We start from the raw sequence: 123645 nt of genomic DNA, 5'->3' as shown, positions 1-123645 counted from the left end.
CCTTAAGAAGAGGTCTCTGACATTGGCTAACTTTAATATAGACATTTGTTGTTTAAGTTTACCCAGTGTGATGGTCATTACGGAGTAACTGGGCTCTAGACTCACCTGGATCCAAGTTTCAGAGCATGCCCAGGAAGGGTTACCAAGATTGGTAAGGTCTGAGGTGGAAGGCCCACATATAAACGTCAGTGACACTATTCTATGGGTTCATATTGTTGATTATTTCCAGATGTGTTATTTTTGTTTATGCTGTGGAACATTTGTTTAATGATGCAAAGAAGTGGTACATTCTTTTTTTGTTTTTGTTTTTGTTTTTCGAGACAGGGTTTCTCTGTGTAGCTTTGCACCTTTCCTGGAACTCACTTGGTAGCCCAGGCTGGCCTCGAACTCACGGAGATCCACCTGCCTCTGCCTCCCGAGTGCTGGGATTAAAGGCGTGCGCCACCACCACCTGGCAGAGGTGGTGCATTCTTTTATGTTGCATTTGTTTAACTCCGTGAAGCTGTGTTACTGTGCCTGTCTAAAACACCTGATGGTCTAATAAAGAGCTGAACGACCAACAGTGAGGCAGGAGAAAGGGTAGGCAGGGCTAGCTGGCAGAGAGAATAAATAGGAGAAATCTGGGAGGAAAAAGAAGGAGCAAAAGAGCAGGGAGGAGTGTGGTAGAGACCAGCCACACAGCCACTCAGCCACACAGCCAGCCACCGAGTAAGAGTGAAAGTAAGATTTACAGAAGTAAGAGAAAGGTAAAGTCCCAGAGGCAAAAGGTAGATGAGATAATTAAAGTTAAATAAAGCTGGCAAGAAACAAGCCAAGCTAAGGCTAGACATAAGTAATAATAAGCCTCTATCTGTGAGTTATTTGGGAGCTGGGTGGTGGGCCCCCAAAAGAGTAAAAAAGCAAAAACAAACAAACAAACAAACAAAAAACCCCAGGCGGTGATGGCGCACGCCTTTAATCCCAGCACTCGGGAGGCAGAGCCAGGCGGATCTCTGTGTGTTCGAGGCCAGCCTGATCTCCAAAGCGAGTTCCAGGAAAGGCATAAAACTACACAGAGAAACCCTGTCTCAAAAAAACAAAATTAATTAATTAATTAATTAATTAATTAATTAATTTAAAAAAAAAAAACCCAGGTTCAAGTCTGGACTGACTAAAGAGAAGCTGAGCACTAGTATTCATGGTTCTCTGCTTCCTGATTGTGGATACAATATATCCAACCAGCAGCCTTAAGTTCCCGTAGCTACAGTTTTGCTAATATGACAGACTGTACTCATCAACTGTAAGCCAAAATAAACTCTTCCTTTAGTTTCTTTTTATCCCCATGGGGGCTGAAGGGTGGTAGTGTGGAGGAGGGGGGTTTGTACTGGGTGGTTTTGTGTATCAACTTGACACAAGCTATAGTCCTAAGAGGAAGGAGCCTCAGTTGAGGAAATGCCTCCTTGAGATCCAGCTGTAAGGCATTTTCTCAGTTAGTGATCAGTGGGGGAGGGCCCAGCCCATGGTGGGTGGTGCCATCCTGGCTGCTGGTCCTGAGTTCTATAAGAAGGTAGGCTGAGCAAGACATGGGAAGCAAGCCAGTAAGCAGGTCCCCTCCATGGTCTCTTCATCAGCTCCTGCCTCCAAGTTCCTCCCTGTTTTGAATTCCTGTCCTGACTTCCTTCAGTGATGTGTAAGCCAAATAAAGCCTTTTCTACTCAACTTGCTTTCTGGTCATGATGTTTCATCACAGCAATAGCAACCCTAACTAAGACGGTGGTGGTTGTGTCGGGCTATTTTATCACAATAACCAGGAACCCAGAAAAGTAAACAATACTCCCACAGAATCTCTGCTGACCTTACAGTGGACTTGAGCTTAGCTGCCAGCACCCACATGGCAGCTCACTACTGGCTCTAACTCCAGTTCCAGGGATCAGATGCCCTCTTCTGGCTTTCATGGGCAACAGTTACCCATGTGGTACCCAGACACACATGCAGGCCAACCACCCATACACAAAGATAATAAAATAATTTTAAAACTAAAAACCATTGGACCAGGTCTTAAGAGAGCTGTTGAGTGGCAACTACCTGACCCAAGGAAAGATAGAGAACAAGCTGCTTTCTCTTAGCATGAAAAAAACAATGATGAACAGAATTGTCAATGAAGCCACCTTGTAGAACCCTGAATTTGCAGAAAAATAAAAAGAATGGAGCCATCAGAAAAACAGAAGCCTGGCAGTAGTAGCACATGCTTTGAATCCTAGCACTTGAGAGGCAGAGGCAGGCAGGCAGATCTCTGAGTTTGAGGCCAGTCTGGTCTACAGAGTAAGTTCTAGGACAGCCAGAGCTACACAGAGAAACCCTGTCTTGAAAAACAAAGAACAAGCAAAAAGGAGGATAACAAATTAGGCCTTAAAAGGAGGGTTAGCAGGCTGTGGTTTATGGAATATTGAAATATTGAAAAGGCTGCTCAGAGTTCAGCTAACTACCCAGACCTTAGAGCAAAACTACCAAATTAATTCATTTCTTTGAAAAAGCATAAAGGAGGATAAAATGTCACAGACTATCCAGAAAGAATAAATTAACATAGGTTATGTAAATTTGCAGAGTCCTTCAAGACATTTGTACACTCTATTAATTTTTTGGGTCTTTTTGTTTTTGTTTTGAGTAAAGTTTCACTGTGTAGTCCTGGCTGGTCTAGACTTCACTGAATAAACCAGGCTGGCTTTGAACTCACAAAGATCCACCTGACTACCTCCTAATTAAAGGTGAGCACCACCACACATAAACTCCATTTATTGAAAAAGTTTTCCTGCTGAGGATTTTAGCTCAGTGGGTAGAGTGCTTACCTAGCATGCATGAGGCCTTGGATTTGATCCCAAGCACAACATAAAAACCAGTGTTGGTACTCACCCTCTATTCCCAGCTCTCGGGAAGTAGAGGCAAGAGGATTAATTCAGGGTCATCCTTGCTTACAGAGTGAATTTGAGGCCAGCTGGTAATACATAAGAATCTGTCACATACACACACAAAGTCAGGATGAGCCACCAACAAGCTTGTTTATCACTTATGGAGGTCAGGCTAAGCTGTACACTCAGTGTCAGAGAACCTGCCCTAGACACTTGCTAAGAAGACAGCTGTAGATAAATAGCCACATGTAATCTGATCCTGTCGCCATGGGCACGTTGGACTCACGTGTCCAATGGCCTATTGGGTGACTCTCCAGGAAAACTGCCAAAACAGGAAAAGTATTATTCAGCTGAATCACCCAGAGGCCAAACCTTTAAATTGGAGGGAGACATAGGAGAGATAATACTTTGGTAATGGGAGGTCCCTAGGTCATGGAGGTTGGACTGCAGGTCAGAGGCAGTTTTGACCCTAGGATGGCTCCCCACCATCAGACAAAAAAGTGACCACAAGATCAGTCAACACTCCAGCAGACAAGCAGACAGCAGTAGTGAGTGGACTCAGTAGGATACTGAGCCATCTCTCCAGTCCCACCAAATTAATGTTTAATAGGAAAAAAAATTCACAATATGTCGTTACAAAACAGATAACAAAGATAATTGTTAGAGGGCTGGAGAGATGGCTTAGAGGTTAAGAGCACTGCTTGCTCTTCCAAAGGTCCTGAGTTCAATTCCCAGCAACCACATGGTGGCTCACAACCATCTGTGATGAGATCTGGTGCCCTCTTCTGGCCTGCGGGAATATGTGCAGACAGAACATTGTATACATAATAAATAAATCTTTAAAAAAAAAAAAAAAGATAATTGTTAGAAACTACATATAAATCATTTCTTTCCTCTACATGTATGCTTCAGGTTCTATTTCAGGCTCTGTCATCAAGATTCAGACTTCCTATAACTTCCAAACAATTGCTTCCAAACATGATTAAGATGTCTGTGTAATTGCAGATCCAACTCTCCACAGTGTGGAGATTGCTGTCCCAGCAGCACAAGGGCACTGAGTGCTTACGAATTGGCCAGATGTGCAGGTGCTGGCCTAGGAAATTCTGCGTGCGTGCGCGTGTGTGTGTGTGTGTGTGTGTGTGTGTGTGTGTGTACCGCTTGGCTTATGAAACCTAGAGGACTTAGTTCACTGCACAGGACTGGCCTGCTGCTTCCACTAACTAGGCCACTGAACAGGTAGAAAGAGCCACCAGTCATAATCCATTCTCCATAGGTTGGAAGGGTAGTAAAGTTAATGGAAAATAAGCACCCAATTTCTTCTTTTTTTTTTTTTATTTTAAGATGTATTTGTGTGTGTGCGTGCATGTGTGTGCAGGTACATGTGCACAGAGACCAGAGGCCAGGAAAGAGTCTGGTGTCCTCTTCTGTCACTCATTGCCCATTCCTTTGTCTTTAAGGCAGTGCCTCTATTTCTGTTTGTCTGTCTATTATCTATCTATCTATCTATCTATCTATTATCTATCATCCATCTATTTATCTATCTATCTATCTGTCACCTATCTATCATCTATCATCCATCTATCTATCTATCTATCATCTATCTAACTATCTATCTCTACCTCCCACCCCTTCCTGGGGCTCAGGCCTTCTTGGCTAGATTGAGAGTCAGCAAACCCCAACAAACTACCCTTCTCTGCCAGCCTCAGAGCTGGTTTACAGGCATTTGCATAGATAGCTGGTTTGTCCTGCATGTTCTAAGAGCCAGACTCCAGTCCTCATGGTTGCAGAGCAAGAGTTCTGAACTGCTGAACCATCTCTAGCTCCCATGCGTCATTCCTTTCTAAGATCTTCTAAAGTCACTGGAGAACAAGTAGCCGTCTGAGTGGAAGAGGTGGTATCCTCTGCTCGGTATTGTAGTGCACGCCTATAACCCCAGCATTCTAGAAGCAGAGGCAAGTCGAAGCCCAGACAGATCATTTTATGGTGAGTTCCAGGCTACCCATTGCTACATAGGGCATTCCAGGCCAGCCAGTTCTACATAGAAAGTTCCAAGCCATCCATAGCTGCATAGCAAGACTCTATCTCAAATAAAAAAATAAACAAAATGAAAAGCAGATGGATTTCAAAAGGTCATTTTCAGTGAAGATTAAGTTAGACTTTGGGTTGAGAGAAAGAAACTTGGACAGCCCTGAAAAAAAAAAAATACAGCCGGGCAGCGGTGGTGGCGCACGCCTTTAATCCCAGCACTCAGGAGGCAGAGCCAGGCTGATCTCTATGAGTTCAAGGCCAGCCTGGGCTACCAAGTGAGTTCCAGGAAAGGCGCAAAACTACACAGAGAAACCCTGTCTTGAAAACAAACAAACAAACAAACAAAACCAAAAAACAACAACAACAACAAAAAATACAGAGGATTGGCAGTGACACTCCGTGTGGATGGGGTGTGGGAATCAGGGAAGGTACTTACACAGACTCTGGAGATCAAGGCTGGAGTTGCCCACAAGGTCACTATCTGAGGTCTGCTACCTGAAATCAGGATTCTGAAAAGAGATGATGGTATGTTATAGACTGCATATGAAGGAAGTATCACCAAGAGGCTCATTTATTGAAAGTTTGACCAACCACAGAAGTTGTGTTCAGAAACATACTTTAGAAAGTGATTGGGGTGGCTTGGGGTGGGGTGGGAGGAGGGAACACAGGGGAATCTGAGGCTGATATGTAAAATTAAATTAATTATAAAATAAAAATATTTTAAAAAGAAAGTGATTGGAATATAGGGGCTCTTATCAATAAATTAATTAATTGACAAAGTCATCACTGAAAGAGCTTTTGACCTAGGCTGTGGTGGCACGCACCTTTAATCCACTCCCACCCCCCAGATGACAGAGGCAGGTGGATCTCTGTGAGTACCAGGACAGCCAGGGCTACACAGAAAAACCCTGTCTCAAAAAACCAAAAAGGAAGAAAAGAAAGAAAGAAAGAAAAAGTTATTGTGGGAGCTGGAGAGATGGCTCAGTGGTTAAGAGCACAGACTGCTCTTCCAGAGGACCCGGGTTCAATTCCCAGCACCCACATGGCAGCTCACAACTGTCTGTAACTCCAGTTCCTGACCTTCTGACACCCTCACACAGACATACATGCAAGTGAAACACCAATGAACACAATAAAAATAAATTATAAAAAAGAAAAGAAAAAGTTATTGCAAGGTAATGAAACAGTTGAAAGTTGGGTCCAGCTGGAGGAAGTGGGTTACTGGAGGCATAATTTGAAGCACAAAGCTTGCCTTGGCTCTGCCCTCTCTCTGGCTTCCTGCTTGCCATGAGGCGAGCGACTCCCTTCACCTCATCACAGACGTATAATCGTGGGGCCAGCTGACCACAGACTGAAACCATAAATCAAAGTAGATCTTTCCTCTCTTTCATTGTTTTTTTCTAAACTGTATTTATCACAACAACAGCAAAACCACCACAAGTACCTCATCTTCACAGCCCGCTCAGGCTGTTAGCAAAGGCAAACACAAACTCTCTGAAGAAGAGAACGAAGTGCTGGAGAAGTGGCCCACTGGTGCGAGCACAGCTCTGGTAGAGGACCCAGGTTCAATTCCTGGCGTCTGTGTGGCAGAGCTCTCAACCCCCTGTGACTCTCTCTCCAAGCAATCCCATGCCCTCTTCTGACTTCTGTGGGATATCTACAGTCACATGTGTACACACTCCTCACAGAGGTACCAGCATACACATAATTTAAAATAAAACAAACATTAGAGAGAAAGAAAAAAGGAAGAGGGGTGGGGATTTAGCTCAGTGGTAGAGCTTGCCTAGCAAGCGCAAGGCCCTGGGTTCGATCCTCTGCTCAAAAAAAAAAAAAAAAAGAAAGAAAGAAAGAAAGGAAGGAAGGAAGGAAGGAAGGAAGGAAGGAAGGAAGGAAAGCAGGACACAGAGGCACACACCTGTAATCCCAGCACTTGGGAGGGACAGAAAGGTAGGAGAATAACCTAGGCCATCAGCTAAGTTCAAGACTAGTCGGGGCTACATGAGATCTTGTCTCAAGAAGGAAGGAAGGACAGAGGCAGCTCATTTGTCAAATTTGCTCTTGGAGATACTGACGTCAGGGCTGTGGCAATAGCTCAGAGATAGAGCCTTTGCTTTATATGTCTGAGACCCTATATGTAAGCCTCGATAAGGACAAAAGAGGGGGGAAGGTAGATAAAGAGACACAGGTTAATTTAAGTTTAAAAGAGCTAGCCTATGAGCCTAAGCTAGGCCAAATATTCATAACTAATAATAACTATCCGTGTCGTGATTTGGGAGCTGGTTGGTGGCCTAAAAGAAAAAGCCTGGTACAGTCTGACATCATCTAAAATTTAAAATTCTGGGGGCTGGAAAGATGGCTCAGCAGTTAAGAGTACATATTGCCCTTGCAAAGGACCTGAGTTCAATTTTCAGCATCCAAATCAGGTGGCTCACAACAGCCTGTTACTCCAGCTCCAGGGCGACTGCACCTATGGCCTCCTCCATGGGCATCTACATCTACATGTACATAACCCACCAACCACATACACGTAAAAGTTCAAAAATAAATCTTAAAATTTTAAAGTGCACCAAGGAGTTGGCTCAGCTGTACAACACTTGCTTTGCATGCATGAGGACTGGAGTTCAAATCCCCAGCAACCATGTAAAGGTCAGATGGGCATGCCGCCTACCTGTAATCCCAGTGGGAGGCGGAGACAGAATACATCACTGGCTAACTGGGCTACCTGAATCAGCTCTGGGTGGGGAGAGACTGAGGAATATAGGGAGGGTTGTCTGGGCTTCACGCCTGAAGCACCGCTGCTAGTAGGCAGCAGGTAACTGCTAGGTACCTGCCACCACCCAGGGCTTGGCTGAGAAGGGGAGGACCCCTTAATACCTGAAATGTGTACATGCTCTCGCTCTCTCTTGGCTACCTAGTGATCCTGGATGCTGGATCTAGTACTGCAGACCAAGTCAGAGTTCTCCAAAGAACTGCATTGGACCGGGCCTTACCTCTCCTGAATCCTGTAACCAATTCCCTTTCCTTGTTGTAAGATAACTCAAAACAAACCCCCTTTGACTATCAGATAAACTATGTGGAATTGCCTCATTAATTGCCACTTTAGAGAAATACACTCAACTTCATCCTCTGACCTCCACACAGATGGACACACAGGTGTACATGCACACACCCATACTGCACACACATGAACATACATATACACATGCATACATGCAGCACACACACACACACACATTTTAAAATGCCAACAGTATTAGGAACAAATTGCTATGCATGATGATTACCAGAAATAGAAACATATAAATTTAAACTTAACAAATAGTTAAATTCCCGATAAACTCAGATACTGAACTTGTTAGAGGCTGAATAAAAAGTATGTATGTATAAAACCTTTAAAGAAGTAAGTTTTTTTTGTTTTTTTATTTAGATAGGATCTTGCTGTGTAATACAAGGCTTGAACTCACAATCCTTCTGCCTTACAAGAACTGACATTTCAGGCATGCATCACCAAAAAACCATAATTTCTTATCTCCTTCCTTCCTTCCTTCCTTCCTTCCTTCCTTCCTTCCTTCCTTCCTTCCTTCTTTCCTTCCTTCCTTCCTTCCTTCCTTCCTTCCTTCCTTCTTTCCTTCCTTCCTTTCTGTTGTTGTGTATGTGTAGTTTTTTGAGACAGGGTACAGGGTTTCTCTGTGTAGCCCTGGCTGTCCTGGAACTCACTCTGTAGACCAGGTTAGTCTTGAACTTTTAAGAAATTACAGAGATTTCTTTATTTCTGTATGGTGTGGTGGCACATGCCTTTAATCCCAGCACTCGGGAGGCAGAGGCAGGTAGATCTCTGAGTTTAAAGCCAGCCTGATTTACAGAGCAAGTTCCAGGACAGCCAGGGCTACACAGAGAAACAAAAACAAAAAAAAAGCAGATCACTTACACAGAAATTACTATTAGGTTAATAATAAAACTCTCAGTAATATAATTTCAAAAATGCCCACTAAGGGCTGGCAAGATGGCTCAGTGGGTAAAGGAACTTGTCATCAAGACTGATGTCCCGAGTTCAATCGCAGGGACCCACATGGTGAAAAGAGAGCTAATCCCTACAAGTTGCTCTCTGACTTACACACACAGGCAAGTGCAGAAAAAGAAAAAGAACCACTAAAATAATACCAGTTATTAAGCGGTATGATTTGTAAATTAATAGAAAGGCCATAGGACAAATAAACACTTAAAATAAAAGCAGAAAAGGAAAAAATATGAGGGAAAAAATTTTACTGTCAAGATCCTGAAACTTTGAGTTCTATTTATGACTAGAGTTAATAACTTTATCTCCATACTTATTTTTAAACCTCTGTGATTAAGACAATGTGGTAAGCCTGGCATGGTGGTACACAATTTTAAGCTCAGCACCCAGGAGGCAGAGGCAGGTGGAATGTGAATCTCTGTGAGTTCAAGGACATTCTGGTCTACAGAGTGAGCTCTAGGACAGCCTAGACTACACAGAGAAACCCTGTCTTGGAAAGGAGAGAGAGAGAGAGAGAGAGAGAGAGAGAGAGAGAGAGAGACAGAGAGAGACAGAGAGAGACAGAGAGAGACAGAGAGAGAGAGAGAGAGAGAGAGAGAGAGAGAAGACAGACAGACAGACTATATTTCTTGACATGAAGGAGGTTGGTTTGTGTTTTTATTTTCCCATGTCTTTGATTTCTGTATCAGGGTCATACTGGCCCCATGAGTTGGGAAGTGTTTCCTCCTTTTCTATTGTATGGAGGAATCTATATATAACTGATATTTCCCCCTTAAGTAATGATAGAGTTCACTAGCAAATCCACGTGAGTTTTGTACCATCTTTGTGGGAATATTCTAACTAAAATTCATTTTACTTAGCAGATAAAAGGTTGTTCAGACTACTTTTTCTTTTTGATTCAGATTGTCTTTTCTATTTGGCAGCTTGTACCTTTAGAGGCATTTGGCCATTTCTTGCCAATAAATGTATTGGATGGTATAATGTTCTTAGTTATTGGAGTTGGAGAGATGGCTTAGCCGGTAAAGTGCTTCCTGATGAACATGAGGACTCCTGTTTATTCCCAGCAGCCACATAAAAAGCCCAAGGTGGCAGAGTACTTGGAAGCCCAGTGCTGGAGAGGCAGACAGGCAAATTCTTAGAGCTTGCTGGCCAGCCCATCTAGCTGAATTAATGGGTAATGTGTCTCAGTGAGAGATCCTGTCTCAAACAAAGAAGTGGACGCCTCATAAGGAAGAGACATCTGGCCTGTACACATAGGATCATGCACAGACACTCATACCCTTCCTACATATAAAATGTTTAGTTATTAATTGTGCGTGCGTGCATGTGTGTATGTGTGTGTGTGTGTGTGTGTGTGTGTGTGTGTGTGAGAGAGAGAGAGAGAGAGAGAGAGAGAGAGAGAGGGAAAGAGAGAGAGAGAGAGAGAGGTGGTGGTGGTAATCAAACCAAAGGCCTTGTACTTGCGAAGCAAGTGCTCTTACTCAGGAGATACTGAGATATATCTCCAACCACACACACTCTTTTTCATAGGCTGGTCTTGAGCCTCAGTAACCCAGATCGTAAGAATAAAACAGGTGCATATCACCACACCACACTAGTACCATTTTCTGTCATCTTTATTATATTCTGTTTGCTTATTTTGGATCTAAATTGCTTTTACTTTTCTAGCTTTATATGATAGAAACACAAATAATTGATTTTTAACTCTTGAAGTCATTAATGTGTTTACTGTGTTACTTCAAATTTTTTTCTTTTAGATGTGCATTTTGTCTGCATATATGTCTATGGATTACATGAATTCAGTGTCTACAGAGGTCAGAAGAGAATATCAGGTCCTCTGGAACTGGAGTTACGGACTATTGTAAGCAACCATATGAGTGGTGGGAACTGAACTCAGGACCTCTGGAAGAGCTCTTAACTGCTGAGCCATCTCTCCAGTCCTGAGTTTTCATACAGTTATAACCTGATGTACATTCTGATTTCCCTGTGGCTCCTTTTTTGTTAAAGCTTTTTAAATTTATTTTGCAGTCCTGAAGATATCTATCTCAGGGCCTTCCATATGCTAGGTAAGTGTTCTACCACCAAACTATACCCCCAGCTAGTCTGAAGTATTATTTAGAGGTATGTTGTTTAATTTTCAAATACTTCTATATGTTAATGCAGCTATTGGAGATTAGTTTCATGTAGTGTTTACATAGCAAATTTTTTAAACTTTTTACCCTATTTATATTTCAAGTCAGTTTATTGTAGGCAGATACTATTGAACCTTGTTTTGTTCGTTTTTTTCTTAACTATCCAACAATTTTAGCTTTGTTACTATAGTATTCAGACACTACATTTGATCCGGTTTTCAGTATACTGAGTTTAAATAGATCACTTTGCTATTCGTTCTCTACTTGATCTATTATGTCCTTTATATCTTTTTCTGACTTATTTTTTATTAACTTAGTATTTGTTGTTGTTACTCCTTTTTGAGAGGAAGGGCTGAGTCTCATTACATCACTCAGGTCTTAGACTTAAGTGATTCTCCTGCCTCAGCCTTTCTAGAACCCGTGTCTATGGGCATACAGAACAAGAGCCAATGTATGATTCAGTTTTACTGCTAATTTGTTTTGTTTGGTTTTTTGAAACAGGGTTTCTCTCTGTAGTTTTGGTGTCTGTCCTGGAACTCACGCTTGTAGACCAGGCTGGCCTCGAACTCACAGAGATCTGCCTGCCTCTGCCTCTGCCGCCGCTGCCATCACCTAGTGGCACATGCTTATAATTTAGTATTTGAGAACCAGAGAGGTTTGCAAAATAAAAGTAACAATTAAAATGTTTTGTTACATGTTAATTTATTTTGTATGTGTGGTAGTACAGTATGAGTACGGTGGTCAGAGAATGGTTTGTGCAAGTTGGTTTTCACCTTTCTCCACATAGGCTATAGAGAATGGAGCTATAACTAGGTTGTCAGACTAGGTGGTAATCCCTTTTACCTGCTGAATAATCTCACTGGCTCAGGAGGAGCAATTGTGTGTGTGTGTGTGTGTATGTATGTGTGTGTGTGTGTGTGTATGTCGAGGTGGTTTTTGAGACCGGGTTTCTCTGTGTAGCCCTGGCTGTCCTGGAACTTGCTCTGTAGATCAGGTTGGCCTTGAACTCATAGAGATCCGCCTGCCTCTGCCTCCTGAGGGCTGGGATTAAAGGTTTGCAAATCACTACCCTGGCAACAAATTTTTGTTATTCTCCCCCTCTTACTCCCTCCCCCCTCCCCCTCCTCCCCACCTCCAGCTGAGGACCGAACCCAGGGCCTTGCACTTGCTAGGCAAGCACTGTACCACTGAGCTAAATCCCCAACCCTGGAATTTTTGAATAATGCCCCAACTCCTATGTTGAATTCAGCTTTGTCCATCTCTCTTCTCCAGATTGGCCTTGGACTTGCTATGTAGCTGAAGGTGGCTTTGAACTCTTTTCCTGGAATTACAGGCATGTGCTACCATGCCTGATTCTATATTTTTGGTTTATTCTATCCATTCATGGAATTATTCATATGGACTTTTTTAGTACCTTTCACAAAGAACATATTTTAATTTGATCTAGCTTAAATTAATTTGTATCTATTTCCTAGTCTATAAATTATACTTTTGGTTTTATATCTAAGAACCCAAGTGGGCCTGGTGATGAAGGCGTACAGTTACAGCTTTTGGAGAAGCTGAGGCAGGAAGATTGGAAATTCAATACCACCTGGGCAATTTAGCAAGACCTTTTCTAAAAAAAAAAAGTCTGTGCTGTAGCTCAGGAGTAGAGAACTTCTCTAATTATACACAAGGCTCTGGGTTCAGCCTCCAGGAGAGCAAGAGTAAGTACAGCTTAGGTTCCTAGTAAGTGGATCTATGTTGAGGTCTTTGATCCACTTGGACTTAAGTTTTATGCAGGTGACAGATACGGATCTATTTGCAGCCTTCTGCATGTTGACATCCAGTTATGCCAGCACCATTTGTTGAAGATGCTTTCTTTTTTCCATTGTACAGTTTTGGCTTCTTTGTCAAAAATCATATGTTCATAGGTGTGCGGATTAATGTCGGGGTCTTCAGTTCGGTTCCATTGGTCCACATGTTGGTTTTTATGCCAGTACCAAGCTGTTTTTATTACTGTAGCTCTATAGTAGAGCTTGAAGTCAGAGATCGTGATGCCTCCAGAGGTTGTTTTATTGTACAGGATTCTTTTGGCTATCCTGGGTTTTTATATATGAAATTGAGTATTGTTCTTTCTAGGTCTGTGAAGAATTGTGTGGAGAAGCACAGGGACAAATACCCAAACTAGTGCATGAACTCTGAACCAACGATGGAGGAGCCCCCATGGAACTGGACCAGGCCCTCTGGATAAGTGAGACAGTTGATTAGCTTGAACTGTTTGCGAGGCCCCCAGCCAGGCAGTAGGCCCCGGACCTGTCCTTGGTGCATGGGCTGACTTTTTTTTTTTTTTTTTGTTATGCATACAGAAGAGGGCGCCAGATCTCATTACAGATGGCCGTGAGCCACCATGTGGTTGCTGGGAATTGAACTCAGAACCTCTGGAAGAGCAGTCAGTGCTCTTAACCTCTGAGCCATCTCTCGAGCCCCAACATGGGCTGACTTTTTGGAACCTGGGGCCTATGCTGGGACACCTTGCTCAGCCTTGGTGTATGGAGGAGGGGACTGGACCTGCTTTGGCTGAGTCTGCCAGGCTGGGCTGACTCCCCAGGGGAGATCTTGCCTTGGAGGAGGTAGGTGTCAGGGATGGATTGGGGGGGTGAGGATGGGGGAATCTGTGGCTGATATGTGAAATTAAGTTAATTATAAAATAAAAATACTATAAAAAATACAGCTCAGGCTCTACAGCGAGATGGCTCTGAGGTCTACTGCCCTTAGGTCACCTGTATACAATAGAAGTAAGTCAATAATTTTTTAAAGTATTACAATAAAATTTTATTTAATAAATAAAATATTTAAAAAATAAAATTTTAGGGGTTGGTCATTTAGCTCAGTGGTAGAGTGCTTGCCTAGCAAGCACAAAGCTCTGGGTTGGATCCTCTGCTCCAAAAAAATAAAATAAAATAAAATAAAATAAAAATTTTAAAGTATTCTAATTTTTTTAAAAAAGGAACGGAACTCTGCTCAGCCTAGGTCATTGGATTTTTCTCATGTGTTTTATGTTTTATGATTTTTATTTAGTCATTGATTTTATGTGTCTGTGCATATGCTTACATGAATTTGTGTGCACATGCATGCAGAACAGAGAGGCCAGAAGGGGGCACTGGATTTCCTGGAACGGGAATTACAGACAATTGTGAGCCACTATGTGGGTGCTGGGAACCAAACCTGCAACCTCTGCAAAAGCAGTATGTGCTCTTAACCGCTGAGCCATTTCTGCAGCCCATGAATTATATTTAGGTTTACAATCCATTCTGAATTAATTCTTGTGTAAGTATCAGATTGAGGTTTGCCTCCCCTCTTCACTACCAACCCTTTCTCTAGGATAGAGGACATACTATTCTCTTTATTAAATTACTAATTTAGGGCTGGAGAGATGGCTCAGCGGTGAAGAGCACTGGCTGTTCTTCCAGAGGTCATGAGTTCAATTCCCAGCAACTACATGGTGGCTCACAACCATTTATAATGAGATGGTGTGGAAACAGGTGTGGAAAGAATGTAAAAGAGGCCGGTGGCAGTAGCACACGCCTGTAATCCCAGCACTCGGGAGGCAGAGATGGGTGGATCTCTGTGAGTTCGAGACCAGCCTGGTCTACAGAGTGAGATCCAGGACAGGCACCAAAACTACACAAAGAAACCCTGTCTCGAACCCCCCCCCCCAAAAAAAAAAAAGGAAAAAAAGAAAAGAAAAGTAAAAGAGCAAAACCCACCGGAGATTTAAAAAAAAAAAAAAAAAAAAAAAAGATAAACTCAAGTAGCTGATACAAGAGACAAAATTTGTTTTCCCCATGAAAGAACTCAAGAGCTCTAGGTTCATTCTCTGCAGCAAAGCAAAGCAAAATAAAATGCAAACAGCTTCCTTGGGCTTGGAGACTTGACTTGTCTCAGCCTTTAAGGACCATTACTGCTCTTGCTGAGGGCCCAAGTTCCTGGGACTAACATGCGGGCTCATAACAGTCTGTAACTACAGTTCCAGAGAATCCCATGCCCTCTTCTGACATCTATGGACTCATGCATGCAGGTGGTACATGCACATGCACACACTCATAAAGTAAGAAACAAAAACAACTTTTTTTTTGTTTTGTTTTTTGTTTTTCGAGACAGGGTCTCTGTGTAGCTTTGCGCCTTTCCTGGATCTCGCTTGGTAGCCCAGGCTGGCCTCGAACTCACAAAGATCTGCCTGCCTCTGCCTGCCTCTGGCCTCAAACTCACAAAGATCTGCCTGCCTCTGCCTGCCGAGTGCTGGGATTAAAGGCGTGCGCCACCACCGCCCAGCTTCAAAAACAACTTCTATACCTTAGTTGTCTTCCCTGGAGGTAACCATTTCCCAAAGCTTTAGGAATTTTTCTAGAATTGCTACTATGATTTTTTTGTTTGTTTGTTTTTTTATGAGACAGTGTTTCTTTATGTAGCCTTAGCTGGCCTAGAACTACCTCTGTAAACTAGGCTAACCTGGAATTCAGAGATCCACCTGCCTCTGTCTCCCGAGTGCTAGGATTAAAGGCATGCACCACCACTGTTAGGTGCCATTATAATTATATAATTATATATATATATATATACACATTTACTTTTAAATGTAAAATGTGGCCAGGCGGTGGTGGCGGTGGCACATGCCTTTAATCCCAGGACTGGCGGGGGGTGGGGGGGGTTGGGGGGTGGGGGGTTGGGGGTTGGGGGGGCAGAGCCAGGCAGATTTCTGAGTTTGAGGCCAGCCTGGTCTACAGAGAGAGATCCAGGACAGGCACCAAAGCAACACAGAGAAACCCTGTCTCAAAACAAAGAAAACAAAACAAAACAAATGTAAAATGTGGTAATGGGTGCTAAAATGCTTGCCATGTACTGGCTGGTTTTCTGTGTCCACTTTACACAAGCTCTGGTCATCAGAGTGGAAGAAGCCTCCGTTGAGGAAATGTCTCCATGGGATTCAGCTATAGGGCATTTTCTCAATTAGTGATTGATGGCGGAGGGTCCAGCCCATTGTGGGTGATGCCATTCCTGGGCTGGTGGTCCTGGGTTCTATAAGAAAGCTGTTTGAGCAAGCCTGGGGAAAGAAGCCAGTCAGCAGCACTCCTCCATGGCCTCTGCTTCAGCCTCTGCTCCAGGCTCCTGCTCTCCCTGAGCTTCTCTTCTGACTTCCTCCAAAGATGGACTATGATCTGGAAGTGTAAGACAAATAAACCCTCTCCTCCCCAACTTGCTTTTTGGTCAAGGTGTTTCATCGCAGCAATAGGAACTCTAAGACATCAATTTAATAAGTCTTATTTTAATGAATATGCTTTTGGGGGGAGGGTTGAGACAAGCTTTCTCTGTGTAGTCCTGGCTGTCCTAGAACTCACTCTTTAGACCAGGCTGGCCTCAAACTCAGAGAAATAAATATGCATTCTATGGTCTGTTCTTTTAGAGAACCCTTACTAATACACCAGGAATGTGGTTGTAACCCCAGTGCTGGGCAACAGAGACATGAGGATCTTTAGGACTCATCTTCTTGGTAATATCCAGGTTAGGAGAGATCTAAAAACAAACAAAAATGAAACAAAAAGATGGCGCCTGAGGAATAATGGACCTCTGGTCTAAACATGTACCTGCACACATGTGTACATGCACCAGTACACACAGTACACACACATACACATAAAGTAACTAAAATAAAATTTAAGATGCTAAATGTTTGTTCCTACAATATATTAATATCTTTTTTTTTTTTTTTTTTTTTTTTGTGGTGCTGGGGATCAAACCCACGGCCTTGTGTATGCCAGGAAAGCACTCTCTACAAACACAGACCAATATCTTCAATATCTTCATCTTATAAGCAGGGGTATGAAATAATCTGACAAAGCTACAGGAATTCACAGAGGCGGTCCTAGAATAAAACTTTTGTCACGCTAACCAATTGCAGGCTTGTTTAAAACTTGTTAGTTTAACTTATTTTCTAAATTCCTGTCTTTCCTCTCCCCACACCACCTTATTTCTAATAAACATCTAATTTTAAATTAAATTAAAATTTTTTTTTTCCAGAGCTGAGGACTGAACCCAGGGCATTGCACTTGCTAGGCAAGCGCTCTACCACTGAGCTAAATCCCTCTAATTATTATTATTATTTTTTTTTTGGTTTTCAAGACATGGTTTCTCTGTATAACAGCCCTGGCTGTCATGGAACTCACTCTGTAGACCAGGCTGGCCTTGAACTCACAGAGATCCAACAGTCTCTGCCTCCGGAATGCTGGAGATTAAAGGCATTTGCCACCACTGCTTGGCTAAAGATTTTATTTATTTTTGGTTTTTTGAGACAGGGTTTCTCTGTGTAGCTTTGCGCCTTTCCCAGAACTCAGTCTGTAGCCCAGGCTGGCCTCGAACTCACAGAGATGTGCCTGCCTCTGCCTCCCGAGTGCTGGGATTAAAGTCGTGCGCCACCACTGCCCAGCAAGATTTATATTTTAAAGTGATACAGCTAGTTTAGTTTTTCCCACCCTGGTTTGTGATATGGCGCAGGAGAAAAAGATTCACCCCCAGGTTGTCCACTCTCTGTCCTAAAGATATGATTTTCAGTAATATAATCCTGTTCTGTCTGCACATATCCCTGCAAGCCAGAAGAGGGCTTCAGATCTCATTACAGATGGTTGTGAGCCACCATGTGGTTGCTGGGAATTGAACTTAGGACCTCTGGAAGTGCAGCCAGTATTCTTAACCGCTGAGCCATCTCTCCAGCCCCCAGTATAATCCTTATACAGAGCTCATTCAGTATTTTAGAGATTTGGCTTGACTATTGATCTAATTATGTCCTTTGAATCAGAAGGCAAAAGAGTGTCCTGCTTAAGTCAGAAGATGAGATCTTATTCAGCTTTGTCAATAATCTGCTGTGTACTTTGGCAAGTAACTTAACCTTAGTTTTCTGTCTCAGGTTAACCATTATCGAGATAAAAATCACACAACATTAAAATTGGCAGAAATTATACAGCAAAATTCCTTTATTTTATGAAGTCATTAAGTGATTTACCCTAATCACCTATGCACTTAGCTTTCCTAGGCATTGAAGACCAGTATCTTTTCTGTGCAGTGTGTTTCTCTCACTGTTATTCCAAGAAATAAATGAGAAAAAAGTGGAAGCACTAAACAAATATAAAGCTATTTTTTTTTTTAAAGTCTGATAATAGTGTTAACATTAGCAGGCACTGTAATCTTAAAGTTTACTGGAATGTGTGCCCCAGCTATCTTGCACAATTTAAAAATTAGAAGTTATGAAGCCTATATAGGGAAAAAGACAGAAAAAGAACAGGTAGGAACAAAATGAACAGTGGGTTTGCTGTACCTTTGAAGAGAAAACAAAACTCCCTCAAACACAATGATATCCTCTCAGTCAGTGTTTACTGTAAAGTCTTTTCCCACTTTGCGCATTTCTGAAGGGAAGATGTACAATAATAATGTGCCGTTCCATTTCTTGCTTATATAAACATTATATTATTTTTCTAATCTACAGAACTTCTTCCCAAGCCACTGCCCTAAACAAGGGGCTGCAACCTGCAAAAACCACTGTCTCAGCAGAAACTCCAAGTCCCGAAATGCTCGTCGGCCCGTCTGCGCCGTCTGTTCACCAGGGCGACTCCTCCATCTGGTAGTTGTAGTCATCTGGAGCCCATATTTCTGGGCTTTGGGGCAGAGGGGACGCCACCCAGAAAACTACAGCTCCCAAGAGGCCACGCGCGCCCTTCCCGCCCCGCCGCTGTCGTGCTCCGCCCCCGGCCGCTCCTCCCTCGCTGGGTTGCGCGGCTCATGCCTTCCTGTTGGTCCGAGCTGGGAGAAGTTCACTCTGATCAGCTGATTCCAACTGACAACAAGAGAGGAGGAAGCCTGGGAGGCAGCCGAGGAGGAGGGGGCGGAGATGTTGCTGAGGATGGATCCGTCGGGGCCCTAGAGCAGCCTGGGTCCCGTCGGCAACCCGCGTCCCCCGCATCGCCTTGCCGCGGTCAAGCTGCTCCGGGTGGGCTCTGCGGGCCACGACGGGTGCGACGGGCAGGGCGGGGGCAGCTTGGCCCAGCCCCGGGCGAGCGCTGGTCCCGGGGCTCCGGTCGCTTCTAGGAGGAAGGGGGGACGGGTGCGGCTCGGATGGGGGTGGGGTGGCATAAACAATGGATTCGGCTCTGGGATGTGCGGGTGTGGGGGAGGTTTTGGGGGCCCTTCTTTGTTCTTCGGCTCCGATGCCACCCCTCGGGTTGTGGTGGCGGTGTCCGGGAACAAGGTAGGGGTGAGGAACCCGAGATTGGAGAGAGGCGTCGAGGTGGGGGCCCCCGAGGAGGGGCCAGATTGTTTGCTTGGCCTGGTAGGGGTCGGGTATTATAAAGGTTGATTTTCTGTTTTTCTTAGTAGTGACAAGTTTTGATTTTTGTTTCCCTTTTGGGAACTGTCTGGGCACGCCTGAGGTTAGGGGGTAAATAAGGTCCCCTGGTTACTCCGCTGCCTTCCTTGTTTATCTGAAGATCAGATGGATAGACTGATTACTGTAGGAGTGAATATCTGAAGGGAGGACTTTACACTTTGTTGGCTGTTGGACTAGAAGGCAAAGCTAGGGGGAATTATGAGTGTAATTATATGAAGAAGTGATCCGAACCCCCTTTTCTGTCTCCCCACTTTTTTTTTCCTTTAAAGTTTTTTTTTTTTTAAGTTAGATTCTGAGTCAACAGAAAAACGAGTTGTTTTGACTCACTATAGGGCCTGACTCTACAGTGCACCAGAGTGTAGGAATTCTGCCTCCTGTTGCTCCCAGCTCCTTGCTCTAGACAGAAAGAAGGGACAAAAAGAAGCATAGTAGTGGTTTCAGTTTTTGAACGTGAAATTGAGACTGTTGTTGCCAACTTTAGATTCCTTACAAGGCCTTCACCTGTCCACTTATGAGGATAATTGAGTTTGTCTAGGTCTTTGAGGGAGGTCTAAAGTTTATTGTTTAATTTTTTTCCTTTAGTCTTTTTTTTTTTTGGTTTTTCAAGACAGGGTCTCTCTGTGAAGCAGTCCTGGCAGTCCAGGCTGGCCTTGATCTTACAGAGATCCAACTGTCTCTGCCTCCAGAGTGCTGGGAGCAAAGGCGTGGGCCATCACTGCCCAGCTTCTTTAGCTTTTTTAAAGACTGCCTTCTCCGCTCCTTACAAGTAAGGACTGTTTAGTGATTTTTGAGTCAGAATTTAATAAAATGAGCAGAGCATTTTGCCAACAGCAAAGCTGCAAACTCTTTTTAGAGGCTGTGGGCCTACAAGTGTTTTGTTGTTGATATTTGTTTGTTTTATCTCTAGGTTAGCCCTGGCTGGCCTGGAACTCACAGAAATTCCCCTGCTTCTGCCTCCCAAAAGCAGGTGCCTCTGGGCTGTTTTTTTGTTTTTCTGAGATAAGACCTTTTGTAAGTGGTCCAGTAGCCTTGCTTCCGGCCTTTTGAGTGCTAGGCTTACAGGTGTACCACCAAACCTAGCATGGCAATTGTCTTTATTATTTATTTATTTATTTTTGTTTGTTTGTTTGTTTGTTTTTGAGACAGGGTCTTTCTGTGTAATTTTGGTGCCTGTCCTGGATCTCACTCTGTAGACCAGGCTGGCCTCGAACTCACAGAGATCTGCCTGGCTTCTGCCTCCGGAGTGCTGGGATTAAAGGCTTGTGCCACTGCTGCCCAGCTGCAATTATTTTTAGACGGAAGATCCTTAACCATCATTTGGAGATGAAATTTCTAGTCCTAGAATAAGCTGTTGTAGTTTTTGTTTGTTTGTTGTTTTTTGAGACAGGGTCTCTCTGTGTAGCTTTAGAGACTTTCCTGGAACTCACTCTGTAGCCCAGGCTGGCCTCGAATTCACCAAGATCTGCCTGGCTCTGCCTCCCGAGTGCTGGGATTAAAGGTGACCACCGCCACCGCCGCTGCCTGCTGCCATTGTAGTTTTTATAAGCAAGGATGAGAGTTCTCTCGGTGGTTTTGGCCTGGCATTTAGGTGCTCTTTTTGTTTGTTTATTTTTAAGGTACACTTCTGCTTTTTTCCAGATGAGTGAAATCCTCTTCCCCTGTTCTAGGGAGCCCTTGAAATATTGGCTCGAGGCTCATGTATATCGAACAGCTCCTCACCACCTTCTTTCATCACTATGAGGCCCAGCTGATGAGCCTGCCTTTGTGAACCCAGCAGACCTCTCACCCTGTATCAAAGACTCTGTCAAGTTCATTTTGACCTCAGATTTCTCTGCACTTGGCAGAGGATGAAACCTTCAGACTCAATCAACATTGCTGCTGAGACTAGAGACTTGGAGGCAGAGCCTTAAAAGTTTAAACATTTGTGAGTGTGCAGAAATCCTTAGCCAGACAGGTTTTCTTTTTTTTTTTTTTTAAGTGTTCAGAACCCTGTGGAAGCACTAGCCCCCTTGAGGCCCAAAGCCGTTGTCTTCCTTCATTCCTGGGAAAAGTACGGGAGTGAGTGTTCCAGGGTGGGTGGTTTTTAGACGGGTCTAAGTTATGAGTGCCCAGACTTCCCTAGCAGAGAAAGGCCTGAACCCGGGGCTCATGTGCCAGGAGAGTTACGCCTGCAGCGGGTCTGACGAGGCTGTGTTCGAGTGTGATGAGTGCTGCAGCTTGCAGTGTCTCCGCTGTGAGGAGGAGCTGCACAGGCAAGAGCGTCTCCGGAGCCACGAGCGCATAAGACTCAAAGCTGGCCACGTCCCTTACTGTGACCTCTGCAAGGGCCCCAACGGGCATTCTCCGGGTGTTAGGCAAAGGGCGACTGTGAGGTGCCAGACCTGCAAAATCAATCTGTGCCTGGAGTGCCAGAAGAGGACTCACTCAGGAGGGAACAAGAGGAGACACCCCGTTACTGTGTACCATGTCAGTAAGGTCCAGGAATCCCTGGAGGGGGAAGAGATGGATGAGGAGACCAAGAGGAAGAAGATGACAGAGAGGGTTGTGAGCTTCCTCCTGGTAGACGAAAATGAAGAGATTCAGGTAAGTGCCCTGCCATTACGGGACTCTTAGTGCTCTATTGATCTTCTCTGGGAGGTTGCTCTCCAAAGTAGCCCAGGAGTGCCCCTTAGAAGCCGTAAAGCCAAGGCCTCAGAAGCCTTAAGTTTATTTAGTTTTTGTTTTCTTCTGAGAAATTTCACTCCTAGCTCAGCTGGCCTGGAATTCCCAGCAGTCTTCCTGCCTCAGTTTCCTAAGTGCTGGGATTGCAGGTAGAGCCACTACACCTGGCTTACCTTTGGGTTTTTTGAGACAGGGTCTGGCTGGGTAGTTCAGGCTGGCCTTGAACTGGTGATCTCCCTACCTCAGCCTCCTGATGTGCTGAGACTGTGGAGTAAGATTTAGTTATTTACCAGCTGGATAATCTTGGACTAAATTCATTTTGCTTTCCCCTGAGCCTTAGTTTTCTCATCTTTACAATGGGGTAGTGGTTGTGAGAATGAAGTGAGGCTGTGCAGGCTGTTGCCTACCAGCGCTGTCTTTGTAGTAGTAGGAAGGACAGCTTAGCATAGTGGCCTGCAGGAAAGCACTTAGAAAACCAGAATAATGTGACAGATAAGGGACTGCGTATCCTCAGTATTGGGAGTTTTTTTTTTTTTTTTTAACAAAGACAATATTCTTTTCAATGGCCTCTTTTGGTTTGCTTATACAAGCTTCTTAGTCCCTTATCTGTTGCTATAACAAAATACCTGAGTCTGGGTAACTTATTTATGAGGAATAAAAGTTCCTTTTGCTCACAGGTCTAGAGGCTGAGACGTCCATGAGTATCTGAGCATCTGAGGGCTGTATTGTGTGGAGGGGTATCAGAATCCTGCTCAAGTGTCATGGCTTGATAAGCCACCTCTCCCATCACAGGGCTCCACTTTGATGACCTTATCTCAATGACTTGTAGGGTCCACTTCCAGAAGACTAGAATATATATAGTACAAAAAAAAAAAAAAATATATATATATATATATATATATATATATAGAGAGAGAGAGAGAGAGAGAGAGAGAGAGAGAGAGAGAGTGAGTTAGTTAGTTTCAGAGGAACATTCCAACCATGGTGACTTCTAATGTGTAGAAGACAGTGAGGCTTCCAGAATGTCTAGAGAATCTTTGGTTTGTTCCCCACTTGGGTAAGAGGGTAGCAAGAGATAGGAGATGCAAAATAGTAAGTTCAAAGAGCATGTCCCTTAAGCTGGGAGGGTGATGGTGGTGGCCAGTGGCCATCAGGAGTTGGTAATGTTTTTAGTTTTGTTTCTTTTTTGCTTTTTTTGTTTTTGTTTTTGTTTTGAGCTGAGGATCGAACCCAGGGCCTTATGCTTGCTAGGCAAGTGCTCTATCTACCACTGAGCTAAATCCCCAACCCGCTTTCGCTTTGTTTTTTTTTGAGACAAGGTCTCTCTGTGTAGCCCTGGCTGCCCTAGAACTCCAGTCTGTATACAGAGATCTACCTGCTTCTGTCTCCCATGTGCCAGGCTTAAAGGCCTGTGCTGCCCTACCCTGTTAGGGTAATGCAGTGTTATTTATTTATTTATTTTGAGTTGGCTTTAAAAAAAAAAAAAATCATGTTTCTGTGTGTCCCATTGCTCATCTATGGAGGTGGGGACAATATTTTGAGTTGATTCTCTCCTACCTGTGGTTCCCTGGGATTGAAGTCAGTGTTGGAGGCAACAAGCTTCTCACTGGGTAAGCCATCTTGAGGCAGGCCCTTTAGCTGCCTTTCAAGGGACGACTGCCTCCCTGTTGGAATTCTCGTCCTAGCTAGTGCTCACAGGCTGTACAACCACAGTGAGCTATTCCAGCTTCACCAGTCTGTTCTGTCTCCACTTCCTAGACCTGTTGGAAGGACTCGGAGATTAGCAGTGGAAAGGACTTGTCATATGCCTGGAACCTCGTGCCCAGTACCAGTCTGTTGTTGCTGGTACCCGTGTGGTGTTTGTGGCTCACTGACTTAGTACCCGTGGTAGTGATGACTCAGTCCCCAGAGGGAGGACTACCGATATATAATCACCGTTAGAGAGATTTCCCAATTATCCACTGAGTCTTTTTGACCTCTACCTTTCTCCTGTGTGGCTAAGCCGATGGAAGTGAATTACATCATGACTGCTGTCCGCTTCTGCCGTGGCACTGTTGCTGGATACTTTGCTAACACAGACTTCCCTTTATTGGTTTGAGAGGAACTAATAGAGCTATGGGAGAATGACCCAGATCCCATTCTGCTTCCATTGTCAGCAGTAATGTCTTCATTATGGATTATGCTCTAATTGGGCAACATTGTGCACTGAATATTTTATAAATGGAGCAGTTGGGTCTGGATGGTTCTGGTCTGTTCTGGTATAATGTCAGCCTCTGAAAATCACAGTTCATGGTATTGATACTTTTCTAAAGTGAGAGGAAGATTTTTGAGGAACCAGTTAAAAACTTGCTCGTACTTAAGGTACATGCTCATTTCAACCTAACATTTTCCCTAACCTTTGTGTGGGGGTGGGGTGTGTATCTTTTTGCATGCCAAAGCTAGAGGTCGATCTTTAGTTATTCACTTGCTGAACCCAGGGCTTGCTGTTGAAGCTGGCCTGTCTGGCCTGGAAGCCCTTGGGATCCTCCTCTGCTTCCACCTTTAACCATACCCCAGTACTAGGGTTCCTGGTACCTGCCACCATATCTGTATCATCTCCTCCTTCTCCTCTTGGGAGACTTTTTAAAGACATCATCTAATGTAGCTCATGCTATCCTCAAACTCCTTGCAACAGAGGATGACCTTAATTTTTTTTTTTTTTTTAAATTTTGAGACAAGGTCTCACAGGCCTTGGATATCCTGTGATTCACTATGTAGATAGAGCAGGCTGGCTTTGAACTTAGAGATCAGCCTGCTCTACCTCCAAAGGTGTTTGCCAGCACACCTGACTTAACCTTGAATTATGATCCCTTTTGACACCACCTTATTGGGATTACAGATGGTGCCAACAGGCCTGGTTTATGTGGTACTGAGCATCGAGCCTAGGGCTTGCTTCAGGTGTACTTAGTCGGCCCTTGACCGACAGAATTACATTCCCAGCCCAGACCAGTCTGTCAGTCTTTCATCTGTTTACCTCTATCGTATTATTTTGTTGTTGTTGTTGTTGTTTTGTTTTCCGAGACAGGGTTTCTCTGTGTAGCTTTGCACCTTTCCTGGAACTCACTCTGTAGCCCAGGCTGGCCTCGAACTCACAGAGATCCTTCTGCCTTGTGCTGGGATTAAAGGCTGCGCCACAACTGCCCGGCTATCATGTACTCTTAAAATATCCCCCCCACCCCAAACAGGTTGGAAAAAAAAAAACCCAAAAAACTCAGTATCATTATTTTCAAATAACCTGATTTTTTTGTGAACCAGTATCTTTAGGAGTATTTACAGGAGCATGGACAGTTTACCAGTGACTACACCACTGAAGGAAATATCTTCCCTTCCCTAGCAACTATTAAATGCCTAGAGCTCCCTAGGAAGGCCATGCTTATTATTATTTTTTATTATTTTTTTTAAATTAAAAATTATTTTTATTTGTGTGTGTGTGCTTGTCTGAGTTCATGTGTGCTCCATGTGTGCAGGTGCTAGGGAAGGCCAGAAGAGGCTGTTGAAAGGAAGCTGCAGTGGTGGGCAGTTGTGAGCCACCGGATGTGGTTGCTGGGAACCCATCTCCGGCTCTCTGCAGGAGGGTCTACTCTCTTCACCTGAGTCACCTCTCCAGCCCTCCTAGAGTTTGTGGCAGGGTCTCACTGTGCTACTGTTTCCGTGTTTCTTTTTCTGTTTTTGTTTTTGAGACAGTTTCTCTGTAGCCCTGGCTGTCCTGGAACTTGCTCCGTAGAACTCTGCCTGCCTCTGCCTCCTGAGTGCTGGGATTAAAAGCGTTCGACATCATGAAAAGATAGCCCATCTTCCTTCCTTTCTTTCTTTCTTTCTTCTTTTCTTTTCTTTCTTTCTTTCTTTCTTTCTTTCTTTCTTTCTTTCTTTCTTTCTTTTTTTAAGGTTTTATTTATTTATTATGTATATGAATACTCTGTCTGCAAGTCTGCCTGCAGGCCAGAAGAGGCTGTCAGATTTCATTACAGATGGTTGTGAACCACCACTGGGTGCTGGGAATTGAACTCAGGACCTCTGTAAGAACAGCCAGTGCTCTTAACTGCTGAACCATCTCTCCAGCCCTAGTACATGTTTCTTAAAAAGGGATTAGGAAAATAGAAGGAAATGTAATGAGATTAATCCAGTCCCACTCCCTGGAGATACCCTATCTCAGGGGAAATAAAAATGTATGATACAGATGTAGACTATAAATTTAGCTAGTTTATGGCTGTTTGTTTGTTTATTTATTTGATGTATACAGTGTTCTATTTATATGTACATCTTTATGCCAGAAGAGAGCATCAGATCCCACTGTAGATGGTTGTGAGCCGTCATGTGGGTGTTGGGAATTGAACTCAGGACCTCTTGAAGAGCAGCCGGTGCTTTTCACCTCTGAGCCATCTGTCTAGCACCAGCTAGTTTGTTTTATGTCCTATACAACATCATATGCAATGGGTAAACACACTGATAGTGTTGACTCTATTATTTTAGGCAGGCTAGTGAGGTGGTTCAGTAGGTAAAGGTGCTTGTCAGGAGAGAACAGATTTGGAGCAGCTGTCCTCTGATCTCCACATGTGCTCTGTGCACATTCATGCCCTCTTACACACAAGTAACTGGAAAATCAAAAAGCAAGTAGAGGCTGATTATGTAGCCTATGGTCTTGAACTTCTGTATAACCCAGACTGTCCTTAAACTTTTCATCTTGCGTCTGTCTCCCAAATGATGGTATTACAGTGGGATTACAGATGTGCACCACCACACCTGGGCCTGAAATTTCTTTTCTCTGTGTTCTAGTCTTGGCTCATAAGAGCTGAAAAACAAAAACAAAAACAAAAAAATACACCCCTCCTTCACAGCACTCCTCCCCCTCCCCAGACAGGGTTTCGCTGTGTAGTCCTGGCTATCTTGGATCTCACTCTGTAGACCTGACTGGTCTCAAAATCAGAGATCCATCTGCCTCTGCCCCTGCCTCCTGCCACGAGTGCTGGGATTTAAGGCATGCACCACTCCTGCCCTCACAACCGTGTTTTTAATTATTTTGCACATGCAGCTATCAGAAAACTGAACTAGATCATTTCCTAAGCTTTTACTTAGTGACTCTATGAGAACAAATATTCCCCTAAAGTGAATGAATTCTGTTCCAGTCCACTACTCCCAACTAATGTGGGAGTGATAAACTGATAGCTGAAGATTTTTTTTTTTTTGAGCTGAGGACCGAACCCACAGCCTTGTGCTTGTTAGGCAAGTGCTCTACCACTGAGCGAAATCCCCAACCCCTGGCTGAAGATTTAAAAGCTCCTCCTGTGCTGTTAGGAATTTTTCTTAGTACCTGTATAAGACTTTTAACCCTAATGATAATCCTGTATATTAATTTCATGTGGCAGCAACAAATTATCACCCAGATTATCTTCTAATTCTAAAGGTCAAAAGTCCTAAAATGGGTTGATAGGCTGTGTTCTTCCTAGAAGCTGTAGAGGAGAATTTGTTTTGTTTGGTTTTGTCTAGCTGTAAGAATTGACCTGCATTCCTTGGTTTGTGGCTCTGTCATTGAACTTCAAAGCCTGCACTGTAGCAATTTCCAGTCCCTTTGTGTTTCTCTGCTTTCTTGTCACATTCTTTCTGCTTCTGTGTCCTTCCTGACGTGTCCTTGTAAGGATCCTTGAGAGTATATTGGAGCCTACCAAGATAATCCGGCATAATCTCTCCATTTCAAGTCCTTAATTTAGTCATCCATAGAGGCCTGTTGGTCACACAAAGTGGCATATTCACAGGTCTGGGATTAGGACATGGATGTCACCTGGGGGATGCCAATCTCCAGCCTGCTACATTTTGTGAAGTAGCTTGTGTTTCACAGATGAGGACCCTAAAGGTCCATCTGATGCCCAATGTCCACAGTGCAGTGGTTGAGGAATGGGTGTACCAGATGAAGGCTCACTGCAGGGCTGGATCCAGCCGGTGGAGCTGCCTTGAGGCACAGTGTTTAACCAGGCACCTTTCTCCCTCTCTCCTGCTTCTGGTCCTGGTCCCAGTAGTCCTGCCCAGGAAGCCCGTCTTCTCTCTGCAGCCTTTCTAGTGAGATGGGTAGACTTCTGGGTTGTACTCACGGGTGTACTCAGTGGGGCCCGACTGAGGAAGAACATAGTTATAGAGACCCATTGTTTAGTCCTTAATTGAAGGAGCCAGGGGCAACGCCCTTAGCAGATGTCTCAAAGGTTAGGAGAATAAGCTTTCTAGCCATAGGGTTCTTAAGAGAGGAAGAGGATGCTGTTTACCTGCTTTTTGGGTCTTCAGGGAGTCAGACATCTTGTTTTGTCAGTATGTTTATGAGCTGGGGGAAAAAGATGAGAAACAAAAAGTCATTCTTCATTCTTTTCTTTTTTTTCCTCCAGTATTTAAGGCAAGTGACTTTATTTTCTAAGATTTGTGTGTTTTTATTTTATATTTATGAGTGCTCTTTGCCTGCATGTGTGTCTGTGGTACCCTGTAAATGTCTGGTACCCACAGGGGCCAGGATCCTTGAACTGGAGTTGGAGACAGTTGTGAGCTGCCATGTGGATGCTGCTATCCAAACCTGGATCCTCTGAAAGAGCAGCAAATGCTCAGAGCCATCTCTTCAGCTCCACATTCCCCCTTGTTTAAAGACTCCAGACAGGTTTTTTCCTCACCCCACCCATTCCCCTCTGTCCCTTTTCTTTCTTTCTTTCTTTCTTTCTTTCTTTCTTTCTTTCTTTCTTTCTTTCTTTCTTTCTTCTCTCTCTCTCTCTCTCTCTCTCTCTCTCTCTCTTTTTCTTTCTTTCTTTCTTTTTTTTTTTTTTTGGTTTTCCAAGACAGGGTTTCTCTGTAGCTTTGGAGGCTGTCCTGGAACTCGCTTTGTAGACCAGGCTGGCTTCGAACTCACAGAGATCCACCTGCTTCTGCCTCCTGAGTGTTAGGATTACAGGTGTGCACCACCACTGCCCAGCCCTTTTCTATAAAGTTCTCACGAGCACCCTCTTCAGGAGAACACAGAAGCATGGTGCCCAGAAGAACCTTGTCTCACCTTCATGCTGACTGACCATTGACTGAGTCTCAGGAGGGCCTGGGGACTTGTCTTCTGAGGAGACCGTGTGGGCTCATGAGGGGAAGAGAGGCTAACAGCGTCTAAGGGGTGTGCCCTGCCCTCCTTGAGTTAGAAGCATCCATAGGTTAATGGGAACCCAAGCTGAATCTCCGGCCTTCCCTTCCTGGTCATTGGATACCACTGATACTGGTCCTTTAAGAAGACCCAACGCACTGCTTGGCTGCTTCCCTTGTTTACAGTCCCAGAATAGTGCTGCTCAAAATACTGGGACTTGTCCTTTTTTTTTTTTTTTTTTTTTGAATTGGCCAAAAGAGACCTTATTTTAGTAGGATTCAGAAATGGGAAACAGCAGAGGATGTTTTCTTTTGTCTTTCCCCTGAATGGCTGGTCAGGTCTGCCACATTTCTGTTTTCGTGTCATGTGCTGTGGGCCTGCTGCACCCCACCCTCTGGCTCCGACTCCTGGTCTAGGTAGCTTGTTGGGCTCTGCTCCTTCTGGGCCCTCTCTTTAATTTAGGTAAGCTTGTTTAAGTCCCCAAGATTTTGGTCAGTAGGTCATAAGCCAGAGGAATCCTGATTTTCTACATTGTTGAACTTTTCTATTCTTTTTAATGACCAGACAGAAAGATAGAACTGACTTTGGTACGGTTGGTAGTTACCCTTTGTCAAATTCTGACAGAACATAGATACATTTTGCCATTAGTTTCTTAGGTTCTGTGCCAAGAAAATAAAACACAAAAACCCCTCAGCCCCACTCCCCTGCTTGAGTAAGCCCTGGTTAGATCTGGATTATTTGGCAGGCATTCAGACAAGCAAACAGCTTTCCACCCTCCTACTTGCTTCCTTCCTTTCTCGTTTTCCCTTTCCTTTCCTTTTCCTCACCCCTGTTCTTTCCTGGTTGTAAATTAAGACTTAAAATCTCCCATTGTTAGGGTAAGCAGTTGGTATAACCAAATACAGATGGTTGTGGCGGGTTGGGGACTTAGCTCAGTGGCAAGCGCAAGGCTCAAAAAAAAAAAAAAAAAACCCAAAAAACAAAAACCCCCAAGTGGTTGTGAGTTATATTTCATTCTGGATTGTTGTTGAATTTCTTTTTCTTCCTTTACTACAGAAAATTGGCTGTGTGTGCCATTTATTTATTCACTTACTCACTCACTCACTCACTCACTCACTCACTCATTCATTTCTAGATGGGTTTCACTCTGTAGTCCTGGCTGACCTGGAACTTGGTATGTGTACTGAGCCGGTCTTGAACTCTTGAATTCTGCCTTGGCAGGTAGAGGTATGAGGATTGGGAATTCAGGGTCATCTCTGGCTACATGTTGAGACTCTGTCTACAAAACAGAACTCAATAAAGCACAAAACCCAGCTTCTTTGAGATGTGTAGTTTTGTGAGTTGACAAATGTATATACATTTGTGACCACTGCAATCAAGACATGAAACATTGTGTTGGAGAGATGGCTTGGGGTCTTGTTCTTGCAGAGGACCAGGTTTGATTCCCAGCTGCCACATAGCTCAGAGCCATCTATAATTCCAGTTCCAGGAACTCCAACTCCCTCTTCTGACTTCTTAGGGCACCAAGCATGCATATGACATACAGATATACATAGGTTTTTGTTTGTTTGTTTGTTTGTTTTTGAGGTTTTTCGAGACAGGATTTCTCTGTAACTTTGGAACCTGTCCTGGAACTCGCTTTGTAGACCAGTCTGGCATCGAACTCACAGAGATCCACCTGCCCCTGCCTCCTGAGTGCTGGGATTACAGGTGTGCACCACCACTGCCTGGCACAGATATACATGTAAGTAAAATATTTATACATATAAAATAAATCAATCTTTTTAAAAAAATGACATGAAGCGGGGTGGTGGTGGTGGTGCACACGCCTTTAATCCCCGTGCTCGGTAGGCAGAGGCAGGCTGATTTCTGAGTTTGAGGCCAGCCTAGTCTACAGAGTGAGTTCCAGGACATCCAGGGCTACACAGAGAAACCCTGTCTCGGAAAACAAAAATAAATAAGAAAGAAAAGAAAAAAATAAGGAAAACATTTCCACCAACTTCCAAGGTTCCCTTGCGCCTCTGAGAATTCAGCCCCTGGCAGCCACTGAACTGCTTTCTGTCTCTATGCATTAGAGATTGAATGTCCTAGAGTGCTATATAAATGACTCACGGTGCCCCATCCCAATACAAGGTGAGCTCAGAGCCTCGTCCCTGTGAGGCAAGTGCCCCTACCTCCGATCACATTCTCTCCCCTGCCACTAAGCTGTCCAGGCTGGCCTTGGGTTTATGGCATTCCTGCCTCACTCCTGAGCAGCTAGGCTCCTAGCTGTTAACACCCAGCTTACTATGCTCTTGACAGTCGTCCATGGTTTTAGTGTCTTGCAAGGTAATTCATTTTATTGCTGAGTTATGTATTACGGGCATACCCGTAGTTTATTTATCCATTTATTGATGAATGTGTTATATAATATATGTATATATACATCGTTTATTTTGAGATCGGGTCTTCAGCTCATCCTCCTCCATCAGCCTCTTTGAGTGCTAGAATTTTAGGTGTGACCCCGGGACTCAGCTTGTATACATAGATTTATACTGAACGCCATTCTTCTTTGTATTGGAACGTAAGCTCCATGAAAACAGCTGCATTAGTTAGTGTTCTCACTGCTGTGGTAAAATACCCAACAAAGGCGAATCAAGGGAGGCCTCAGTGATCAATGATTTAGTCTGTCATTGCTTGAAGACCTGTCAGGAGGAATGTGAGGCTGCTGGTCCTGGTGCATTTGTTCTCAGGAAGCAGAGAGAGGAATGCTGCTGCTCAGCTGACCTTTTAAAATTGTATTTCCATCGGACTCCTTGGCCAGGCGGTGGTGGCGCACGCCTGTAATCCCAGCACTCGGGAGGCAGAGGCAGGTGGATCACTGTGAGTTCAAGGCCAGCCTGGTCTCCAAAGCGAGTTCCAGGAAAGGCGCAAAACTACACAGAGAAACCCTGTTTTGGTGAAGAAAAAAAAACCAACAACAAAAACAAACAAACAAACAAACAAAAAACCGGAATCTTTTTCCTTTTTTCTGTTCCCCCTTTTATTCAGTCCAGAACTCCAGCCCGTGGCATAGTGTCACCGACACTCAGGTGGCTCCTTTGTCTTCAGTTAAGCTTCTCTGGAAACACCTTCATGGATGCATCTTGAGGTTGTTCCTCCTTGATGATTCTAGATGTTCTAAGCTACCTCCATCCATCCGTTTCAGCAGCACCCACTGTTGTGCTAGGCATGCATGCGGCATTGGCGAGCACAGACCAGACCCTGCCAGCTAGGTGGACACTAGTAGTGAAGCTGAGGGCTGACAAGAGTGTGGACCTGTTAACAGAGGGTGGGTGGGAGTGAAGGGTTGAGCAAGAGGGGGTTTATCACTTGGCTCTGGTGTGATTTTGTGTGGCCTGTTTCTTTGTCTTCTAGTCTGGTATTTTCCCTTCTAAGGTTCCAGGTGTCACCAGAACTTATGCTGGTTTTGTTGTGGCTAAATAGACCTTTGCTATGCTGTGTGAAAGGGGGCTGCGTGCCCATCCAGAAGGGTTTGTGATCTCTTGAGTTGGTGTTTCCTGGTCCTCAGGACTAGAAGGCTTTTTCCTCAAATATAAAAGGAGGTGAACTGGGTTAGTTGCATATGTCAAAGAAGCTCGTCATGGAGCTAAAAAGAAAATGTTTTTGAAGAATTTGTGTGAGGATCCTTTCTGTGTGGCTATGTTCTCACTGCTTGGACGGTGGAGGAGCTGTGGGCAGTGTCTGTGAGGCAAGGGTCAAACATTGTTGGGGTAATAAGACAGGGAAGGGGAATTCCTGACTCTCAAGTCATGGGACATTTTGGGGACAATGGAGTGGAAGAAAGTGATCTTTGTCCTTACCAAATGTGCTTGGTGTTTGTGAGGCCAAACTGTGACTCCAGTCACCTGAAGAAAACATTTGATAGGGAAATGGCAGCTTCTAACAAGGAACTCTGCTATCTCCCATGTGAACCTACAGTGAGTGTGAGCTCCTTTAGAACTTCCTGTGTGTAGAAGCAGGGTTTCTAGAATGTTCTGGTTATAGGTGTTTTCTTTTTGTTTGTTTGTTTTTTAGATCAGACTGGCCTGAACTCACAGAGATCTGCTTGCCTCTGCCTCCTGATATAGGGATTTGTTACTGGAATGGGGCCTTTGTTGGGACTTTAAAACTAGGGTACTGATCTGTTTGACATAGTTTTAGTAAAGTCCTAGTTCATTTACTAATTTTATTTCAAGTTTGTTGGTGTTTTGCCAGCATGTATGTCTGGGTGAGGTTGTCTGGAGTTACAGACAGTGGTGAAATATCAAGTGGGTGCCAGGGCCTCTAGAATAGCAGCCAGTGCTCTTAACCACTGAGACAACTCTCCTGCCCTGTCCTTTTGAATGTGTTGGAAGTGGCTTTGGGTTTCTCAAGGGGAAATGCCCTCTTTCCATCTCTTTCCTGTCTCTAGAAGAAAACAAAAACTGTAACAGCAGGTCTGTTTGTGTGTGGTTTGTCGTCAAGTTAGTGCTGGATGCCAGGAGAACTTAGTGTATGTCTGTTGACTACTGTCAAGCTTTATTTGTATTTTAGGGTAGTGGTCTCAGACTTTTAACTAGAGAATCTTACTTGGTTTCTTTGGCTCTCTTCCTCTGAACTCAGCCGAAAAAGAAAAGAAAGCAAAATGACCCAGAAACCAAAAATACAAATCATTAATAGAAACTCAATGTTGAGAATGATTGCCCACTTAAGTTACTTACAAATCTCAATGGACAATTATAAAATAATCATCTGTTGGATGGGATGTAATTTATCATGAGCTCTCTATTGTGATGGGAGTGATAGAGCTTCTGATAGCCTGTTGAGTTACTTGGGAGGAGCTGACTTGGGGCCCCTGGCACTGGGAACAGCTTAGTAAGCTTGAGAGGGATGTCAGATGATGGTCGGTACAGATGGGATCATCTGTAGACTAGGCCAGGACTGAAAGGGCCTTGATGTTGACCGCCATCAGAGCACTTCCTGCTGCCTTTGTGGCTTACCTATCTACTGAGTATGACTGGGCTGTCGAAGTGCTCTCCTGGCTAGGTCCTTTCGGCCGTGAAGTACTCTGATTTTCAAATAGGAATAGTGGGGATCGTTGAGAATTGTTAATTCATTTTACAAACTGGGCTTGGGATGTTATATAAATGAAGTTTCGTAGTAACGGAGAAAGAAGTATGTAAGATGGTGGTGTTTTGAGTTTCTTTCTGAAAGACTGATTTTTAATTATGTGTGTGTGTGTGTGTGTCTGTCTGTCTGTCTGTCTGTGTGTGTGTCTGTGAGTGTAGGTTAGAGGCATTGTGTCCCCTGGAGTGGGGTTACATTCCTGATGTAGGTGCTGGGGGTCCTCTGGAAGAGAGTAGTCCACACTCCTGCTGAACCATCTCTCCAGCCTTCTCGTTGGGTTTCTTTCAGCTTAGTGTGTATGAATGAGCTGGTCACTTTACTAAGAGTCAGATGCAACACCAGTATTAATAATGCACTTTTATGTTAGAATTTTCTTATGTAAGACAGAGCCTCACCAGGCTACTGGGCCATCTTGCCTGGCTCCTTCTCTCCCCCCCCCCCTCCCCTCCTCTCTCTCTCCCCTCCCCTCCTCTCCCCTCCTCTCTCTCTCTCTCTCTCTCTCTCTCTCTCTCTCTCTCTCTCTCTCTGAGACAGGGTCTCACTGTGTATCCCTGGCTGGCCTACAACTCACAGAGGTATATATTTGCCTCTGCCAACTGAGTGCTGGGATTCAGGACACGTGCCACCGGACCTTGTTAAGCGTTATTTTGGTTTGGGAGAGGAAAGGGGTTATTTGAAGTGTGCATTATTGGTAGAGTTGGTGTGGATCTGGCCTGCTGCTGAGTTAGACTTAGGGTAGCAGGCAGGTGGGAGCTAGCTGTGTTGTAGCACACTTGGGTGTTTTCCCAGTGTCTGGTTCTAAGAATGGCCCCTGTCCTCCCTCACTGTGCGCACATGGGGCTGTGTCCTCTGCTGCTTTATCTTAGCAGCCCTCTGTGTCCCCACAGGGTTGTTATCTAATGTCCCTGAGGCTTCTTGGTGAAGGAGCTCTTTCATGGCCCTGCAGTGGCTAAGCCTGGGGTAGAAGCTGGGCCTGTTGCCTTGCCTGAGGTCTCAGAGTCCAGGCTCTGGGGGAGGGCAAAGGTGATGCTGGAGAGGGATACCTTTGATGTTTGCTGCCACGGCTTTGATGTGTCAGGGCCAAGGGCTGTTTCAGAAGGTTTGAAGTGGGGGTGGGGGGTAGGGTGGGGAGGGGGGTGGGTGACGAGGGCAGGGAGTTCCTTCACCTCAGAAAGGGAGTGGAAATGGGTGGATGAGTGGAAACAGATAGAAACTAGAGGAGCGAGAGCCTTGTCCCTTCCAGAACCTTCCCTTATCAAAGGGAACACCTCTCACCCCCTTTTTGATATGTGGTCTTACCAGGTAGTCCAGGCTGCCCCAGAGCTCCTCTCCAACCCTGAGCCTGCAGCCACAGCCTCCAGCTGCCTGTGCAGGCACACCTGACCTCTTATCTTCCCTGACCTTTGCTTTCCCAGTTTGAAAACCAGTCTTGCTGCCACCAAAGGGAAAGCAGCTGAGTCTTTGCTGGCTCAGGGAAGATACCCACAGGTTGGGGATGTGTTTAGTAGTGTTACCAGGGAGCAAAGTCATGTGAGGGACAGGAGGGTGAGGCCTGCTTTTAGGTCTGCCAAGAAGTTTTTCCTCATCTGTTCATTTAGTTAGCCACTGTACCTTCCAGTTAGTGGGAGTCAAAATGGTTTTGTCCTCACTTTGCATATGAAAAAAGCCACTGGTACATGCTGATTATCCATAGACCACCTGGAGACAAACTACAGAGGCTTTGAGTTCTCTCTCTGAGTCTGCCCACTGGCTGAGAATCTATACCCAACAAAAGAGCATACAAGCTTAATGTATCTCAGGATACTAAATACCAGATAATATTCCAGATGTGAGGTTCACATCTATACATATATAGACACACCGAGATGAGTGTGTGTGTGTGTGTGTGTATGAGTGTGAATTTTGCTGCTTTTGAGTTGGGTCTTATTCTATGGCTTGTGCTGACCTTGAATTCAAGAGCCTCCTGAGATTTGAGAGTACAGGAGTGGGTCAGCACATCTGGTTTACTTGTATATTACATACATCATGTGATGAACACTTACTGTGAATCTGGAAACACTCAATTCTGTACCTAAAGTCTTCTACATGACTGCTCTTACCATATTCTGGGGACAGTTGCTGCTTCTGCGTTGACAGTTGTTTCATCATGTGGTGGATTTTGAGGGGAGACACCCTGAAGGCCTGGTCTTTCCTGCCGCAGGAGTGTTTGAGGGAGTGATGGGTCTTCCAGCTGGCTGCCTTGACCTTAGCTGACTAGTAGAAGTTTATGGGGCTTTTGTTTGTGTCCTGCTGGCCACCTTAGCAACTTGGAACCAGACTGGCTGAGTGACACAGGTCCAAAATGGACTGTTCTGTGTTACTTAAGAGTTTTTGGCCGGGCGGTGGTGGCGCACGCCTGTAATCCCAGCACTCGGGAGGCAGAGGCAGGTGGATCTTTGTGAGTTTGAGGCCAGCCTGGGCTACCAAATCCAGGAAAGGCGCAAAGCTACACAGAGAAACCCTGTCTCGGAAAACCAAAAAAAAAAGTTTTTTTTGAGACAGAGTCTCACAGTGTTGTAGTTCTGGCTGTCCTGGAATTTTCTCTGTAGACCAGGCTGGCCTCAAACTCAGAGGTTCTCCTGCCTCTGCCTCCAGAGGCTGGGATCAAAGACATGTGCCATTCATTATACCCGGCCACTTAAAATGTTTTAACTTAATTTTTGGAGACAGAGTCTTGCTGTGTAGCCCAAGTTTGTCTTGAACCTGTGATGCTTCTGCCTCCATCTCCTCAGTGCTGGGATCACAGATTTGAACTACCTGGCCTGCTGCTGGCTCCCTTGTTTCTCAGGGCTGTCAGCTAGTTCAAGTAGCCTGTCCCCAAGCTTTTCAAGTGCTGCAGTGTTGAGCTCCGTGGAAGGTATGGGGTGAGGGGAGTGATTCAGGTTTCTAGCAAGGTGTGGATCCTGTGCACCAAGCTGTGTCCTAAGTACTATGCATGTAAAGATAAGGTAGACATGGTTAGGGACTCTTGTGGTGAGCCCTGTCGCTGCAGGATCATTTTGTGAATTATGGGTATTGTCATCAGCATTAAGGCACTTAATAGTCTTGACAATGGTCACCTCATTCATAATGAGTGCTTCACCATCTTGATGAGAGTAAAGGAGACAAAGGCTCATCATCTTCACACTCAGTGGTCTGTCTGCATTTCCGCTCTCTATCAGACTGCAGACATGTGAATCAGACAGCTGTTTTTTTCTCTGATGGCTGAAAGAAACTGCTTATAAAGGCTTGTTACTCCTGCCGGGCGGTGGTGACACACGCCTTTAACCCAGCACTCAGGAGGCAGAGGCAGGAGGATCTCTGAGTTTGAGACCAGCCTGGTTTGCAGAGTTCCAGGACAGCCAGGGCCACACAGAGAAACTCTGTCTTAAAAAATCAAATAAAAGGCTTGTTACTCCTGTGGCTGGAGGAGGCCTGTGTGGTGAAGTTATTGATGTGGGGTTCTGGAGTCAGAGTAGGGGTCCTGAGGGGAGCTTTCTGAAGCTCTTATTCTGGATCTTGAAAACAAAACAAAACAACAACAAAAACAACAACAACAACAACAACAAAACAGGAGAGAGAGAGGGAGATAGATAGATAGATAGATAGATGGATAGATAGATGGATGGATGGATGGATGGATAGAGATGTGTTCTGGCTCTGGAGAGCATGTATGGGAGTGTGAAGAGCTGGAGAACTCCTGGATACTGGGGTGGTAGCAAGTGAACCATCCTGCACTGCATGTTCTTTAAATTGTCATGGGGGTTGTGAATGTATGGAACAGTAAGTTCTTTAAAAACATCACAACTTTATTAAAATGGAATTCACATACCTCAAACCCACCGGTTATTGTATTTCAGAGCTGTCTTTTCAGTGTGAGGGTCAGATGTGGGCCTTGCACATGCTAGACAAGTCTTGTTCTGCTAAACCCAACCCTCAGGCCTGGTGGATCTTTTAAAGTATGCAGTTCATTGAAAGCCCATGCCTGGTCTGATCTCCAGTACCACAAGTGAAATCAATCAATAAATAAATGAACTAGAGAATTCAGTGCCTTTAGTATATTCATAAAGCAGTGCAATCCAGGACACTATGTGATTCTAGAACATTGTCATCACTCCAGGCAGAGACCTTGTCCCCATTAACAGCCTCTCCCTGTGTCTTCCTCTCCCGGCTGCTGGCAGCCACTAATCTACTTCCTGACTTATGAATTGGCTTGTTCTGAGCATCTGATATAAATGGGTCACATCGGGCTGGAGAGATGGCTCAGAGGTTAAGAGCACTGGCTGCTCTTTCAGAGGTCCTGAGTTCGGTTTCTGGCCACCACATGGTGGCTCACAACCATCTATAATGAGATCTGGTGCCCTCTTCTGGCGGGCAGGAGACATGCAGACAGAACACTGTATACAGAATAAATAAATAAATCTTTAAAATAAATGGGTCACATCGTACGTGGCCATTTCTGTCTGGTTCTTGTCACTTAATCTCATTTTCCTATAATCATGTTTAGCATGTGCTGGTAGTTAGTTCTTTTATTCTTCCCAGCATGTCAAACCAATACTGATCAAATATTGGTAACTGTTTACTTTTTAATTTTTTGGGGGGCGGGTTTTTTTTTCTTTTTTCTCCAAGACAGGGTTTCTCTGTAGTTTTGGAGCCTGTCCTGGAACTCCTTCTGTGAAGTTGGCCTCAAACTCACAGAGATCTGCCGGCCTCTGCCTCCTGAGTGCTGGGATTAAAAGCATGCACCACTATGCCTGGTTCCAGTGAGCTATCTTGACAAACATACATACACGCATATATACACATGCACACATGTATATACATACATGTACACATACAAGTATATACACACGTACACACCCCTATATACATACATACATACACACATGTATATACATACATAACATGCGTATATACACACACACACACACACACACACACACACACACACACACACACGTATAGTAATTTGTTTTTTGAGTCAGACTTGCCTGAAACTTCCAACATCTTAGGTCAAGCTGGTCTCTAACCAGTGATTCTCCTGTCTTAGCCTCTCAAATGACAAGATTATAGGCATGCACATGCCCCTTTAAGTTGTTGTTGTTGTTGTTGTTATTATTATTATTATTATTATTATTATTATTACTAGTTTGGTTTTTCGAGACAGGGTTTCTCTGTGTAGCTTTGTGCCTTTCCTGGAACTCGCTTTGGAGACCAGGCTGGCCTCGAACTCCAAGGATCCGCCTGCCTCTGCCTCCCGAGTGCTGGGATTAAAGGCATGTGCCACCACCGCCCGGCAAGTTTTTATTATTTTTACAGGGATAATATTTTTATTTTAGCATCTGTAGTTACAGTTTAGGGGATGATAGAGGTGTGCAAAACCATCACTTGTCTACTCTATAAACATATTTAGAGTATTGGGTTACAGATAAAAATACTTTGTACCACAAAATATTATAAGTTCTTTAATTAGAACTGGAAAACACTTTAAGACTAATGTGATCACGTTAATTACATATATTTTTCTAATTCAGTAAAAGGTTTGTTGTAAGTGAGATTTAGGTGAAAGACTAGCATGAGTCTAGGCTAGTGACTATGCCTCATAATCACTTTCCCCACTGAAAAAGTAATTGAAATGATTTATGATACACTTTTCCAGCAGAATCCTTCAGATGGGTAATTCCTCTCCAGAACTAGTCTCAGGCTTTTCTAAGCAATCAAAACAGGACAGTAGAGAAGCAGTATGGGTCACAAGCCCACCTGAGCTTCAGGTCAGTGACCGTTATCCTATGTGGCGCCTGTCACTTTCCAGCCATGGACTCTAGTCTTTCCGTGACATTTTCACCCCCCTCTGACGTTCAGTGAGCAAAGACTTAGGAAGACTAGAAAGGGGCACCTGCATAGTCCTGATTGGAAACAGGAGTCCCAGAGAGGACTCATCAGCGGAAGGTGCTTGTCTCCAAGCCTTGGCAGCCTGTGTTTGATCCCTGGGACCTGAATAGTGAAACGAGAGAGCTGACTACTTTGAGTTGTCCTTTGCTCTCTGTATGTACACCATAGTTTACTTGGTGTTGTGCATGTGCCTTGGTGTGTGAGTGTACACACACACACACACACACACACACACACACACAAATAGAATGGGCAGTGGTGGCGCACACCCTTAATCCCAGCACTAGGGAGACAGAGGCGGTAGATCTCTGAGTTCGAGGTGCAGCCTGGTTTACAAAGTAAGTTCCAGGACAGCCAGAGCTGTTTTGAAAAACAAAAAACAACAACATAAAACAAAAAAAAAAATAAAAAATAAATAGAATATAATTTTAAAAAAAAATTGGGCCTCAAGAGATGGCCCAGGAGTTAAGAGCCTTTGTTGCTCTTCTAGAGGACCTGGGTTCAGTTCCCAGCAAGCATATGGTGGCTCACAATTGCCTATAGCTCCAGCTCAGAGGCTCTGACTTCCTCTTCTGGCCTCCAAGGGTACCAGGAATGCACATGGTGCACAGACATATAAGCAGGCAAAACACTCATACACATAAAATAATTAAAAAAATAAATTTTAGCTGGGCATGGTGGCACACACCTTTAATCTCAGCACTCTGGGAGGCAGAGGTGAGCAAATCTCTGTGAGATTGAGGCAAGATAGGTCTACATAGTAAGTTCCAGGCCAACCAGGTCTATACAGTTAAACCCTGTCTCAAAAACACAACAAAACGGGGCAGGAGAGATGGCTCAGTGGTTAAGAGCACTGATTGTTCTTCCAGAGGACCCCGGTTCAATTCCCAGCACCCACATGGCAGCTTACAACTGTCTGTAATGCAGGCAAAACACCAATGCACATGAAATAAAATAAATTAACTTAAAAAAAAACCAAAACAACAGCAACAACAAAAGAATATTTTTGCCAATTCAGCACAGTGGGTAAGGCATTTGTGTGCAAGCATGAGGATCTGAGTTTGAATCTCCATGTACATACAGCAGGTAAGGTAGTGTGCATCTGCCCTGCCACTGCCATGCCAGTGCTACTGCAGTGAGATGGAGGCAGAGACCTGAGAATCCTTGGAAACCTGCAGGCCAGTGAGCCTTGCATAAGCAGAGATGAGAAACAAGGTGAGGCAAAGACTGACAGCTGAGGTAGCCCTCTGACCTCTATGGTGTGCCATGGCATATATGCACCCACATGTAGTACAAATACCCCAGAAATTTCTACAGAATAGGGTCAAAGGAAGGACACATTGAAGAAATCTTTTTTTTTTTTTTTTTTTTTTTTTTTGAGACAGGGTTTCTGTGTGTAGCTTTGCACCTTAACTGGATCTCACTTTGTAGCCCAGGCTGGCCTTGAACTCACAGAGATCCACCTGCCTCTGCCTCCTGAGTGCTGGGATTTAAGGCGAGTGCCACCACCGCCTGGCTTGAAGAAATGTCTTAAAGGTGAAAATAGTAGTTGTAATTGCAATAATGGATGGAAAAGAAAAAGCTCATCTTTTTTTTTTTTTTTTTTTTTATGGCTAAATAATGGTCATTGTGGGAATGTGCCACATTTTGTTCACACATTCATCAGCTGATAGGCATCTGGGCTATAGTGACTTTTTGGTTGGTATAGATAATGCTGCTATATTACATATAGAGAGGTTTTGTGTGGATGTATGTTTTCATTTCTGTTGGATATAAACCTAGAAGTAGAATTTCTGAGTCAGGGACTCTTGCACATAATCTTTTCTTTATTATGTTTTAAAATTATGTATAGTGTTTTGTCTGCATGTATGTCTGTGCACCTCATCCATGCTTGGTGCCCGTGGATTGGAAAAGGGCATTGGAACCCTGAAACTAGAGTTACAGGGTGTTGAAAGCTGCTGTGTGGGTGCTGGGAACTGGACCTGGGTCCTGTCAGATAGCAAGTGCTCTTAACCTCTGAGCCATCTCTCTAGCCCCAGCTTTCCCTGCTTCTTACCTTCTCTCCCTCCTCCTACCTTTGTACATTCTCACACACACACACACACACGCTCATCACACACACACACACACACACACACACACACACACACTTGGAAAATAAGCATTTCTGTTTTTTTTTTTTAAATATATATATATATATATATATATATATATATATATAGCCCAGGCTGGCCTCTAACTTAAGATCTTCCAGTGTCAGCCTCCCTAGCAGGACTGCAAACATGTGCCACCATACCTGTTTTTATGTAACTCTTTTAGTCGGTGCTGCACTGTTCCTAGAGTGACCGTGTTGGGTTGTGTCCCTGCAGGGTTGTCGTCTCTGTTTTTGCCAACACTTTACTGCCTTTTGAGCACAGCCGTTCTGTTGGGTGGGAAAGCTGTCATTATGGTTTTCATTTGTGTCTCCGATGGTGAACGGTACTATGCAGATTCTCATGTACCTGCGGCCACTCGCAGATCTTCGGAGAAATAGCTATTCAAATTCTTGGCTTCTTTTCAAAATTGATGCATTAATTTGTTTATTTTGTGTGTATGCCTGTTTGGCCTGCGTATACGTATTTATATCACATGCATACCTGATGCCAGCAGAGGCTGGAGGAGGCTGTTGGAACCCCTGAGGCCGGAGTTACAGATGATTGTGAACCAAGATAAGGGCTCTGGGAATGAAGCTCAGTCCTCTGGAAGAGCAGCCAGTGCTCTTAACCACTGAGCCATCTCTCCAGCTCATCTTTTCTCTGTCTTGGGGCTTTATAGCATATAGTCTTAACTTAAACTATTATCTTTCTTTTTAGAAACTGTTGCTAAACCCAACAATTAACATGTTCTCTTTTAAGAACTTTATGGTTTTAGCTCTTCATTAAATTTTTATTTTTCAGATGTGTACGTGTGTGTGTGTGTGTGTGTGTGTGTGTGTGTGTGTGTGTATGTATGTATGAGTGCAGGTGAAAGCAGGTGCCCATGGAATCCAGAAGAGGCATTTGATCCCCTGAAGCTAGCGTTACAGACAGTTAGGAGCCTCTCTCTTTTTTTGTTTTTGTTTTGTTTTTTCGAGACAGTGTTTCTCTATGTAGCATTGGTGCTTTTCCTGGATCTCGCTCTGTAGCCCAGGCTGGCCTCGAACTCACGGGGCTCCACCTGTCTCTGCCTCCCAAGTGCTGGGATTAAAGGCGTGGGCCACCACCGCCCAGCAGAGCCTCTCAATGTGGGTTCTGGGAACCGAATTTGGGTCATCTGTAAGAGCAGTAAACACTTGGAGTCACCAGCCCCTGGTTCTGGCTCTTTCATGGCTGCCAAGTTCTTCCACTGATGGAAGCTTCCGAGGGTCCATGAGCTGTTTGCCAAGGGTGGAGCCGTCATCTGGTCCTTCCTTTACCTTCCACTTCTACAAGTCAGGAAGGCCTTGACCCTGGGAAGCATCTCTGTTTCTTATAGGAGTTAGTTTTTCAGTTTCCATATTTTATTGTCTTTTCTTTCTTTCTTTTTTTTTTTGTTGTTTTTTTAAAGGTAACAAATGAAGAGGACTTTATTAGGAAATTGGACTGTAAACCTGATCAGCATCTCAAGGTGGTTTCCATTTTTGGAAATACTGGTGATGGAAAGTCCCATACCCTCAACCACACTTTCTTCTATGGCCGAGAAGTCTTCAAAACCTCCCCCGCTCAGGAGTCCTGCACAGTGGGAGTGTGGGCAGCCTATGACCCAGTCCATAAAGTAGCAGTGATAGACACAGAAGGACTCTTGGGGGCCACCGTGAATCTAAGCCAGAGAACACGGCTGCTGCTAAAGGTCCTGGCCATCTCAGACCTGGTCATCTATCGGACTCATGCCGACCGGCTGCATAATGACCTCTTCAAATTCCTTGGGGATGCCTCGGAAGCTTACCTGAAGCACTTTACCAAGGAACTCAAGGCTACCACTGCTCGCTGTGGCCTGGATGTCCCCTTATCCACCCTGGGCCCTGCAGTTATTATTTTCCATGAGACTGTGCACACGCAACTTCTGGGTTCTGGTGAGTAGACAGTGCTGTGTCATAGACTGACCTTTTTGGGCACAAGGAGGTGGCCTCTGGGATACAATATGGTGACGGTGGAATGCCCAGAAAGACTTGTGCCCAGGCTAGACTGAGAAAATGCCAGGAAGGCTGGAGTAAACAACTCTGGTGAGGATTAAGACATGCTAGTGGACTAACGATCCTGGGAGATTGGGATCGGATCTGTTTCCCTGAAATGCTGATAGGGAAAGTTTGATCAGAGTGGGATCAAGAGAGACTAGAAGAGCCAGGAAGATGCACGCCTGGAATTCCAATGTTTGGGAACCGGAGGCAGGAGGATTATGAATTTTAAGCCAACCTGGGTTACATAGTGAGACCTTGTCACACAGCAACAAAAGGAAGGCAGGTGCCGCAGGGCCGAGGCCCGGCATCCAAGAGCTGGAGGTATGGTGTGGTGCCGCAGGCCTAGAGGCCCGACATCCAAGAGCTGGAGGCAGGAGGAGTGGTATGTTCAAGGCCATCCTTAACTCCATTCTATCAGAGGCTAGCATAGGCTACATGAAACTCTCTAAAAAACCAGAAAGGAAGAGATACACAGAGACATTGTCACTGTCACTACTAAGGTTGTGAGTATGTTAAAACACTTTCTAAGTGTTTCATACGGGGAAGTAGGACCACAAAGTTTCTAAGGTCCAAAATTTCTAAGAATTTCCCTTTTTGAATATTTAGATAGTTAAGATATTGGTATACTGATGAGATGATTCATTAGAGAGGGGTAAACACAAGAAAGAGACCAGGTACCTCCATGCTGGAGGACCTGGTTGAACCCAGAGCACTGCAGAAGAAAAGGAAAGTGTGTTGACAACTTGGGAGGCAACAGAACTGCTCTAAGTGTGAGGAGGCCGTTTGGTCTCCACAGTGAGGCCCAGTCTGCCTCAGAATCCAAATGCAAAAGAAGAGCAGAAACAGCCGGAGTGACGTGACGCTCAAGTGGAGGGGATGGCCTTAAGATGCGACAGTTCACCTGTGTCACAGGAGAGAGGGGAATGGGTGAGGGTGCGTGTGGTGAGTGTGTTTGTAACTTATCTTATTGTCTCTGTTTCTTTGAGAAATAGGGAGCCATGTTACCAGGTGCAACAATAGTCATTAAATGTGGTAGGGATAGAAGTCTGGCCTCTAAAACAGTTACACTGTTCACATCTGTCTGTTCAGCCTAGAAAGTACCCATATCATGTTCTAGACAATGAGGTGTAGAGCTAGAAACTGCTACCCTCAGTCTAATTGGAGAGACTGTGGAGTTCTTGGTTTTGTAGCACATGTAGCACTGGAGCTGTGGGAATGGAGAGGAGGACCATGCATCTTAGTGGGGTCTTGGAAAGAGGAAGCAGTGTCTGCAAGTGGAATCTGCAGAAGAGGGGAAGAGCATGTTCTGGGAGGGGCAAATCCCTCGGAGCTTCCCAGAGCAGCTGCATGCTGGGAACTGCAGCTGCTTCTGCAGCAGATTCCTAAACTCAGCATCAGCCCTTGGATGTGTTCTCTGTCTGCCTTCCTGAGGGCTCTCTTGAAATGAAAGCTTCATTTATAATTTAGATACCCAAGCTTGTGATATTCCTGCTTGCTTTCAGCTACATCAAAATGTAAACTAAGCCAAGAAAAACAAGTGATCCACTAGCTGAATATGGGCATATATGCCTGTAATCCTGGCTCTCAAGAAACTGAGTCGGGAGGAGCCCAAGTCTGAGGCCAGCAGAAAGAAAGAGACCCTGTTCCAGAAACTAAAACTAAAAACAAATGTAATCGCTAGGCGGTGGTGGCGCACGCCTTTAATCCCAGCACTCGGGAGGCAGAGGCAGGAGGATCTCTGTGAGTTCGGGGCGAGCCTGGGCTACAGAGTGAGTTCCAGGAGAGGCGCAAAGCTACACAGAGAAACCCTGTCTTGAAAAACCAAACCAAACCAACCAACCAACCAAACAAACAAAAAACCAAATGTAATCTAAACTCCTAAATGTGGTGTTCTGTCTAACCCCTGTCAATGTGTCTGGCCACTAGCTGATCCTTTCCTCACTCTGTGTGTGTGTGTGTGTGTGTATTCATGTGCACATTTTTTTATATGTATTATATTTATTTGTATATGCACATGGGTGGGCGCACACTCACACACACATACACACACGCATATATGCATGCATATACACATGCATACACACACGCACACCGTCCTCACTAGCTATACCACCTTTTCTGTGTCTCACCTGGCATATGCTCTCTGCCTTTCTGGACCACTTTGCCTCATCTGGGCTGAGCCTCTCCTGATTCTTCTTCCCATGATGAGCCTGGTGCGGTCAGATTCGTCCTCTATCCTGCACTCCACTCACCTGGAGCCACCCTGTGTGTGCTTATTCATTCTGGATGTTTTCTATGAGAATGGAAGCAGCATGAAGGCAGACAATTGCCCACCTTTCTTGCTGCAGATGTTTGGTGCACAGATGTGTGGCAGATGATAATGAAGAGCTGTGCCCATCTGAAGCATAGCTAGTTGTGTCAGAGGGAGCTGCACTCCAGGATCAGGCCATGGGTGGTCTTGGGTCAGTTCTCTGAAGTATCTTGGGCAGAGACCTATATAATGTCAGAGCTGTATTTCAGAGCGCCACTTCCTGTCCCCAGGAACAAGTAGAGGAGCATGCCTTGAGTTGGGGAGTCTCTATGGTAGCCACGACAGTGGTGGTAAGAGGCAGTGGCCAGGCTGGACCAGAAGGGAGGTTGTTTTGATGGACCTGGGACCAGTTGTTGGTTCCACTGAGTCATGACCTTCCAGGCTGAAGGAAGAGACTAAGTAGAAATGACTGTGAGATAAGGTAAGGAAGCAGGGAATGCTGACTCTGGATCGTTCCTTTGAGCAGTCCTAAGTCATTCTGGGTCTTTACAGTCTTAAGGGCTCAGGCTTTTGAAGTAACCAGTCTCCAGAAGCCATCATTTTTTTGTGCTGTGTTGTGTACTGTGCTATGTGTAGCAGCCCCAAATGACAGCACAGAGAACTGCTTGCAATCTATAGCCAAGGTGGTCCTAGCAGAATTGGGTTGAACCAAGGTCTTTGAATTCTGAAATCTGGACCCTTTTCTGGAGCAACAGGGCTTCCTGAAGCCTTAATACAGAGCAAGGACAGCAGGGTAGAGACGTGCCAAAAAATGGGCAAATTGATCATTGCATTTTTCTTGTCTCAGAGCTGTTTGCTTTCAGATTTCTGTTTGATCTTGCTGCTTTTCTGGATAGCAGAGTGCTAGGTAGGAGTTTAATAGGAAAATGAATGACGGGTTGAGTATTCCTTATTCAAAATGCTTGGGAACAGAAGAAAGATCGGAGGTTTTGGATTTTGGAATGTTTGCAAAATGTTTGTGAGAGGAGCATTCTGAATCTGAAAGTCTTGAGATCTGAAATGTTCTCCTGATGTTGTCTGAGGGAATAGCAGTTGGGAGACTGGCTTAATCAGATTGGTCTATGGGCATTTTCTTGAGATTTACTTTTAAGTGTATGGATAGTTTGCCTGCACATGTCTGTGCACCATGCATGTAGTATCTGTGGGGGCCCAGAAGAGGACATCATATCCTCTTGGAACTGGGGTTACAGAGAGTTGTTGGCCAACCATGTGAGTGCTGGAATTTGGACCTGGGACCTCTGGAAGAGCAATCAGTGTTGCTTTCACCAGGAGCCATTTCTCCAGCCCATATTTTCTTAAGAAAAAAAAAAATTAATGTGTATGGGTGTTTTGTCTGTATGTATGCCTAGTCACCATATGCATGCCTTGTTGCCTGAGAAGGCCAGAAGAGGGTGTCAGATTCCCTAGGACTCAAGTTACAAACCACTGTGAGCTGCCATGTAGGTGTTGGGAATTGAACCTATGTCTTTTGAAAGAGCAGCCAGTGATCTTAACCACTGGTCCATCTCTCCAGCCCCACCCCCTGTTTTCTTGATTGCTAATTAATAAAGGAGAGCCTAGCCCACTGTGGGCGTACTATCCCCATGCAGATGGGCCTAAGCCGTGTAAAAAAGCACATTCTTTTTTCCCCAGGTTGCTTTTGACCAGCCACAGAAATCAAGCTAGGACAGTGTTGAAATCGTTTCTGAGTTAGGTATTCATTTTAGGAATTCCCTGCCTGGATTCTGTTATACATACAGGTGAGCAGAAGGAATTCATTGGGAGCAGTGATTGCATGCTCAAGGAAAGGCCTGTGGAGATATTGGGATGAAGGGAAGTGGCCAGGTCAGGTTCCTGGGCTGCTTTGGGAGAAGGCAGGGACTAATACTTCCCACCAATTCTTTCCGATCTCAGCATGAGCTGGATGTAGGGAATAAGTGCAGAATTACCAAGGCAGCTATTTAATGACTATCCCTTTAAATTTGAACTGATGTAGCTTCAGTGTTTGAGTGTTAAAGGAAGTTAAGCCAAAGTATCTTACCTCTAAAAGGTGTCCTGACTCTGCCCATCCTATGGCTGCTGAGCCTGTGTGTAAGCCACTCACCCGCATTGCTAGCTTGCCACAGCTTTGCAGCTTCATCGTGTAAGAGCAGGGTTCTTGAAGGATACAATTGTAAATGCTCACTAGCTAACTGGCTAAGTCTATCTACAGGCTCACCAAAAAAATAAATTAATTAATTAAAAAAAAAATCAGGAGCTTCCTCAGTGCCTAGTGTAGCAAGTAATTACAAAGCAAGCTGTGTATGGATGACAGTGGGTGTGGCAGAAAGGGGGAATGAACATGAGGGAGTGGGGAGACCCAGGCTTTCCTTTTATGTTTACCTGTCTACGTTTTTCTTCCATTGAATCCTTTTCAAGATTCTTCTGTGATATGCATCCACAAGTGCACATCATACCGAAGTGTATAAGGCAGTTTATCACATACCCATGTAATCAGTGGCAGCTTAGGAGATATCCATGCCCTCTCCTTGTTCCTTTCCAGTCAGGGCCAAGCAAATGCTATAATTCTAAACATGTGCTTTACAAATGCGAAGTAAAATTCATCTTACTTTTACAGTGAAACGTAGGTAAATTTTGTTTTCAAGAAAGGCACTCATTGCCCACATGCCTGTTTCTGCTTGCACAGATCACCCCTCAGAGGCACCCGAGAAGCTCATCCAGGACCGGTTCAGGAAGTTGGGCCGCTTCCCTGAAGCCTTTAGCTCCATTCATTACAAGGGAACGAGGACATACAATCCCCCTACAGACTTCTCTGGGCTTCGGCGCGCTTTGGAGCAGCTGCTAGAGAACAATACCACCAGGTCTCCCCGGCACCCAGGGGTCATCTTCAAAGCCCTGAAGGTCAGTTGGCTCCGGCCCTGGGTACTTCTCATGAGGATGCCAGTAGAATGCGTGGTCCTCCAGTACTTTTAGTGCAGGTGCTTGGAAGCCTGGGCTGGAAAGAGTCGGTTCAGAAGAGGATGTCCAAATGGAGGTTGTACCTGTCATATGCCTTCAGCTTGCCAGGAGCTCCAGTGGGAAGGAATCTCGAGTCAGTGGAACAGTTGATAAAGGGGGAGGAGCTTGTAGCTCAGTAGACTGCTCGCCTAGCAGTTGGTTTTGTTTTTAGGCTTTTATTTTTTAATTACACATATGCATATGAATAAGTGCAGGTGCCTCTGGAGGCCATAAGGAGGCACTGGATCACTTGGTGCTAGAGTTACAGGCAATTGTGAGCCCCTTGTTGTGGGTGTTGGGAACCAAACTTGGGTCCCGTACAAGAGCAGTACCCGCTGTTGAGACAGGGCCTCATATAGCTCAGGCTGCTCTCAAATTTGCTGTTTGCTGACGCTGATCCTGTCTCTCCTTCCTGCCTCTAACTCCCAAGTGCTGGTTTATAGGGTGTGCCATCAAGCCTGGGTGTGTTGGTCTTTGTGTGTGTGTGTGTGTGTGTGTGTGTGTGTGTGTGTGTACGTGTGTACGTGTACTGTCTTTTGGGCCTTATCTGGGCAGGTGATCTCTGCATTGTGTATTGTCTCTGTATTCCAGAAGTGTACTGCTCTTGTTGGCTCCCCGCTGTCAAGCTGCTCAGTGCTGTATATTTATACTCTTAACAGTGATCATCATTCATGAAGTTTCATGTAGTTGAGTATGTAATCCTATTTAAATAGTCTGGTTTTTTTTTTTTTTTTTTTTCTGTTTTGTCTTTTTCCATCAATGCTTTGACTTCAACATAATCTTTTCTTGTTTGTTTTTTGAGTTAGAACCAGGGTTTCTCTCTGTAGCCCTGGCTGTCCTAGAACTTGCTCTGTAGACCAGGCTGGTCTCAAACTCAGAGATCCACCTGCCTCTGCCTCTTGAGTGCTGGGACTAAAGGCGTGCGCCCACCACCGCCCGGCTTCAACATAATCTTTTCTCTTCATCTACATACTGTAATCTACTGTTCTTTGTACTAAGCTCATCAGCTCATTCTTTTGAGTGTCCCACTTCTTTTCTGCTGTGTGCTTTGTGTGCACTGTGCTGCTGCTGCCTGCAGGCCCAGGGCAGTGGGTGGTAGGAAGGGAGCAGGGTCTTGAGGCAGTGCTCGCATTGGACCTCTTGCAGAGACAAGGGGAATGTTGGCCAAGAGATTGGAACTAGGCTGACGCTCCCCAGTGACTCAGCAGTTGGACTTGTGGACCTAGGAAAGGGTGGGAAGGATAGATAGGAGTTTGCCATAAAGCTGGGTGGGTCCTGGCTATCACCCTCTGGCTTTGCTTGGCGCAGTGGGGCACAGTGTGGACAATAAGTGAGTTCCTAGTCTTAGAGTTTTTGTTTTGAGAGTCTTCCTCTGTAGCCCAGGCTAGCTTTTGTCTCTCTATCCTCTTGCCTTAGCTCCTTCACCCTAGTGCTGGGATTACAGGTGTATACCACCACAGCTGGCTAGTTTGCGTACACTGTGAATTGTGTTCCCTAAGCTGTTCTTAAGGCTCTTCTGCAGATTCATATGTAGAAATGAAAAGTTGACCTGTTTGGTCTCCAGGGTTCACATGGTAGAAGGACAGAACCAAGGCTTGCAGTCTGTCCCGACCTCCATACGTATGCTGCGGCACGTACATCACCTCCCCATAAACACACATCTAATTTAAAAACTTCACTATCTCCATTCTCGCTCTTCTGCAGTACTGTGACCCGGTCTCTAGGTTTCCTGAAAACAATTTCCTTGCTTTTTTGAAAAACATCTTGCTGGGCGGTGGTGGCACACACCTTCAATCCAAGCACTGGGAGGCAGAGGCAGGCAGAATCTCTGTGAGAGGCCAGCCTGGTCTATAGAGCAAGTTCCAAGATACAGAGAAACCCTGTCTCAAAAAAACCAAACCAAACAAAGAAAAAATCTTAGTGTGGTAGTGCATGCATGTAATCATAGTACACTGGAGGCAGAGGCAGGAGGGTCACCACAAACTCAAGGCCAATTTGGTCTATATAGTGGGTTCCAGGCCAGCCTAGGCTACAGAGTGAGACCCTATCTCTAAAACCTTTTTTTTTTTTTAAGACACAAAAATTTCTCTTTGAATAATTTATGGAGTATTTGTTATTAAATTTGTGGCTAGAATGTACTTATTTATCCAGCTCAACATATCCTTATTGTGACCTTAAGTACTGCAAACAGTCTCAAAAGAGGCTGAGTTTATGCCATGCTGTGCAAAGGACTGTAACTGGTTGCCAGGAATTTTGAGGTGACTTGGCTGGAGCAGGCTAATAAAGCACTTTCTAGCTCTTCCCCAAAGGAGCCCAACCCAATGTTTTGCTGAGATCATCCTGGAGACACCAAGTGCTGGGAGCAGTGGTGAGTGCTCAGGGACTTACTTCTCTTAGGAGTTCTGGATGTCCTACCCAAGGTGGATTTGTGAGACACCTGTGAAGAAAATGGTGCACTGTGTTCCTTTTTAAAATTTATATCATCATCATCATCATCATCACTATTACTGAGACAGGGTTTCTCTATTATATAACTCTGGCTGTCCTGGAACTTGTTCTGTAGACCAGGCTGGCCTTGAACTCACAGAGATCCACCTGCTGCTGCCTCCTCTGAGTGATGGGATTAAAGACATCTGCCACCGTATCTAGCTTGCTTTTGACTTTTTATGAAGACCTCATCATACTGTGGATATGCCTGGTCAACCTTGCTGAAGCATTTGTCATTAGAGTGGGCTTGAACTTATTAATGTCAATTGGACTGTGTGAGGCAACCCAGCAAGGTTTGTGTAGATTCTTTGTGGTCTCCTTGCTTTCTCCAGGGTGGGGAGAGGATTTCTCTGGCGTGAGCAGGGAAATATGACTATTATCAGACAGAAGTAGATCAGAGAATTTCTTTATAGTTGATGCTGAGTCAGGCAAGTTTTGGGGAGATTAGGTTAGAGTTCCTATGAGATGGAAGAGAAATTCTAGTTTCTATTTCTTTCTGTTTTCTGGAGACAGTCTTACGTAACTGGCTGGTCTTGAACTTGTGACCCCCTGCCTCTTGTCTCTCCTAGTGCTAGGCTTCCCAGCATGTGCCGTCACACACCATGTGAGAATTATGCTTTAAAGCATTTTCATGAATTCTTTGACAATTTCATACACATATAAATGTATTTTGACCATATTTACCCTCATTACTGTCTTGTCCTCCTCTCCTTCTCACTACGCCCCCTTCGACTTCCCTCCCCCTTCCCCTCCCCCTCTCCCCTCCCCCTCCCACATCTCCACTCCCTACTCAGTGTACTTAGTGACTTGTGAATTCTAAGTTTCTGGAGCTTGCTTTGGGAGCTGTAAGCCAGAAACCAAGACATTATTTTTCATAATATCACAATACTAGTCTGTGTCTGACTTCCCCCTATTAACTGTGCGTCTTGGTGACCTTTTTATAAAGCTATAATGCGTAGCTAACCCTTTAACAGTAATTAATGTCCAGTGCGGTTCATGCCTATAAGATGAGCACTTAGCAGACGGAAGTGAGAATGGTGCTGGCGTAAGGTCAACGGGTAGCTGCTGTTCTTTTTCTTTTCTTTTTTGGGGGCGGGAGGGCAGTGTGGCGGTTTGAATAAGAATGGCCTACCTAGGCTCATATTTGGATGCTCGGTCATTAGGGAGAGGTCATACTTGACAGGAATTAGGAGGTCTGGCCTTGCTGGAGGAAGTGTGCCATTGGGGCTGGCTTTGGGGTTTCAAATGCTCAAGCCAGACCCAGTGTGTCTCTCTCCCTGCTGCCTGCTGATCCAGATGTAGAACTCTCAGCTCCTTCTCCAGCACCATGTCTGCCTGTGTGCTGCCATGCTTCCTGCCATGATGATAATGGACTGAACCTCTGAACTGTAAGCCAGCCCCGATTAAATGTCTTCCTTTGGAAGAGTCGCCTGGTCCTGGTGTCTCTTCACAGCAATGGAACAGTGACTAAGACAGACATGGTCACACTCTGTAGCCCTGGCTGGTCTGGAACTTGCCCTATAGACTAGGCTAGCTTCTAATAATCCGGAAACCGTCCCACCTTTGCTGGGGCTAAAGTATGTGCTGCAGCTCCTGGCCTTCCTCCATGTTCTTTTTGGTTTGGGTGGCCCTAGCACACCTTAGGCAGGTACTCTCACTGTTCATTACTGAATGGGAAAGATGGCTTTGGAAATGTGACTTGGGAGGAGGAGGAGGAGGAAGTAGTGGGAGTATGGGCTGGTCGAGACTTGCACAAGTATCAGTGATGTCTGCTGCCACTAGTGGCTTGTCCAATGGTGCCTGGAAATGGTTCCCTGTTCACAGGATAACTTTCCCTGTCATGTGGACACGTGATGCTCTCCAGGCCCAGTACCATTCTCTGGTTGTGATAACTGCCCCTTTACGTGAGGTCCACTGTAGCACCAGCCTAGATACCCGTAAGGTGCCTCACGGATGCCCAAGTCCCAGTCCAGTAGGGGAGTCAATATTGAATGAAAGGGGAATTGAAAATGGAATTAACTGTGGATATCTGTACTTACCAGTCTCAATAATTTTGAGATGCACTTTCAGGTTGAAGCCGAGTAGGTGTCAAGCGATACCTTCTTTAGCCTCCGATCCTTGAATGTAGGAACTCTGACTTTCCAATTCCATCACATTAGCAAGCATCTGTTAAATATTCATGAAGTTATTGCTGGAGGGTGGCAGCATCGAAGAATGTCCATTTGGAGCCAGACTTTCCACTGCCAGCTCCTGATAACTGGGGCTAACCTTAAAGGTACAATAGAAAGGGCCCTGCTGTTGCCAAGGCAACTAAAGTTCAAGATCATCTGGTCTCCAGGCAACCAGGTCTCCAATTTTGCCTCAAATACTTTCACAGGCACTCTCAAGAGAAGCCCTTCCCTGCCTTTCCCTTGTAGCTTGAGACCTGAGGAGGAGCAGAGACCAAGAACCATGGAATGATGTGAGGTTTGGGAATGGTTTTTAGTGCTGGGGACTGAGGACCTCATGCCTGTACATCCCCAGGCCTGGGTTTGGGAGTTTTGACCTGGCTGAGCCAATGCGTCAGGTAGTAGGTTACGTCTATACTAGAAAAAATTACAGTGGAAGGAGGATAGGTTTTCTCTAGCCTCATGTCTAAAGTATGCTACCTTTGATTTTTTTTAATTACTATTCTATCCCATACACTCTGTTTCTAAGTCCTCCTGAAGCATGTCGGGGCCGGACATGTTCCCATCGGCTTATAACGTGGGAAGGAAGTAGCACACTTGCGCTCTTACCCAGCCTCTGAAGGGCTAGCCTGGTCTGAGTGAGAGTTCTCTCTGACGTCATAAGAAGTCACTGTTGCCTTTGACGATGTAAGCCAGCAGTTTGTTGGGGTCAGAGGATGCTGCATTTAAGGGCATGAGTACCATGGGAAAAAGCCACAGTTTGTCTCAGGAAAAGCTGAGAGACACTTTAAAAGGATCGTGTTGTTGTGTTTTGTTTTGAAACAGCCTCACTATGTAGCCCTGGCTGGTCTGGAACTCAGATTCGCCTGCCTCTGCCTCAGGAGTCCCGGTTTAAAGGCGTGCGCCACCACTAGCATTTCTATAGAGAACTTTTCAAAGTAGTGAACTGAGCTACTTGGGATGATAGGATAGAAAGTGTTCTGTTGGTGTTACTGGGTGACAAGTCCCTCCTCGGAATAAAACCCACGTATTGATTTCATGCCAGCTAGATTTGATGCTGTCTGTCTTCAAGGAAACAAGTATTGCCAGAGCACGGTGGCATCCTTTGTGCTGGGGCTTGGGAGGTGGTAGGGGAGGATCAAGGAGTTCAGGTTAGCCTTGGCCACAGAGTGAGTTTGAGGCCAGCCTGGGCTACATGAGACTGTCTGAGAACAAATATAAATTAGATTTTGGGCTATCTGTTGCAAAACCTCCAAGGCTAAAGTATTGCTATATGCCTTCTGTAGCGTATTCCATGTTCCTTGACTGTCCTTCTATTGTATTTTCTGTGACACTTCATTAGATATAGAAACAGTTTCTTGCAGGTAAGTGTTCACCTGCAGATGCCAGCAGCCATGAAGACCAGTAAAGAGAGCTGGTATTTTACCTTGTTTTGTTTGAATCAGGGTCTCATTAGCCCAGGCTGGCCTCAAACCCACTATATAGATAAGGATGACCTTGAATTCCTTGTTCTTGTTCTCTGCCTGCACCTTTTTTTTCCTTTAGATTTATTTATTTATTATGTATACAGTGTTCTGCCTGCATAAACCAGAAGACATGGCCTGCACACCAGAAGAGGGCGCCAGATCTCATTATGGATGGTTGTGAGCCACCGTGTGGTTGCTGGGAATTGAATTCAGGACCTTTAGAAGAGCAGCCAGTGCTCTTAACCCCTGAGCCATCTTTCCAGGAGTTGGGATTCTAAGCATACAGTCTGAGAAAGGTTCTTAGGTCCTTTGCGTTGTCTGGTTTAGGCGGTGAGACTGACTTAGGAAGGGAGGAAAACAATCCCATCATCAAAACCAATGACAAGGATGTCAACAGCCGCTAACATGGTTCTTAGTGTTGTTTGTAAAATCTAGTGAGGAAAGTGGTGCAGGCATGACCCATCCTAAAAAAGGAAACCGATACAGTGCAGAGCTGTCAGCCACACACTGAAATGGCTTTACAGGCCTTGGGTTTGGTTGTGCAAAATTTCCTTTTTTTTTTTTTAAATGAGGGTTCTCTAAAGGAACAGAACTGATGAACATGTGTACACACACACACACACACACACACACACACACACACACTCTTGAATTTATTCTAGCGGCTTACAGGTTGTGATTTGAGTAGTCCAACAATGGCTGTCTCGCACGGAAAGGTCAAGGATCTGGTAGTTGCTCAGTCCACAAGACTGGATGTCTGGGCTGTCCAGTCTGGGGCTGGAGTCCCGGAAGCTCTAGAGAGCTGCGGTTTTCAGTCCACACTGGAATCCTGGAGAGGTGGGTTCTAACTCCAGTGAAGGAATGGCTCAGGGCAGGATAGGTGAACTTGCCCGTAAGAGTGAGGACAAGCAGGCAAAAAGCAAAAGCTCCCTTCTCCCAGGTCCTTTTGTGTGGGCTGCCACCAGAGCGTGTGGCCCAGATTTAGGGTGGGTCATCTGACCTCAAACCCAACCAAGAAGAATCTCACCCAGATGTGTCCAGCTGCATGGGTTTTAGTTAATTCCAGATGTAGTCAGTTGACAGTCACAATGAGCCATCACACTTTTATCCTATATCTTGTTGGTTTTTAAAATATAAAATTAACTGGAGAGATGGCTCAGCAGTTAAGAGCACTTGCTGCTCTTCCAGAGGGCCTGGGTTCAATTCCTAGCACCCACATGACGGCTTACAACTATCTTTAACTCAGTCCCAGGGGACCTAGCACCCTCTTCTAAGTGTCCTCAGACACCAGGCACACAGTGATGCACAGGCATAGATTTAGACAAAACACCCATACACATAAAATAAAAAAATTAAAAAAAAACAAACTTCCTAAATCTTTTGGTAGCTTTTTTTTTTTTTTTTTTTTTTTTGGAGCCAAGGATCGAACCCAGGGCCTTGTGAGCTCTACCACTGAGCTAAATCCCCAACCCCTCTTTTGGTAACTTAATAAGATGATGTTTGTCCATTTTCCCATAGTTATCCTCAAGTTAGTTATGTCAACAATGTTTGAGAAACACAGCCTTTAGAGTTATCAAAAGTTTGGCCATTTAAAGGAATAAAACTTGCGTGGGCCTATGAGATAAAGGCTGGGGCAGGGCCAGGACCGAGAAAGAGGGGGGTGGGGGTTGATGCTGGTCACTTCACCCCCCAGGAGACCTGGTTGATTGCCTTGAGGACCCGTGCTAGGGTTTGGAGGAGATGTGTAGTGTCTGTGATCCAACCTGGGAGAAACGTGAAATATCCAGTGTTCTGCTTTAGCCTGCCTAGTACCTAGTTCAGGTGTCTGGTGCAGTTGGTGCTCCCGAGAAGACTGAAGAGGTGGCCTTCAGTGGTTGGGAAGGCCAGAGTGAAAGAGGCGAGACCAGAAGCCGGGCGGTGGCGGTGGCACACCTTCAATCCCAGCACTCAGAGGCAGAGGCAGGCGGATCTCTGTGAGTTCGAGGCCAGCCTGGGCTACAGCGTGAGTTCTAGAACAGCCAGGACTGTTACACAGAGAAACCCTGTCTCAAAACCAAACAACAACAACAACTGCTCACCCTGTCCTCCAGCTCTCACCTCCACTTTCCGTGTCTTCCACTGAAAGGCTAACTGCACATGCTTTGTTTCCTACTGGCTCCCTCTTCTTCCCTGTGTAGTGCCTGGCCGCTCCAGCTTGGAATGCTGCAGTTAGAAACACCATCAGAAAGCGCTGGAGGGCAGCCATTATTATTTGTGTCATTAAGCTGAAGACACAGAGTTATAGTGGAATCGATTTGAAATGGAAGGCACTGCATAATGTTCTCTCTGCTTCTCAAGCACTTGATTCTTTCATTTCAGTGTTTGGCCATTTGCTGACTTTTAGGTTAATAGAGCTGAGGAATGACGGGGAAATACTATGGCATCCTTACTGTTTTTTTCTTACAGATTCATTTTTTCCTGTGTTCAGATAGTTCTGTGGCCTAGTAACATCGGTGGGGGAGCCAGTGGTTAGAAAGGGGAGGAAGCCTAGGACACTCCCAGCTCGCTTCTTGGCTCCTACCCGAGTCCTTTCCCAAAGGAAGTGAGCATCCATATCTGTGATGGCTTCAAGTAAAATGCTGCGTATGGGAGAGATGCTTGTGATTTCTAAGGCAACTAAGGGATGAGAGTAACCATTTACTTGTGACCTCTCAGACAATGGGCTGCTTTTTCCAAGGTTTGCTGTGGTGAGATTTGGTGCAGATTGGGGCGGGAAGGAGAGTAAGGAGTTCATGGATGGGGCTCCCTCTTCCACTGCGGTACTTGCAAGAAGTCTGCTAGGAGTGAATGGGCCACCCTACAAAGGCAGGCGAGGAAGAGCCAGAGCCTATGCTTCTGAAGGTTTTCACAGATCACCTTTTCTCCTTGGCAGGCACTGAGCGACCGCTTCAGCGGTGAAATCCCTGATGACCAGATGGCGTACAGTTCATTTTTTCCAGATGAGTACTTCACCTGCTCCTCGCTCTGCCTCAGCTGTGGGTAAGTGAGAGCAGCCATATTTATCCATCCATCCATCCATCCTTCAGCTTGGAACCAGGGTCTGAGAGTGTTGCCTCTGACTTGGGTGTGTGGCCCAGTCACCTGATTGCTAGTCAAATTATAGAATCTGATGGGTTGGGCTGGCAGGGTGGCCCAGCAAGTAAAAAGGTTCCTGCTGCTCAGCCTGAAGACCTGGGTTTGATCCCTAGGACCCACGTGGTGGAGAGAGAACTGACTCCCACAAGTTTCCTCTGATCTCTGCTCATGTGGGGTGAGAGAGAGAGAGAGAGAGAGAGAGAGAGAGAGAGAGAGAGAGTGTGTGTGTGAGAGAGAGAGAGAGAGAGAGAGAGAGAGAGAGAGAGAGAGTGTGTGTGTGTGTGTGTGTGTGTGTGTGTGTGTGTGTGTGAGAGAGAGAGAAGAAAATAAATTCCCAGGGGTAAGGCCTCTCATGTACATTTCTGACAAGCTCCAGGTCTGGAGACCACCCTTTGAGGCAGTAAGGACTTTAGAGAGAATACATGTCAGGAGAAATTGCCTGAAGACTGCTGTAGACTCGAGTGGTTGGCTTCTGGTGGAGGCAGGACCCTGGGTTGCCTGCGTTCCTCCGATTCTTCAACCATGCATCTGAGTGCTGGTTGTTTTTCATACTGTTCTATTCATCTAGCGAGTACCTAAGTCCTAGTACGTCCAGTGTCCCCATCCTCACTCCCAGCTGGCTCAGAGCACTGTGACGAGTGCTGGTCCTGGGGGAGGTTTTCTTTATAAGGACAAATCCATCTTTAGAACACAGTAGGATTTTCTAAGGAAACACTCAGAATTGAGGCCAAGCCCCCCAGGCAGTTTTGCAGGTGTACCCTTGGCAGTGGTGTATTTACAAGAATCCTGGAGGTATTCTGAAGTGTACCTTTAAAGCTGAGAACATTGGGATAGAAGAATTCTCCATCTTGAACCTGTAGCACCTTTAGATTTTTTGTTTGTTTGTTTTTTCCCCCCAAGACAGAGTTTCTCTGTAGCTTTGGTGCCTGTCCTGGAACTAGCTCTGTAGACCAGGCCGGCCTCGAACTCACAGAGATCTGCCTGGCCCTGCCTCCGGAGTGCTGGGATTAAAGGCGTACGCCGCCACCACCCGTCGCACCTTTAGTTTTTAAATTACAGGCTCTGGATCAGTAGTTCTGGATGGGGCCTGAGACAAGCCTGTGTCTTCAACAAGTTTCTGGGTGATGCTGCTGCTGCTGGTCTGTGGACCCCACTTGGTCGCAGAGGGATTAGAGCAGTGACTCAGAAATGTTAGTATGAATCAGAGGAACTGAGTGTGCTAAACTGATTGGTTAGTCCCGTTTCAGATGTAGTAGATCTGCAAAGAACCCGCCAGTTGGTGGATTTGAGAACTTCCCAGGTGATAGTGACTTTGCTTCTGGAGACCTTACCTTGAGGATTGTTGTATCATTTTAAGCTGTGGAATGCAATTCAACCACAGTCTTATTCCTTGCCCGATGGATCCTGTGGTCTAAACACAGTGTCAAGGCTAGGCTCCAGTCTTCTCGACCTGTAGACATTCTTCCAAATTCTCCTCACCTCTGAATTGTTTTGCTTCTGTCAGGGTTACCAGCTATTCTATATCCTCCACTCCCAGCTCGCTTCTTGGCTCCTACCCGAGTCTGGTTCTTTCCCAAAGTAAGTGAGCATCAGTATCTGCAATGGAAAGGGGCCCTTTACAGGAGGAGACCCGAACCCTTTCTTTTATGAATGGCCTTTGGCCCTGGGCTCTACACCCCATCTGAGGGCTATAGAAGCATTTCTGACCTGGGTGGAAAGCTCTTGAAATTTACAGTGGAGAGTTCCATGGCAAAGGAAGGAGGGAGAGAGAGGTATTAGTTGCCCGTGTAACTTGACCATTTTACTCTGCCTGAGTCCAGCAGGAGAGGCTTAAGCACTGTTGGGTGATCACCTTTCATTCTGAACATCTGCAGGATTTCTAGAATTTTCTGATACCACAGTGAAACCCTAAAGTGCTGATCTCTTTTTTTCTGCCCTGTCAGCGTGGCAGAGTTTGCTGTTGTTTACTTTAAAGTGTTTGTGGCTCATCATTAAGCTTCCCTTGGAGACATTGCCAGATTTGGGGGCTGGCTTTTCATTTTTACATTTTTACAGCCATATGGTTTAACTTTACTGACTTAGTTGCTTTTCTGTCGCTGTGAAGAGACACCACGACCAAGGCAACTCACAAAAGAAAGCATTTAATATGGGGACTCAGGGTTCCAGAAGGTTTGGAGCCTGTGATACCATGATGAGAAGCATGGCAATGGCCAGGCAGGCATGGTGCTGGAGAGAGAGAGAGAACAAACACACTAACTGAGAATGGTGTGGGGTTTTCAAACCTCAAAGGCCGTCCTAGTGACATAACCTGCTCCAACAAGGCCACGCCTCCTAATCCTTCCTAAACAGTTACACCGCCTGGGGACCAGGCATTCAGACATGCGACCATATTAGTACCATTCTCATTTAAACTACCACATGTCCATTTCATCCTTTTTGTGTTTTTAATTTCTTGAGATCTGCTGCTCAGCTTTCACCTCTAGTCAAGCTGGTGTCTTCTGCCTCTTCTGTTTTCACTGAGGAACCAGGTTGATGTTTCTCTTCCCCATCCCCCCATTCTGGCCGATGGTTACTTGCTGTGTGTTGTGATTGACCATGAGTATTGCAGAGGGGCTTGTGTGTGGGTAACCCACTTCCTGTGTGTGGGAACTAGGTCTGGTTTTTGGCCCTGTGCCTCTTCAGATCCAGACCCTTCTTTGTTGGTGGCATTGTCTTCCTTGTCCTCTCTCTCCTTTAGGGTTGGGTGTAAGAACAGCATGAACCATGGCAAGGAAGGAGTGCCTCACGAAGCCAAGAGCCGCTGTAGGTACTCACACCAGTATGACAACCGAGTTTACACCTGTAAGGTGAGTCTGCTGAGCCGCTCCTTCCTCCAACAGGGAAAGTTCCAGAAACCCTGTGGACAGCCCAAATGAGAACGTAGTGAGCTTACACCTCATTCTGGGGCCTCTTCTCTGTTGTTTGAACTTCCTTATCTCTCCTTGTGTTGAGCTCATGGTTAAGGATCATCTGTTCACTTCTGAGCACAACTGCTTCTCAGGAAACCAATTTAGATGGATTGGCATATTGGCGTCTGTGACAGGCATATAGTTTAGAGCATAGTTTTGGGTCCCAGACTCGTTCACAGTTCCTTCTCATGGAAAGGCATTCACTGGCTTCTTAGAGAATTAACCTTCTGAGGTGCTAAACTCAAGGCATTGTATTCCTCAGCTGGGGTGATTTGTGGGGTAGGGGTGTGAGGAGGTCATGGGTCCAGTGTACCTAGAAAAAACTGTCAGAATACTCCCTATTTCAGGCCTGCTATGAGAGAGGCAAGGAAGTCAGCGTGGTGCCCAAAACATCTGCCTCCACTGACTCTCCCTGGATGGGGCTTGCAAAATATGCCTGGTCTGGGTGAGTTGAACAACAGCTAGCAGGGTTTGGGTGTTTGTTTTTGTAGCACCTGGCAGAGTGACCCTGTTGACTTGCCACCTTGCCTCCTTGTAGGTACGTGATCGAATGTCCTAACTGTGGTGTGGTCTATCGGAGCCGGCAGTACTGGTTTGGGAACCAAGATCCTGTGGATACGGTGGTGCGGACCGAGATTGTACACGTGTGGCCGGGAGTAAGAACCGTTCACTGGTTTCCTCCTGTCTCTTGTCCTGTTCGGTTATCATGGGTTTGTGTCTAGAGAGGTGGAGCTTGCTTCCAGTCGGAAAGTCAGCCATGAATTTCAGCACACTAGTGGTTTAGAAAGGCACATCTGCAGAACCCATCCTTTTCAGCCCTCTGCTTCTTATTTTCTCGTTGCATAAATAATAAGGAACACAAGCTTGGGTGAAGGAGATGAAAATTAGTCTGTTTTCTCTACTAGGAAATAAAACTTCGCTTGATATGTTCTTACTCATTTTCATAGATGTCTTTACTCTTTATTTATGTAGAGATGAGTCCTCATTTTGTCCAGGCTGGCCTTGAGCCTTCTAAGTAGCTGAGACTAGAGGCATGCTCCAGCATTCCTTGATCAGTTATATTTACATGCCATTTCCCTGTCTTTTTCTCATGCTACTTTATTTGACTCAGTACTATAGTTTGATTTAGCATTCTCCCTATTTTTTTTAAAAGATTTTATTTATTTATTATGGACATTGGGGTTTTGTCTGCATGTATGTTTGTTTATATGAGGATGCCAGATCCCCTAGAATTGGAGTTACAGAGAGTTGTGAGCTGCCGCTGCCATGTGGTTGCTGGGAATTGAACCCAGGTCCTTTGGAAGAGCAGCCAGTGCTCGTAACCTCTGAGCCATTTCTCCAGCCCCATGTTCTTATTTTTGACATTTATTCATTTTATGGTTTTTTTCTTAATTAAAATGCTTTAGTAACTCTCTGCATATGGGAAAGCTATTTCTATGTTCTGGGAGATTGTGGGTGCATGCACATGTTCGTGTGTGCGTGTGCGTGTGCGTGTGTGTGTGTGTGTGTAGTTAGGAGTTTTCCTGTCTGGCCCACTCAGGACAAATCTCTCTTACCCGCCAGTCCCACAGTCGCTCAGACCCAACCAAGAAAGCACACAGAAACTTACATTGTTTAGAAACTGTATGGCCGTGGCAGGCTTCTTGTTATCTGTTTCTTCTATCTTAAATTAACCCATTTTTGTTAGTCTATACTTTGCCACATGGCTTGTGGCTTACCAGTGTCTTTACATGTTGCTTTTCATGGCGGCAGCTGGCAGTGTCTCTCTCCAGTCTTCTATTTCCCAGAATTCTCTTCTCTCTTCTCCCGCCTATGCTTCCTGCCTGGCCACTGGCCAATCAGAACTTTATTTACACAGCGCGATATCCACAGCATGTGTGTGTGTACATGCACATGTGCTCATGCTACAGCATGCATGTGGAGATCAGAGGACAACTTGTGGAAGGTGGTTCTCCCTTCCTACCATGTGGGTCTCAGGGATTGGGCTCAGGTTGTCAGGTTTGGCAGCAAATACCTTTACCTGCTGAGCCATCTTCCAGTGTGGGAAGTTTCAGTGAAGTACACTCTAAGAAGAGGAAGGTTTCTCTTGAGAGAGGGTCTCATGTATTGTCCAGGCTGGCCTTCAGCTTGTAAGCCTCCTGGCTTCACCTCCCATGTGCTGTGAGGGCAGGTGTGTCCCATTCATCAGCTTAAAAGTAGGGTTACTGTCAGCCTCTCTTGCTGTCTTCCACTTTGACTGTTGAAATTGGGGTGTTGGAAAACCAGACCTATGTATGTAGGAAACAGTGATATAACTCTTTCCTCCTGTGCCTGTCACTACTCACAGTTGTTTGTGGTGGAGTACTCTGTTCCAAGCTCCTTGGGAGGCGGAGACAGGAGGATGGTTTGAGCCCAGAAGTTTGAGTCCAGCTTGGGGTGACGTTAGAAAGGCCTTGTCTCAGATAAAATCAAATCACTACTCATATTTATAATTACTCATGAATTGTAACAAATTGAACATGACTAATTATCTTGGAGGGCGTTATTTTACTGCATTGTTCTCCTTGCTATGTTATTTAAGCTCACACAGACCATTTAGCCCAGTAGTCATGTTGGTCAGCTTTCTGTTCCTGTAACAAATACGTGAGACGATCAACTTACAAAGAAGAAGGTTTTTTGTTGTTTTTTTTTTTCCGTTCATAGTTTTGTCTTCATGGCTAATTGGCTGGGTTGTTGGGGACTATAGTAAAATAGTACATCATGGTAGGAGTATGTGATAGAGGGAACTCATTTGCCTTGAAGCAAGTGGAATTTTCTGTCCTGCCTGCTAGCTCCCACATAACCACACAGAGACTGATTATTAATTATAAATGCTTTAAATGCTTGACCAGTAGCTTAGGCTTGTTATTAACTAGCTCTTACATCTTAAATTAACCCATATTTCTTTCTAAGTTGTATCATGTAGTCGGTACTTTTCTTCAGTATGGCATATTTATCTTGTTTTCCTTCCCACCTCTCCTGTCTACTCCACCCTCCGTCATCCCAGAGAGCGCTCTCCCTGTTCACAAGGCCTGCCTCACCTCTTCCTGTCTAGCTGTTGGCCATTTAGCTCTTCATTAAAACAGTGACAGCAACACATCTTCACAGTGTACAGAAATATTGTTCCACAACATATGTGACGCCTCAAGGCTAGGGATCAAGAGAGCAGAGACCGGCATTCCATAGTCCTTCAAGAGCAGAGACCAGCATTCCATAGTCCTTCAAGAGCAGAGACCAGCATTCCATAGTCCCCTTCAAGAGCATGTTCCTAATGATCTAAAACTCAGTGGGTCTCACCTTTTTCATCTCTAGCGGTGTTCCATAGAGCCAAGCTGGAGAACAAACACATGGGCCTCTGATAGGCAGTCTAGACCCAAACTGCAGTCCAGTCCTTTCTGCACATCCATCTTGGAGCTTTCTAGGATCATGCAGGCACAGAGTTGAGGATTTCTTGCCTTTTTTCCTCACAGAATTTCGGAGCCTTCTGAAATTTGTTACTGTTAGGTGATGCCTTTTTTGGAGTCCACCTCCTTCACTTGGTGGCCTTGATGGTGTAGGCTGTCCCGACTCAAGGATTTAACATGGCTTGGAAAGCAATAAAGTGGTAACTTTAGTTTCTGTCTCATGAAGAGAGCACCTCAGCTGCAGTCCTCTTAGTCCTTGGAGCTTAGTCCTTGCTTTCTGTGTGTTTGTCTGTTCATTCATTATTTGAATATATGTTGTTAAAGTAGTGCATGTCCGGAATTGAGCTAGATACATGGAAAAAGGTAGGTCACCATTCTGAGAGTCCATAGTCCAGCAGGTTTTAGATGCACATTTAATAGCTACTATACTTAGAGAAATAGGATTCTTAGAGATTTACATGTATTAGGGGGACAGGGAAGAAGGATCCCTATCTGAGCTTGGTGTGGGCTTCCTGTGGGATGCGTCACCTTCTGTGCTGTAGGGCAGAGTTAGTCCTGAGTTGAGCACTTGTACATCAGACATTTCGAAAGCCCTGATGAGAGTACATCAGTGCTGACTGGAGCATGTGATACTGCCAAGCACCTGGTGAGATTGCCAATCTGTCTCTCTTCTGCCCTGCTGGTGGTTTACTGTTCTGGTTGGTCCCAGATGTCCCTCTTCTTTTCCTCCCTGCACTCAGAGATTAATGAGCCCCCGTGTTTTCATTGCAGACCGATGCATTTCTGAAGGACAACAACAATGCTGCCCAGCGTCTGTTGGATGGGATGAACTTTATGGCTCAGTCAGTGTCCGAGCTTAGCCTTGGACCCACCAAGGCAGTGACTTCTTGGCTAACTGACCAGATCGCCCCTGCCTACTGGAGACCCAATTCCCAGATCCTGGTATGATGTAGGAGTCCTCTTAAATCCTGACACATAGACCATCCTGATGATGCCACTTTGCCTGGTGCTAAGCTGGTTCCAATAGGGAGGCACAGACATTTTCCCCTCCTGGAGTTAGCTCTGGGAGTCTTGGGAAGGGCTCAGCCTTAGGCCGCTTCTTTGCTTCTGGACTTCTTTTGGGTCCTGTATTTTCTTTGTCATGGGATCAACAATTCTTTAGGGTACCCACAACCTGGAATCAGTTTCTGCCAGAACACTTGTAACAGGAAATAGTCTGCACCTCTCCTTTCTGCATTCAGGGTGTTATTACTACTAGAAAGGGGGGAGTAGTTGATTTTTTTACTCTTTGGAGGCCTGCCACTCTCAGCTCCCAAATAAATACACTGAGACTTACTTATTTTTACTTATGAATGCCCGGCCTTAGCTTGGCTTATTTCTAGCCATCTTTTTAAACTTAAATTATTATGTTTCTTTCTTTTTTTTTTTTTTTTTTTTTGGTTTTTCGAGACAGGGTTTCTCTGTAGCTTTGGAGCCTGTCCTGGACTAGCTCTGTAGACCAGGCTGGCCTCGAACTCACAGAGATCCACCTGCCTCTGCCTCCTGAGTGCTGGGATTAAAGGAGTGTGCCACCACTGCCCAGCGCCTCTGGGCTTTTTACCTTTCTTTATTCTGTGTATCTTTCCTTATTACTCTGGGGGTGGTTGGGTGGCTGGCCCCTGATGTCCTCATCTTCTCCTTTTCTCCCTCTAAATTTCTCCTCCTATTTATTCTTTCTGCCCACCAGTCCCACCTGTTTCTCCTGCCTACCTATTGGCTGTTTAACTCTTTATTAGACCAATCAAGTGTTTTTGGCAGGCAAAGTAACACAGCCTTACAGAGTTAAACAAATGCAACATAAAAGTATGCAACATATCTTTGCATCATTAAATATTCCACAGCATAAATGAATGTAACCCATTTTAAACTAATATTCCACAATAGTGTGGGTCCTGACTGAGCTGGAACCTACCTCCAGGAGTTTGTGGTTGTCCCCTGGGTTATACCCACTCCTCAGCCGAGCAGGTGTGTAGGCCTCTCTGTTTTGTTTTGGACTTGGAATAGAGCTGCAACCAGTGTGCAATATCCTTCAAAGACAACGACACCAAGCATCACTGCCGGGCCTGTGGCGAGGGTTTCTGTGATAGCTGCTCATCCAAGACACGGCCCGTGCCTGAGCGAGGCTGGGGACCTGCACCCGTCCGGGTGTGTGACAGCTGCTACGATGCCAGGAACGTCCAGTTAGGTATGTGGGGTTCAGAGGCTGCCAGGGTGGGAGGGGAGCTCCTCCTTTGCATTTACTGGATATTGGGCACTGGGGGCTGCTGTTCCATCCACACCACTCCTGGGGGCAGTTGCTCCCCTGGCCGAGGCTAGGCATCCCCTGAGCTCCTTCTTAGCCTAGGCCTATGATGCTGGTCCTTGGGGTGGAGGTTTGGGAGGCAGGATTGAACCTGGCCTGGCCTGAGCTCTGAGCTCAGTGGTGCTTCTGAGAGAAAAACATGAGCATATAGCAAGCCAGACATAAGCTTAGATTGAGTCCTCGTACTGTAGAAAGTTCAGGTCTTTCTCCCAGAATCAATGTGTTTGACTTTAAAAATAGGTTATAAATCAGTCCTAGAGAATTAGAGGTAAAGGACTAGAGATGCCTCAGCCAGTTTCAGGGTCCAAGCTGACTGGCCCCACAGGTCACTTACTTTTAGTTACTGTGAGAAATCCAGAAATGTTCCTTCTTCCACTGTGGCCCCTGAGCTCCCATTTGAGAAATGACTTGAGAGGCAACAGCTGTCCCTTGTCATCTTCCACAGATGTGGCCGAGGCGCAGGCAGATGATGAAGGTGGAACACTGATTGCCCGGAAGGTGGGCGAGGCTGTGCAGAATACCTTGGGAGCCGTGGTGACAGCTATTGACATACCACTAGGTGAGCCTGGTGACCCTGTCTTGGTGCAGTGCATGTAGGATGAGGGGTTTCAGGGTGCCCTGACGGTCATTCTGACATGCTTGCTTACCGGATGGAGTTTGGCAGCAAGAAATGAAGGGAATCTTTATTTCCATTTGCCTTTGTGCTGAATCCTTTAGTGGCTTTGTTCCTGGAGGTCATCTGTCACTACCTGATGCTGTACATAAAAACAGGTCCATAAGCCAGGCGGTGGTGGCACACACCTTTAATCCCAGCACTCAGGAGGCAGAGGCAGGTGGATCTCTGAGTTCAAGGCCAGCCTGGTCTACAGAGCGAGATCCAGGACAGGCACCAAAACAACACAGAGAAACCCTGTCTTGGGAAAAAAAAAAAAAAAAAACCAACCCAAAAAACCGCAGGTCCACTCTATATTCTTAAAGTGATATGCATCCAGAGATCAGAAAAATGTATTTCCTTAGCGTCATTGTCTGGAGTCACTGGCTGAATATTGCAGGGCAGCATTTGAACTGATTCGGAAGGTCCAAACTGACCTTGGCTCAGTGGAGCATCCCACTTCCTCTGTGGACTCTCTGGGCCTTCCCCATGGAGTCCCTGGTGTTAGATGGACCTCTGTGGTGTCTCAGGTTTCAAGAGCTAATGTTTTGGGGCAAGAGAAGAGGCTCAGTGGTGGAGAGCACTTGCTGCCATCTCAGAGGACCAAGTTCATGTCCCAAGTAGCACTCCAGTTCTCTTGGGGCTTCCATTTGTCTGTGTAACATGTACACACACACACACACACACACACACAGACACACAGAGCCTTCCATGTGCACCCACATCCACATATGGCTCACACACACGCAAATGAATAAGTAATTCTTAATTAAAAAAAAAAAAAGTTAAATGTATGAAGCCAGGTGCTACAGGCTTTTAATCCCAGCACCCAGGAGACAGAGGCAGACACAGGTGGGTCTCTGACTTTGAGGCCAGTCTGGTCTACATAGCATGTTCTAGGCCAACCAGAGATACATTAAAAAAAAAAAAGAAAGAAAGAAAGAAAAAGAGGAGGCAGAAGCAGCTAAGGCTTTACAGTTTGAAGAGAAAGAAAGTGTGCTTCTGTAATTTGTTGGAGTTGTAGAGTCTGCCTAGATTCAAGGAAGAGGAACAGGAGTGTCAAAGAAGGAAAGCGTGCCAGGGACTCGCTACATTGACTTATTCATTAGCTTTGTGTGCCCACGTGGCATGGCCTGAGTGTGGAGGTCAGAGGACAGCTGTGCAAGTTCCAGGTCCCCAGGCTTGGTGACAAGTGTCTTTATCTTTTTACCTGCTGAGGCATCTCATTGGCCAAGCTGTCGCTAACTCAGCATTTAAGATTCCTGATCACAGCCGGGGGTGGGGTGGGGGGGGGGGGTGGCGGCGGTGGCGGCGGTGCACACCTTTAATCTCAGCACTCGGGAGGCAGAGGCAGGTGGATCTTTGTGAGCTCGAGGCCAGCCTGGGCTACTGAGCGAGGTCTAGGAAAGGCACAAAGCTACACAGAGAAACCCTGTCTCAACCCCCCCCCCCACAAAAAAAAAGGATTCCTGCTCACCAGGAGTGGTGGCCCACACCTTCAGTCCCAGTACTCAGGTGGCAGAGGCAGGTAGAACTCTCTGAGTTTGAGGCCAGCCTGGTCTATAGGGCAGAACAGCCAGAGCTACAGAGAAATCCTGTAGTGAACAGCAAACCACAAAGATCCCCCCTGCTCTGCTGGAGGTGGGGGGGGGTACTTACAACCAGAGAGGGAAGAAGAGAGGAGGAACCAGAGTGGATGGAGGACTTGGCAGGATTGGTGAGGCCTGGGATGTGTTTTGGTTTGTGGTAAGGGAGAGGCCAGGGCTGCTAGAGATACAGAACGGCTTAGATTACACGGGGAGTCCACAAAACATTCTGTCCATGACTCGATGGTATAGGAACAGGTGGGTTCGCCCTGGCTTGAAGCTCAGATTATGTCTGTCCTTGGCCACCCGGGAGGTGGGAGTGGTTTGTTCACCAGATGTTCCCTTGCCGAGCTCCCATCAGGTTGAATTTGGCATGTGTTTTCTTTCTTTTTTCTTATTTAGTTTTTTACTTTTAGATTTACTGCAAGAGCAACAAGTGCTTGTTTGTTTGTTTGTTTGTTTGTTTGTTTTGTGTTTTGTTTTAGAGCTGAGGATGGAACCCAGGACCTTGCGCTTGCTAGGCAAGCGCTCTCCCACTGAGCTAAATCCCCAACTCTGTTTTTTTGTTTGTTTGTTTGGTGTTTTTGTTTTTTTGTTTTTTTTTTTTTTTGAGACAGGGTTTAGCTTTGTGCCTTTCCTGGAACTAGCTTTTTGTAGCCCAGGCTGGCCTCGAACTCACAGAGATCTGCCTGGCTCTGCCTCCCGAGTGCTGGGATTAAAGGCATGTGCCACCACCGCCCGGCTTGGTTTTTTTTTTTTTGAGAAGTGGTTTCTCTGGATAGCCCTGGCTGTCCTGTAACTTATTCTGTAGACCAGGCTGGCTTTGAACTCAGGCCTGCCTCTGCCTCCCGAGTGCGGGGATTAAAGGTTTGCACCACCAAACCTGGCTTACAAGTGTTCTTAACTACAGAGCCAACTCTATAATAGCACAGGTATTTTACTTCTGGCTGTTGATAGCTTTAGAAGGGGTTGTTAACAATGAGTAAGGCCCTGAGAAGTGAAGTCACCTCACCTAATCCCACAGCTACCGTGCTCAGTGGTGCTGGGGTTCCATGAATGTCAGACTACAGAGCCAGAACTTCTTTGTGCTCCCTTCCAGTGGGCTGAGTGCAGTTTCACCTAGAGTCACTTGGAGAGTGTAGATAGAGAAGCATCTGTGCCTCCTTCAACCACAGGTCCTGTGGGCAAGGGTGGAAACCTGGCTTTTGTTTTTTTTTTCCCTGAGACAGGGTTTCTTTGTGTAGTTTTGGTGCCTTTCCTGGAACTCACTCTGTAGCCCAGGCTGGCCTCGAACTCAAAGAGATCCACCTCCCTTTGCTTTCCACATGCTGGGATTAAAGGCATGCGCCACCACTGCCCAGCTTTTTTTTTTTTTGCCTTCGAGACAGGGTTTCTCTGTAGCTTTGGAGGCTGTCCTGGAACTCGCTTTGTAGACCAGGCTGGCCTCGAACTCACAGAGATCCACCTGCCTCTGCCTCCTGAGTGCTGGGATTACAGGTGTGCACCGCCACTGCCCCGCCTACCGCCCAGCTTTTTTAAAAAAATAATGTATCTATTGTGTTTTTGTGGCAGGTGCACACACTTGTATGCATGTGCCATGGCACACATATGTAGGTCCTTCCTCCATGCCAGTCCTGGGGATTGAACTCAGGCTTAGTGGTGGGACTGTTAAAGGCACCTGTGGTTCAAGCTAAGTTTGGCACCCTGAGTTCTGTTCCTGGAACCCATGTAAATAAAGAAGAGAAGGGACTCCCCAAGTTACCTCTGACTTCCACTCAAAGGAGGGCTGGGATGTGGCTCATTTGGGTAGCATTCCTGAAGTCCTAGGTCTAATTCAGTACATAAACTGGGTGCATCGGCCTATACCTATAATCCTAGCACTGGAGAAGTGGAGGCAGGAGGGTCAGAAATAAAGGGCCATCCTCAGCAACAGTGAGTCTGAGGCTACCCTGTGCTCCATGTCTCCTAAAATACATGAATATGGACTGGAGAGATGGCTCAAAGTAAGAGCGCTGGCTGCTCTTCCAGAGGTCCTGAGTTCAATTCCCAGCACCCACATGGTGGCTCACAACCGTCTGTAATGAGATCTGGCGCCCTCTTCTGGCCTGCAGACAGAACACTGTATACATAATAAATACATAAATCTTTAAAAAATACATGAATAAAAATAAACTGAAAAACACAGCACAGTAATGGTTCTGTGTGCAGTTGGGATAACAAGCCAGGAAGGGGCAGAGGGCCCTGGGGCAGGCAGGGTTCCGGTGTCCTAACTACCACGTTCCCTCTCTGATACAGGCCTGGTGAAAGATGCGGCCAGGCCGGCCTACTGGGTGCCCGACCATGAAATCCTGCACTGTCACAACTGCCGGAAAGAGTTCAGTGTCAAGCTCTCCAAGCACCACTGCCGAGCCTGTGGACAGGGCTTCTGTGATGAGTGCTCCCATGACCGCAGGGCTGTCCCTTCTCGAGGCTGGGACCATCCAGTCCGAGTCTGCTTCAACTGCAATAAAAAGCCCGGTGACCTTTAACCCCAGCTCCCTCTCCGACTCCTTCACAATTCCTTAGGTTCTCAGGGTTAGAAACAGAAGTCTCACTGAGGTAGGCCCTTCTGGCACCTGTTGGCTGTGTGCCCTCCCTTCACATCCCCGGGCCACTTTCAGTGCAGGTGAGCCTGGCTGCAGACCAGAAGGCATGAACCACCTCGGCAGAGGACTGAGCAGCTCTCAGTAAGGGGGAACGGACCCAAGTCCATTGCATTTATTTCAGTTAAAGATAATAAATCTATCTACCTATATTTCCATATATCCATATAGAGGAGGTTTGGAGTGACCAAGGCCGCTTCTGCTTTGAAGACTTCGCCCGGTGTGTCCCCAGGTGGCCTTGGGGGCCAGTCTTCCTCATGAGGCCAGCCAGGTTGAGTCACCTTTGCGGCTTCTCCTCCGGCTGGGCAGAGTGTTTCCTGCCTTTCCCCTCCTGCTCCCAGGCTGTGAGGATGGGTGCCTGGGTTTGAACCTCCTCTTGCCTGAAGCAGCCCAGAGGGGTTCCACTAGGCTTTCCCAGCGTGAGTTCTGGTCCTTGGTTCCAGCCTGTTCTAGGCAGATGTCATCCAGCTTGGTGTGTAGAGGGTCAGAGGAGCAGGGCCTGAGACATGAAAATTCAAAATGCAGGTGCTTGAGGCCACTGCAGTTGGGGTGTCCAGGAGGAAGAAGGTCTCCCTGCAAGGATCATCCCTCCTTGATGCTTCTGTCTCCAAGAGGCCATCTCCTCCAACACCTCCCCCTTAGCCCCTGGAGTCCCAGCCCGCTTCTGAGTGTCACACTAGAATTTTTATTACTCCAAGTGTCTTATTCTTTGTTTCCAGACATACAACCCCTCTGTCTATTAGAGGGAGGAAGGGGTCATGAGAAACCTTCCAGGGAAACAGCACGGAATGGACAGTTGGTTGTGTGTTTTTTAAATATATATATATAAATATATTATATATATAAATATTTCAACAGATCATAAGGAAAAAATTCTCTTTAGTTCTTGCAAGAGAAACCAATGAACCAGTGTTTCTCAACAAGAGCTTGGACATACCGATCATGACTGGAAAGACTGTTTTGCTGAACTCCCGTCAGGGTGGAGTTTATCTTCAGAGGCCAAAAAAGAAGAAGTAAAGCAACATCGTTATTGATTGAACTGATGAGTGGGTGGAACCTTGGGGAGGTATGTGGGCAGTCATTTCTGGGCTGTGTATGTGTGTGACGTGAGCCCTGGAGTGGATTGGTCCTTCTTAGACCTGTTCCTCTCTGCCTCCCGAGGCCCCTACTCTAGAACTGTCATCCACTCACCACCATAAAGGAATCTTCCCGCTGAACATGGCTCTGTGTCCACTCTTTCTCCTCTCACATCTCTTTTCTAGTAGATGGATGGTGGCCAGCAGTGCAGAAGACATGACTAAGAAAGGTATGCTTTACGTCCAGTACTTCATCTTATTATTTGGACAGGAGCCATTTTAGAACCTAGGGACCATAAGACCATTTGTATTCACACACACACACTTAAGATGGAAAGTCTGCTTATATGTCAGGCTGGTCTTGAACTCAAGAGCTCAAGTGATCCTTATGCCTCAGCTTCCCAAGTAGCTGGGACTTCAAAAGTGTGTCACCACACTAAGCTTAGAGTGGGTTTTAGCCAACCTCCTAACAGTTGATGGTTTCCCCAGTTCCCGCATCCCAGGTTTCATGTACTCCAAGCTTGAACTCAAACCTCTGATCATCCTTGCCTCAACCTTCCAAGTGCTCAGATAACAGGTGTGCACTACCATGCCTGGTTCACGTGGTGTTGGCCTTCCTGCACACTAGACAAGCACTCTACCAATTGAACTACATCCCTCATCATTTTCCAGGTCAGTATCTAGCATGCTCCATATTAGTTTGCCAAGTGGGACCTGATCTTTATGATTGCTGTAATAGCCTTTCACTTAGAGAAGGCAAATCATGGTCTTGGAATTCTTAGTAGTGACCAGAGGGCGCTGTAAGGTTTTCCTCAGACGGTCCTGGAGCCAGGCCAGAGGAGACTGGCCTGCTGAGTTAGGTCGTTTGTAGCTTGGTAGCAGCTGTTTGGTCCCGGCTTCCCTCTGCCACTGTCAAGGTGTGGTTTGGGCATTACTTTTAATGTGTAACTTGGGTGTTTTAAACAGAGGTCACTGATCTGTGGAGGCAGTGGAGATGTCTGTGGTGCTAGGCCTCAGTGGGTCTTGTATGTCCTAGGCATGTGCTTACCACTTGAATGCCTGTATATTGTAATTCCCAAAACTGTATAGTGGAAATTAATGAGGCACTTCCACGTAGTTTACCTGATAGTCAAAAGAGGTTTATTTTGGGGTCGGTTACAGGATCCAGGAGAGGTGAGGCGCAGTCCAGCATCCAGGATCACAAGATAGCCAAGAGAGCGAGCAAGCGTGTTCGCCTCTCAGGTCTTAAGGGCCGCCTCCCCCCTCCCGTCTTGGCCACGCCCCGGGCAGGGGCAGGTACCTAGCACCTAGCAGATACCTGTGAAGCACAAGCACCCCTACAACTCTGCTTTCCAGCTTGTCACCCATCATGCCCCTCTGACGCGGACACTCCGGTCTGCAGTTTTTCCTCCCCGACTTTCCCTTCATCTTCATTTCCCCTGCTGCCTCTCTTTTCCCTTTATTTTGGGAGGGCTTGGGGAAGAGACATGAAAATTGACTGTATAAGACCCTGTTCTGTCATTGCTGGGGTGCTTGAATCCCACTAACCGTGTGGTGGGGTCATTTCTAGCACCTATTTCAGGCTCTTACAGAAATCTCACAGGAAAATCTGCAAACCTTTTTCTTGATGCTATTCAGTCCAGTGGAGGAGAGGAAGTTCACTGGCATCACAAAGGGGCTCTTTTCTTGGCAAAAAAAAAAAAAAAAAAAATTGAATCCCAGCCTCAGCTAGGGAGGGGGTAGCTAGCTAAATGCAGGGGGAAATGGGGCCTGGAGAAATTTCCTCAACTGTCAAACCTATGGGCTTGGTTAATTTTCTCCAGCTGGATGCCGCAAAGCTAGCCAGCACCCTGGTTAAGAAACAGCGTGGCTGTCCTCCAAGAACACCTCGTCCCTCTCCTCTCAGAGGACTCTCCTGGCACACATTGCACAGGTCGCTTCCTCACCAGGTCCTTCACACAGGCTTTAAATAACTGCACAGAACCGTGAAGACTGTTTCAACACGAGCACTGTGATCCCAAGTCCGCCTTGGCTAAGTGGTCTCTTAAGCAGTGGCTGCTGGGATCCTTATATCTCTCTGGGCTTTCTCAGCTGGTAGGCTTATTGGGAGTTGAAAAAAACAAAACAAAACACTGAGTTGCCTGTGGTACGCCAGGCGTCGTGTGAGCTTTGGCTGTGTTGCCCACCGGCCTGGAAGGCGGGTGTTGCTGGTGCTCATGGTTTACAGCTGCCTGTGGACTCAGGTTCGGAAGTGCAGCATCCTGGTATCAGCATCCAAACGCTTCAAGGTGCCAGAGCGCTTCTGTTTTCCTTCCCTTCCTTCCCTGTCACAGGCTGTGAATTCTGCCTTTCCAGAAAGGTCTGTACTTTTTCCTTAAGCGGAATGTTTACAAGCCACTCTCCATTATGATCAGGGCTTGGCGGTCTAACCTCCCCCATTGTTCTGAGGTTTATGGCATATGGCAACAGTAATACTTCTCTATGCCAGCACCTGGCTCAGAGGTTATACAGATTGTTCTAGTTGGGAACAGAGCCAGGTTTCCAGGTGTAAAAAAAAAAAAGTTGTTGAAATGGTAATTGTGCAACCATGTTTGCATTTCCAACATTGGAATCATCTTCAGGGAGGCAGTTGAATCTGTGCCTGTAGCTTGTATGTTCTCATGAATGGCACAGTTACTGTTTATAATATACACTGTATATAATCCACCCTTGTTGAGCGTCTGTTGCCAAATTCTTCATGTATTTGTCATAGATCCAGGCACTACATGTGCCCAGAACAGTCGGATGGTTTGTAGTCAACAGAACACTCGTTGCTTGGTGCTGAGTGATCTCAGCCACTGCCATGCTTTACACTGCTCCTTTCTCCTGACACCCCCATCCTCACAAGTCTGTGAACAAGAGCCTGCATCTCCTAAAGGCTGCTGTAGTCTATCGTCTTGTGTCTTTGCTCAGGTTATGGCCTCTGAAGAGGACAGTTTAGAATTGTCACGGCTTTCTACCTGAAGCCAGTACCTTGTGCTGGTTGAGAACATGCTGTACCACTGAGCCTGGACCCCAATTTCTTCATCTGTAAGATGACACTGATGACACTGATGTAAATTATATTAACTATTTATTCCCTCTTCTTTATGAATTGTTAGAAGGATCAAATAAAATGTGAGATAGAGTAGTAGATAGGTGATATTCTCTATATAAGTGATACCAGGACCCCTGGGGAAAAAGGTGAATACTCTGTGGGTAATTGCCTCATTGGGGAACACTGTGCCTAACAGGAACATTTTCGACACAAATAGAATAGTCATTAGGACATAGAGAGCTGTGTCCAATAAAGACCATAGCCTCTGGTCACAGATACTCAGTCCCAGCAGGAACGGAGCCAGAGGACCAACAATCCCACCCCACTGCTCCGTTGCTGTGTGCTTTCCCACTGAGTGCTGGGGACAAAGAGGCTGGAGAGGTAGGTCTAGAGAGCAGCCTCCTAGAACAGCAGAGCAGGGCAGAGTGGTGCAGGAGGGCAACCTGAAGGTCTCCAGCCAGCCAGTGAGGCTGGTCTCAGGGTCTCTCTCTCTCCCACTGGCAAGCTCAGTAGGGATTTCCTTGGGCAATTTGATGCGTCACCAGCTTAAGGGATTGAGATCTGAATCAGATACAGAAACAACCTCACACATGCTTCTTTTTACTTTATTGGTTGGTAGAAAGGATTTTAACACTATAAATATTTCATAAACTGCAGCTCCAAGATTGCAAAAAAGTCAAAGCCAAATTTGGCCTTGGGCGTTAGAGCTGACATTCAAGTCAAGTAACAGAAGTGGCTGTCCCTTACATCCTGAAGACGCCTCAAGAAAGGCGTGTTCAGGACTGTTTAGAGCCACAGCACTCGAAGGATCCGCCGTCCCTTCCGATGCCCATGCATGGTAACAGAGGAGTCCAGGGCTTACTGGCACTGTCTGAGAAGGCCAGGTAAAATGGCTTCAGTGCTGCCCGAGTCCAGACACAAAGCCATGGCCTGCCGCTCCCTCTGTACTAGATGCCTTTCTCCAGGGTAGAGGATGCAGCTCTTCCTGGGCTGCAGCACTGACCACTCAGGTCATCTCCACCACTGGATGGTTCCTGGTGTCAGCAGTTAGCTTCAATTAATTTTGCTTTGCCAGTGAAGGGGGGAAATGTCTAGGGAATTCAATAGGAAAAGCCAGGAAGTACCTCCTAGGAAAAGGCCTTTTGTGCCCCGACCCCACAGTTTAACTGCCACTTTACTGAACTTATTCCACATAAACTACATGGAAAAAAATTGTATTTTTTGTTTTATGTATATGGGTGTTTTGCCTGCATGTTATGTCTGTACCACATGTACGCCTGGTGCTAAGGCCAGAAGAGGGTGTTGGATTCTCTGGAACTGGAATTGAAGACAGCTATGAGGTGCCATGTAGGTGCTGGGAATCGAACCTGGTCCTCTGGAAGAGCAGCCAATGCTCTTAACAGCTAAGTCATTATCCAGCCCCCCCCATGTCAACCACTTTGCACTGCCCTCAAGCTGAAGAACACCATCTGAACACATCAAGCGCCACTTAAAAAAAGTCCTTGTTAGAAACCAAAGGAAGCTGCCATTCACTCCTACTTGCCTTCCTCCAGACTGCCTGGACATAGCGAGCTGTAGGAAAAACAGTAAAGGTCCTGCTGGACAGCCATGAGCAGCCCTGGGGCTCCCTGGGGGCCCCCAAGGCGAGGAGAAAAGGCCACACTAGGAATGTTGGCTTTGGAGGTGGGATATGGGGAAGGTATGGTTCTGAGCAGGTGGGCATCATGGAGGCTCCAGATTCTTGTGTAGCAGTCTTGGCCCACTAAGAAAGAGGGAAGACAATACAGAGGTTAGAGAATGCAAAGAAAGTTATGGCATGTAGACAAGGCTTCTTAGGACCTCCCAGGGCCAAACACAAACCTGCTGAAGGGAGGTATTTCTGCTAATATATTTCTTAAAATTAAGACCATGAGTTGGTCTGTTGCTCCAGAACCCTAACTAGCTGCCGGTGTTCAAAGTGTCAAGGATGAACTGGCTGGCTGTGACACAACAGTGGCTCAGTCAGCACCATGGCTCATGGGTAGGGACTCTTCTCAAGTGGGAGTCTAGCTGATCTAGATGCCAGGCAGCTGGGTTCCTTTTGATGAACTAGCCGGGAAGATCTCTCAACTTTGTTACACCCTGGCAGAGCAGATGACAGCTATTTTTGGTTGAAGTTAAAGTCTGCAGGACTCCTAGTTCTGAGTAATGTGGCACGGGACACCATGGGTTGTGACAGCCCAGATGCTCCGTGCTCCTAGACACCTGTGGGGGTTTCAGCAATCAGATTTCAGTTGAGTACTTGGTGACCCAAGGCCCATACTTGGAGCACGGGGTTTGCTACTGCAACTGTGCAGACCCGTGCCTGCCTATCAGCAAGGCTGATGTTTTGTTTGCTATCCAGCACATGAAAACTCGAGAGACTGGAGGACCATCACTATAGGAGCAAGCCCAGTGCTGGTGCCGAAGATGGCTGGGTAGAGCTAAAACTCTGGCACAGTAATGTTGCTTGGCCCCCAAAGATTGTAATGAGGATGAATACTGTCTGTAGGGACATTAGTACATGGGAGGGAGGCCTCAGGAGGACTGAGAACATGTCAAGGGCCTACTGTTCCATGTGTAGAAACACTGATTTTATGTTGTGGCCTGGAAATAGTACGATCTGTAGTTACTTTAATTCCCTCAGGGCTCAGTGGCCAGATACCTGCTGCTGCTCCTCTGTAGAGCACGGGTAATGTTAAAGGGCCAGGATCCAAGCCCTTCAGTACCCTTAATTTCTCAGCATCCTCTGAAGGGAATGTGAGCAGCATGGGCAGCTTTTGGGTAAGATGGTGCCTGATGGAATTCTGTGACTCCAAGAGGCCTGACCTCCAATCCAGCTCAGTCCCCAGCTGCTGTACTGATGTTCATCACCTGCCTGTTTCTGAGGTGACGCTGTCAGTGGCCCAGAATTCCCATTGTTTAGTCCTAGTCTGACCACTTTTTCCCTCTGCTGTGTAGGATGTGAGAGCCCTCACAGGCAGCATTTGATGGATGGACCTCCCTTCCCCACACACCTGCCACCAGGATCCCTTCCTCCTCATGCAGATGCAGGGGCAGGTAGGCATACTCATTCACATGACCTTCATACTGCCGCACACAGCTGGTGGCCCTCAGGTCCCACAGCTTTATCTGGAGGAAGAAGCACAAGGGTTACTTGGGAAGGGTATAGCAGGAACTCAGTGACTACCAGGTATGAGGCTGCAAGGGTGGAGTGACCTCCAGTGGCCTATTCTGATTATGGAGACTGATGCCCTTAACTTCTAAGGCTTGAGTCCATCAAAATCACAGGCCTAGAGGCCCTTCTGCACTTCTATCTAGGCAAGATTAAGCTCATGTGGAGTATCAAAAAAACTTCAGCATAGCCCCTACCCTGGTGTCTTGGTACCAGGGTCTCTTCCAGGCTTGCACCCTACCATTGTGAGGCCTGAAGTCAGGATCTCTTACCTTTCCAGCCATGTCTGACGCCAACAGGTATTGCTCCTCCTTGAGGACCCGCACAGAGGTCACTGCCGAGTCATGGAAGATGCGGGTGGCCTTCCAGCCCTTGGCTTGGCTTGGAGAACGTAGGTCAATGGCAAAGATCTCCCCAGAACGACAGCCATTAAAAAGTAAGGGAGTCTGTAGAGAGAGGGGCAGCACCCAGTTTTTACCATCGGCCCCTAAGAATGGAAGGGTATGCCCTGGCATTAGGGTTGGTATGAGTTTAGGTCTTAATGGACTTAGAAGGGATTCTGAGTTCTTGTAAGAGGTTGAAGACTAGCGTCCACCTTGTGCTGAGCCTATAGGTGCTTGGAGGGATCACCACTGTCCCCTTAGGCTTCTTTTCTTTCTTTTTTTGAGACAAGGTGATTCTGTCTCAAGGAAACCAAACCAAATCAAAACAAAACAACAAGCCTATAAACCCCAAACAGACAAAGTGCCCACTGACCATCCCTGCACTTTTTTTCTTGTAGAAGAGGTGGCAGCCCAGATGCTACACCAGGGAAATGCAGTTCCACTCCCATTAACATTTCACTGTGGGGACGTTCTGTTATACCTTTCCCCATCCAACCAACCTTGACTGCAAACTGCTGAGCCAAGACATCACTGTTGGTCCCATATGATTGCCGGTGTCCTGTCACCGCGTTGGTCAACAGGACCCTCCGAGACAAACCTGGCGGAGACGAAGAAATGGGTCCCTGAGAACAGGGGTGCTGGCAGTCTGGGGAAAGGACCTGCTGGGTGGACCTCCAGGTCTGTGGAGCTCTTTACTCCACACCCAGGGATGTGGCCATGGCTCACCTGTACTGAAGCAGTTATTTGCCTGGATGTTCAGGGACCAGGCACAGGACCAGGCACCAGGGATCTGGAAACTGCAGAGCATGCCAGGCTGGTCGGTACCTGCTAAGAGAAACAAAGGAAAACTGGGCAGCCTTCTAGGCCCAGGAACGCCTCCATGTTACCAGGCTAGCAACCACCAGATCTGGGACACCAAGACAAAGACCTTTCCTGGATTCTGTGGTAACTAGAGAAGGACTTAGGAGGGACGTCTGCTCAAGAGCAGCTTGTGTTCTCGGCGCAGGCTGTGGCCTTCACAGTGCTAACCGCTGTTCCAGGGCCGTGTGGCGCCACAGGGAACGTGGCTTCAGTCCTGGTCCTAATACCAACAGCCTGCTCAAGTCACACACCGGAACTATGAACTGACAGAGCATCTCAAGGTAAAACCAGCCTGTGCCCACCACTAAGACTAAGCACCAGGACCCCAGAAGCCTCCTCCACCCCTTTCCAATTTCTTTTTCTTTTCTGTTTTGTTTATCGAGACAGGGTTTCGCTGTAGCTTTACGCCTTTCCTGGATCTCGCTTTGTAGACCAGGCTGGCCTCAAACTCACAGAGATCTGCCTGCCTCTGCCTCCCGAGTGCTGGGATTACAGGCGTGCGCCGCCGCCGCCACCACTGCCTGGCCCAATTTCTACTTGCACTTTATATAGTTCCCTAAGGGAATTAATAACAAAACTCCTAGCACTAAAAAACTAGTTTTGTGGGGCAAAATTTGGCTAGCTCTTTACCTCAGTTTCCTTATCTGTAAAGTGGTAAGATAGATACTCCACAAGTGTGTTGGGCAGTGAGATGCCAACAGGGCTAAATGTTCATGGCCTCATCTATTTCCAGGAAGAGCCTGCTGGGGTAGGTACTGCCAAGATATCGAGCAGTGTGCTTGACTGTGGGAATGGAGCAGCTGTGGTCAGCTCTGCCTGACGTCTGCAAACCACATGCAGAAGTCTGCCAGAAGGAGCAGTCAGGTTGTTCCCAGGCAGCCAGCACGCCTACCACACTTGGGAGCTTAACCAATGCCTTCTGAATGATCGCTACAGGCAGCTCAAACCAGTGTTTGGATGTCTTGTACTGGCTAACCATATGCACTTTGCTCTGGCTGATGAAATGACCTCAAAGGGATTATAAAAAACAGCCAACTCTAAAATGCAGTGATCCGGGGCAGACTTTGGGAACCCTCCCACAGTGCTGCCCACCCCACCCCATGTGCTGAACTGGGGTCATCCAGCTTCTGGTACCCATGTCTCCTCAAAGACAAAGGCAGAACTCCGCGGTACCTTGGTGAGTACTGGCGAACAGCGATGCTGGAAGCAGGGTGGCACAGCCTGGTGTCTCTGCGAGGCCCATGAGGCACAGGCTGCAGAAACCTGTTAAGGAAAGTCAGGTACGGACAGAGCCCTTTTCTGGGAGAAGGATGGCCATCAGTATCTTTCAGGAAATGATAAAATACAAAGGAGGGTGGAGAGTCCAGATAGAACACTTTTACATCCAGGTTCAGTTTCTTCAGGAACATAATGTCACAGACACAGCTAAAAGCTTTTGGTCCCTTCCAATCTGTTTCCTGTCTTCTACCAGAGAACTAGGGTTTTCAAAGGGAAGTGAGTTTATTTGGGCCATGGTATAATGTGTCTGCACATGTGTTTGCCTGTGCATGTGATGAAGTAAGTCTCAAATTCAATGACCGCACACAGGCTTAAGAACTCATTCGTTATGGATTGAACTAATGGTAAGTGTCACGAATGTGTGTTAAACACATTTTGCACGGGGAGCCCAGGCCCTATCACAGCAGGCTACTGTGTTCCTAGAGAAAAGGCCCGCTGGTTCACTGAGAGGCCAGAAACCAGGGTTCTGACGGCGCAGGTCTGACCTACAGTCTTGTGCTCAGTGTCAAAGTACTTCCCTCTGCCTTCCTCGGTGTTCCCCCAATCTCTGCTTTCTCACTCCACCTCACGGCTGGCTACCTTGTTAGGGCTGTACTTGCCTCCTTCACCAAGGCACTGACTCCCCTGGCAGGGATGATGGGTCTGTCCGGTGACCCGAGAGCCTGAGACTGTATGTCAGTGGTGGAGTAGGTAGGCTCTGGAGTCAGACTTCCTAGGGTCCAATGCTGTCTCTAGCAGTCACACATCAAGTCCCAGCTGTCTGGCACACGGGAACTTCATCACCATCCAGTAAACAGTCACCTCTGCACTTCAGCTGCTTATGGAGACCCCCTGCTATGGACCCAGGTGTAGTCTGTGTCCAAAACGTGAGCCAGGGGTGCAGAAAGGTCTATCCCTCTGCCATCTCCACAGATGCTCAGGTCCATACCAGGGCCTGGTTATCCACTACACCTATTCACCTGCCAAAGGATACAGGATGTGGGAATCCAAGTGACTGAGTGAGGCCCAGCACACAGAGTTCACCTGGAGAGGGAGTGGGACCAGAGAAAGATTAGGTCCACTGCTGCTCATGGGAACAATGGTCAATGCTTTTCTTCTAGAAAGCAGCTTGTAGGGGCTAGAGAGATGGCTCAGCACTTGCTGCTCTTACAGAGGACCTGAGTGTGGGTCCCAGCACCCACACCAGTAATTCCAGCTCCAGGAGATCCAACAACCTCTCCTGGATGCACAGAGGTACATGTGTACATGTATGTGCATGCACGCACACACACACCTTAAAATTAAAAAAAGAAAAGACTTGTAGGGATACAGACACATGACCCTCCACCTCACACAGTACTGAGACTAAACTCAAAGCTCTAAACATACTAGGCAAGCACTCTACCACTAAATCACCCCTTAATCCAGAGGTTCTCAACCTGTGGGCTGTGACCCCTTCGGGACGGTTGGCAAGTAGCCCTTTCACGGGGATCGCATATCAGATATCCTGTATATTAGATATTTACATTACGATTTTTAACAATAGCAAAATTAGTTATGAAATATCAATGAAATAATTTTATGGTTGATGGTCACCACAACATAAGGAAATGTATTAAAGGGTCGCAGCATTAGGAAGGTTGACACATGATTTTTTTTCTTTAGGTTTTCTCTTAAAACAGGTTGAAAGAAGCATCCCGAGGGTAGTGGGGCTCCCTGCTCAGACATGTTGGGACCAAAGAGGTATAGGAAGGAAGCAAACTCCAGGCTTCGGTCCTAGGACATCAGCATGGGTCCCATGCTAAGGTATCTGGCACCCCACCCCCCAAGCCAGACCTGAATTCTCTAACTTATGGGGCCAGGAGACAAGTGTACTCTTAACCAAGGGTGTGCCATGTCTTGCTTTACCCACCAGGGGCTTCTTTCCTTCCTTCCTTTCTCTGCCTCCTCTGAGACAAGAAAAAAAATACAGCTAGAATCGCCTTGTAGCTCAGGCTAACCTCAAGCAAACAGCGACCCTCCAGTCTCAGCCTTCTTGTGTACTGCGATTCCAGTTCCCACACCTGGCTCAACCCGATCTACCTGTGGCTCATGTGCTGGTTGAGCAGGAAGTCACAGCCTCTTAGATGCAGTTTAAAGGCTGCTCTTGGTCAGTGGGCACCTGACATTTGTGATGCCCAGGGGCAGACTCCATCCAGGCTGTGACCACCACAGCCCACACTCCAGGAACCACACCCCTTCACATCGATTCTGATCCTTTACAGAAGAATGTCCTGATGGCCAGTGAGCACACGGCCTTGAGGCCACCCCAACCACCTCAACTAAATTTCTCTCCCAACTTAAGATGCTCTGGGCCTTCCTTTTCCTGTGGGCTCTCAGGAACTAACAAGTCATCTGTCCCTTGGAAATGTGAGACAGCTCTTCCTGTATTCTTCACAAAGTTCTCTTCTCTTTCCCTTCTGAATTTAGGCAACTAAGCAGTGTCCTAGGCCCAAATCAAGCATGCTGCAAGGCTGGAGAGGCAGGACAGGACATACCTTCCTGTTGGTGAAGTATAGGTTTTCATGCATGTGCACCTTGAACGCGGGGGCCTTCAGACCCTGCAGGTTGATGATGCCGTACTTGGAGCCTCCAATTTTGACATCATTCACTGTGAAGAGGCAGTCACTGCTAGTATCTGCCTGGAGGGGGACAGGTTGTAAGTAATCTCTCAGGCTGAGCCATGCGGCTGCCTAAGCTCCTCTCCATAAGGGAATATGGCAGGGACCTAACTTAGCTCCTGCTTAATGTAGTGATTTTGAGCAAAGCTCAGAGTCTGCCTTGCTGTTTCTGGGGAATGGATGAAGATGGTAAAGAGAGGACATGGCCAGGAAGTCTGGTGTCCTTAGTGACTACCTCAGAACTGAGTTTGGGAGGATCTGAATGTTGGCCCAGAGAACTATACCAACCATGAAAGCCATGGAGAACTTTGTGAGTTCTAGGCCAGCTGCATAGTGAGACCCTGCTGTATTTAATTTAAAAATACAACAGTGCCTGTAATACCAACACTTAGGAAGCTAACTAAGGCAGGAAAACTGAGTTTGAGGCCAGCCTGGGATACATAGTTCCCTTGTCTCAAAAAGCACCCCCTAGATTTCCCCCAACAGAATTCCAAACAAAACATAACATTGTTATTTCAAACTAAATTTCCATATTTATCTTTATATGTAACCATGTGTTTGTATGCACAAGTGTACACACACACACACACAATCCCCCTACTCTACACAAACTTGAAGAGTTACGTGCCTGGATGAACCTACTAGGGGAGAATCAAATGTGGAAAACTGCCTTCCCAGTCCTCTGGCCACACAAGCCAGCCAGTCCCACGTGATGCTAGGTGACGGGAGACTGTTCTACCAAAGGCACGTGCACCAGCAGACTGCACACTGTACCAGGGAAGGGGCTGGCGGGACCCGCTGCAGCGAAGGATCTACTGATTCGACCCCACTCCCATCACAAGGGCTGCGGCAGTGGAGAATCTGGGCCTGACCCCAATACTCCTTTCAGGGCTAATCTCTGCTCGAGACCCAGGAGGCCTTACGGGTCCCTCTGGCTTTGGTCTCCCATCCCGCTAGCCACTTCCATGGCCCAGTCTCACTCTCCCAGGCTTCCCCTTGGCCTTCCAGGGAGGATGTGGCCTTCCTGGAAAGACATGGACGCAGGAGGCCCATGGAGAGGGGAGGGTCCTTCATGTGCAGGGAGGGACATGCTGGCTCCCTGACAGTGTCCACAGGCTCTACTAGTGAGCCTTAATTTCCATCCAGCCCAGGTCTCAGTAAATAGAGACCACCTTCCACTTCCTATAAACAATGTGATGGAGGTCTACAGGGCCCCGCCACTGTGGGAACTATGGACATTGAGCAAAGACACCCACTGTGCTGTAGCTGAAGGCACGTGGATGTGTATCACACACTGTGTACCTTTTCAGCTGCACACACCACGGCCAGGGAGAAGACCCAGGCTTTAAGTCACGGGACAGGACTGAAGAATGAGTCACACACACAATCTTAAAACAACACAAACTCCCACCAAACCAAAGGGCAGACACCTGTTTTCACAGTACTCAGCTTGTTAGCCACCAGGCTTAGTGAACACTAACAATGAGCCAGCAGTAGCAGCCACACCCGAGTACCCACAGACGTGTGTCACTCACCAGGATGAGGTTGAACAGGTCACCTGTCAGAGCAGAAGGATCTGAGCTCTGAATCTCTACCTTTCTCCTCTCCATGCAGCTCACCCGAAGCTCATGGGATAAACTGAGGACGGAAACAGAAACAGAGGGAGGGCATGGCCACCAGTCTGATGCTGGGGTGCATGTCTCTAGAACCACCCCTGTGGGAAGATGACTTCTTCTGTTTGTTTTTCAAGACAAGGGTTTCTCTGTGGAATAGCCCTGGCTGTCCTGGAACTCACTTCATACACCAGGCTGGCCTTGAACTCACAGAGATCCACCTGCCTCTGCCTCCCGAGTGCTGGGATTAAAGGCGTATGCTACCACCACTGCCCGGCTTTATTTATTTATTTTTAAAGATTTGTTTATTTTATGTATATGGTGCTCTATCTGCATTTATAACTACATGCCAGAAGAGGCTATAAGATCCTATTATAGATGGTTGTGAGCTACCATGTGGGAGCTGGGAATTGAACTCAGGACCTCTGGGAGAACAGCCAGTGCTCTTAACCACTGAGCCATCTCTCCAGCCTAAGGTGATTTTTTTCCCCCCAAGACAGGGTTTTTCTGTGTAGCCCTGGCTGTCCTGGAATTCACTTTGTAGACCAGGCTGGCCTCAAACCAGAGGTCAGGAGGATGATTTAGTTGAGAATCTCCAGGAGGTCATGTCTCAACAACTACTAAAGAAGGCAAACACCTGGGACTCTGCATTCCCCATACTCATCTATCAGTTCTCACAGAGAATTCTAAGGATGAATAAACCCCTGGGCAGCCCTTTCCCAAACCCAAGATTAGACTCCAGAGGGATTAGACCCACGGTCATCTAGTACAGACTTTCTCTTGGGATGACGAGGCTGCTGTGTCTGAGAGATGAACAAACTGCTGAGGGCACAGGGTGAACCAGAAGAGTCCAGGAGTGCTGCCCCCCCAACCCCCCACTGCCCCTTTCCTCTTCCAGAGCATGGCTTCCTCTCCAGCTCAAGCAGAAGAGCTCTTCCTGCAGACTCTCTTCCTTCTTGGGAAGGAAACACAGGAGGCCATGTGCTACCCCTGCGTGGCTGGCTTTCCCTGAAGCGGGCACTAGCATCCCTCACATACACATAGAGGTAGCAGAGTGTAGGGGTGAGGATTAGGGGCTGGAGTCCGAGAGGTCCTGTTTTTACCTGGAGCCAGTCACTCTACTCTGAACTTCAATTTCCTCTTTAGAAAATGGGAGGAGTTGTCAGCTTATCTTGCCAGATCTAGTCAGTCATAACAGCTGTCACAAAAATGATACAATTTTTGGAAATGCTGAGGGACTGAATCAGACACATGAAGCAAGCATGACTGGATGCTGAGCTACATCCCTGGCCTCCCAACACAAGCATTCTGGTGAAGCAGAGTACACACACACACACACACACACACACACTTAATGCCATACGTGTCACTAGAAGGGGTCTCAGGAATGAAGTTATTGTGAGTGTCAGAGTCCTCACTAATTTCTCTATAAATCCCTTCTCCTCTCTCAGGAGTCTCTATATTCCTTGTTGAGGAGAGTAGTAGTTACTCAGAGCTGTTTAAGATGTAGGCGGCAGAGATGGCTGTGGAGGGTTTGTATAATCAGTAAGACCAGGGTGGGGCTGGAGATTGAGCCCAGAATGGCTCGGGTTCAATTCCCAGTAACTCACAACTGTCTGTAACTCCAGTCCCAGGGGATCTGCCTCCAGAGTTCTGGGATTAAAAGTTATGTGTCACCAGGACTGGCTTAAATAAAAAAGGAGCGGGACTGGAGAGATGGCTTGGAGGTTAAGAGCACTGGCTGCTCTTTCAGAGGTCCTGAGTTCAATTCCCAGCAACCACATGGTGGCTCACAACCATCTGTAATGAGATCTGGTGCCCTCTTCTGGCAGAACACTGTATACATCATAAATAAATAAATCTTTAAAAAAAAATGAAAAAGGAGCTGTGCAGTGGTGGCATATTCCTTTTAATCCCAGCACTCAGGAAGCAGAGAGGCAGGCAGATCTCTGAGTTCGAGGCCAGCCTGGTCTAAAGAGCTAGTTCTAGGACAGCCAGAGCTACACTGAGAAACCTTGTCTTGAAAAACCAAAAAGATGTAGAAGGCAGCCAGCAAACTGAAGACCTTTGGCTACGAAGACTTCTCACAGAGCAGCACAAGGTCTCATCTGACTAGATTTGTGGCCTACAGAGATTAGGACAGGAAAGAACATTCAAGACAAACTAAGGCATTGTCTTACCGGCAATAACTGGCAGCGTTGAGAAAACCCAGCTGGCTCTTTCGTAAGATGGAAGATGCGTTAAATCCTATTCTGGTAATTTTCTAAGTTTATTTAAAAAAAGAAAAGGAAGATTCAGTGATGGTAGCCATGGTGGTACAGACCTGGAGTTCTAGCATTGGGGAGGTGGATCCTGGACACCAGCTCAAAGCCATCCTTGGACACACAGTACTTTCAGGACCAGTTTGGGTTATGAGAGACCTTGCCCAAAAAACCCAAAAGCCACTGGAGATTTATCAGTGCTGTAGTTTGGGTAACAAGAGGTCCCACAGGACACAATCAGGGAAACAGGAATCAAGTGGACAGAAATTTGATGGTGTCCTCTCCAAGTCTCCTCTCATTGGAGGGAAGGAAACCCAAGCACAAAGCAGTCCTGTGGGCTGTGCTGAGAGGCTATACCACACTTCCGACTAGGCTGCTGGGCAGGCAACAACGGGCCGGTGTGTGTAGAGCAAGGCCTGATGCCAGGGTCTATGTCAGCAGACGGAAACAGGAGTAGGAGATGGGTCCTTGCCCGCTCTTTTCCCGGGAAAATCAGACAGCACACTGCCATACTCTCTCTGAGTGTCCCGGGCGTCTGATGGGCCACCTGCTTTCAGCAGCAGAGGGTGCTGTCGGAGGAGAGGACACCGGCAGCCGGGGGTGAGGCCCACCTTTTTCTGCTTGTCCTCTTGGTGCAGCAGCTGCAGCCTTCTGCTCTCCAGCTCCTTGTGCCGGATGCCCTCCTTCGTGAGGGGGTTGCAGTTGTTGTGACCAGGGAGTAAACGGAAGTAGCGGTTCTTTTCAGGGTCGAAATAAAAGCCCGGAAGATCTTTAAGAAAAAGAATTCAACTGACTAAATTAAAACACTGGCCCACCTAACCGTCTGTGTCTTTTCTGCTGGTGGAGCGAAAGTCACGGTCAGGTGCTGAGTTCTGTACTGGAGACCATCTCCTCTAGAACCATTACTCCTGACACCTGGCTCCTGCAGCAGATCAATTTGCTTTTTGAATCCCCTCAAGTCAAGAGTGGACTCCTGACCCGCAACAAGCAAAGAGACATATCCAAGTCCTGGCTGGGGAATGGCTGCCAGGACAGACACACTACCGGATCTGAGGCAGGATGAGCTTTTACCTTTCCTCCAGGCAGTCTAGGAGCCCTACCCATCTTCCTGCCTACCTGGTACGGACGATGCTCCAGCTTTGCTAGACGAGGTTGATGGGGCCTCAGCATCATGGTGGTCAGAATCTCGTGGGCTCTGCGATGTCTCTGTGGTGGACCTGTTGACACACAGTTATGGCAGTATGAGTGTGTGTGCTCATGAAGGCCAATGGACAGTCTTGGCTGTCAACACTTAGGCACTACCTGTCTTTCTGAGACAGGATCTCTCACTGGCCTGGACCTCACAAAACAGACAGGGCTGGCTGGTGAGCCCCAGGGCTTGTTTGCCTCTGCCTTCCTAGTATGGGGAGTGCAAGCACACGATGCCACACCTGGCTTTTAGATAAGGGTTCCAGGGAATTAGACAAGGCCATCTCAGACCCCAGCCAGTTCTCAGTCATTCTGATGCTGAAGGTCCTACTTGAGCAGGTCTGTAGCCTTCACCTGACCTTTGTGATTATTTGGGGGAGAGGGGCACTGACCCCTTACTGCAAACACATCAAAACAAGGGCCAGCCCCTCTCTCCCCCCTCCTTCTCTCTCCCTCCCTCCCTTCCTAAGAGGACACCTGTCATAGGAATTTCTTATTTTCTCACTTGGGCATTTTGCATGTCGTCAGGTCTTTTGGAATTTTCCACGATGAAAAGAAAACCAGAAATCTTTGTTAATGAGAATACTACCAGCTGGGCTATCTGCTTAGCAGCATTACAAAGCCAGATGAGTTTCATTCCTGATCGGCTTCAGCAGCAGGAGAGTTTCCATTTTCTCTCAATAGACAACCTTACAGATGGAGAAACCGGGATTCGGGGAGCAGAGGTAATTTCCTCCATATTAGGATAGAGGCATGGCTAACACACTGGATTTGTAAAGCCATCAGTGGCCTCTGTGGCAATTACATGCTGAAACACAGGGTGAGAATCCCTCTCCCCACACACAATAAGGAAATTTGCAAAGCAAGGCTGAGGGAAGCAAAGAACAGCCTGTGTCCCATCAACACCGCTGCTATGCACAGCTGCAGGGAAAATTATTTTCTCTCCTTTTTCTGTCCAGAGCTTTCTGAGGCAGCCCATCTGTGATCAGCAGGAGGATGGATGTCATGACAAATGCTGTCTTTCTCATCCAAGGACTGCTGCTCCATTTTTTCCACACAGAGCCCAGACGGTAGCTGTGCCCAGCAGGTTTCCAAACCACTCTGCCAAAACTGGCGGCGAATCTCACAGACCACTCCTTGCTACCCGTTCTGGCTTGTGGGGGGAGGCCTGGGGCCCCAAAAGGATCCATGGCTCTCCTAACAAAACATACCAACAATGGGCGTAGTGCTGATCTTTCTACAGTATGGGCCAAACTCCGAGATTTAAACCCAATGAGCTCCACTATGTACTGAGGACTCCAAGGGCCAGGCAGCTTGTTAAGGGTTTTTATACAGTCAAGTCAGGTGGCTTCACGGAGCAGAGCCATTTTTAGATGGGAAAGCAGACCTGTTTGTTCTCCCATAATCTTCAAAGGTTTTTTTTTTTTCTTTTTTTTTAAAGATTTATTTCTTTATTTTGTATTATTTCTTTCTTTTGTATACAGCATGTATGACTGCAGGCCAGAAGAGGGCACCAGATCTCATTACAGATGGTTGTGAGCCACCATGTGGGTGCTGGGAATTGAACTCAGGACCTCTGGAAGAGTAGTCGGTGCTCTTAACCTCTGAGCCGTCTCTCCAGCCCGCTTCAAAGGTTTTTGTTACTGTTTGTGTTAGTTTATTCTGGAGAGTACCTTGATATTTGACATCATGACCCTGTGTTTAGAAATTGGAAAAAAAAAAAAAAGAATTGAAAATGTGTACGGGTGTGGGCAAGCATGCATGTGGAGGTCCACTGAAGGGAGACAGTTCTTTCCTTCCACAATGGCAGCAAGAATTCATACCCAGTCAACTCCTGCCACCTCCAAATGTATCTATTTTAAAAGGAGGACCGGGCTGGCCAGACAACTAAGTGGATAAAGGTGCTTGTGGTCAAGTTTGATGACCTGAGTTTGACCCCTGGGACTCACAGGGTGAAGAAAAGAACTGATTCCTCTGGCTGGGCAGTGGTGGTGCATGTCTTTAATCCCAGCACTCGGGAGGCAGGCGGATCTCTGAGTTCAAGGCCAGCCTGGTCTACCCAGTGAGTTCCAGGAAAAGGGGGCAAAGCTACATGGGGAAACTCTGCCTCAAAAACAACAACAACAACAAAAGGACTGATTTCCCCAAGTTGTCCCTTCACCATCATATGTACGCCATGGCATCCCCCCCCCCCCCAAAAGGAAGACCGGCTTGCGGAAGAATTTGCAGCCGGCACATGTGCTGTAAAGAGGGGACAACCTGTGAACCCCAGGGAAAACTTCCTGTCAGGAGTCCTGGGAGTCCTCACCCAAGGCCAGGTGATGATGCAGGAGTGGGTGGTGAGGAGGCTCTTGTTCTGAGACAGGCATGTTTGTACTTCATGAAGGATAACAAATGTAATGTGATGTGGAAAATGTGTATACCGGAGACTTTAAAGACAGTCTAAGGTGGGTGGGTACACAGCAGTCACTGCTTTATTCTTTGTATACTTTTGTGTATATTAAGACTTGGAGGGCTGGAGAGATGGCTCAGAGGTTAAGAGCACTGGCTGCTCTTCCAGAGGTCCTAAGTTCAATTTCCAGCACCCACATGGTGGCTCACAACCATCTGTAATGAGATCTGGCACTCTCTTCTGGTGTGCAGTCATACATGCAGACAGAACACTGAACACATAATAAATAAATAACTCTTAAAAAAAAATAAAAAAAGACTTGGTATGCTGGGGGTGGGGAGTGGGGGACTGGCACATGCACTGTGAGTTCAAGGACAGTCTGGTCTACAAAGTGAGTTTCAGAGCTATGTAGAGAGACCCCTACTCACACCAAAAAAAAAAAAAAAAAAAAAAAAAAAAAAAAAAAATTTAGTCCACATAAAGATTTACATATATTGGGCTGGAGAGATGGCTCAGAGGTTAATTAAGGGCACTGACTTGCTTTTCCAGAGGTCCTGAGTTCAATTCCCAGCGCCCACATGATGGCTCACAACCATCTGTAATGAGATCTGGTGCCCTCTTCTGGCCTGCAGGGACGGACACACGCTGTATATATAATAAATAAGTCTTTAAAAAAAAGATTTTCATATATTATGTAATTATGTCACATACTACATATATTTATATAAGCGACATATATGTTAAGTATATATTTTATAAGCCCTTCCCCAGGACTAACACTAGATAATATTTCCAGAAAGATCTTTTTTGCCCCTCCCAAGTCTCCAAATGGAAAAGCAGATCTCCGTTTGTGTCAGAAAAGTCTACCAGTAGCCTTATGGCTGGCACTCTGGTCAGAAGCCGGTCACCATAAGAGAAAGTATGGCTGCCCTCACTCCCGGGAGCAGGGGGCTGGCTGATGGCAACACGTCAAGTTTTTGGGCCTACTGGCTCCACTGCCGACTCCTTCCGAGAGACGAGTACCTGTGTGAGCACTGTACTGGACAGCCAGCACGGCACTGGGCAAAGCTGGCCCCCAAACTTGTACACTTGCCTCTCGCTAGAGTCACCCTGACTGAAGGCGGGGTTCTGCTGGCGGCTTCGCCCGCGTCTTCTACTCTGCCAGACGCTTCTACTCATTTCTGTTCCTGTGAGAGAAAACAGAACATCAGACACCCAGCTGTGCGCTCTCCCACTTGCCCGGCAGTTCCACCATGCTCACGATGGTCACTGGTGAGGCTACCACTCAAGCCTTCCCTAAAGTCTGCTTCTAGCACTTTCCAGTACCCCTTCCCACCACTACAGAGAGGAGACGTGATCAGATGCACATCTTCTCCACAAACACTTGTGTGAATTCTTTTTCATCCCCTACCCCAATCCTCCAGACAAGATCTCTCTGTGTAGCCCTGGCTGTCCTAGTACTTGCTCTGTAGAATGGTCAGGCTGTCCTCGAACTCAGAGCCTGTACCACCTACTGCCTGGCTTTGTGTGAATTCTTACTCTTGTCTTGGAGAAAGAAACGTCTGTCTCTGTGCCTTTCCAAGACACTCTCTCTACCTAGATGTAACCTCATCTTCCCCTGGGGACATCACAGTTCATGTTTAATGGCTCCCTCTTTTTTTTTTTTTTCGAGACAGGGTTTCTCTGTGTGGCTTTGCGCCTTTCCTGGAACTCACTCTGTAGACCAGGCTGGGCTTGAACTCACAGAGATCCGCCTGGCTCTGCCTCCTGAGTGCTGGGATTAAAGGCGTGCACCACCGCCACCCGGCGGTAAATGGCTCCCTCTTATTCCTGCTGGTGCTCCCTCTTTACTGCAAAAGTGCAGAAACACTCCGGAACAGTGATCTACAAATTCAATGTCTTCATCCCCCCACCCCAGCATTTTGCTAAAATGCTCTTGCTGAGGTAGCAATTAGCGACCCTATGGTCAAAGTTGGGGAGCCATTTGGCAGGTTGAGGCAGTGAGGTCATGAAGTTCAGGCCAGCCTAGGCTGCCCAGTGAGACTCTCAAAAGAACCCAGCAGTTATGACAGCATGCATTGCTTTTGCAGAGGACTTGAGTTCGGTTCCCAGCACTGGTATCAGGTGGCTCATAACCGCTTGTTAACCCCAGCTCCAGGGCATCTAAGGGTTCTTCTGGCTCTGGAGGGCATCTGCACTCACACGCGCATACCCCACCCTCACATACACATAATTAAAAAAAAGAAAGCTGAGGGTTGGTAAATTGCTCAGTGGGTGGTAAGGATGCTCTTCACCAAATACGAGGAGAGTTTGAACCCAGGACCCAAATGGTAGAGTCAACTCCAAGTTGTCCTCTGATGACCACACATACTCCAAGACCTTCTTCCGGCACCAACTGCACACAGTGCACAGACACACATGCAGGCAAACACCCATACACATAAAATATAATAAATAAAACTGAAGGCTGGTGATACTCTTGTAACCCCCAACATGGGAGGGTAAGCAAGAGGGTTGGACGTTCAAGGTTATCCTTTGGGTTACACAGGGAGACTGAGATCAGCCTGAGCTACCCAAGACCCTCAAACACAAAAAGCACCCCCTTACAAAAAACCAAACAAAAAACAAAACAAAAACAAAATCGAACAACAACAAAAAAACCAAGTCATGTTCAAGGATGAAAAAGAGTATATTCTTCTAAAATGCAAGATCACTCTCAAGATCCATATTGTGGTTTGTATCTGCATTTATTTGTTTTAAACTTTGCTTATACACTCCTGTCTCATGGTTTGTGAATTCCTTTTTTGTTTTGCTACAGAGCTGGAGGCCTCAGGGCCTTTGCTCATGCTAGGCAAGGGATCCTATGTTATTGTTTCTGTGCTTAGCACCCACTGACCTAGTTGGCTATATGCACATTACTGCTGAGCAAAAACCAAACCAAACCAAACCAAACCAAAAAAATCCAAAACAATAACAAACCTGCTGCTACTTACTCTTTATTCTGTGGTGCTTGGGCTGAATCCAGGGTCCTAGGCCTTACTATTGAGTGTTACTTCTAGCTCCCTTCACTTACGAGATACTCAAAAACAAAATGAATGTGGGTATTTTGCATGCCTTTTGTGCCTGGTACCCAAGGAGGCCAGGAAAAGGGAGGGACTAGAGTTACAGACAGTTATGAGCCGCCATGTGGGTGCTGGGAATCAAAACAAAGTCCTCTGAAAATTAAAGCCAGTGTCTCTCTAGCCCTGCCTCACTTCAAACCCTAGGTAGCGTCCTTCTGCTGGATGTTTTCCCCTTAGTATTTTATATTTACAGAACACCCGATGTGCACCAGGCACTGGGAATTGGGCAGAGCCATGGCCCCTGCCTCACGACACCACTCACATCCTAGTAGTCAGGCTAGAGGACTGTGTGTGTGTGTGTGTGTGTGTGTGTGTGTGTGTGTGTGTGTGTGAGTAACTGGAGGCAATGGGAGCCAGGAGACCAAGGATGGAGGAGTGGAGCCCAAAAGCCTGATCTGGGATAACTGATCTCAGAAAGACAACCTGGGCTGCATAGGAGACTAGCTCAAAGATATGAAAGGGGGCTGGGCGGTGGTGGCGCACTCGGGAGGCAAGCACGGCGGAGCTCTGTGAGTTCGAGGCCAGCCTGGGCTACAGAGTGAGTTCTACAGCTACACAGAGAAACCCCGTCTCAGGACAGAAAAACAGGGTTGGGGATTTAGCTCAGTGGTAGAGGGCCTGCCTAGCAAGCTCAAGGCACGGGATTCGATCCTCAGCTCAAAAAAGAAGAAAAAAAAAAAGACCCTTCTATTTTGAAGGTAGGTAAAAATGGAGAAGAGATAGACTTGAAATAGTCATTTAGAATGCTCTATAGAGCCGGCTAGTTTACTAAGCTGACACTTGGTTAGTAAAGTGTATAGTCTCTTCTTAGAGATTTATTTATTACGTGTGTGGATATGGGTGTACACGTGCCACAGCATACAAGGTCAGAGGACAACTTCTAAGTGTTAGTTCTCTCCTTCCACTGGGCTCGGAGGGCAGAACTCAGCTACATAGGCTTGCAGGCCCGCAGAGCAAGCACGTTTACCTACTGAAATAGTTATTCTTATTCTTGCAAATATAAAACAATCAGCTCCTTTATGAATTAAATGCATTTGAGTTAACCGGAATAGCAACTATTCCCAACAAAAGACTTTACTAGGAAGCCTAAAAAAACAGCCCAATTTGCCTGTCCTAAAGATTTCATATACAAGTTATCCTAAAAATACAAGGCCTTCTGTATCTGTTTTTTTTTTTCACTTAACATGTTTTCACCTAGTTCCCTTTATTCCTGTTTTATCTCTTTATTTTATGTGTATGGGTGTTTTGCCTGCAAGTGTACCTGTGCATGCTATTGGCCAGGCAGCCAGGAGAGGGAGTCAGATTCCCTGGGAGAGTAAACAGACAGTTGTGATTCACCACTTGCCCTTGGTTGGGAAGGACTAATTTAGACCCCATGATGTGTGCTGTTTTTTCATATTACTACCAGGCAAAATTATCTTTGTGTTGAATTCTCACTGTGCATATGACTTTGGAGCCACATTTGACTCGGTCTGTCACCACGCTCAATGGCTTTCAGATCTGTTCCTTTAGCTTTGGTTCCTCTCCACACCCCTCAAAACACACACACACACACACACACACACACACACACACACACACACACACACACACACCTTGATCTACAGAGCAAGATCCAGGCCAGCCAAGGCTATACATGTCACCAAAATCCAAACCAAAACAAAAAAAAACTCCAACTACTTATGACAGCATTACCAATTATATTAAACATCAAATAGTTTGAAATCTACAATTTTTTTTGGGGGGGGGGTGTCTCTCTATACTAGCGTTGAACATGTGATTCTTCCTGCCTCGGCCCCCTACAAGCTATGTTTACAGATGTGCACCATCACACCTGGCTTGAGGACCATAATCATAAATTATGAAAAAGATCACACATCACGACGGAGGATATTTAAATACCCAGGAGTGCAGTATTTTATAGACCATTATTTCCACTCACCAGTGTTTCCTTTAATTAAGGCCACTTGCAGTAGCATTTCATTCGGAGATAACAGGCTACTATGAAGCTGTACAATTAAGAACCCAGAGTCTGTCATTTTGAGATAAAAGTGGAAATGAGGAGATGTAAGTGTGCTTAAAATTTACCCTCCCCCATACAATCTCCACCACCTGCTGATCCTTAGTTGCCAGGTGGGTTCCTGCCCTGTCCAGATACATACTAAAGCCAGACAGGGATCAGGAGTTCAAGGTCACGATTGGCTACATATGGAGGTCAAGACCAGCCTGGCCCTAAAGTTCCTCCCTGGAACTCCAGAGAAGCTGGGGTACAGATTCACTATCAGGTGAACAGGTGCTCTTTATAATCTGGGGACCCGCTTAGGCTTCTCACTCTCTGCTGCCTCCTGGTGGCACAAGCGGCCATCTCATTTTATTTTAAGATTTTTTAGATTTATCATCACATATAGAGTGCTCTATATGCAAGGGATGCCTCCATGCCAGAAGAGGGCGCCAGATCTCTTTACAGATGGTTGTGAGCCACCATGTGGTTGGTGGGAATTGAACTCAGGACCTCTGGAGGAGCAGGCAGCGCTCTTAACCCCTGAGCTTCATTTTATTTTTACAATGCTTTCAAAGGCTCAACTCCTTTGGCTCCCAACCTTTCCTTGTGGATAGTGCAGAAGTCAAGCAAACCTAGCCTGTTTGCAGTTACTCAAGTCCTGCTTTACATCCAGGGCTTGGCAGAGGTCTGCTTGTTCTTTCACTCTTTGGGAGGCTGGGTTTTTCCTGTTGTCAGGCAGTTTCCTACATATGAAGAGGTAAGGCTCTGTGTGCGGTCTGAGGATCCAACAGCCCACATTCAGCCTTTCCCCTCCTCCAGGACCTTCCAGGCCTGGCCTCTATATTCCCTGGGTTGTAGGTCCTAGTAAAAGGCCTGGCTTTCCTGGGGCTCTGTGCATGGCAGCAAACACCAGCTAAGCAGCAGACCCCAGAGCCTGCAGGAGGCTGGGGTCACTATGAGAGCAACAGCGGCATGTATGGGTGGGGGGCACAGTGCTTCTGGGCTCTTTGCTACCCAAATATAGTGACCCTGAACACTTGGGGGACATCTTGGGAGTCCTAGGGCTACACCACTTTACCCCAACACATGGCTGGCTGGAAGACCTGGGGTTTGGGGAAAATGATAAAAATACTTGGGAATTACATGGTTAACGGTGGCTGCACAACCTTGCAAATGTACTACATAACAGCACACTATGGCATTCAGTGAGGGCTGGGGAGACAGGAGGGTGAGCACCTGCCACTCATATGGGTTGGAACCCCCAGAACAAGGTTTCACACCTACTGTAAAATGGGGGGGGAGTGGAGGCAGATAACTCCTCATAAGTTCCAAGGTCAGCTAGCTCAATGAACTAAGAGGGAACAAGAGATCCTGTCTCAAACAAGTGACAAATGACATCTCAGGATGCCCTCTAACTTCCACACAACCACACTCAACTATACACACAAAAATTAAATACATAAATAAGGCGAGAAATAATGCAATCATAGGAAAATTCAGTAAGACTCTTGATTCCTAAGACACAGTAAGATGCAAAATGCTAATGCTGGTATAACCCAGCATATAAAACGGTCCCTTCAATAAGGTTTTCAAGCTGGGCGGTGGTGGTGCACGCCTTTAATCCCAGCACTTGGGAGGCAGAGCCAGGTGGATCTCTGTGAGTTTGAGGCCAGCCTGAGCTACAGAGTGAGTTACAGAAAAGATGCAAGGCTATACTGAGAAACCCTGTCTCGAAAAACAAACAAACAAAGAAAAAAAGTTTCCACCCTCAATAGTGTGGACCACAAGTGAACAAGGAGGGAAATGGGAAAATGCAGATGACTCATTAGTTCTGTCCAGTGTAAAAACTAAAATAAAGGGCTGGAGAGATGGCTCTGTAGTTAAGAGCACTTGCTGCTCTTGTAGAGGACCTGAGTTCGGTTCCCAGCACCCATTATCACCAGGTGGCTTGCAGCCTCCTGTACCTCAGTTCCAAGTGATCCAACACAGTCTTCTGGCCTCTGAGGGCCCTCCCCAACAAACAACAGTCACTCACACATGCCCCTAGCCTTATAAATTCCATCCCTGAAATCCACAGGAGAACCACCTCCACAAAGCTGCCCCCTGGCTTCCACATGCACACGTACCCAAAATTAAACCCCACTTTACAACATGGAAACAGAGGCTTATAGAACTAACAATATCTAACTAACAAAGTTGCATTAAGGGTGCAAGAGGGGGTCCCCGTCACTTCTGGGTGCAATCACCCATAGCACAGCACCTCAATTAATTTCCACTGTTATTTACAACTCAGTTTCCAGACATAGAGTGTTTGACTTCTCCAGGAAGCTGGTTCATTAGTTTTTTTTCTCCTTCTTACTGCCCTGCTCCACAGAGGGAATGCTATGCTTCCCAAAGTCACCAAGGAGACCACAAATGCACCCGGATTGTGAAGAAATGGTGTGGAAAGACTGTCTTCCTCACCAATGCACAACTTGGTGTGGTGGAGAATTGAGGCTGGTCCACACAAGGGCTTACTAACTCTTCCATATACCAGCCTGTCCAAAACCTCAGGCAAGCTACCACTCAACCGTTCTACCACTAGGGCACAGGCGGGCTGGAGTACAGAGAGGCTTTCGAGGACCCGGAAAGACCCTCCTGGTCAGTGTTGTCGAAGCTCATAGGACTAAGGCGACAGGTCCTGCCTTCTTAGCTCCAGGGCTAAGAACCTGGGCTCAATACTCAGCACTCACATAGGAGCTCACATCTGAAACCACAGCTCCTGGTGTCTGACACATTTGGTCTCTTCCATTTTCCACAGGTGTGTAAATGCACACACCCACACACATAATAAAAAATAAAAATAAAAAGCTGTGTGTGTGTGTGTGTGTGTGTGTGTAGGCATGGTTCAGTGTTTAAGAGCACTGAGGACCCAGATTCGATTCCCAGCATCCCGCATGGCGGTTACAACCATCCAGTTCCATAGGATCTGTCTGACTTCTTCTGGCCTCCATGGCCACAAGGCATTCTTGCAGCACACACACACACACACACACACACACATGCAAGCCAAATACCCAAACCCATAAAAATAAACACACGGGCTGGAAAGATGGCTCAGAGGTTAAGAGCACTGACTGTTCTTCCAGAGGTCCTGAGTTCAATTCCCAGCAAACACATGGTAGCTCACAACCATCTGTAATGAGATCTGGCGCCCTCTTCTGTATACTAAATAAATAAATCTTTAAAAAATAAAATAAACACACACACACAAAACAAAACAAGAACTTCTTCCAAAATTTATACAAAAAGTACTATTGGGCTGGTGCTCCATCACCGCCCGAATTTCAACGGAGGCGACAGGTGCCCTGGGCCTGTGGGTCGGTGGCTACTAGGTGACCCTGGGGCCCCCGCTGTACCCGCCAGGCCCGGGCCCACGCCCACTCCGGCTGTGTATCACTTGCTCATTCCTCCTGCCCTTAGCTCGGCCTTCCCCGACCTCTGCGTGGGTACAGCGACCCCCGCCTTCGGCACCCAGGGGCGCGGCATGCATCGGAACACGCTTACCTGCACAAGCGGCCCTCCCAACCGCAGCACGGCCGGCTGGAGTACAGAGAGGCGTGCGAGGACCCGGAAAGACCCTCCTGGTCAGTGTTGTCGCAGCTCATAGGACTAAGGCGACAGGTCCTGCCTTCTCATTGGATCAGGCATCTGCCCGTCCATGCCAGTAGGGGCGGTCTTATACAGAGGGCGGGACTTAGTACTTCCGCTTCGTGCTAGCCGGGCTTGCCTGGGCCTGGTGCGTTCGGGGGCGGGGCCTGGTGCGCTTGGGGCGGGGGGGCGGAGGTTGCTACCTGCGCCTGGGAATCCTAGGAACCTTCTTGGCAAACCGAGACTTCTTTTCTGCTGTAGACCGTACCTGGAGAAATTTTTTTCTGCTTGGGGCCGGTGCATAAGCCCGAGTTAACATTGATATGTTGTGGGGAGAGATGATTGTATTGTGGAACGAGCAAAGGCGACTTTGAGGGGGAAAGAGAAAAGAATTAGGGAGAGTCTTCGTGACCCAAGGTGCGGGAGGCTGCTGTGTGTGCCTTCGAATCTGTGTCTGGTTGTTCCCTACTTGATATGTGATCTAGGGTGCGCACTTCTTCTCTGCGCCTTAATTTCTTCCACAATAACAAGTACATCGAGAAAATATTCTAATTCAATGATCTCCAGCCCGAAGTTTGTTTATACAATAGGCAATATTTCCAGAATGATATCTGGCGTGCCTGTACCCACCGACCACCCAAGGAAGTTTTTGATAGGTCAGAGAGATAGTGTAAGGAGAGCTGGTTCAAATAGGCTAGGCTAGGTGGGGACCACCAACAAGATTGATCTTACTGTACTTAGGGGAGAAAAGAATCCAAACGGACAGACTATGTAGCTGGAAGCCTGTTCCAGCTCTTGGTTGGGCTGGCCGTGAGGAACTTGGAAGGTTTAGCAAGGTGGATGGATGGAGCTGGAGAACAGTCTCAGTGGCAGGGAAAACATGTGAGGCCCCAGAGACTGGAACCTTGCTGGGTAAGAACTAAATCTGTGCTTAGAGGAAGTCTCTTGGGGGGAGCAGCAGTCTCTGTGAAGGCAGTCAGGGAGGTTACAGCTGGGATGGAGGGCGGGTGGATGGGAGACAAAATCTGACCGAGAATCTCCGCGTTGAACTCTGGCGGGAGGAGGAGGTCAGGATTCTATTCTATGTCTTGAGGGCCCCGGAGGATTGAGGGGGGGGAGGTGACTGTAGGCTTGTGAAGTGAAGGAGGGCCAAAAGCCAGCCGGCTGGCACCACTGACAAGCTCCACTGGATATCCACCATGGGAGCCGGATAGACTTCAGTTTTGCCTTGGAAACCTGTAACGTGTACTCAATCTACAAAGGAAACTTGGAAGCAAGTCGTGGTTGTATGACATGTCTGGTTCATTTTTCTCTCAGGTACAGTGAGGACAGAATGTAATGCTGAAAGAGGAAGTCCTGGAGGGTCAATGCTATGACCCAGAATCAGGTGCTTGGTGGATGGCTTCCAGTGACTAAGCACACTGTGTTACAAATTTGACTTGGTGTCTAGATGGTGTATACTATCCAGATGTAATCACACACACACACACACACACACACACACACACACACACACACACCCCGGCTGGGCGGTGGTGACGCACGCCTTTAATCCCAGCACTCGGGAGGCAGAGTCAGGTGGATCTCTGTGAGTTCGAGGCCAGCCTGGGCTACAGAGTGAGTTCCAGGAAAGGCACAAAACTACACAGAGAAACCCTGTCTTGAAAAAAAACCAAAAAAAAAAAAAAAAAAAAAAACCAAAAAAACAAACAAACAAACAAACCAAAAAAAAAAAAAAAAGAAAGAAAAGAAAAAAAAGAAACCCTGTCTTGAAAAACCAAACACCTACACCTACATACACACACACACACACACACACACACACACACACACACACACACCCTAAAATAAAAACCAAATCTCACATCCAGGACCTGGAGACTTGACTGAGTCGTTAAGAACACTGGCTACTCTTCCAGATGACCTGGGTTCTCAGCACTCACATGGCAGCTCACAGCTTACTAGGCCTGGCAGAAATGAACACATTCTAAAGAGACACCTGTCCCTCATTCTATCAAGCTGTTGAAACAATGGACCCCAAAGAAATGGGAAATCCCCTAGGAATCTCATGCTGGGAGAAAGAATAGGCACCACCAGAGGGGGAGCTTGTCTCCCGGAAAGAAATGTCACAGAGATCCACAGGGTGGGACTGCAGCCCAGACAGTAATGAGTCTGCAGCAAAAACCACAGCTCTCATCTTAAAGGAGACAAGAGGTAGTTTATTCTGGAGTCATTGTTATAAACCATGGCCTGGGAACACATTTAGGTCACCCCAAATTCCATGTTTCAACGTAGAAGCAGTTTAATGAAGTTTGTATAGTTTTACAGAACAAAGAAAGTCAAGGCAAGTTACATCAGAGAGGGAGATACAGCGAGGGGGTGGGGGGAGCCTTTGCGTAGAGCCAGGACGCTGAGCTGCTGGGTTGGTGGAGGAAGCTAATGGTTTGCTGAGTGAATAGATTCCAAAAGGTCTTTATCCATTAGTCACAGGATGTTAGCTCTGATGCAGAGGCAGGCAAGGAATGGCCGTTCCGGAGGGCTGGCTGGAACTAGCCCAAGATAAGGTAGCTTCTGGACGGTCACCATTCCAATCTCCTCCACAGCCCTGAAACTTCTCAGCCAGTCAGTCTCTGCAGACACAGCTTCTTTTTAGGGGTTCTCATTCACAGGTCAATGATGGGCAGTATCACACCTTGATGGGTTGCCTAGTGTTCATATCTTTGGCCCTCTGTTTAAACTTTGATCTCACTTCAGGACCCTGAAGACAGACTTGAGGAGTTTGCACAACATATTTGTCCCTTTTTGCTATATGCCACGTTGAATAAATCACCTTTTTCACTTTCCACTTTTTTGGTTTTTTTGAGACAGGGTTTCTCTGCACAGCTTTGGACCCTTTCCTGGAACTCACAGAGATCCACCTGCCTCTGCCTCCAGAGTGCTGGGATTAAAGGTGTGCGCTGCCACGGCCCAGCAACTTTCCACTTTTAAATTGAACTCTTAATTGGCTTATTGAGGATGGGTGGTTGGACCTTATTTGGGGTACAAATTGTAATCTGAAGTTGAAGACAGCACCTGTAACTCCAGTTCCTGGGGATCTGGCGCCCTCTACTGGCCTCCCAGGGTACCAGGCGTGCAGATGGTACACAGACATACGTGCAGGCAGAAACATCTGTAAAATAAAATATAAAGATAAAAGTTAATTTCCAAAATCTGAAACCAATGCGAACTTTTCCTTGAAATTTTATCTAGAATAAGTCTATTAAATATTTCTACATAAAAAATACCCTGGGGCTGGGAAGATGGCTCCATCTGTAAAGTGTTTACTGTCCAAGCAAGGGAACCCACGTAAAATGCTAGGTGCCGTGGTGTTGGAGTGGGATCCCAGCACCAGGGAGGCAGAGCATGAAGATCTCCGGGGCTTGCCGGGGCAGCCAGACTAACCAAAGATGTCAAGCCCCAGGTCCCAGTGGGATACTCAGCCTCAAAACAAAACAAAACAAGATAGGTAGATTGGTGGTTCCTGAGGCATAAAACCACAGTTGGCCTCCATTCATTCGCCTGTGACACAGGTTAGGGGTCCTGACTGGTTTACATTTGCTGCCAGTTAAAGAGTTAAAAGGCAGGGGAAAGGGCAGCAGGGGGCAGTAGAAAGATCTGGACCGTGCAGCCTACCACAGGCGGGACCAGGCGTTGAAAGGTGTGTATTGGGTGAGAGAACACACAAAGGCGGCAGACACACAGTAAAAGACCCTCTTCAAAGCAGATGACTCAGGAAGCCGGAAAATCCCGTCTCTTCTTGAGGGCTGAGGGTTGTTTTTTTCCCCCCCTAATTTAATTGGTCAGTTTGAAGAAAGATAAGATGGTTGATTGGCCCACAACTGTTTGTAACATGTCCTGATCAGGCTTGTTGAGTCAGTTCATCATCAGGGGGGGGGGGTGGGGGTGGGACCTTGCTGGTGGGAGGAAAAAAGCCGATAAAACATTTTTTTTTTTTGTCTCAAGTCAGGAGGCAGGAAGAAGAAGTCTGCCATCTTGGAAGTTCATTGCCTTTTTTTGTTTTGTTTTGTTTTTCTTCGAAACAGGGTTTCTCTGTGTAGCTCTGGCTGTCCGCCGTCCGGGAACTCACTCTGTAGACCAGGCTGGCCTCCAACTCAGAGATCCACCTGCCACTGCCGCCCGAGTGCTGGGATTAAAGGTGTGCGCTACCACTGCCTGATTCTTTTTGAGACGGGGTCTCACCGGGCTTGTTGGCATACATCTTTAAATCCAGCACTCGGAAGTTAAAAGCCAGCCAGGTCTACATAGTGAGTTACAGTCCAGCCAGGGCTACATAGTTGGACCTTGTTTCAGTAAGCAAAACAAAAGACTCCAAACAAACCGAAAACAGCAAAAACACTTGTGCCCCTAGAACATTAGCCTTCACACTTGGGGCCTCTTTGGGACTCTTCTTTGAGAGGCGCATGCTCCAGCTTTTAAAGATTTATTTACTTATTATGTACACAGAAGAGGATGCTCATTACAGATGGTTGTGAGCCACCATGTGGTTGCTGGGAATTGAACTCAGGACTTTGGGGAGAACAGGCGGTGCTCTTAACCTCTGAGCCATCTCTCCAGCCCCATGCTCCATGCTCAAGCTTTTAGATCTGTCTTCATTTCCCTTAAGCCCTAATCCTTATACCTAATACTAAAATACTTTTTTGAGCTGTCAAAATGGCGTGTTGTTTAAAGGTGTTGCTGAGCCAGACGACCTGAATTCCACCCCTAGCACTCACGAAAAGGTGGGAGAAGAAAACCCACTCTGCAGAGTTACCCTCTGACCTCCATGCTTCTGCTGTGGCCCGTGTGCCCCTCCCCCATTTATATACATACTCGTTAAAACAATAAAATAAAATTTGTTTAGAGGTAATAAGTTTTCTGTACCCTGATAATAGGTTTCTCTGCCAACACAGTTAGCCAGATCAAGCCAAATTAAAAAGTAAAAGATTAGGTTTATTCTGGGCAAAGCAGCTCCCAGGTGATTCCTCCAGCCTCCACTTGAGGCAGAAGGGGCAGGAAAAACAATCATATGGCTGAACTAAAGCAGGGCATTTATGTACCCTGTAGTCGAGGGGTGATGATGTGTCTGCCACAAGCTGGGTTTGTGCCCAAGTATGGTATCCTTGGGTGGGGACTTGGGCAGCTGGCAGCTTTAGGGGAGGAGCCTCATAACCACCAGGAAAGCAGAACTGCTGGACTTTTTGGTGGTTTAGTTTTTCTTTCTTTCTTTCTTTCTTTTTTTTTTAATTTATTTACTTATTATGTACATGTTGTTCTGTCTGCCAGTCTGCCTGCATGCCAGAAGAGGGCACCATATCTCATTACAGATGGTTATGAGCCACCATGTGGTTGCTGGGAATTGAACTCATGACCTCTGGAAGAGCAGCCAGTGCTCTTAACCTCTGAGCCATCTCCCCAGCCCCTGGTTTAGTTTTTCTTTGTTGGAGATTCTCTGAGGGCAGGGTTTGAAAAGGCAGGAATTGGGGGAACTTTTGCAGAGGTGAGCTGTTCCAGCTGAACATCCAGACCTTCTTGGGTATATGGGCTCAGGTTCAAATCTGGCTGCTTCCTGTTGGCATAGGACAGCAGGAGATATGGGTGAAGAAGCATTTGGTTATCTGCCATCCTGGAGGCCTCAGGAATCTGTTCCTGGAGGAAGCAGACAAAGAAGGCAAGTTGCTAGGAGGAAAAAACAAATAGATAATTGTTGCTGGTCTTATGAACCGGGATAGCCATGGGGAGAGTAGAGATTGCCAGTAAGAATGGAACAGAGATGTTTCCTGGTTGTACAAAAGAGACAAAGGTGAATGAGCAAGACACAAGAGTATATATGTCCTTCATTGGGACATTCTGGAAAACCAGAGGGTGGAGGGTCCCAGTTGGTGGACAGACCATGTATCCTGGATAGGTGCTTGCTTGAGCCTGGAGAGATGGTACCAGTATTGGTGTCCCAGAAGCTTGGCAGCTGAAGGGGTGGTGAGCATCACGGTGTAGGATCCTGTCCACTGGGGTTCTAGAGACTTAGGAGATATCTGCTTGAGGAGCCCCCGGTCACCAGGGGAGAGTGGGTTGGGCTCAGGGGCAGTTGGGTCCATTGGCACAGAGGCAGGGAGATAGTTGTCAGCATGTGAATGGAGAAGGGACTTAGCAGGGAAAGGTAGGGTGGGTTCCTGCCAGTGGAGGGGTCTGGGCTGGGAGGTGGTGGTTGAGAAGAAATAGCCTTCCCTAGAGGAGCTCTAGGGCTAGAGAGATGGCTCAGAGGTTAAGAGCACTGGCTGCTCTTCCAGAGGTCCTGAGTTCAATTCCCAGCAACCACATGGTGGCTCACAACCATCTATAATGGGATCTGATGCCCTCTTCTGGCCTGCAGTCATACATGCTGTATACATAATCAATCAATCAATCAATCAATCAATCAATCTTAAAGGAGCTCTAAAGGGCTTAGGCCAGTAGGAGAGTGTGGGGTGGCTCGGAGGTGGGTAAGGGCAATGGAGAGGAGGGATAACCTGAGTTCAATGGAGAACTTGGTGAGTTGTTTTTGATGAGCCTGTTAGCCTTCTCAACCTTTCCTGAGGATAGGGGGTGGTAGGGGATGTTAAGGGCTTTAGACACCAGCTTGATGACCCTGAGCCACCACATCTGCTATTTCCCTGGAGGTGGGGAATGTCTCTATCCATCCTGTGAAGGTGTCAACAAGAGTTAGGAGATAGTGGAGCTTTTTATGAGTGGGAATGTGGGTGAAGTCAACCTTCCAGTCCTTGCCCGGTTGGTGTTCTCAGAGCTGGTGTAAGGACTGGCATATTGTGAGGGCCCCCTGTGGATTGGCTTGGCACTCCTCTGGCAGGAGTGGACATGTAAAATACAGTCTGTGGGTGGTATGTGGAATGAGTAGAAAATTTCTTAATAAAGAAAAATTGAAGAAAAAAAAAAGTGACCACTACATAAGCTGCCTGGCGATTTCCTCCTGATCTGTCTATAAGAGAGCTTCCATCCACAAAGAGGTGAGTTGGTGGTCTTTGAAGGGTTAGTCTAGGAGACCAGGCCTGGGTGAGCATAAGTCTTCTGGGCAGGAGTGAGAAGAGGTATCAGAGGAGGAAGGGACAGGAAGGAAGACTTCAGGGTTTAGGGCAGGGCTGGGGGCCAAGGTAATTTGGGGGTTCTCTAGAAACAGTAAATGAAAGACCTGGAACTGTGAGGGCCCACGGAGGGAGAGAGCAGAATGACTCGGGAGGTCTGAGAGGCGGTGGGTGGAGGATGCAGTGATTGGCTGAAACAGAGTGATCTTGAGGGCCTCCTGGTGAGTTCAGCTGCGGCTGCTGCTAAGGCTCTCAAACATGGCTGCCACCCACACACGGTGGTATGGTGCACAAATCCTAATTGGTCTTAATAAAAACGCGGAGCCAGGTATCAGGGTGAAAGCTGAAAGATCAGAGAAGCAGAGCAAGCCACGGCCACCACTTCTTACCTCACCAGCTCCTCAGCCTGAAAGAGAGTGAGCTCCTGTTTCCTCCCACCTTATATTCCTTTCTCCGCTCAGACATATCTCCTGTTTCAGTCTTGCTAATGCTGGGATTAAAGGTGTGTGATCCCAAGCGCTGGGATTAAAGGTGCACGCCACCACCGCCGCCTGACTCCATTTCTCTTTTAGACTGGATTAATCTCATGTAGCCTAGTGTGGCCTTGAACTCACAGTAATCCAGATGGATTTCTGCCTCCCTCCTGAGTGCTAGGATTAAAGGTGTGTGCCACCACTGCCTGACCTCTATGGCTAACTCTGTGGCTGGCTCTGTCCTCTGATCTTCAGGCAAGCTTTATTTCTTAGATTACAAACAATATACCACAGTGGGGTCTAGTTGTTTGGATAGGAAAGCAACAGCCCAATTTGAAGGCCCAACCTATTGGGCTAGAACCTGGTGGCCACTCCCATCTGTATAGAGGTGATAAGGTCGGATGGGGGGCGATTAGGAGAGGATCCTGCAGTAAAGAGAAGTGGTGGCAGATGGTAGCCGGGTAGGTGAGGGGACCCTGTGGGGGTCTCTCTGGCTGCCTGCTACAGGGGCTTAGCCATAATGGCAAAGTTAGGCATCCAATGATGGAAAATCCCATCAGGCCCCAAAATGAGAGAATCTGGTCTGCTGTGGTTGGGAGCAGTAAGTCCCACAGGGCTCAGGCTAAAGAAATGGGGGCTATCCTGGAAACCCTGAGGGAGTACAGTCCATGTTCTGGAGGACCGTTATGGGGCCAGAACAGCTTGGCCATACTGCTACCATGACAGGCTTGATAAAAAACCAGCCAAGGGGCTGGAGAGATGGCTCAGAGGTTAAGAGCACTGCTTGCTCTTCCAAAGGTCCTGAGTTCAATTCCCAGCAACCACATGGTGGCTCACAACCATCTGTAAGGAGATCTGGTGCTCTCTTCTGGCCTGTGGGGATATGTGCAGACAGAACACTGTATACATTAAATAAACAAATGTTTTTTTAAAAAAAACCAGCCAAGAGAATAGGCCTGAGTTTTAGTTCCAGGAGGAGCCATAAGCTGACACCACCCAGGGACAGGCCAGCATCTAAGGGGAAGTACCTGGTATTTCAAACATTCCAGCCATTAGATAAGATTATTCCCTTTCACTCAGACACCCCTAGACAAATATCAGCCAAACAGGGCTCCTGAACCTTGGAAACCCCCACACCCTAACCTCTACTATGATAAAAAAAAACAAAAACCTACCCCAACCAGGCTCGGGGCTCTCTGATTGTACTGCTGTGTCAAACACACAAAGGGTCCAAGCTTGAGCTTGAATAAAGACTCTTTGCTTTTGCATACAGATTCAGTCTCTGGTGGTGGTCTTTAGGGGTCCCCGAGATCTGGGCATAACAACGGTGTGTCAGGGTCCTCCCAGGTGATGGCAAATAGAAAATATGAGTCCGGATGTAGAGGGACAGTAAATAAAAAAAAGCATCTTTTGGTCCAGTACAGTAAAGTGGGAAGTTGTAGGAGGAATGTTGGGTGGGTTGGAATAACTGCCTCATAACTGCCTCATTAATGAGGTGGAGGTCTGGTAAGTACCAGAAGGGGCTTAGGGTGCAGGGCAACTTGATAAGAATTGAAAGTCCCTAAGATAAGAAGCAGGTAATAATAATGGCTTGAGGCCTCATTTTAAGGGTGGTGGCCTCATTATTTTCTCTCTCTCTCTCTCTCTCTCTCTCTCTCTCTCTCTCACCTGAGGATCGAACCCAGGGCCTTTAGCTTGCTAGGCAAGCACTCTATCCCCAACCCCTCTCTTCTGCTTTTCTTCCCTCTCTTTTCTTTGCTCTCTTTCCTATCTTTCTCTTCATCTCTCTCTGTTACAATAAATTCTTCACGTGGATGCAGCATCTGGGTTGTGAATTACTGGCTGCCGCCGCCATGCCTGCGTGGTGTATATCTGCCCAGCATGTTTCCCTGCACGTGCGGGATACCTTCAGGGGTCTCTGGTGCATAATTCATAACATTGGTGCCCAATGTTGCCAGGCAATCCCACTGCTTTCTCCTAACCCCTGGCAGTCTGAGGAGCTCTGGGATCCTGTACCACCCGCCGTTTTTCAGGCTGGAGCACGGCCAGGGACTGTTCACCCTATTAGATTGGTAAGATTCTTCCTTCCCTTCTGGCCATTCTCCCACAAGTGAGGATTCGTCTCGTTTCGCTCGCTGGTACTACGTGTCTTTCAGGCTCTAAGCTCCTTGGCCTGCGTCCCTACGTGATGGCATATGGAGACAGACTGTGCCCTCTCAATTCCATGGCCCATAACCTTTGTGACAACGGTCCATTGGCTATCTTATACTGTTATTGTTGGCCATCACTGACCCCTCTGGGATGCCGGAGGTCAGTCTGCTGGGCTTTATACCTCATTGCGGAAAAATGTGCCCATGGCCCCCTGCCCTCACCACTGCCGCCGCCGACCCCTGGCTTGGGTTTGTTCCCCTGCGGCTGCTTGCCCCATGCTGCAGCCCGAAGGGTCCCTCTCTCCTGCCCGGCTGCACTGCTACTTCTCAGTCTTTCTTTCACAAAGTCTATTTCCTCTGTGCGAATGGAAATGTGTGATTGATATGGCCATCTATGTTTCTTTCTGACTGACTTTTAAATGCTTCAATTTATCTGCTCAGTTTATTTTCAAGAAAAACAAAACAGAACAAAACCCGCCGGGCGGTGGTGGCAGCCCACGCCTGTAATCCCAGCATTCGGGAGGCAGAGGCAGGTGGATCTCTGTGAGTTTGAGGCCAGCCTGGGCTACAGAGTGAGTTCCAGGACAGGCTCCAAAGCTACAGAGAGAAACCCTGTCTCGAAAAACAAAATAAAACAAAACAAACAAACAAGAAAAAACAAAACCCACATGAATACATGGTCAGGCACCATATTTGATAGGGGTGATCGTGTGAACAGGTGGCACTGTCTTAAATAAGGGCGATCACGTGATCAAGGTGCCATTTTAAATAAGGACAGCCATGTGGTCTACCCGCCATCTTGGTTAAGGTCAAAACAGGCAGGTCATACACCTCACGGCCATCTTTACTAAGGGCAGCATGGGCCGGGCACCTGAAGTTCAGGCCATCAGTATGGAGGGAGATTAGGGAATCACCTCCAACCACCATTGTTTCACCATTGTTTTATGGGCTGAGAAAAAGTCCTCAGGCCTTGACCTGACATTCCCCAGCTACCTCTCTCAGGCTGCAGCCATCTGGGCGGGGCAGAAGTCTAGTTGAGGCCTGCTGTTCATTCCTCTGCATCTGCTCAAGCGGGTGGGGTCTGGAGATATATGCACTCCCCTCTGGGGCATCAGTGGAACCATATACAGGTGGTATCATATTAAGATTTTAACATTTCAGATTTTAACATTAACTTAATTCTGATACTGTTTGGGTCACAAGCTCAAGATTTTAAACCTATGTGTATGAATCTTCTGCTGCTTTTCAGATGTCCCATCCCTGATCCAGTTCAGGAGTCTTTCTCACATGTCTATTCCTGAGGATGGCGTTTTTCTCTCCTGGTCTCCAATTACCAAAACGATAGCCCTAAAGATTTCAAATAAGTTCATAAATTTTAACTCTGTCTCTAGTCTGTATCTGTTTCAGTGGACTTCCATCTGGCTGACTTCAGTGCGTGACACATGGACTTGCTGAAAGCTGATATGGTCCAGCCAAATGTAATTATTTCATATCTCTACAGCTAGGTCAGAGTCCTATCTGCACCCTGCTTCATCTTGAAGAAGCTGTGGAGAATATATTGTCCTGTGCTCCCTGTTCCCAGGACAGGCTGGAGGGCTAGGTTAGGGATGGAAACCCTGGCATAGAGTCCATCAAGAGGGTCTTTTTCCTTTTCTCAGAGGGTCCTCTTAGAGTTGGGCAGCACCCTGACTCACAAGTCCCGTCTTCCCTGTTCTCATTTGGCCCTGGGGTCTTTCCCCGTCACACTTCTTTGCCTTCTCAGGAGACAGCTTAAGAAAGAATTATTTCTATGTAAGTCATTCAGGATTATAATCTGGGTGTACTCAAAGATCAGAACTACAGCTGTGGGGCCTTAAAAATGGTAATAGATTCAGATATCACTGCTAACAGCTTAAAAAGTGTCTCTCCTTACTCAAGGTCTATTCAGGCATAAGAATGTGAGCCTCCCTGTCCTCGCTAACTTCATTAAGCTATAACTAACTGGGAAGCCTGTATATTCGGATTTAAGTCATATATAAACTCTCAAAGTTATACGTCTAACAGATTCCCTCCCCCCACCCAGTCCTCAAGCACCTGTAGAGATCTGAGAATATGGCATTTGATATAAAAGCCTTTTTATGATAAAAAGACATGTCGGCTCCTGGCAGCACCCTGTATCTTCTCCAAGAAGATGGATAGCCACAGAAGAACTTGGAAGCTTATGGTAAGGCTGGCCACGCAGTGAAAAGCTGAGATCCTGTCCAGACTGTGAATAAGAACAACAGGGTCGGTTGTCCTCTCTGCTAGGACAGGTAGGATGACCCCACCAAATGTCTGTTTCACAAAACAATCTGTCAGGTCTTCTGGAACTATCAGCTGAATAAGTGTTGCCTTTGGGTCTTCTGCCCCCCAACAACCATGGAGAGACTTGGGATTGCTGCCTAGGTGGCTGGACAGCTGTCTCACTTCTTAAGTTTATCCTTCTCAGATCTGAGGGTGTTTGATGACTCGGGTATCAGATTAACAGCCCCAATCCCAAGATTACAAGCACATGTGGAAATCACAGACAGCTATGCCTCATTCACAGACTTCGTGATACAGGATAGATTGGTTTCAGCTACAACTCCAGAGGTTCAAAGTTTTAATAATATTGATAAATGCAGCTTTGATAAACTGATAGAACATTGACTTCAAAGAGTTCTTGGTGTTTTTTTTTTTGTTTTGTTTTTCTTTTTCTTCCCCTGAGACAGGGTTCTCTGTGTAGCTTTGTGCCTTTCCTGGAACTCGCTCCATAGACCAGGCTGGCCTCGAGCTCACAGAGATCTACCTGCCTCTGCCTTCCAAGTGCTGGGATCAAAGGCGTGCGCCACCACTGCCCGGCATGCTGGATAGTTTTATGTCAACTTGACGTAAGCTACTGTCATCTGAGAGGAGGGCCTGACGCAAAAGGATTCAGAGTCATTCTTGGCTATATAGCAAGTTTGAGTCAGAATGGGCTACATGAGATCATTGTCAAAAAAAAACAAGCTGGGTTTTTGGGACCCTTACAGTGCTCAGTGGGTTAAGACAATTGCTGCCAAGCTTGACTGCCTGAGTTCTATCCCAGGAATCTACAGGGTGGAAGGAGAGAACAGACTTACCCTCCGACCTCCACAATTCTCTGTGGCGTGCACATGTCCCTCCCCACGAAATACATAAGTTGGGGGGAAAAAAGACATTGTCAGCCACTACCCGGAACACAGCAGTGCAGTTAAGGCTGCTGTGTGCCAAGGAGCCAGCTGTCCTGGGTTCAAATTCTGGTTCTTCCACAGCTTCACATTACTGTTTAACCTTCATGAGCTCAGTTTTCCAGTTTGAAAGGTAAGGAGACTAAGTCCTCTCTGTGAGGACTAGCCACGCTTAGATGGGTCATGTAGAGCACTTGGAACAGTGCCTACCCAGGATGAGTACTCAGGAATTCCCTGACATGGACCCCAGAGCGTTCTCACTGGCACAACTCAGCTCAGCTGGACCCCATGACCCCATGAGAACAGGCTAGGAGACTGAAGGAGACTTGTCCAGGTCGGGGGTGGTTTCCGGCAGCTGTTTCCCTACCCGGAGTCATGGGTGTGATTCTTCCAGCACATAGGCTAAGATGGAGCCACACATGTTCCTGCCTCAGAAGGCTCAGGCACCTCATCTCCAGGTGGAGGATTCTGCAAAATAAGCTCCTCTTTCTATAAATGGCATCCCCTGCTACCTCTGATTTCTGGTGTGTGTGTGGGGGAGCTGGCTCATCTTCTGGAACTAAATTGGCATTTGTTCCCACTAGCCCGTAGCATGAGTGCTACCGTTAATGAGCTGCAGTATTGCCCATTGCTGGAGGCATCATTAGAGAAACCCCAGCAGAGTTCTGTTTATTGCCAGGGGAGGTGTCAGAGGTAGAGAAAGCACAGCTGGGCTCCCAGCCCTGGCACACACTGTGCAGTTTGGGAGGCTAGAGAAGTCAGACTTGTGGAGTCAGGATATAAATTCCAAGAGGAATGAAACTGAGTGGGATAGAGGGGACTCATGTGTGTGTCTCTGTGTGTGTGTCTCTGTGTGTGTGTATGTGTGTGTGTGTGTGTGTGTGTGTGTGTGTGAATGTATCTGTGTGTGTGTCTCTGTGTGTGAGTGTATGTGTGTGTGTGTGTGTGTGTGAATGTATCTGTGTGTGTGTCTCTCTGTGTGTGTGTATGTGTGTGTGTGTGTGTGTGTGTGTGTGAATGTATCTGTGTGTGAGTCTCTGTGTGTGAGTGTATGTGTGTGAATGTATCTGTGTGTGTATGTGTGTGTGTGAATATGTCTGTGTCTGTGTGTGTGTCTCTGTGTGTGAGTGTATGTGTGTGAGTGTATGTGTGTGTGTCTGTGTGTGAATGTATCTGTGTGTGAGTCTCTGTGTGTGAGTGTATGTGTGTGAATGTATCTGTGTGTGTATGTGTGTGTGTGAATATGTCTGTGTCTGTGTGTGTGTCTCTGTGTGTGTGTATGTGTGTCTGTGTCTCTCTGTGTATGAATGTATGTGTGTGTGTGTGTGTGTGTGTGTGTGTGTTGGGCCAGGGTGGTTAGAACCTTTTTTTTTTTTTTTTTTAGGTTTCTGAAAGTTGAATACTTTAAGGCACCAGGGTAGTAAAATTGAAAGTACAGATAGGTCCTAAGGGAGTAGCTTTGTAGTAGTTGAGCAATTTCCCATTGAGGAATATGCCGAGCTCTGAGCTGGTGTCCTAGGTCAACATTGTGCTTGCTACATCACAATTGGGGACAGCCCAAGAATGACTTGGGTTAACCACAGCACAACACACACACAGTGTGTGTGACAAGACCCACCGGACCCTTCACTGTGAGACTGCACAAGCCTGCAGAGTTGTGTAGACTGTGCCCTGATGGCTGTCAGAGAAAACTGAGTTTACACAGAACACTCAGCTTGCTTAAGGCAGGCCAGACTTCCGCAGAATGTCCAGTAGGTGTGGGACTCAGCTGTAGTTGCCTTTGGCTGGGTGGGTCTGCGTGAGTTTGCTGGGATTGCTGTTAAAGACGTGTCACAGGGTGGCGGCAGACAACAGAAATGAAGCTTCTCACAGTTTGGGAAGGTAGAAGTTCAGCTAGCAGATTTGACTTTTTTTCTGAGACTCCTCCCTTTGGCTAGCAGCTGGCCTTTACTCTGTGGGCAAACAACCCCAGTGTCTCTTCATGGTCACATTTCCTGTTATAAGAACATTGATTGGGCTGGCGGTGGTGGCGCATGCCTTTAATCCCAGCACTCAGGAGGCAGAGCCAGGCAGATCTCTGTGAGTTCAAGGCCAGCCTGGCCTACAGAGGGAGATCCAGGACAGGCACCAACACTACACAGAGAAATCCTGTCTTGAAAAACAAAAACAAAAACCAAACCAAACAAAAAAAAGAACATTGGGGTTGGAGAGATGGCTCAGCGGTTAGGAACATTGGCTGCTCTTCCTAGAGGTCCTGAGTTCAATTCCCAGCAACCACATGGTGGCTCACAAACATCTGTAATGAGATCTGGTGCCCTTTTCTGGCCTGTAGGCAGAACACTGTATACATAATAAATAAATTAATAAAAAAATACAAACATTAAAAAAAAAAAAGAACACTGATTGGGCTGGGAATGTGGCTCAGATGAGAGAGTGCTCATCTGGCATGCACAGAAGCCTTGGGTCTGATTCCTTATGCCGCTCAGCAAGGTGTTGAATTCTGGGGGTGGAGGCAGGAGAATCAGAAGTTCAAGGGCATGCTTGGTTACATTGAATTAGGACCCACTCTAATCTGTTCACCTCTTTAAAGGACCTATATCCCAATTTAGACATCTTCTGAGAACCTGGGAGTTCTCAGCACTTCCTTGACTCCCCCACCCTCCACCCCTATGTAATTCAGCCTGTGACATGACCTAGCAGGTAAGTACATTGAGAATGACCAGAGTCAGGGCTCTCACTGCCACAGAAGGGAGCTGTAGATCCAGGCAGACACTGAATGGGGGTGTGTGTGTGTGTGTGAGATGCTGAAGTGAGGTCACAGGTGTATTTATGCCCAGATAGCTGCATACGGCCCACTCGCTGATGCCAATGTGTGTAGGCACCCAGGCTTTCGTTCCCTCCCTCTGGCCCCTGAGAAGATTCAGAAGCAGCGATCTCAAGATCTGTAGTGAGTACTTGCAGGGCTTAGGAAGTGGTTCCTAGCTGGTCAGCGGTGGCGCACGCCTTTAGTCCCCGCACATGGGAGGCAGAGCCAGGTGGATCTCTGTGAGTTCAAGGCCAGCCTGGGCCACAGAGCGAGATCCAGGACAGGCACCAAAATGTACACAGAGAAACCCTGTCTTGAAAAACCAAAAGAACCCCACTGTGTTCCCCCCCCTAAAAAAAAGAAAGTAGTTCCTAAATACTTTTTTTTTCAGACCTGAGGACTGAACCCAGGGCCTTGCGCTTGCTAGGCAAGCGCTCTACCACTGAGCTAAATCCCCAACCCCCCTAAATATTCTTTCTGGAAAGGAACCAGAGTTTTTGCTGCTGTTGTTTCCTGAGAAATGACTAATTCCAGGGTTAAGGCAGAGAAATTCTAAAAGTTTGGGGGAGCTATTCTGAGGTGTCCCCAAACTGACAAAATTTGAGAGTATTTGAGTATCAGGTGAAGAGTGATAGTGATGGATTGTATAACCCAACTCGGTAAGTGGGGAGTACCACGTCTACACTGGTAAACCTTGCAGGGTGAGCAAACAGAGGAAGAGAGAACTGTTTTCTACAGCAGAATGCCTGGGCAAATGGAGACCGGCTCTTCAGGTCATAAAAATCCAAAGAATGCACGTGGAAACTAGGGGATGCAATGTGATGAGGCAAGGTTATGTACATCATTTATTTATTTGTTTGTTTGTTTGTTTGTTTATTTATTTATTTATTTATTCATTCATTCATTTTTGGTTTTTCGAGACAGGGTTTCTCTGTGTAGCTTTGCGCCTTTCCTGGAACTCACTTGGTAGCCCAGGCTGGCCTCAAACTCACAGAGATCCTCCTGCTTCTGCCTCCTGAGTGCTGGGATTAAAGGCGTGAGCCAGCACCACCCGGCCATCCTTTATTTTTTATTCTTATTTATTTGTTTTAGATACAGTCTCTCTATGGAGTCCTGGTTGTCCTGGAACTCGCTCTGTAGACCAGGCTGGTCTGGAACTCACGGAGACCCTCCTGCCTCTGCCTCCCGAGTGCTGGGAAGCACAAAGAGCCGCTTGTGGGGTGGTTTTCAATACTTTCACCTGCCACACAGGTTGCGCTGCATATTCAGGGGCCCAGACACAGAGACATGCAAAGTAACTATGAAATGTTGCTTTTCAGCCACTAAATTGGCAGAAAAGGACCTAAGAGTTATCACCCCTGCTGCTAGCAGGGAGGGAGGGTGACATGCTCTCACCTATTGCTGGTGGGGATGCAAAGCAGTCTGGCCTTGTTTGGAAAGCAATCTGGCAACATCTATTAAAATAAAAAAATATGTAATTTCCTTCCCCCATGAATCCCACTCCACAGACTGTGCTTATTGGTAAGGCCACATGTGCAAGTGTGTTTACTGCAGGCCGTTTGTGGCGGCCAAGAACTGCAATCATGGTGGATAGCTGTTAATCAGGGAATGGCTGAAAAATTAAAAGATATTACTTTATAGAATACTATATGGCCCTTCATTGGAATGAGTTATAGCCTTGCCAGATGTCAGTGAGATCTGCAAGGTACCAGTCAATGAAGAAGGTAAAAAGTGAAATGAGGGTAATGTGATTTCATTATTGGAAAAAGAATGAAATTCTCCCTGTGTGTCTTGATGTCTGTGAAGACATGTGTATGATATATATATATCATATGCATATGTATATATCATATATATGATCTGGATATATCACATGCACTTTAAGTTACTAATATTGTGGGAGGACAGGGAGAGAGAGCCGTTGCCCATAACAAAAGTACTAAGTATAATAGGACCCCACTCTTGTAAGCTGTGGAAACGTCTGTGCTTGTATGTGATAAATATGTGGTATATTTAGGCACTGAAGGTTGTTAACTTTGTTGTTATTTGTTAAGATGTTGAGATTTGGTTGGTGAAATGACTCAATGGGCAAAGGTGCTGCTTGCCACCAAGTCTGATGACCTGAGTTCCATCCCCAGATCCCATGTGGTGGAGAGAGAGAGCCCACTCTTTTTTCTTGTTGTATTTTTTTTTTTCTTCTGAGACAGGGTTTCTCTGTGTAGTTTTGGTGCTTGTTCTGGATCTTGCTTTGTAGCCCAGGCTGGCCTCGAACTCACAGAGATCCGCCTGTCTCTGCCTCCTGAGTGCTGGGATTAAAGGCGTGCACCTCCACCACCTGGTGAGAGCTAACTCTTAAGTGTGGTACTCTGACCTCCATATTGGGGCTTTGTACAATGTCTCCTCACCCCTAAATAAATAAATATATGTGAAAAAAATATGTTGGTCAGGTAGGGCAGTGAATGACTTTAATTCCAGCACTCAGGAGGCAAAGGCAGATGGATCTTTATGAGTTTGAGCCCAGCCTGGTCTACATGGGGAGATAGATCCAGGTCGGCCAAGGCTACATAGTGAGACCCTGTCTCAAAACAAAAGTCAACAAAATGAAGTTAAAGAAAAGATGCTGAGGTTTTAGGGACTTTTGTTTTTATCCTTGTTTCTTTATGTGTGTGTTTTTTCAATTCTTTATAATGGGCATGCATTATTTTTATACCCAAGGAGAGGAAGAAGTTCTTCACACTTCAAAAGTAAAATAACAAAACCCAAATAAAGCTGAAACTGGAAATCCTAACATACTCAGCAACACATACATTCTTTTTCACAGTTGTCTTGAGGGGGCCCAGCTTGAAAATGGATGAAACACTTGAGCAAATACTCAGAAGTATTACCTTCATTGCAGATGGTGGGGCAGCTGGGACCGAGTTTGAAACCACACTTGTATCTGCTTCAGCTCATCTTTCTGACGGCTTTCCTGCAGCAGCAGAATCATGGGCTCTTTGCGGGAAACTTCAGAAGACTTTTAGTGGGAGCTTGAGATCTGGTTCGTGCTCTCTCCCACATGGACTAGGTATAGCAGTGATCTAGAGCTGAAATTCTGCATCCTCCCCAGATGAGAACGCACAGGCAGAGAAAGGAAAGCCAGAAGCCCAAGGTTCGGAATCCTCTGCAACAGTGGGGCGGCCGCCGCTCTGTATCGCCTGTTGATTCGAGGGTCTGTCTGGTTTTATTGGTTTGTGACCGAGGTTTCCTCCTTGCTTCGTAGGTAGCTAATGGAAACAGCAGTGTGTGGTGTCACAAACCTATGGTTGCCAGTTTTAGACTCAAGTGTAAAAATTCATTTTTTGGACTTTGAACCTGAAAGTAGGTTATTTGGAGTGCCAGGTAGAGACCGGGAAACTTGGTCTTGCTTTACATGGAGGCTGCTCCCTAGAATGTTGTATCGGTCACTTTCCTGTAGCTGTGATTGACACCGCAATCAAAGCTACTTACAGAAAGAAGGAAGGCTTTACTTTGGCTTCTGGTTCCAGAAGGATAAGAGTCCATCATGGATGGGCAGTGGTGGCACATGTCTTTTTTTTTTTTTTTTTTTTTTAAAGATTTATTTATTTATTATGTATACAATGTTCTGCCTGCAGGCCAGAAGAGGGCGCCAGATCTCACAATTGATGGTTTTGAGCCACCATGTGGTTGCTGGGAATTGAACTCAGGACCTTTGGAAGAACAGCCAGTGCTCTTACCCTCTAAGCCAACTCTCCAGCCCTGGTGGTGCATGTCTTTAATCCCAGCACTTGGGAGGCAGAAGCAGGCGCATTCGAGGCCAGCCTGGTCTACAGAGTGAGTTCCAGGAGAGCCAGAGCTGTTACACGGAGAAATCCTGTCTTGAAAAACAAAACAAAACAAAACAAAACAGAACAGAACAGAACAAAACAAAACAAAACAGAACAACAACAACAACAACAACAACAAAATGGCTGCTAAGAGCTAAGGGCTCATATCTCTCATCAAAAACTTGAAGCAGAGAGATGTCAAGCTGGCAGTAGGGTGTGGCCCTAATCTCTCAAAGCCTGTCCCTAGGGACATACCTCTTCCAGTAAAACCATACCTCCTAAACCTCCCCAAACAGCGCCACCAACTGGAGACCAAGTGTTCAAATACGTGAGCCTGTGGGGGCATCCTTATTCAAATGACTGTAGATGAGTTTGCTTTGATTCATTAACCATTTGCAAACAGAGATGCAGCAAGAGAAGGCTCCCCTTTGGGGAAGGAGGTGTTGAGAGTTGCTTCCAAATGCTCACAAGGATAAAAGGCTTTCAAACTGTGGACTTGGGAGACACTAGCCAAGGGTGATTCTTATTGCTTGGTATCTTTTCTTATCTTGCATCGGAAATGCCACAGAACCTTTTTTTTTTTTTTTTTTTTTTTTAAATGGCCTTTAATGTATTGATGTAATTTAAGATTCAGACATGCTGTCTGAATTACTCAGTGTATGATATACTTCACTTGAGACCATGGACTCAAGGGCACTAAATTCTATTTGAGGGTAAAATTCAATCAACGGTTACAGATAGTCAACTTATAAAGTTTAGGGACTTAATAGATTGTGAAGTATTTTTGATTTCTTTAAATAACTGTTTCAACAAGAAAGTCAGGCATGACTGATGTTCTGATTGCCACAGGATGTAGGTTCAGCTGTTGGGATGGCTAATAGATTTCATATCAGATACTTTTTATTTCCTTCTCCTCCTCTTCCTCCTCTCTCCTACCCCCTCCCCTTTTTAATATTTAAAGAACAGGTCCCATGTAGGCCAGCCTGGTCTTGAACTCATTACATAGCTGAGGATGATCTTGAACTTCTGATCTTCTTGCCTTTGCCTATAGAGATTACAGGTGTATATCACTCTCCCTGATTTATGGAGTGCTGGGGGTCCAGCCCAGAGCTTTGTGCATTAAAAAAAAAAAAGATTTATTTACTTATTTATTTATTCATTCATTTATTCATTCATTCATTTATTATGTGTACAGTGTTCTGTCTGCACATATCCCTGCAGGCCAGAAGAGGGCACCAGATCTCATTACAAATGGTTGTGAGCCACCATGTGGTTGCTGGGAATTGAAATCAGGACCTTTGGAAGAGCAAGCAATGCTCTTAACCTCTGAACCATCTCTTCAGCCTGGCTTTGTACATTCTTGACAAGTGCATTACCAACTGAACTGTTTACCAGCATCTCCAGCCCCAAAGATACTTTCTAATAATTAAAAATAAGTCCCCCCTGGGGGGCAGCTAGAGAGATAGCTTGTAGCAATAAAGCCCATGCTACCACCACCCATTCACCATGTCCAAGCACTTGGGGGTGTGGCGGGGTGTGGGGTGTGGGTGGGTGGGGGTGGGTGTGTGGAGGTAGCCGAGGATAAAAAAACAGAGATAAGAACAGCGGGTCATTCGTCTCAGCAGAATGCTGTATGCGTTTATTGAAGGGGAGAGGAAACCTTGAATACAGGCTTACAGCACAATGGGAGAAGCCCAGAGGGCAGAAGTTCGCCACTGATTTTTCACATTCTTGCATACTTGCTGTTTACTCCAGATGCAGGATACACAAAGAACCTCCCATGAGTTCCTCCTTTAGGAGGAAGGAAACCGGCAGGGAATCAGCATAGAGAGGACATCTGGTCAAGGTCAGCAAGCAAGGCAACAGCTACCCAAAATGGGGGCCAGGGCCCAACAATGGATCAATGGTCCCCCCTTTTTACTGAAAAAATGAGCTTCTGACTTAGGTTGTGTGGGACGTCAGTGTGTCATCTTGCCTGTCATGGAGACACCCTGCCCAGGCCACACAGGTACTCTGTCTTAGGTCCGTGAGTGCCCCCCAGGAATTACCTGTCACTGAATACTCATTATCACACAGGCTCAACCATGTGTGAGCTATAGAGTTAACTGCTGCCAAAGATCTCAAAGTGGCGCTGGGCTTGCAATCTGTGTGTTCGACACAGAAAAGACCAACAGAAGTCTTAACCAGCCCATAGCCAGTAGGCTAAAGGCAATTGAGCCATTCCCTTCCTTAACGAGCCTTACTGCAAATTGGAGTCCTCATAAGATGGTATCCCAAAAGCAAGTGGAACTTGAGTTTATAAATTTTATAACTTTCAAAGCCAATCGAAATGTATATAACTCAATGGTTAAGAGCATTGGCTGCTCTTACAGAGGACTGGGTTCAGTTCTCAGCACCTACATGGCAGTTACATCTGTAACAGTTACAATTAAAATATAGGGGATCTGATGCCCTCTTCTGGCCTGAGAGCACTAGGTAAACATGCACATGCATAATTATACACTACATGCATGCAGGCAAAAACAGACATGCATATTTAAAAAGCAAACGAACAATAGCAACAACACCAGAGTTCTGTCCCAATATCATGCTGTGAGGTAATGACAGCTTTGCTCTTGGGCGGGGTGTTTTGTTTCATCCTGACACACTGTCAAAGCCCATGTGACCTCTAAGTTCTGTTAGTTTTATGGATTTCCCCATACGTGCAACTGTGGGTAGTCTTTCTCTGAGAGGCAAACCACATTCCCTACATTGCAAATGGACTTGCCTA

The 123645-nt window shown here is 46.5% G+C and overlaps 2 protein-coding genes across 6 annotated transcripts; one reads left to right on the top strand and one right to left on the bottom strand.

Annotated features, from left to right (window-relative positions):
* Positions 1-18848: 18848 nt before the first annotated feature.
* Positions 18849-73807, top strand: Zfyve1 (zinc finger FYVE-type containing 1). Of its 4 annotated transcripts, none has more exons than XM_036206238.1 (12): positions 18849-19077; positions 21141-22056; positions 43868-44372; positions 49454-49668; positions 58797-58903; positions 61737-61845; positions 62295-62392; positions 62486-62603; positions 66141-66311; positions 67413-67593; positions 68156-68269; positions 72244-73807. In XM_036206238.1, the coding sequence occupies exons 2-12, from the start codon at positions 21574-21576 to the stop codon at positions 72474-72476; spliced, it is 2334 nt and encodes a 777-aa protein (XP_036062131.1). In that variant the 5' UTR covers positions 18849-19077; positions 21141-21573; the 3' UTR covers positions 72477-73807. The 4 variants fall into 4 exon arrangements, with proteins under 4 accessions (XP_036062131.1, XP_036062130.1, XP_036062133.1 ...); XM_036206237.1 differs by having other exon boundaries at positions 21112-22056; XM_036206240.1 differs by having other exon boundaries at positions 18849-19100.
* A 4424-nt stretch (positions 73808-78231) lies between these two features.
* Positions 78232-101302, bottom strand: Dcaf4 (DDB1 and CUL4 associated factor 4). Of its 2 annotated transcripts, none has more exons than XM_036206637.1 (14): positions 101221-101302; positions 93644-93737; positions 90087-90187; positions 89582-89739; positions 88890-88972; positions 86632-86734; positions 84974-85117; positions 83431-83480; positions 82353-82432; positions 81045-81146; positions 80819-80916; positions 80208-80381; positions 79778-79892; positions 78232-78504 (listed from the first exon to the last, which is right to left on the bottom strand). In XM_036206637.1, the coding sequence occupies exons 2-14, from the start codon at positions 93727-93729 to the stop codon at positions 78278-78280; spliced, it is 1521 nt and encodes a 506-aa protein (XP_036062530.1). In that variant the 5' UTR covers positions 93730-93737; positions 101221-101302; the 3' UTR covers positions 78232-78277. The 2 variants fall into 2 exon arrangements, with proteins under 2 accessions (XP_036062530.1, XP_036062531.1); XM_036206638.1 differs by having other exon boundaries at positions 81045-81143.
* Between the last annotated feature and the right edge of the window lie 22343 nt (positions 101303-123645).

Source organism: Onychomys torridus, chromosome 14 (assembly GCF_903995425.1).
Source record: "Onychomys torridus chromosome 14, mOncTor1.1, whole genome shotgun sequence".
NCBI lineage: Eukaryota > Metazoa > Chordata > Mammalia > Rodentia > Cricetidae > Onychomys > Onychomys torridus.
Note: the sequence above shows the minus strand (reverse complement) of the source record. Positions and strands in the feature narration are given on the sequence as shown.

Excerpts from the sequence above, each read along its gene's own strand:
- Zfyve1 (XM_036206238.1), top strand. The coding sequence starts at position 21,574 with ATGAGTGCCCAGACTTCCCTAGCAGAGAAAGGCCTGAACCCGGGGCTC. Across the intron at positions 22,057-43,867 it reads ACGAAAATGAAGAGATTCAG|GTAACAAATGAAGAGGACTT; the intron begins GTAAGTGCCCTG and ends GTTTTTTTAAAG. Across the intron at positions 44,373-49,453 it reads CACGCAACTTCTGGGTTCTG|ATCACCCCTCAGAGGCACCC; the intron begins GTGAGTAGACAG and ends CTGCTTGCACAG.
- Dcaf4 (XM_036206637.1), bottom strand. The coding sequence starts at position 93,729 with ATGAGTAGAAGCGTCTGGCAGAGTAGAAGACGCGGGCGAAGCCGCCAG. Across the intron at positions 83,481-84,973 it reads TATACTTCACCAACAGGAAG|GTGAACTCTGTGTGCTGGGC; the intron begins GTATGTCCTGTC and ends CTCCCTCTCCAG. Across the intron at positions 82,433-83,430 it reads CACTTGGATTCCCACATCCT|CCTGTGCCTCATGGGCCTCG; the intron begins GTATCCTTTGGC and ends AGGTTTCTGCAG.